Consider the following 144,179-nt stretch of genomic DNA (forward strand, 5'->3'; position numbering starts at 1 on the left):
AGTTTTGAATCACTTTGATTACAAAGATTTAAGACTCATACTTAGGAGACCTCTAGAGCCCTTAGGTCAGCTGACTAGATGTTCTTGAACGTTCCCAGATCCCTAATGACATCTAGGAGGGACCGAGCTTTTGCAGTTGTGGGTCCCACATTATGGAACTCATTACCCCAGGATGTACGGTCTGCAAATAGCCTTTTAATTTTTAAAACTCGTCTGAAGACCCACCTGTTTACCCTAGCCTTCAGCTGAGCAGAGTTCATTTTTACCTGTTTTAATCTTTTGTTTTTATTCTTTTATTGCTACTGATTATTATGCTACTGAGTTATTTAGTGTAAATATGTATGTATGTGTTTGTATGTGCTTTATTTGATGTATATATCTTGCTGTAAAGCACTTTGGCAGGCCGTTGGCTTTTAAAAATGTGCTATATAAATAAAACTGACATTAACATTGACATAGGATATCATCTATACAAAATTTCCAGGAAGGTCTTACAATAATTTGTGCAACAGCACTAAAATCAAAGGACAACTCACTGGTTTTGTACATTTATTCTTTCAAAATGTGATCACAAATCTATAGGCTTTTAGATAAAAGGCATCCTGAAGTACTGTTGACAACAAACTCACCAAAAGACTTATGTTAGTTATATTTTTATTTATAGAGCACATTCATACTATTCATTTGTTTACTTGTTCACCTGGTATAATGCATTTGCTATACCAGTGCTTCTGCTGGAGGTTTCTTTCCATCAAAAAGGGGTTTTTCCTCCATTCTCAGGGCAGAGGATTGAAGATAATATAAAATGCTTTCCACTGGTTTCCAGAACTGGGCTGCTTTTATGATTTGTCTTTAAATTAATACAACTACAATGAACTGGACAAGTTTGGATTATAATGACGTTGACTTTATTGGACCATAACTGGACTGATTGTGAATTTAACTGTACTACAAATCATTACACTGATTTTTCAGGTTGTGAAATGGCCCAATGCTAACTGAATAGCATACATTGATAACTAAGAAATAAAGGCAGACAGCAGTTGATTCATTTTATACAACTGGATATTAAAAGCAATAAAGTTCTTCAAAAGATTTTTAAAATGATCTTGACCTTGTCACCCTGCTAACCAGTATGTCATTTTAACATTTTTAAGTAGCTGAGCCTATTTAAATAATTTCTGTGTGATCAGGACACAAATCTGCTTTCAATCATGGCTGTCACCAGCACTGACGTTTGCAACAAGCAATTAATAGCACAATGTGGTAAAGGTTAGTGAGTCTGTCACCTCTGCCACCCTCACATGTCTGTCAGTTCAGATTAATGTAAAAAACACTGACTCGCAGCTTGGTTATTGCTGACTAAGAAGATCCTGAATCATTGAGCCATGAAATAACTAAACTGCTAAAAGCTCCATTTATGTCAGCAACATTCTAGCAATGTTTGATCAGATTCGTTTATTCAGCAGTTGCTGTATTAGTCATTATGTTCCACAGAAATTGTTGTGGAATCTAAGTGACTGAACAGATGATGGTTGTATATTTAAAACGAGACACTGACTTAGGAAAATATGATTACACAACACTGGTCAAAGTACCAACATGTTAAAATCTAACTATCAGCTATTTAATGTCTTTTTTTCAGGATAACAGGAAAAAGAAATGATTTATTCAGTGTCTTAATACACTACTACAGTCAGGAACACACATAAAGAAAATATCCCATCTGATTAAGTATTCAGAAACTTTCTTTTTTATCACCAGACAGATCTTAAATGATCAAATATGGTAGCTATAAATCACTAAAAAAGATCCTTTGTGGTGTTTTATCGCTTTGAATTAACCTTCATATCATCCTCAAAGCCAAAGATCACAAATAATGGAACAAAGCTGTTCCCTCAAGCTATGTTGTATAATCAGGTTAAGACCACAAGTAGATGTTACTCTATAGCATGCAGGGGCTTGTCACTTTGTTTCTTCTGTACTTTTTCAGCTTTGTCAGATACCAAAACATTTCTGCTTAGCTTAATGTGTTGCAACAACAAACATTAATCAGAAAACTCAGTGTAGGGAAACAGATTATTTGACCCCCAAGAAAGTGAAAATAAGACATTGAGCACTGAAGGCAACACTTGTTGAAGGAAATAATCAGGTTGTTTGTCTGCTGGGAGGAGACAGGAAAAACATCTCACAGATTCCCCCTTTAATGCATGCCTTTCTCTCTTCTTGCTGATGTCGCCTGTTTACTCTAAATGAGCCGATAAGAAGAGGCCTCAGGTGGTGCTAAATACAACCTCTGCTCCTCCATTTATTTATCCATGCATCCCCACAGGGGGGTGGTCTTAACACCCTTACTCAAAAACCAGTCACCTGCCTCCGCATTTAACCATCCATCCACTGAAACCACTCATGTACTCTAACTGAGCATAAAATGTCCCAGTCCTGTCAAAACAGCTTTTAAAACTGTACATTTATCTGATCTCAACTGCCTCAGGCATCACAGCAATGAAAACAGACATCGACTGGAAATCACTGCACAGGTTTAGGAGTACTGCCAGAACTCCCTGAACACAGTTCATGATACGCAATCCACATATGCAGGCTAAAGCTCTGTCATTCAAAGATGAAGGAAACTGTGAACACAACTGAGAACATCCACTATCTTCTCTGGAAAAAAGCTTATTTAAATTGGTCTGAGGCTAAATAAAAAACTGTCCTGTGGTTTTATCAATCCAAATTTGAAAGTGTTTATGGAAACTATGTAAGACAAGGACCATCCAGCTTGTTACCGGTGGACAGTTCATGAGAGCCAAATCTACCAAGGGTGGCATCTCAAGCATGTCACAGGAGGAGGAGGCATTGGGTCAGACCACCATCCCTAACCTCTGCCCCCTCCTCTACTGCAAACAAGGCTGAGCTTGGATGTGGATGTTGCATTATCACTTGACAATCTGTGAGTATGACAGTTAAAGAAAATAGTAGCAATCAGTCATGTGACTAAACTGGTCACCATCTTTTTGAACGCTTACCAGCAGGCAGACTGGACAATTAAAGAACAAACAGGCTGAAAAACAGTTTTTATCTCAGACCTTTTTCATCCCTAAACTCTTGTTTCCACATAGCAATAAATCTTAGCTGCAGTTTTCGAGCTTGTGAAACAATGTCGCTTTTTCATATTTTATTTAGTATCATCATATCTCAATAAAAGTGCTTGTTTTTTATAGCATTGTTCCTGTGTCTTATTTATTATGTTTTTGTTTATTTATTTAACTATTTTTTAACATGAGAGCTGTTGTGTCACTTTCGTTGCACTTGTGCAATGACAATAAAGTTGATTGATTGTCTGACTGATTGATTGATGGATGGATGGATGGATGGATGGATGGATTGATTGATTGATTGGTTGATTGATTGATTGATTGATTGATTGAGCCATTTATCTAAATCACACCACAGAAAAAGAATTTGAAAATACCGAACAAAAATTCTGTCCAAAAAAGTTATGAACAGAATTGGTGACAAAGCCTAGAAGCAACCTCTACAGAATTGCCAGAGAGACAAAGTCAAATGCCTTCTCCAAGTCTAGATAGATAGATAGATAGATAGATAGATAGATAGATAGATAGATAGATAGATAGATAGATAGATAGATAGATAGATAGATAGATAGATAGATAGATAGATAGATTGATTGATTGATTCCCAGGGGGAAATTCAGGGTGTTCCAACAGTTCCTTTAAAAAAACATAAATACTTAAATTAAATATTAATATTAAACAGTCTAATTGCAATTTGAATGACCCTCTGAACCTCTCAGTCCTGCATCGAAGAGAGCTCAGTCTCTCACTGCAGCTGCTCCCATGTCCTGCCAGGGTATTATGGAGGGGATGTTTTTTATCATCCAAAATACCCTGAAGTTTTCTCCTCAAGAAGTTTTCAATTTTTTAAAGTTTGTTTCCAAAAAAACCTCAGGTCTTGTTATTCTTAAACTTTTCAGAAAGATTATCTTAATTTATGTAAAAGGAATCTACAAGTATTCAGATCAGATTGGAATTTTTAAGATGGATTTGGATTTTCTTACTGACTGTAAAAAATACTGTCTAATTCGTATTGTAGTAACTGATCACTTTTCAATATGATCAATGTTTTTCAGAAGAAGCCCTCACTGGCATTCAGTTAATAAGGTTGCCAATTTAGTAAAGATTTTGTTATATTTTCAAATAAATCTTTCTTGAAAATTTTTGTCCTATCTTGTGATTAAAATGCTGTTTGTCTGAAGGACAAATCTGCTTTTTAAAAAAAAAAGGGCGAGTGCAGCTCTAATATGGTGACTAATACGTTTTTGGGTTGCTAAATGGTTGTCTGCTGTTTTCAATTTGTGCCTATGGGCAACACCTGTTATGCAAAAACACAACAACTCCTTATGCTGCGGTACGATTGTTGTAGTCTGAACTACTACCTTGACTCTGAGTGTAGTTATACAAAGGTACAACAAAGTTAAAAAAATCACAAAATATCTTTCCAAAGGAGAAACAATTTGCTCTCCTTTGTATATAAACAGTTTATAGCTTAGTTTTAGTATGAGTCATTGCATCAGGATACATGTACAGCTTGAGTTCCTCCAAAGTATCTTATCTGCTGACAAATAAACTAAAGGTAGGTTGGCTCTGAGGAGGAGTTTTATTTTATTTGGAGCCGAGTGGAGCTAAGAGGGCCAAGCCCTGAACCCTTGGGGCTGAAGCGTCAGCAAAGCTCCTCAGATTATAGCATCTGTTTATCCTATCTTACTCCCACAAGTGTAACAGAGGCGATTCACTGAGCACCACAGCGATTTGAGATTTAAGTAATATCATGTGGCTTGGCATAATTTTGTTTTTCTTTTTAAATTTGACTGAAGACTTTATTGGACTTTGTGGGTGTTATTTTAGGCCAATATGAGACATTTTCTGATTATTCCATCTCTACTTCCTGCCCCCTTTTGTATCGTACTCATCTCTTAGAGTTTAGCCAGTTGCGTAATGATCTTTGCTTAAGGTTGCAGGACATTTGCTCATAGGAACTATGTGTAAGCACACAAGCATGGATATATCCAAGCAGCAGGAAGTGTTGTATGAGCTTGTTGATAACTACCAGTCTCAAAGGAGCAAGACTTTCTGTCAAAGACTGCAACAAGCTGGCATAGACATGAGTCTACATTCCTAGATGCCTGGGGAACATTCAGCATCATGTTCCATTTCAGGCGACAGCCTGTTGACCGTAACCATAGAGACTGGGACAAAAACGAGCCAAACACAGGGGTCGCAAAGAAGTATATGAGGACTCTTTATGCTGTTTTAAAAGTGGCAAAAGAGCAACAGAGAAGAAAGTTTTATAGGAACAAATTCAGTCAACAGTCATTTCTATGAAAGGCCCTCACTTGAACACTTTTTAACCTTTTTACTCTCACATTCCACACACACCTTCAAGCTTTTATGTCCAACCCTTTGGACCTTTCATAGAGCTGATCAGCATGAAAATTTTAGTCTTTAATGTGTTTTTACCAAAGATGTGACACAATTGAGAAAAGGATTCACTATGAAATTTAAATTAGTGTGACAGACAAATTAGACAGATACCCCTAATGATATTTTTGTTTTTGACGGAGACAAAAGCACTGTATGGACAATTGGTGTCTCCCTTAGCTGATGAACATAAAAAAAGTAAAATTGCATTTTGGCAAAGGTTTCATAATCCACTATGAAAATATTAAACTATACTCATTCCAATCATCACCAAGTTCTGCTGATAATATTACCTGAATAATGTTTAATCTTCGATAATAAAATTACCTGTAAACACAGAGACTGACTTTCTGTTAGAACGAGGCCCCAGTGGCCAAAAAATGGATTATTGTTTGTTTGCGCCTGTCATTTCTTTCTATTAACGATAGTTGGATTGATGGCTATGGCTAATTGATAGCTGTATTAATAAAACATGTAGTATCAGAAATTATGGAATAAATGTATAAAATCATACAGCCACTGATTATATAGCACATGCCAGCACAAAATCTCTGCTGTGTAACAACAGAAAGTTGTTGCAAAAATAATTGTAACACTGGTCAAAGTGAAGTTTCTTTGCAAGTAGCCTTTCTGTATCAAATTCTGTGAAACCCAGATAAAACTAAGTTTCAAAGTTCCGTAAATCACCAAAAGTGACTAAATGCCACTCCAGTAAACAAAACATTTCAATCATCTTGCAAATAAGGTGCATTAGCTACTGCCTGTGATGATCCTGACCTCTGACACCCACAGATCTGCCCTCAACACTAATCCTGTAAGAAATCCAACAACACTTCTCCCTAAAGACCAGCACTATCTAATGACACTGACTTGTGATCATACAGCAAGCTTTACCTTGAGTTGGCAACAGCATCATGTTAGGCTGGTAGGGATACTCAGAGAGGAGACAAGCACAAAGACATTATCACATTATAGGACAGCATAATCATTTAAAGTCTACCTTATATTTCCCCCCTGTGTCTAGTCTACCTCCGTATCGGCTTGCTCCTCTGTTTTAAGCGTCTGCCTTGACATGTCCCTGCAAGGCTCCTTGACATATCATCTAAGATTCCCTGAATATCTTAGATACACTATCACAAGGGGAAAGGGAAATTATTAAACAATGGAAAGTAACAGGGAGTGTTCTCAGTGGTTCTCACATGACCAGACTACTATAACTCTAATACTACTATTATGACTTATATTGGCTCGGGTTGAATGTTTTTTGTGTGTTTTTCATCTTTTTTATTTTTTAAAAATAAAACGTAGAAGATTGGAAAGAAAGGATATTCATTCTTTCAGTGATTCAAAACCTGACAACAAGATACTTGTGAGGATTCAACAAGTCAGATTGGTCATGAGGTAATGATACATGGATAAGAGAACATAAATTTATCTTTATTGACAATTTCTCTATTTCTGGACTTTTTCAGATTTTCATATCCATTTCCACCTTAACCACCTTCCACCAAAACACCACTGATCAATTTTATTGCAGGGATCAATTTGGCTCCTGTTATACTAGATGATAGATACCATGAAGAATTTTATTCCTGTGCCTGGAAATTTCTACAGTTTTTTTGCCTCTGTTTTCCAACAACAAAATCAGTGTGTACGTACGCATTCTACTGAAGCAAAACCCACGTGAGTAGATAAATATTTCCTCTCACACTGAAACTAGATAAGTTTGCTTCCCTGTTTTCTTCAGGTAAGTCATGTTCAATGTCATAACCTCTCTTGAATACAAAAGCAGAGTTCATCTGTTAAAAAAAGACTGCGAGACTGAGAGAAGACAGCTACCAAAGTGACAAGCCCTGACTGGTACCATGACAGCTTATAGCACTGCACTAAAACAAGGTAGAAACATATAATAACTGCTGATAGAAACTATAGTTAAAACTATAGCTTTGTCATTCAATAGAAATCACACATGCTGATGGGGGTTTACGTCCATTGTAACCAGTAACCAAAGAAAAAAATATATATACATATATAAATATATATATATATATATACATACATATATATAAAACTTGCTCCAATTGCCGAACTGAGAGGTTATTTGCAGTCTGTTTAATGTTGACATCACCCACATTGCTCTTTATCATTACAGGATGACATATAAACATAGAAGCTTGGTGCGGAAAGACAGAGAATAACAGTGAGTTATGACTCACACAAACTGACCTTGAAAAGAAATCATTAGCTGTCACACAATTTCCTTTAATAATTACATTATCAGGAACATTTCAGATTTATTTATTATCAAAATACTCTGGAAGGATTTTTCCATTGTTCTCAAAGTTTAGACACATTTCTTTCCCTGGGTTGCTTTGCTTTTACAGCAATGACTGTCACTACTGCAACACTGAGCACAAACAGCAAAGTGTCTTTTCAAGAGATAAATCAAGATTTAGTTCAGCTCTTATTTGTGCACTGTCAATTCATGACAGCCATCTCAAGGCAATTTTAAAGATACAATGATACAATCTTGTAGTCCAATTATAATTCAGTTTAAATAAATCCATTATATGGTCTACATTTGTCATTTTAATTATACCTGTGTTCACATATCCCAATCTTTTAAAAACATTAAAAAGGAAAAAGAAAAGAAAAATTACCTGGCTAAAGACACTGCCAGATACCAGATTAAAATGATCAATTGAAAAGATGATGTGAGAAAGAAAAATTTAATCCAATGAAGTTGTTATAATGCAAAATCTTTGTTCTTATTCTTCTGAGATATTCCTCCTGCAGACCTCTGACTGGATGTTATGTGCTGGAGTCACATAAAGATTGTTAATCTTCTGAATGACAGTCCGGGAATGGGAAACACAGCCTGCACAGTTCCAGTCAGAACAGTTCTGCAGGACTTACCATCTGAGGCTGAATGGTCTGCAGCCACAGGCCATTACTTCACAGAGCTTATATTCAACTAAACTAAGGTGCCAAACCTTAACTTCTCTCTGTCATGCTGTGCTTTCCATGATCTTACGGCTGTATAAAACTGTTGTACAAGACATTCATTCTGCCGTGCACAGGTGAGCATTTATCGAATAAACATCTGTTCTTGTTCTGGTCTGAATGAAGCAATGCAAAGAGTAAAAAGGAGGTTTCACACATACAGTTGTGGGATTAAAAGCAACAAACCTTTTAAGTTTCTGCTATTCCTCTTTCTTTATTATTATTCTACAGTTCCCAGTGAAAACAATTAAGTTCTAAAAGTTTAATTTGGCCTAAATAGTCTAGTCTAGAGAACAGTGGTGCAAAAAGGTAGGAAAAACCTTACAATCGACAGACACATAATTATAGTGTATGTTCAGCCTTGTTGTAGTGTCTGTCTGTTTTTCTAAAGTAAATGCTGGAAATGTAAATATATTATGTCAACAACATAAAACAGAAAACTCACAGGAAGTGGCCTCTAATGATCTTTTTAAAAAAAAACTGACATGACTTCAGTGTCATGTCATATACACACATATACTCTAAATGAGTATACTCTAAATACTCAAAGGCTGCCAAGGCTGTGCATAGGCTTGTTCCTTAACACTTTCCATATATGATGTATGAAAAAATTACAGTAAAGGTTCTTCATTAGTTAAAGATGGCCCTATCATGTTGTCATAATCAGCAAATGCAACTGGGAATTTTGGAAGGGCCCCATATCTGCTATTAAATCTGTAAAGCCAGCGGGAAGAGATGTGATCACAGGCTGCAATCGTGTTCCAACATTTCTCAGCTGTTACATCTTCTCACCTGTGTTGTCTTTTTGCCTGCCAGGTTTCCATTTAGGTCCTGATGGCTCTGATGAACAGAGATGTAGTTTCCAGTATAGTTTTCTGGAAACAATCAGCAGAAAATAACATCTTTAAAAAAAAAAAAAAAAAAAAAAAAAAAAAAGGTTTAACTTAGTTATGTCATGTAATAATCAGCCTGTGTTAAAACATCAATTTTCTTCCTCCTTCAGTCCAGTCTTTAAAAGAGCTGCATCTTAACCCATTTCACACTATCATCACTTTTTCTACTCTGTTCAACTGTTTTTATCCAATTATCATATGTATTTTAAAGATGTACATATTATACTATTCTTTGTATAAATGATAAAATAACCTATGGTGCATGATTGCAAAATATTCCAAAATCAGTGCAACCGCAACCAGTTGCATGCATTGCTGTATTTACTATTTGTACACTTTTTTAGACCAAAGCCAATGGAAACCAAGACACTTACTTCACACTTTCTGGGTATCCCCCTACCAGGATAATATTGGTTCTTTCATGATGACTATCAGGGTCTGGGTGCCCTTAACTGGAATGTCCATCAAAAGGATTCCAGGTTCTCATCCATCCTGGAATGCTGGGAATGAGAGGAATGACATAAGTATTTTAGCAGGGGCAAATTAGTTGTTTGTTGGGGTCAGAGGGAACTTCCTGAAACAAGTCTTTACTAAAATTCTTGCATTTGTACATGAGTACATGATGAACAAAACAAGAAAAAAAAAAAAAAAGGCAATAAGAAAATTGGAAGCTTCAAAAAGCACCTTGGATGTGGCATCTTACAAAGGGATTTTTACATGATTGTAAGAATGACACTTTATGTTGTGCCTCAGGTGTTCCTGCAAGACTGAAATTTTCACAAGTAAACATTTTGTTTATTTGGCGTTTTCCATGACTTGTGAAAAGCCTTTTCTGATGCCTATAATGTTCAGACAGGTTTTTACAGAAGTTACAGGAACCGGTGTTTGGACTAAACATCAAACCAAGATGTTTCCCAAAGGCTGTCTTTAAATTGTGTATGTGTGTTGGTGTTCTTGTTTGTTTGTTTTTCTTTTGGTATTTAGTTGCTTTGTTATGTTTTTTTTTGTGCTAATTTGATATCATCCAGCAGCAGGCAGGTATGTTTTTTTTACTAGTGTTGTTTTCAAACCCAGTGATGAGCTGTCGTCTCTGGACTGTCCAGTCTGCAAAGCGGGACAAAGTCGCCATCTGCTGGCAATAAAACTGAGTTTGTCTGTCCCTGTAAACGCTCATTCACTGATTTTTGGAGCGTCTCGAAAGAAAATATTAACAAGGAAATATAATAAAGATTAATAAAATAACACATTTAACTTACCAAAAATGGAAAAATAAGTTGGTTAAATCACGTTAATTGTTTGGAAAAGAATGTTCTAGTGTGCTCCCGCGTCTGTTACCAGGGCAACGACTAAACGAAACCAGTCTGAGCTCCGCTCACTTTGTTTTGTATTTTCTCAACCAGAGCTTCTCTACCAAATTCCTCTCTTATTGGCTGTCAGTGAGCAAACCTGGTTTTGATTAGCTCAGAAGCTCACAAACTTATTTGTCATTGATGTATTTAGCTATTTGAGATAGCGTGATAAAATGTCAGGACAAGAGTGTGAGTATGACAAGAGTTTTTCTTTCAGTCCTCTTCCAAATAAAAAGTTTTCGTTTCTACAGGATAAAGACACGGTGGCGCTGTTAATGAAATGGTAAGTTAAGCGAAGATAACTTAAAACCGTGTTCATAATTGCGGTAACTCGGGAGGTTTGATCCACATTGGATATATGTTAAATGCAGGTCCATGCTGGGGAGGATCTCAGCCCGGTCTTACAGCTTTGACCACAATTTCCACCCTTACAACTGTGAAAAGTTTGTACTGGTAAGAGTCATTATGAAGTTATATTTATCATTTAATTAATTATTGCTGACAGAAAGGGGAAATAATTCCACACTCACGCAAAAAGATATCTTTGAGATTTATCTTAAAATGTGCTGCTGAAAACATGAGCTGGTTGTCAGTTTTTGTTCAAATGTCTTCATGTTTTCAATTATATATGAAGCCCTCTGATGTCTCTTTGCATTACAGAGTTTCTTCAAGGACCCTGAGGTGCTTTCCAGTCTAAGAAATCTTGAGGCTGGATTCTGGGTGCCCCTTGGTATGTCATGTCCCCCAAAAAGCTTTTCATCACTTATAGTCAGAAAATAATGTCATGTACTGAACAGTTTTTGCAGTATGACCTTTGTTAGATGTTACTTTAAACTTGTGTGTGTAATAGACATGCCAGTAGTGTCTGTCAGTGTGGAGCCTGTTCCATGCACTAAGGTCTCTATGGAGCTGTTCGATCCAATCTACTCCTGCGGCATCCTGTGGCCCTCTGGACATATAGTTAAATGCTTCCACAATGTTTACTCAGACTATGATGAACTCCGACAGGTAATTCATCTCTCATTAGTCCTTTTGTGTCTATATAGTTTGACAAGGAATCTGTTTCTGACTTCATTTCTTCCACCAGATGTTGCAAGAAGAGGACTGTGATAACTACTATGTGGTCGGGAAAGAGGAGCGAGATGAGTTTTTATTCCGCCTTTTCAAACATCTGTGTCTTGGGGGACAGGTCTGCCAGTATGAGGATAACATTGAACCATACATAAGCACTACAAAGCAAATGTACAAAGACCTGATCAAGTAAGCAAAACCTTGAAATCTTTGCTGTCACGCATGACTTTATTTAGCATAAATAATACATACCTCTAATTCTACAAGATATTCTCATCAGTCATAAAACCCATCCTCGTTCTTTAGTGTTCAGAAGGATCCAGAGACAAAGAAGATCAGTGTTGTTTCCACAGTGCTCAAAGTGTGTGCCTATGTAAGTGACTGGTTCATATTTGTAATGCAAGTATAACATCAATTAAAAGCCATGCCTTTCACAAAATGTAAAACAAATTATTTTAAATGAATAACCAGCAGTGAACTGGGAGTATTTTGGAAAATATTTAAAAAGATTTGTTAATGACCTAAGCCATTGAAAGATAGCTGATCCATTTACTCTGTTAGAAAGTTACTAAAGATGTTATGAATAAAACTGACTCTTTAGTACTTAAAACAGTATCTTAAACTGCTATTTTCAATTTAATGTAGGGTCAAAATACGTTGTAAATAATCAATATCTTAAATACTGTACTGTTATTCATCTGCAGGATGAGTCTGGGCGATGTTACCCTGGGACTCGAGAGGAGCAGCAGACTTTTGCCTATTTAATTATTGACCCGCTGAAACGGCACACAACTCTGTTCTACCACTTCTATGGTGTGGGAAAATTCACATGCTGACAATGAAGAACTGGATAGTTGCCTACCTAAGTGGAGACTGCGATGACTTGTGATGGTTTACACCCTCAGGAGTAGATTTTATCTCAGGAGAAGAGTGAGTCAGTTTCAGTAGCTGAAGACAGACGGCGTGAGGACCATGTAATCCTTGTTCAGGTTGCAAAGAAAAAATAATTGGTTTGTCCCATTACAGTGCATATATAAAATATTTCAGTCTTACATTACTGACAGCAGAAGCAAATTAGTTTAAAAGTTAAACTCCATCCTCTGAATCCTAATTAACGTAATTAAAAAAAAAACAAAAAACAACAATTTAAACAGTGGGATTAATTAATATCCCAGTATATTTGACAGGGACAAAAGCCACAAATAAGAATTCAAACTTAGTTGGTGAAAAACAATAGAGAACTCACAGTCCCATGCTTTCAGGACTATTTATGATGGAAGTAGTGGAAGAAAACTGATATATATTAAAAAAAAAAAAAAAAAAAAAGTCAGGTTCTGTTGTTATCGAAGCAAGTTGAGGGAGACGGGATTAGTAAAAATCTTGATGAATGAGGTAAACAAACTGATAATCTTACCTTTTAAAATTATGGCTAGATTTAATTGCTAGAAAAAGTTTGTCTGATGAAATAAAGTTTCTTGGATGGTGTTTCCACGACTTTGACTTAATTCCAAATAAACTATATCAACTCTTCATCAGGCCAGTGACTATTTTTGATCACTTTTTTTCTTTCTTTTTCAGCATAAAACCAATTTTAAAAAAATGTAACAACAGAATTGAGGTCTTGGTACATACCAGAAGGACAATTTTCGGTAAAAATTTCTCATTTCAAGGTATTTCACCAAGTGCCCTATAAAGGGTTAAAATGATAAGAAGTGGGCTGATGATGGTCTCTCATCTAATTGTTTTTCCCATAAGGGACATTAAAAAGACTATAACTAAACAGTGAAGTTGTTTACATATATATATATATATATATATATATATATATATATGTATATATATATATATATATATGTATATATATATATATATATATATATATATATATATATATATATATATATATATATATATATATATATATATATTCGTCATTATATTAATAAGATTACAAGTGAGAGAATAATTTGCCTTAAGTGCTGGTCAGAGCATATAATGTAGATGTTTGGCTTAAAGTGATTTCAAGTTTGTAAAGGGTAATGCAGGAAATTAAATAAAAATATATTGTACATAGTAAACAAAACTGTGAAAAAGAAACTAATTGCAAAATATCTTAAGTATTTTGGTCATAACTTAAATTTCATGAAAAATATGTTTAAATTCATGGAGGACATTTGCTTTGTAGATTCTTCATCACACCTGTCCAGAAGTCCTATCATACTGGATCATCAGGCTGTTGGAGAAACTGTGAATCTCAAGAAACTGATGATTTCAGCTTGTTCTGAGCTTGCCTAAAAATATTACCTTTCCAGCAAAAAAAAAAAAAAAAAAAAAAAAAATGTATGAACCACTGACAATATTTGACAAGGCAATTAATTTTAATTTGAGGGAATCACTTCTTTTGGTTGGTAAAATCAGAGACAGTAAAGCGGAACATGTAAAGCTTTGAAAACTTTTTTATTTCTGCTAGAAAGGGCAATAATGATAAACTAATTTAAACAAACTACACCATCTCTTTAAAACTTTTATATAACATTATTTATCTTTAGGAAGAAAAAATAACCTTTGTTAGGTTAAAAGTAAATTTGATGTAATTTGGGAGCGATGAATAAGATTGAAATCTCCCTCTTTTTTTTTTACTTTCTGTACTCTGTGCGTCTGTACACTATAAGGTTCTGTATGTACAGTATTTAAGTGTGTATACATACTTTACATGCGTACATGTGTAGATAGATAGATAGATAGGACTTTATTCATCCCTAAAAGGGAAATTCAAATTGTCTGGCGACTCAATAAAACACTAAAACACTGTGTATATGTGTGTATATGTAAATGTGTGTATGTGTATGTATATGTGTGCAAAATGGAGCACATTTTTGTTTTTCACGTTTATCAAAGAAAAAAAATTTAGAAAATTAATTTAATTTAGAAAAAACAATACTCAAAATTTGCAACAAAATTCTGTTATTTTTGCAAATCCAAATCTTCAGTTATATCTGTGATCAATTAAAAGAAGAGACCACAACAAAGCAAAAATAGGAACAAAGCATTCAGTCCAAAGAGCTTTATTGAAACAAATAAATTAATAAGTTAGTCATGTGATCTAATTTTAACCTCAGCAGAAAGACATCTTGTACCTCTGAAAGATCAAATACATGTTTGATTAACAAAACAAACAAAACAGCGGCATATTATATAGAGCCCATCAACTGGAATTGGAAGACTTTGTGTTGAGTTAGCATTTTGCTTATTGCTGCATCAGTTCGTGTTTAGTTTTTAGCAACAGTTGCAACACCAAAGAGAGCAGCTGAAAAGCAATGAGCTGGAATGTCAAATGGCAGCAAGTCAGTAAAAGATGAACAGATGGGAGGACGTTTTGAAGAGAAAAGAGAACGTGCAGATTGAGTCATGCATCACATTCAGTCAACTTTTGTCTGCTGATCAGTTTCCTAGCGCCCCCTAGTAGCCTCAGAGGTAGTTGTGTGGAAGCCATTCGGATCTGTTTCATGCTTATGAAAGTACACATGCCTGTGATGATACAATTGACCATGCCTCCATCCTCCAAATATGATGGGTTTTGAGATACAGTATTGGTGTCTATGTTAGGAGGACCTGGTGGAGGTACAATGATATGCTTAACATACAGTAATATTCTCAGAAAATATGAAATTTTACAGCAGCTGTAAAAGATTACATAACTAGAACAATTGTTGAGGTGTTTCTTTAGTTAAAGGTTTTGCGAAAAAAAAAAAAATTTAAAAAAGGTTGCTCGTGATATTTCTAAGAAACATTTGTCATCCAAGCAGGTATTATCTGGAGATATAAAGCTGCACCCTACCATGTACAGAACAAGGGCAAAGAAGGCACAGGTCTTTTCCTTTTTACGTCTAGCCTTAATACTTATTAAGAGACAACCTTGTGTTTTTCCTTTATGTCTTTTTTTTTCTTTTCCTCTAATACTGGGTCCACCACGAAACAACTACATGCAATACAGTGACCTTGTATATATTTTTATAAAGCTCAACATTCCAGGTGGCAAAGAAACAACAGCGCTGCTCAGTTCAACTATGCCTCTAATAATCCATCCTAGACAATAAATCTACTGCACATTTATCCTTAAAATTAACACAAGATTTAAATGGTGGCCATAAAAAAATTCTCTCTGTAAAAGCCAATTTGCTCCTTATGGCAGCAAGAGCCACTTAGTCATAAACAGATCTAAACAGAGCAATGAAGCGCATTCATTGTTAAATAGCCTCGCTTAAATAGAAACATGAAGCACCTGAGTTAACTGGCTTTAATGGGACTGAAGATACTCTCACTGGCCAAAAACAGCACGATGAATGTTTTCTAAAGCCCTGACCGCAGTTATGTGGAGATGCTTAAAAAAGGAAAACATATCTGAGCTCTGCAAGTGCATAACACTGATCAGCTGTGTGGTTACAGTCATAATGATTCAACTTGTTAAAAATGCCACTTTATTTAAAAATGATTCTTACTAAACTGAATATCTTAAATGAAATTTCTAAATTAGTTTTAACAACCAAAATCATAAAATAAAATAAAAAACCATCCTCTTCGGTTTTAGGTTACATGAAATTCAATTAAATCAAGTTCACAGACACAATGACAGTAAATAAATCAACACGCACATACAAGAAAAAATGCTAAATTTCTGAAATGTCAACATATTTAACTAAAGAAATTGCTTTTATTGTTAATATGTGTCTATATGTGTACATTTGTGCACCCTCCAGTTTTGTCCATCATTAGTACATTAGTAGAAAGAAAAACGGTACTTCTGCAACACTTATGTGGATGCTTCAGTCCTTGAGGAAGGTTTGAAGACGCTCCACACATTTACATCTACGAGGATTGTGATCTGGAATTCATGCATTAGACCTGGATGCCTTCATGTATTATTTATTGTTTAAATTTCCTCCAAACTGACCATAAAGTTTCTGTACGTGCACTGGACATCTGATCATAAGAAGTGAGAAGTATCCTCACATCAGATAGGTTGTGACACATTAACGGGGATCTGAAGCAACCGAAATGGTAAACTTGACTCTAGGCCAGATGTGAGTGATAAGAAGTAGTGCAGAATCACAATCATGTCTCAAGTCTGATGGAGGATCTGAGGCTTCATCTAAAGCGCTGGCAAGCATGCATGGCAGGAGGTAGGGCTTCAAGACAAGCAGATTAAAACAGGATGTCAAAAACATCCATTTAGGCCACTGAAATCGTCTGAGTTGCACAGTAGCCTTTAAAACGCTGCAAAAGAGGGATTTCGGACCTAGGACAGAATGTTTTGGCTTTACTAAATCCTAATTAATCAGAACGCCAGCCACACAGGGAACAACGTGTTTTTTGCAAGTGGGCTTGTTGGGACCAGACTTCTAAGAAAAGGGATGGAAATCAAAACAAACAACAATATACAGTATGCACCATTCACGCCAACACATTCCTCTAGCTCTGTTTTCATGTGATAAGTTTGAGCAATTAAAGCAGGATTTACACAGTCAAAATTCCCTTGTTTGGGTGGAACTGTGTACCGTGGTGGCTGCAAGCTGAGTCTGCCGATCCAGGTCAAAGGGAGCACCTTCTTTCTGTGTCGATGGTTCAGTCTGTGCTTTTCAGTCTGGTGTCAATGCAGAGTTGCAGAATAGACCCACTGCTGTCATCACAGCGAGAAGTACTACGATGGCATCCCAAAGTATGAATGGCAAAGTACTGACTGGCACATCAGCTGAGTTAGAAAACTCAGTGAGTTGATTAAAGAAGCCAAGAGTTTTGAGAAACCTCTTTCTATAGTCTGATTATCGACAGTTGAGGTTTATAAGTTGGTATAGATATATAGCATGAGGTGAGTAGGGGAGAGTGGTTCAGTAATCGAGTACTATTTGATCATGTGTCCTTCTCCATCCTCCTCCAGTGAGTCGAGAGGCGTGTGCGGTAATCAGCTTTGGCCGAGAATCCTCGTCGGGGGAAGCCATCTAGTGGATTCTGTCTCAGCTCTGAAAATATTCACTCCAGGAAAAGGGCTGAGGATGCAAATTTTAGATGGGGAGGTGCAATCATAGCAGACAAATCTGAATAGAGGTGAAGACAGGTTGGGCTGCTCAGAGTAACGACTCAGCCTAAGGAAGACATACTGTAAAGGGTTTGTGTCTGTGTTTGAACATTTGGCTTATTGTCATTCCAAGTTGCCACTATCAGACTGGGAGATGTTGAGTGTGTTAGCCGAGGGGAAGAGGTCTCTTTGGTCCGTGGGGCTATGATAGTCAGATGTCAAGTCGGGGTCCAGGAGGGAGGACAGGGTGAGCTGAGATGAACCCTTCTTTAGGCACTGGGAATAGAAGTTGAGCAGAAGGTCCAGCTTGTTCTCTATAGATTGTACCTAAATAAAACACACAAACACTGGATTTTGAAATCTTACCAACCAAATTATGTCACATTGAGCTCTCTGTTACCTGTTTCTCCACCTTGACTACACGTCCCATCATGCTTAGCTCATCCAGTGGGTCCAGTTCTGGTGGGGTCTTCTCTCCCTTTTCAGAGCGGGCTTTCTTATCAGGCTGAACAGTTCCTCTACCAATGATCTGGTCCACCCTTTTACACGAATAGAACAGTGAGAAAACATCTTGCTGGCAGTTCTGACAGATGAGATGGTGGTGGTGTGTTAGACACGCCAAATACATTAAATCAGAGAGTATCTACTTTATCATAAGTAGATTTATTGCTAAAATGATGGAAATAATTCTCTAAAGTTGTACACAACTAAACAATGAATCAATAATGAACCAGTGCCACGTTTTATATTTAGTTCACATCAATAATGACTTCTCATTTTCATGTCTGTCCTTGCCTACTCTGCTTCTATCAGTGGTGGTCTAGGGGAATAAAAGGCTAATGGAAGGAGTTTATCGGAGAAATTGAAAGTACGCAAATTGAAAAATGAGAAAAAGCATGTAAGCTATTTCATGTTACTACCATTCTGACTAATCAGAACTATTGGACTATAGTGTTTTGGTTTAGTAACAGAAGGTGACAAGATATGCAGTGTGGAAAAGGAAAAGGATAACAGTGTAATGACCGAACTGAATGTATGTTACATTTAGGGTGATCTGTTGGCATTTCATTAGAATAAAATGGTGTGAACCTTATGATTATTTTGATTTCATTACATTGAAATGATCAAGTGTCATCCAAAACAACAGCAAGTCACCCTATCTGCCACATTTCTCTATCATAGTACCACAGTAGCCCAGTAGTAATATGCTGTAATATGACACTGACTCTAGGGAAGGTTTTATGTGTTTTTAATGCCACATTAGTTTGTGGGTAAGTTCGGGGTTGTTTCATTGGTTGCAATTCCCAATAAAAGCCACTGGGTGTCACTGCAACTCACATACAGCAAACGCACATAAACTTTTAAAAGAAGCAACACATTTTCATGAAATGAGAAAGAATTCAAGCTTTTCTTCCTCTTTAAATCATTGAATACAGCAAACAGAGAGTTATATTATATCATACTTAGCAAATTATAATAACAGACAAGTAATCCACTTTGAACATGACTGATAGGCTGTAATGTCTCATAAAGTACTTTTTTCCTTGTTTTGATTTAGTGAACAAGATCTAAAGAACATATAGGTCATTAAGCCTCCTTTGTTACTGTAGAAATATCTTTAAAGGAAAATTCATATCTGGCTTTTCTTTAAATCTTTTTTCTCTTTCAATATGCAGAGCATTGGTTGCCATTACCTCATTTGCAGACTCTTGATGCGGCCAAGCATATCCAGGTGTCCTGCAGAATACTGCTCTATGACATCTTTCACATCATATGGACGTAGCGTTTCTTTGAACTTTCTCTTCGCCACAAGGAATTTCAGGATCCTACAAACAACAGCCAGAACAGTCAAGCTAGAAAAGTCGACAGCACTCTTTACAACTTCAAGACCTTGTCTCTTGATTATTTTAAAACTATGTTGACAGCAGTTACTCACCTGTCACTATTATTTATTTTCCTTTTATACTGGTAACTGTTACTGTAGTTTGATCTGTCTTTATTGTTACTATGTTTTCATTATAAATTGTCTCCTGTTTGTGGCTTGTGCGGGTGTTTTTTCTTGGCCAGGATTCCTTTGAAAAGGAGGTTTGTGATTTCACTGGGAAATCTTTTCTGATTAAAGGCTGTCTAAATTAAAAAGAAAAAAACATACACACACATTGAACTTTCTGTTATCATTCCTCTGAGCAACTTTAAAGGATTTCAATCGACTCCTCAACAAATATGGAAGTACAGTAAACCTTTGAAAAGATGCAGGGGCAGGAAGCTATCAAAAGACGTTGCCCACCCTGAGAATAAAAAGATTAATGAGAGTCAGCGTGACCTTATCATTCACAAACAGGCCCATAAAGAAACATTCACAATCCTACTGTACTGTGAGGATACACTGAGATGAAGAAAGCATTTCCCAGAGACATTTTCTTATCAGTACTTGCTGTTTCAGCAATTAGAGCATTTCTGCAGATAGGATAACACACCTCTATTCTATCGCCAGTTTCTGCTCCTTTGTTAGTGTGACAGCGGCGTTGAAGCCACTGGTGGACCACAGCTGCTTCTGCTCCCCAGTGCACACGACGCAAAATCACCACCCACACCCCAGCGGAGGAGTCACACTGAGGATTGTTGACCTAGCACTACTGTACAAGGCGAACACATCCCTGACAATTTCTTCTGCCAGAGTTGTTCTGGCTGGATGTCATGCTATATATATATATATATATATATATATATATATATATATATATATATATATATATATATATATATATATATATATATATATATATATATATATATATATATATATATATACATATATATATATATATATATATATATATATATATATATATATATATATATATATATATATATATATATATATATATATATACATATATATATATATATATATATGTAATTGGTTACTCTAAATTGCCCCGAGCCCTGCGATGGACTGGCAAGCTGTCCAGGGTGTACCCTGCCTTTTGCCTAAAGACTGCTGGGATAGGCTCCAGTTTCCCCGCAACCTTGAATTGGATTAAGCGGTTAAGAAAATGAATGAAAGAATGTATCAGTAATTTAGTATTAGTAATCAGACTATTAATGTAAATCAAATAATAGATAAACATTTGTTACTTCTGAACAAAATTCAGCAAGGTATAATCGTTTTGCTTGTAATAACACCATATCTCTCCAAGGAAAGCATGGGATATGCAACTTCCTCATATCTTCCATGAGCTAAAACAGGATTGCCCAAAGTCCATCCTCGAGGGCCACTACTGTCATGCAGGTTGTTCCGTGTAACCCTGTTTCAACACACCTGGCTTCCATTAAATGGATCCATCAGCCAATGAAGTTCTGCACAATGAGTGATTAGTTTGGGTTAGATGTGTTGGAACAGGGATACATGGAAAACCTGCAAGATTGGGGCCCTGGAGGAATGGAGCTGGGCAGCCCTGAGCTAAAACTAACAGTGGAAAATGAAAGTCTGTTTAGAAATCCAAACTTTTTTTGTTCTACTATCAACACGTTTTATTTACTGTACATTAACCCTTGTAAGTTAAGGTGCTACTTGTGGTTTGGTGGGCAAAATCGTTTAAGGAGTACTTAAAGTACTTAAAGCACAGCTGCTGCTCAATAATTTTAAGTTTAAGTTTTAAGTTTAATAAGTTTACGTGCAATATCAAGCACAAAAACAAGCAAAACTGCAATGAAATCTTGACTTGAAATAGGGCTGCTTTTCTGTGACTCATACTAATCACAGCCCTCTGATAGACTGGCGACCTGTCCAGGGTGTCCCCTGTCTCCCGCCTGATGATTGCTCAGATGGCTTCAGGCTCCAACGAACTTCCAATCGGACTAAGCGATATAGAAAATGAATGAATGAATGATAAATTAATCACAACATTTAAATGTGATGTTTTTTAGTCCGGCCATAATGGTGTATTAATTAACGATGGAAAATATGTATTTTCCCAACAAGAACAATTCAGATGGAAATGGCACAAGAAGGTTGATTTCAGAGCAGCTTGTTAAAAGCCATTTTTAGCCGTTTCCTCAAATGACAACTTACCAAACTGCATGTAAAATTTTAAACACATTCAGTAGTTAGACAATGTTGAAGCATTTTTTGTCCATAACAAAATGAAAAATCTGGAGTCAGCCACTATTTTTCACCCATTTTCGTTCTTGAAAAAGATATATTTTCAGACAATATTTATTGTTTAATTGCCAAGGTCCCACTTGTGACATTTCTAAATGAGGAAAAATAATCTGTCAGGTTTACAAGCTTTTTTTTTAAGATTTAAAAAACTCTGTAAATCCAGTCAGCAAAGTGTTTACCATGTATATTATATTTCTTTATTGCAGACACAGATAGTCCAAGCCCCCGATCCTTGTGCGAGTTACGTCTTTGCAATCTGTCCTTGCCTTTGAATCGTTCATCAAGCAGTGACAGCAGAGATGCAATAATTAAAGCAGGAAAGGCAAAAGTACTTCTACCTCTTACCGGAAGAATAAAGCTTTACATGCCCACAGAAATGAAATAGCAACAATGCCAAGATGATTGTATGAAAACACTCTCATTCAGAACTGGCACACATTAACACACAAGGGTGATATGACACCTGAACTTAACCTCCTGACTACCAGGAAAAAAAATGTGTAACTACAAATGTCCACTACGGAGGACATTACTTAAACTTTTAAATATTGTGGTAAAATATAGTTATATTTATCTAAGAAACGATTTAATGTGTTTATAAGATATTCAATGAAAATATAACTACAAAATTTCAAGTAAAAATCAGCACAAAGAAAAGTATTATGCACTTTTGCTCTTCCGATAAAACATGCTTGTTGCAATGGAGGCCATTTTTCTTGAAGAGAGAAAGAAAGTTCACAAAGCCCCAATCCCACAAATGAGGTACCATTTAAAAGCACTAAATGTCCTCTTTAAAGACCAAAATGTATTAGTTCAGTGGCATTCAGGGAGATGAAAATATTTAGGTTTACAAAGGTCCTCCACAGAGGATAAATTTGAACTACTGGTAGTCAGGAGGATATGCGGGGTCTTTTTCTAAAATAACCACCTCAACCTTTATTGAGGCCTGCAGTTCTTGCTTTTACATTATGCAGTTTTTTATGCAGTCATACACAGCAAACTGTGTTGTGGAGTGACCAATAAAGTACAGGGGAAGGTGCAAGCAAAGGAGAAGAGGAGCGAGAGGAGGAGGAGCTGGTCCACAGCTGGTACCGTAGCAGCCATCAGCGCACTCCTCCCCCTCACACAGCACTCTGTTTCTTGATGACTTCTGCGTTCGGGGTATTTTTGTAGGCAGTCTTTTCTTATTTTGCAGGTGGATGCAGTTTTTTTTTTCTGCCTGAAGGCAGGGCTGGTCTCAGGTGTGGGTTAAAGAAAAGGTTGAAAGGGAAAAGGGGGGGTTGCTTTAGATTTAGATCCTCCAAAGGTTCCTTCAAATTGCTGACTTCTCTTTCTGGTCACTGAAATGGTTTTAATAACACACAGTCAGGTTTGAGCAGGCCCCACTCTCCCACCACACAACTTGCTCATTTTGCAGTGCAGTTGGCACAATTCACTGAAAAATATTACATCTCCCCCAACGGTAGGAAGTTGAGATGTTAAAACACAGTGATGACTGGAAGGATGAGAAATGTCAGCTGTGTCTCAAAATGCTTGCAAAGCCGGTGCAAACATTTTTGCAATTCAGCAAAGGTGTATCCCTGATAGTCTCCAATGGCAAGGCTTTATCTGGGTATTAAAAATGACTGTTATGCTGACACGAAGCCAAGAAAGGCCAAGTAGAATGAGTCACTGCATGGGCAGATCTGATTCTTTGCTAGCTATAACTACACCAAATGTAACCCACAAGCTGGGGTGTATGAATAGCAGATTATTGCAATGCATGAGAATATTAAGCTATTAAAAATATTATGGTTTAAAGCTCTAGAAATCAGTGACAAATATGCATTATCAAATTACTATAAACGGTAAGCAGGACCAAGCAATTTATTTACCAAGGTAGCACCTCATCAGAGAATGCAAACTTGCAAAAATTTTGTGTTTTGTGCAGTATTGGATTCACGCATGATTAGAGGTACAGTAGCAAGAGCGCAGGCTTTGTTTTCTTTTCTTCTTCTCCTCCTCTTGCTCACTCTATCATTTCTCCATACATTAGCACGCCATACGCATTTATTAAAGCTGTGATAAACCACATGCATCTGAAGTAAAGGCTCAGCACTAAAGCCTTTCTCTGTTTCACTGACATCAATCTTGAGCCTTTCTTAGATGCTGCATGCATATGTGTGTATTAAAACGGTGAAAACACCTGCTGTTTACACACCTGCACTATCTATAGGAACTCCCTCGCTTTTTCTGTCTGCAGCACATAGCAGCTGAGGTCACAGCTATCTGCTGAGTCAAGTGCAAAGCCGAGAAAAGACCGTATAATGCTCTGTCAGTGGCATTACACTGTCACATAATAATGTATTGCGTCAGATCCTGGAAACAGTGAACATGTACCTGCTGTGTTCCGTATGTACAGTAACATAATACGATGTTCAGGCAAAATGAAAAAAAAAAAAGATCTAACAGAATAAAATAAAATAATGACGCTCGACACTCCTTAACTGCAGAACAAAATGAGATGTCCTGTTGGTTTAGTCATTAAACAAGACAACTACAGCTGACTGTGATGTGTGCAGCTTCATAGACTCTCCCTCATCCTGTTTTCAAATCTTGTTTTAGCATTATCTTTCTAAACCCCAATCTTTATACAAAGGAACACTTCTTTTAGGAGTTCCTATGGATCCACACAAGCAGTGTCACACTACCATGAGAAATGCTACCAGGCTGCAATGGTGACATCAGGGGGCAGGAAATGGAGTCATTATAAAGTGCTTTCATCAATCCCTCCCCATCCCACCCTCAGGAGACCAGCCTGGCCCCAGCGCCAGATGTTTGCTAGCAATTGTAGTTTTTCTGCCACCATCAGTGAAAAAACTCCATGCTGTTATTGTATGAGTGTATATGTTTCCGTCGGAGACAGTGCATGAGGCTGTCGTATGCAAACGCTTAAAGTTGTAAACAACAAATGTGTCTCAGTTAGGGAACCGAAATGGGTACAAGTCTGCCTCTCTCAACACATTTGTATTTGTGGAAGTGTTCACATGGAAAAAAAAAAAAAAAGGATTCCTGAAAAAGAGCAGCTCTAATTTAGTGAAAGCTACTGGTTAGAAGCAACATGCAATCATAATATTTTTGGATCTTTGACACTGTTAATCAAGGAATATTAATCACTGAACTGAAATGGTATGGGATCACGGATGTGCGATTGCACTGGATGAGAAGTTATTAATATTAAAGACAGCCTATCAGATGCACATCACATACATATCGGATGTGATAATAACATTGGGCATCATTCACAATTTGCTCTTACTAACATTTTACAAAACTTGTGAGATTTATCAAACTCTACAAACACTCAGGAGTACTCTTTATGACATCTTAGTTTCCGATCTGTAATAAAGTTAGTGTTTGCATGTCCTCTACAGCCAGGAATATTCTGCTGTACTCTCCCAAGAAACACTTCAGAGGCATTTTCAAGGACTGCACAGGAAATAAAGCAAAGTGTATAATGCAGAAATTGCTGTGTTTTCCTTGCAGCACATAGCGAATAGCTGATGAAGCTTCACAATGACTGATTTTGTGCTGATATCATTATCAGTTTCATTAGGGATTATAAAAAAAAACATTGTCAAGCAAATGCAAAGCAACATACAGATCAGCAGGAGACGGTATGAAGCAGCAACTTTGATCAGCATGTCCACGAGCTGCAAAGGCTCCAGCAGATTTGCTGCCGTGTTTGCACATTGCTGTGGATATATCCCCGAGGAAAACATCTAAAAGAATTTCGGTGTTAATACAGCACGAGTGAAATATTGTAAGGAGAACAGCTAAAGGATCGAAACTGTTTAATTCAAGCGTCACCACAAACCTTTACTACTGTTACTGATGCACGTGAGAGTTGCAGCAGGTACTATGTGGTTTACATGCTTTTGAAACAAGCAAACAATATTGTATTTATTTTCTATTTGCTTCATTGAGCACTTTCTAATTTTTTCAGCTTTTTGTTGTGTTTTAGGTCATATTCATGCAAAAATGGAGTAAAATTCATCCAAGCTGCATTCAGTGTCAGTTTTTCTTCACAGAAAACACTTAATAGATGTGGAATAACGTTCTAACAGTGGTAACTATTAAAATGGCGTTCTGTGTGCACATCTGTTAATAAGGCAGTAATATCTCCGTTCTACGGCAAACGCAGTTATTCTCCAGTTACAAGAAGAGATGACAGAAACTGACATCAATATCAACAACGATCTTATTTAAATTTGTTACAGATGTCCTTGTCTCAAATGTACAGACTCATTTATTCAGTTGCACTGTATTATGATACTTCATCTGAATGGAGCTTGCATTTATATGTGTGCGGCGTGTGTGTGTGTGTGTGCAAGGTTTCTAATCAGCCACCTATTCATGCCACCTTACAGACGACCAGCTGAATGAAGCAGGCTTACTGAGCGACAAGGTCGCATGAGGGAACAAGCCCTGCCTGCAGGAAGGCTCAGTTACTGCTCCCAAGTGGACATTTCTACCCTGTCAGCTGAATTTGCACAAGGCGGCGCCTAAATGGAGGCGCACCATATTTATCTATGAATGTAGACTGTATTCGTTCTGAAGATGAATGCATAGGTTGTTTGTCTAAACAGAGCAGCCTTATTATGTCCATGACAAGAGGAGCAGCATTTAGAGGAAAAATTATTTAAACTGAATACATTTTGTCACTGTAACTTGACTGATATGTCCAAAGTAATCTGTGGATGTTGAAGTCAGACCATTTCTACAGCATAACTTCAGCAGAGGAAGTTCCTTGCATCAAGGAACTGTATGGTTCAGGGTCTGAGCAACCTAAAGGCCTGTTTTGGTGTAGTTTGCTGGCTCTAAATGTGCCAATATGAATTTGTTTCCTGGTGCCTCAGATTTCTTCCATGGTTTAAAAAAAAATGTATTTTAGGTTATTTTGTGATTCTAAAAGAAAGTGTCTGAAAAGTAAACTTTGAAAAGGCTACAAGTTCCTGTTCAAACAAGGACTCACCTGACAGCTCTTATAAGTGTCTTCACTGCTGGAATCACCTCCTCCATGGCCACGTCACAGTATGGTCTGTCTTCCACGCTGTCCTCTCCAACGCCCTCCACTGAGCCCGGGCACAGGGAAATAGTCAGCAACCGTCTGAATTTTCTGAGTGCTAATTAAAAATGAGTGCGGCGGCGTACCGTCAGCAGGTGGGCGAGGTTTTAGGCGAAGAGAGGTGCGAAAGCGTGTTCGGTCATTAAAACTCCAGCTCTTCTGGACCTTTCCAGGGCTGGTTGCTTCAGGAGGATTCTCCTGGCTGGGAGAGCAGCGGACGCTGGAGCCAGGGGGTAGTGGTGACGCCTTATTCCGAATGGTTTGGGAAGAACGGGAATTGTTCATCCTGATCCGATCGCGAAAGCCCATTTTACTGCTAACAGTGAAGTTAAAACAGTTAAAGACATGCAGACGCCCCATGTTTAGTGCTTATGGATGATAACAGGCAGAGAGTTTTCTTGTTCATTGCATTGTCCACACAATGCTTATGGCCTGTAAATATAACTATGCTGTGTTATCCTGGGAGTGCAGGAAAGAAGCAGATTGGCAGCCTGGGTTGGTTAGAAGGAAGTTAGCAACAGAGAGAGAGAGCAGAAAAAGATGGCTTTAGACTTTATTATTAGCTATAACAAAAAAAAACAGACAAAACAGAGACACAAACAGGCATTTCGTCTCAGTGAAGGACAGAGTAGCTGACTCAGTAGAGACAGTTTGACCACTGACACCGCTCAACATTGCTAAGAACTGATTCTGTCCCAAAGACTTGCTTATTTAATGTGTCTGTCTTCGCAGCTGAATCAGCAAAATCGGACTGAAACCTGATTCAAGACTTGCAGCAATGCTGTGAGGGCGAAAAATGCTACACCTACCATCAGAGAAGCCACCTTAATCCCTTCAGCAAAGTGTATAAGCATCAAAATATTGTGCAGCCGTACAAAACATGTCTCATTAAGTACTCAGTACCACTCACCGCAGGCCAAGTCAGCCAGATACGAGAAGTCGTCTATTTACAGGAAAAAAAACCTATTTGGCAGCCACTTTACAAAAGATTGACCCATAATGCTGCTGTTGTAGCATGCTCTTGTGGACAGCTCCCACTCTACAGCCACTTACAAGTTGCATACTGTCACGGATCCATAGGGCAACGCAAACATCCTGCACGGCAGAGCAATCCCAGCCACGTTGCTCACTCACTTTTTTTTTTTTTTTAAACTTTTTCAGATGATATACTCTTTGTCTTGCGTGTGATGCACATCAGCCAGCCATTTAAATTAAAATTTAAATAGCCAAAGAATGTTAGTGGAACCAGCATTTCATTCAAGCAATGTGAAATGCTTCTGGTAGACTGGAAGAGAGTGGGGAAATAGAGTGAAAGACCGTTGCATGCCACTGGGAAAGGAAGTAAATGCATTCAGGATCTTAAACTTCGCCGAATGCTTCTAAAACGGTGAAAGAATATTGCATGCAAACAGAAGCACTTAAAAACTCTGCAAAAACACGGCACAAGCATGATCACATGGCACACAAGGTCATGTTGGCTAGTCTGGAGTAAGAATGCATCGTTTACAGAAATATGTGCACAATAAACAGTCAAAGCAACCAAGCAGAAAGAAAGTAACCTGATGTATGAAAAGTTTTCGCTTGGAACATTATTGTTTTCCATTTCATCACATACTTTGATGAGAGGGAAAACATGGATTTAATTAATCAGTCATAAACCATCTAGGACTTAGCCCCAACTTGTCCAGCATTTATGACTAAAACAAACCTAAATGTCCAAAATGTCTTTAAAGTAAAGAATAAACGCAAACATTCATGGACCAGGATGTAGAGCCTGTTTGACACCTTTAATGGTAGCTCACTGTCACAAAACTTAAACGTTATCTTGGCATCCACTCTCAATGTGACAATAACTGAGCTCCTCTCTGAAACTCACAAAAGGTGAGCGCTTTGGTGCTTCAACAAGCACTACATCGCCCCACAAATATTTCAAGGATTCAGGCACAGGGAAGCAGCACGAGCAATTAAAGGAGTAAGAGCTGTGTTTTTATTTGGCGGCGTTGTATCGTGCCCCGTGCACAAGCTTGTTGCCGTGGATACCTCTGCTTGCGGCCAGCATGAATCCGGAAGAGACCCCGCTTTTTAGAAAGGAGTTGACTGGGGAGACACACAAGGCAGAGGGAGAGAGGGTGAGGGGAGGAGTGGAGGAAGCGGGGGCGGGATGTGATTGGAAGAAGTTCAGGGATACAACCTGGGTACACGGAGAACCCATGGCGACACATTGTGTCGCCAAGGGGAGACAAAAAAGGGAGAGGAGTGAGTTGATAGATAGAAGCTTCACATCTCAATAGTCCAAATAGCCCTTCAATGCCTTAATTATGCATCTCAGAGACAACTTTGGATTATAGAGACACATTCTGTTAGATAGGAAGTGGTGGGTTTCGGTGAAGAATCATGCCAGGGTAGCAGGTAAGGTTTCACCTGAGTATAGTCATCATGGTATGACAGCAGCTACTCAAAAACAAGACAGTTCTAACCTGTAAAAACCCCTGAATATCCGACGCATGCAGGAATCCGATAACCTGATCAGCCCATTTAACTTTGGTTAAAATTTCAGGCATATGCTAACGGATCTAGTGGAGCAAATCCATCAACAAGCACAGCTCATGACGTGTAGAACAAACCTGCATGGACTTTTTGCCTTCCTGAGAACAGATGGAGGAGGGATGATGGATGCCATGAAAAAGATACAACGGACATAAAGGGAAAGAAAGAGGAGGACAGGAAGAGGAAGCCCATGAGTAAACGGCATAAGATGGGAGAGATGGTGAGAGTTTGAGCTAGCCAGACAAAGACACAGAGAAGCCGAAGACCCTGCAACATAGTGGTCTCAGATGATGTTAGTGAAGTGGTGCTAGGTACACCTCCATGCAGAAGGCTCTGGGAGCAGCCATTGTTGATTTCTTTGTGTGTACACGAGTTGAATGTACTGCTTGTTAACGTGTGTCAGGGGATCAGACTTTTGGCCACCTGTCTGGATGAACTGTGTTGTAGTAGGTGGTGAAGTGCGTACCTGTCCCCCGACAGGTAGGGAGAGCTGTAGGGCCGCAGCCCAGACAGCAGCGTGTTGTAGGAGTTCTGGAGAACCTTCTTGGTGTTACGTTGTCGCTGGAGGTGACTGAACAGTAGCGTCAGTTCTCTGACACCCACGTGCACAAACAAAAAAACACATGACATATGAACAAAAAAAAAACAAAAAAATACAAACAATGGAAAAGCCACAAAAAGGCCAAATCAATGGTCCAACATGAGAGAAATGAGACGTACACAGGGTCCGAAATTAATCCCTTTGGCTCAAAGCAAACCCGTTGCAACATAAGTTTTTTAACACAAATATTTGTAAAGTGTAGATTTTAAAATCATGTCTGTATAGCGGAATAGCCTCTACATGTCTTAAAAACTTTTAGACAATAGTGTTTGTTAGGCAGTAGTTTTGGTGTTGGAAGGTGCCAGTGAGCATTAAAACTGAACAATGGGTTATTTAGCCTATCTAAGGATTTTAATTCTTAATCATAGTTATCAACAGAGAGAGCAAAGTAGAAAAGTAAGCAATCAAAGTAAAGCAGAACGCGCACCATTTTTTTAAATAGTAAAGCGATGTCTGACATGAAGGCCAAGGGGTTTAACAACACACACACTCTACTTTTACCATTTGTCACGAGATTGTGTTGGTAAATAGCAAATAAGCATTAAGAAATGTATCACTAAAAGGTGTTTTGCTACCAGAAATTTGCATGATGCATTAATTGTCTAACTGCAGTGGACCCCAGTTGTTACCGTGAAAATTCATCCTGAGCGTTGTCATAAAGAAGAATGTTAGTGATTAAAAGAAAAAAAGTTAATATTCATTGCTTCTATCCACAAGCATCTGACACTGAAATCAAGTCCAAATTAGAAAAAAAAACAAACTTAAAAACAAGTATTCATGCATACTGTAGCTGTATTAGGAATTCGTACATTAAAAACATAATGCTTCAATATTCTATAATTGACTTGCAACCTGGATGATGACACCACATTTTAATCCACTTGGCCCTCAGGGGAATTAATTTTGGACCCTGGATATAAACTTACATGCAAACTTGAATTATCGTAAATGAAAATTTCAATTAATGTTTACATTTAACAGATGATGGTTTCTCACATTCCCCTCTCTTTAAGCCAGTAAATAATATATGGATATGACATTCCTTCTCAAGTCAAAGGAGTTCCCACCTAAAAATTTCAGATTTTTATTCTTTAAAATGGTAAAAGGTTAATTAATAATGGGACAATTCAAACAATGTCAGCTAAAAAGGAATTACTTATGAAATCACTTTTTTTTTTTTTGTTTTTTGTTTGTTTGTTTTTTATTTGTTTTGCAATAATTGATTAAACGACTAATTGCTTGAAATCTTGAAATCTTGTCTGCATTTGGTCAGTTTAGCACATTTATGGATATGTAGTCAAATATGTGCATATAATTACAAATTAAATCTGTCATTAAAGTATCTATGCAAATTTGTACATGTCTAATTAGACAATAATTCATCCATCCATCCATCTTCAGCCGCTTATCTGGGGTCGGGTCGCGGGGGCAGCAGCCTAAGCAGGGAACCCCAGACTTCCCAATCCCCAGCCACATTTGCAAACTCTGCGGGGGGATCCCGAAGCGTTCCCAGGCCAGCCGAGAGATATAATCCCTCCAGTGTGTCCTGGGTCTTCCCTGGGGTCTTCTCCCAGAGGGACGTGCCTGGAACACCTCACCAGGGAGGCGTCCAGGAGGCATCCTGAACAGATGCCTGAGCCACCTCAACTGGTTCCTCTCGATGCGGAGGAGCAGCGGCTCTACTCCAAGCCCCTTCCCAGATGACCGAGCTCCTCACCCTATCTCTAAGGGTGAGCCCGGCCACCCTGCGGAGGAAACCCATTTCAGCCGCCTGTAAACGAGATCTCGTTCTTTCGGTCACGACCCACAGCTCATAACCATAGGTGAGGGTAGGAACGTAGATCGACTGGTAAATCGAGAGCTTCGCCTTCTGGCTCAGCTCCTTCTTCACCACGACAGACCGGCACAGAGTCGCAGATTACTGCAGACGCCGCACCGATCCATCTGTCGATCTCGCGCTCCATCCTTCCCTCACTCGTGAACAAGACCCCGAGATATTTAAACTCCTCCACTTGAGGCAGGACCTCACTCCTGACCCGGAGAGGGCAATCCACCCTATTCCGGCTGAGGACCATGGTCTCAGATTTGGAGGTGCTGATTCCCATTCCAGCCGCTTCACACTCGGCCGCGAATCGCTCAAGCGAGAGCTGGAGATCACGACCAGATGAAGTCAACAGGACCACGTCATCCGCAAAAAGCAGGCACCCAATCCTGAGGCCACCAAGTCGGATCCCCTCAACCCCTCGGCTGCGCCTAGAAATTCTGTCCATATAAGTTATGAACAGAATCGGTGATAAAGGGCAGCCTTGGCGGAGTCCAACCCTCACTGGAAACGAATCCGACTTACTACCGGCAATGCGGACCAAGCTCTGACACCTGTCGTACAGGGACCGGACAGCCCGTACAAGGGGGTCCGGTACCCCATACTCCCGGAGTACCCCCCACAGGAGCCCCCGGGGGACACGGTCGAATGCCTTCTCCAGGTCCACAAAGCACATGTAGACTGGTTGGGCAAACTCCCATGCCCCCTCCAGGACCCCAAAGAGGGTATAGAGCTGGTCCACTGTTCCGCAACCAGGACGAAAATCACACTGCTCCTCCTCAATCCGGGATTCGACTATCCGGCGGACCCTCCTCTCCAGGACCCCTGAATAGACCTTACCAGGGAGGCTGAGGAGTGTGATTCCCCTGTAATTGGAACACACCCTCCGATCCCCCTTCTTAAAAAGGGGGACCACCGTGGACATCGGGGGCAGTCCAGCGGTACTGCCCCCGATGTCCACGCGATGCTGCATGGGCGTGTCACCCAGGACAGCCCCACAGCATCCAGAGCCTTGAGGAACTCCTGGCGGATTTCATTATGCTCTCTGGTCAAGTTTCATGATAACTTGAATGTATCTCTATTAACCTGGAATGTCGCTTTAGCTGAATGAATCCTTACAAATTATACACCTTTCGTAAAATGAGTCTCTTCAGTTAAGTATAGAATTTATGGGGAATGTTTATATGTAAATAACTTATGTAGGAATTAACACATTTTAGGGGAGAATCTAATTAATATAATTTCTATCACTGAAAGCTGGTGTCTTCTAAAGCATATCAAATAGTGTTCTTTATGAAAAGAGATTTGATATCAGGACAGTTTTTATTTTTCTCACAAAGAGATTTATAGATGGTATTTCATGCGAATATTTGCCTTTGTAGCAAGAAAATGTCATTATGATCTCAGCAGCTCATCAAAACTGCCAAACAAACAAAAACAAAAGACTTTTTATGATGTGTGCTTGTATCTAACCAACATCCAACCAGCATGTGCCTTCTGAAAAGATCCTTAAACATCGAGCAGTCTATGAGCAAAACCCAAAGAAGGCTAACGATAATTTAGATTAGCCTCTGTGAACTTCCAAACTTCATCTATAATTAATAAATAGCTTTTATAATTGTAATAATCATCCCACATTAATCCATGTGGGATTTCTCCATCAGAAATGTGCTGAATAAAATAATGCTCAACCTGAAACAAAATGTGCAAAACCGCTGCATAGAACAAAATAAGTTCATGTAAAAATGTTCATAATAAAATGAAGAGCAAATCAAACCTATTTCACTGACAGCAACTTTAAATGAAAGGCTTGCTCCCAAACAAAACGTAGCAGGTGTGATGCTCGTTGTTTTCTCACAATGAAGGAAGACAAACTAACAGAAATATGCTCTTCTATCTGCCTTACAAGAGATTCTTATTTTAAAAGACAAAATCCACCACAGATTTCTGATACTGGAGAGCTGACCTCAACAGCTGAACACCTACCTGAACGACGGCAACATGCTGTCATAGAAGTACCATGTAGCTGTTAGATAAGAGTGTTTGGCATCAGTGGAGTAGAGACGCCATGCAGCCTAAGGGGAAAAAAACACAAATCAGGCATTGAGGAAAACTTAATTTTCCCCAGTTAAGTGTGAATGGATAAGTCCCAATGACTCTCGTTACCTGTATGAGGTTGGCAGCCGGCATTCTCCTCTTCTCAAAGTGTTTCTGTCTGTGCTGTTCTTGAACCTTCAAGGCAAATCCTGAACCCAAAATTCCCTGAGGGTGAAAGTTCAAGTCAAAGTCAGGGCTGCAACTTGTGACTTTGGGCTGAGCTGGAGGACTCAAACTGGAATGTTAGAAAATGTTGGTTCCTTACAGCTGGCAAGGCAAAGAAGGATACTCCCAGAAGAGCGAAGCCAGCAGCAAGGAGTCGCCCTTGCCACGTTCGAGGGGTCTTGTCACCGTAGCCAATAGTGGTCAAAGTTATCTAAGTGGATGAAGAAACACTCATTTTACACGCAAAATACAACTAGTGTAGAAAAATGAAACCTGTATAATAGTTTGTGACCCTGAAAGAATCGAAGCAGATGTTAAAATGTTACAAGGGAGCCTGTTGCAGTACTTACAGTTCCCCACCAGAGGGAGTCTGCATAGGTGCTAAAATCCGAGTTGACGTCTTTCTCAGCCAGGTAGACAAGGAAGGAGGCAAAAATGAGGACCAAGAAACCTATATACCACGCTGTAATCAGCTCCTGCAAGACAGAGCGTGGGTATCAATCTATCAGCTGCAGCATCTTTACTATACTCCCTGCTGTCATTACCACATCACTATCATCATTATTGGGGTAGTTCTCATAATCACACTTGGCTTGCACTCTGACTTGGCTGCATTGTGATGCATAGACAGCTAATGCATCAGCTCATCATCACATCTGACTGCATGTTTTGCAGCTGAAAAATGAGTGTCAGGCATTAAAATCTGCACCAACAGCAACAACAAATTAAGTGTAAAAGTGAGCGTGATGTTTCAGGGCATCGAACATGAAGTACAGCACAATTAAACGTCAATAATCATCATAGTTATTCCTATAAGGTCTTTAACGACAGATGTCAGAATTTATTGACTGAATTGTAAAAAAAAAAAAAAAAAAAAAAAAAAAAGGTGTAATAGTGTGTTTTCCCCACCTTACTGTGAGCATAAACCACTGAGCCCAGTAGTTTCCAGGTGCCTCCCCGTCGGTCCATACGGACCATGCGCAGGATCTGCAGGAAACGCATGCTGCGGAGGGCTGATGTGGCAAAGATGTTGCCCTGAGTCCCTGCAGCAATCACTGCCAGCGACGCCACAAACACGATGAAGTCTACAACACACACAGTCAAGCCAAAGAGAGAGAAAAAGTAGGTGGGGAAAAGTTTTATCAGCTACGTTCTGATGCTGCCTCACAAGAGGACACGAGACAACTACATTTTATTTACTGATGCACACAAACCTATAACACAGAAGGGCTTCCTGGCAAATCTAAGACGGCCTTGCCATCCACGGTATCTGCAGCAACAGCCAGCAGCCCAGATCCTGATGAAGTACTCCATGCCAAATACCACAATCATGACAAACTCCTGCAAACCAATCACAAATCATGTAAAAACAAAAGCATGAAATTTTTCAGCCATACATGTTTTACTCTAAAGTCCCACCAATAACATTTTGTTTCTTCATGGTGTTTCATATGTTTTAAATATAACATATGTGACTCATCCTAATAATACACGTCTTAATGTTTTTATGTCCCTTTGTCATGAAAATTCTGATAACTTCAAAAGTAAAATTCAACATGAAACAAACACTGTAGAAAAACCAACTTGGCCTCCAAGTTTCAAAGTGAAAAAGCAATTTTCATAACAGCCAACAAGAGTTTTGACCCTCTGGCTGCAAAACTAAATTCATTTGGTCCCGGAGTTAGGATTTTCCAAACGATTTAATGGTATCAGTCGCTAATGCTACTATTTCTCTTACAGAAGATGAAGATTTAATCTTTAACCTTTAAAATAAGTTGGACAGTAGTTCACAGATCAATGGGGCATGTCATTGTAGCTACGACCAACATTCATACACAGTGCATTTTGTGGAAGCAAACAGCATTCTGCAAACTGTTTCTCAGCTAATTTAAACATAGCCCTGGTGTAGCAAATATTTACCATGTGTTGTCTTAACAAAACATTCATGTTATCTATCTAATCTAAACCATCAAATTAGTGTTTATGAATGGCTTAATATATTTGTTAGTAATAACTTCAAGAATTCTGTAGACACAATATAAATGGAAAAGTATCATAGGTTTTTCACATGTTAAGATGTTTGTGGCATCACTGACTTGAATTTGATTCAGAAAGCCAGTGCAGTTAGATGAGTAAAGACTGATGAAACCTAGTTTGTGTTCTGGACCACCTGTGAGGGTTTCGCTGGGCAAACTGGGAGATCGGCTAGTAGAGCATTGCAGGGGTTAGGATGACATATTAAAAGTGATTTATACCAAGAGCTGGGTTGCACATTGACTCAGATATATAGAGATTTTTCATATTTTGTGAAGTGAAAAGTTACATGACTGAAGTCAAAGCACAATGTGGTCAAACAGAGAAAAACTGCTCATCAGTCCTTTTTATCTATCTTTAGCAAGAAGACTTTTAAGAGGGTGATTTTAATGTTAAAATGGTGTTGGGCTAAATGATTGGCTGGGCTGCTCAAAGCTCAGCTTTATACAGTTTATAATAAAGGTTATAGCATGGTCAGTAAGGACTCCAACTGGCTGCATTATTTTTATATATATGCACACGTATTTCGGCAAGTTAAATCACTGTTAAGTCACTCTGTGAGACGTGTCACCATAGCAACGCATTCATCACCTGCCAAAGGCCAGATCCCCTAACCTTTGACAGGTGACTGAGAGAAACTCGCTGTAGCCTAACGATTCTTTACCATAAAAAGTTCATCAAGGCCGACATAAAATTGTTGTTATACTCAGCATATTTTTTGTAAATTTTGTAAAATAGAAATAAATATTTTTTGTAAAATGTTTACTGAGACCATGGTATAAGCAGATTAAAACACTCAGACCCCTGCATTAAACAGTTTAGTGGTGGTATAGACTCCGCACTGTGCAATAAAACCGTGTAATGCACACCTCCTCGTTGTTTAATCCTTACTTCCTCATGTAGTTTCACTATTGATTTAACTTCTCCAAGAATGTCACTTTAACTCAGTGGTTCCCAAAGTTTCTCAGCGGGGCCTCCTTTTTTATCAACGACAATGCAAAGCCCACCTCCACCTCCCAAAAGTTAAAACCGTATCAGTGTCAGTATTATTATTTATTCTTCTGCTTTATTGTGAAACGTTTTAAACCAGGGATCTCTGCAAACTATTTCAGGTGAGCAGAGTTTTAAATGAGACGGATGCTGCTTTAGTAAAATAACTGCTGTATATGATAGTTGGGTGGTTTATTTCTGAAGTAACCTACAGGCTTTACTTTCAAATGGTGTTGTAACTTCTATGGCTTCATGCTTCATAATATTAGATGATAATATTGATACATGCAAAAGACTGTACTCTCTTCATTACCCACCATTGATTATTACTATGACTTGACCATTACCTGGTCAAGCAGAGGCAGGTATGCTCCATCATATTCTCTTCTCCTATTATAGTACTTGAATTTTCTCTTGCTGATTTATCATCATTTCCCATTGTTACTTTACAGATTTGCCCAAAACTGCAAAGTTTTGGGCAAAAAGAAAAAAAAAAAAAAAACTGCAAAGTTTTATTTCGTCCCCCGCTGTAATAACTCGATTTTGGGAAACCACAAGTTTAACTCATTCTTAAATTAAAAAGTGAAATATGTTTTCAGATGAGTTTTATTTTCACTTATAAACTGATTAATTATTTTCCATTTATGTAAATAAAAAAGGCCTTGGCCTGTATTAGACTCTGATATTATAATCTTAAACATAAATATTATAGTTTTGTGTTACTGCATCTGTTTTGATACAAAAATAGAACAATTATTTTCTATTGAATGCAGTCTTAAAGTTTTAAATAGTATTTAAAACATTTTCAACGTGTAAACCTAAACTACAAACACCAGCGCATAGATCCGGGAGCTTCACAGCCAATCTTTATGGGCTCGTCTGGACTGTTCAATGACTTTGTTCTTTCAAGCCACGGCTTTTTATGTGTTTTAGTTCCTGAAAAATTACAAGTGAACATTATTGTTTTCCCACAGGGAAAGGTTTAATGTGTTCACATCTTTCAGCCATCAGCCCAAACCGACTGACTGCTTCTACCAATGAGACGAGGACAGATTCCTGCGCTTTCTCGCCGCTGAAATGACATGCTGGAAATTTTTCATATTTCTCAAAAGCATTCATTTTTAAAACTGTGGTATATGTTGAAACTTGTAGTCAGCTCATGTCTGTTTTCAGGTTTCTGGAACTCAGGCCATTCAATGTATACAAAGCTATTTGTCATTCGAGCAAATGTTTGTGTGTGTAATGTTCACTAACAGCCGCTGGCCTGCAAATGGAAAGATGATTGATCCGAAGAGTGAACTGAGGGAATGAGAAAGTCATTAAATAACATAAAGATGAGCGAGTTGGGGAGACGGAGGGGGAGAGGTGGTTGAGTCAGGTTAAAATGGAGAAAGCAAGTGTCCATTACTTTTCACGAAAGCAGTTGAAGTCTCGAGGAAGAGGGGAGATCAAGGGATAGCTTTTAGGATTAGTGCATCATGTCTGTGATTTCCTGCACAGTCAACAACACCTGAATCCTCCCTCCTGCTTACATGGCTGTCTGTGCCTGCCAAAGCTGCAGTAAATCAGATGCACATATGCTGCATGAAAATGTGTGCTTAAGAATGTGTGTTTGTGTGTTTCGCGTTTATGAGATAGCAAAGGCAAAACGAGGACAAGGTCTTACCAGGATAAAGAGGCCTTGGTTGGCCATCTTCTGGTGGTCGGGGATGGTGGAAAACACAGACAATACCAAGCAACTGAACACCAGCAGAAAACTGAAACACAAAGACACACGTCATCACAAAAATTATACACATTTCAAAATATATAGACATAATAAAAACTCAGTTTTATATTAATCTCCTCAAAGCAAATGGACTAAATAAAACTCATTAAAAACTGCAAGCTTCACTCTCTGCATGATTAACCAACAGAGAAATACCAAATTGCAAATGCACAGGAAAGGATTTGCTGATCCATGACACAAGCACAGCCCAGTTATGATCAGTAAGTGGCACAAAAAGCAGAACAATGGAACTTAGTCACTCTGATCCACAATCAGCAAAAATCAGTGAACAACTTACCAAATACAACCATATTTTAGCTCTCTTAAAGTCATGAAACTGTAGTTTTAATTGAATATAAAGACCAATTATCTTCAATTTCAGGTGTATATTTTAACGATATGCTGTGAAACGCCTTGTGAAACATTTCAAAGCTATTTAAGTTCATGAAGAGGTGCAACCTATTAAGGATAACAGAGGAGTATTTAAGAAGCAAAGACAGGGTTCACACCTCTGCAAAAGTCAAACCATTTCTGGATGTTTCTCAATGTAAAATTGTAAATAATTTAGGGACGTTATCATCAGTATGTATAGTATCATATAGAGATGCAGAGAACCTGGAGAAATCTCTGTACATGAAGGACAAAAGCAAAACTCAAAACTAAACTAGTCACCATCTGTTACTTTAACTCAAAGCACTGTAACGTTTCAGAAAACATAGTTTGTCTTTAAATCCAAGTAAGCGCACAGGTGTCAATCAAACTAACAAATAAATGTTCAAGCGTTTACTTGTAATGTACTTCTGTATGTATCTCTAGAACATTCCCTGATCCTGATGCATAATTCATACACATCATTCAACTTCCACATGAGTGAAAATGTTTGTTTGTCTGAACTGTTTACATTTTATTAAGCTGTAAAAGTAATAAAACCACCAGATGTGATGACTGTACAAAGTTAAACTGCCAATGATACTGGAGAAACACTCATAAAACTGGATTTTTGCGACAACTTGCTATTGTCATGTAACCAGTTTCATATTTAATCGACGGATTAATGTGTGATAAAATAAGACTTTCTTAAGACTATTCTGAAACTGATAGAAACTTGTGATTTGACCCAAAAATTGTTTTTTCTTCATTATCACTCTTTCTCTGTCTTTGTAGCTGCCTGATCCACCTTTAAAAATTCCCAGAAACCCCCTCAGATGCTAAGAAAAAAAAACAAACAGCATCTAGTGAACAGTATCCATATATGTTGCTGCAAAGTCTCAAGCTCATTTACTACAGACTGAGGCAAAGTGGACAACTGTCCAGCGATCTAACAAACTATTTGTTTATTTGTTTAAAAGCATGGATGTCGGATTCCCTGGGGAAAAGAGAGGGGGATCATCTGGCTTGTTTTCAACGAACAGCTCAAAAGCTACAAGCTAAAACGTTCCATCATTACCACTAACACAGACGCCATAAGTTTCCTTTGGGTCACTCCCATTTACAGCATCCCATTAAACATGAGCAGGAACAACTAAGTCTAACACTAATATCTCCACAAACCAAGTTTGCTTAATCAAGTTTTTTTTTTTTTATTTGAGAGTAAAAACACACTGTATAAAGGAGTGTTAATCTCGATGCATGTTTAAAAGAAGCAGAAAGAAACCAAATAAACTTTCCCTCAGAAGTAATAAGCACATCAGCTCAAGAGCTTCTACGAAATAAACTATAAACCATGGTCATGTGTGTCTTTTAAGGTCTTCTGTTGTTAATATAAACACCTCATTTTTCTTGTCAGAGATGTTGGAAGTCAAAGCTCAGGCATGTTTGTTTTGTTCAAAACAAGAAACATTGTTGGCAAAGTGCACTGGTAAATATCTTTACATTATTTTTAAGTATGTTTAAGTTACTATTCCCATATTTCCTATTAGATCTATAATTTTCTTTGAAGGTGGAAAATTTATGTCAATATTGCCTTTTTTTATGGTTTTAAGTAATTTGTGAGACAATTAAAAATCCTCTGTATTTCAAAAATAATTTCCACACATGATGCATTAATATGAATCTAATATTCACACTTTTTTAATTTTGTGTTTGTACTGGTGTGGTGGTCTGGTCCACTTTAGAAGAAGAAAAGATTTAACATGTCAACAATGGGATTAAAAGGGACGACAGTGTTACCAGGAAGTGCAATGTGGTTTATTTTTTTATGTTCTGTTGTATTTATGACAACTGTGGATGACTGGGGTCCTTCTTCCTTCAGTATGGTCAGTATTACCTCACAATATTTTTAATAAAATATCTGTGATATTATTAGTGGTTTACAAACATGAAGGTTTGTGTCAGGAGTAAAAGAATATAAATGATGAAGAGAAAAAATGAGTCACACAATACAGAAGTGTGTAAATGTCCTTAGCCTCCTCTCACTTCTTTGGTTTGCTTTTAGTGAGTCAGATGTTGGCCCTTGGCAATTGTCCTCAAGTCTTTATGAAGGTCTTGCTTAGTTTTTTTCTCTGACAATCGGCGTTTTTCACTCCGGTCCTTTTTTTTTTATTTCAATAATTTTTTTTTTTAAAGAATGTTTTTGTTTGTTTATTTCTCATCAAGTCACTGAAATTAACACAATGTAACTTTCTGACCTTAAAACCATCTTCCTGACTCATACTGACACACTTTACAACTTTTTTTCCAAGAGGTTGCATCAATTCACAGCAGAGTTTTGCTTTGTGCGTGACCAACTGGATATCAACACATTGGCCATTTTCAAAGCACCCTGATGCTGATTAATCACATGCATGCAAAAGGAGATTATCAAAGGAAAAGAGGAAAAGAAAGAGAGAAAGGGATAGAGCAAGAGGTAAAATTTTCTCACCAGAGATTTCAGAAAAGAGACAGGATGTATGCTGGAATTAGTCACCTTTAGAAGTCATCTCACTGCTTCAGTAGTGCTGTTTTTTAAAACTAATATATAAATCATTCACTCATAGCAAAGGCACCTGATACAGAGGATAAACAGTGTTCAGTCTTCAGAAAAAAAATGTATTTAGATAAACATGACATAATATTTTTGCAGCAACAAGGTTGTTAAGAGCTGAAAACGTGGCGTCTGTCGGTCTGAAGTTTGTCTGTAAAGAAAAACAGAGAAAGGGGGAAACTGGACAAGAAGTGGACAGATGAACTGTCAGACCTAAAAACTGTCTACAGATTAACAGCAACTAAAACTGATGTCTTAAGAAAAAGGAAATAAAAATCTAGCAATCGCCTGACAACACAAGAGAGATCGATCAGGCCATTGACTTGATGGATTTACTGAAGCCTCATAGGTTAAGTTATCGTGACGGGAGGGTTTTGAGAACAGTTCTTGAAGAAGGTAAGCAGAAAAGTTTAACATTATAAAAGAAATGGACTGAAAATCTGAGGCAGCAGGTCTTGTGGTGAGACCTGAACATTACTGAAGCAGTGTGGGATGGTTTTGAGAGGAGTGAATAAAAACATCCTTCAAGAAGCCTGGAGAAATGTTCCTGAAGACAACTTGAAGAAACTAGAAGGATGCTCGACTGAGACGGTTCAGACTGTGATGAAGAATAAAGGTGGTAACACCAATTACAGGTTTTAGAGCTTCTTTGAATTGTACAAATTTTTGCTTTTGTTTCCTTCTATAACATGTTACTATATAGACTTTTCCACAGTTGTTTTCTATAAATATGCACAATATGCAACATACAATTAACAAGTTGTTGAGAAACACAGCCACTGTGTGGACCCTCTGCCATGTGAATCCAGGACAGCACACGACATCAGCCTGATGGCATCCGACATGTCAGAGCCCCAAGTTAGAAAACACTTGTCGGACAAAAGAGCAGTTCATAAGGCCTCACACAATGGCGCCCTTTCTCTCTAAGTGGTAATATGATCAATAGGTCTCTTAGCAGGCTAATGAATGTGAACTGAACTACATTTTGAAAGCTCACATTAAAAAGCTGCTTTGTGACTGCATGCAAGTTAGATGGCACAGTGGTTAGCCCCGTGGCCTCACAGCAAGAAGGTTGCTGGTTCAATCCTTGACTGGGGAGGGGTTTGGTGAGTGGTCTTTCTGCATGGATTTTGCATGTTCTCCCTGTGTATGCGTGGGTTCTCTCTGGGTACTCCAGCTTCCTCCCACCATCCAAAGACATGCATGTTAGGTTAATTGGTTACTCTAAATTGCCCACAGGAGTGAGTGTGAGTGGTTGATTGTGGCCCTGCAATGGACTGGCGAGCTGTCCAGGACGTACCCTGCCTGTCGCCCAAAGCCAGCTGGGATAGGCTCCCGTTACCTGTGACCCTGAATTGGATTAAGCGGTTCAGAAAATGAATGAAATAATAATAACCAAGGTTTTGTCCTGGTTTTGCAACCATACAAGGATTTCCTTGGCACATTGGTGTGATATTTAGTTGTTTATAATAAAATTTGTGAATCACAGACATTTTTTTTATACTGCATATAAGGTGATGACGTATAAAAAGAGCATATTTTTGACATTTTTGTGGAAAAACAACAAAGAGTGGATACCAGAGAAAGTGTAACTTTGGTTACCTGCAGTGATTTATGTGGTGAATTTGAAGAGTTAAACTTTCAGTTATTGTTTGTGGGTTTTTTTTTGTTTTTTTGTTTTTTTTTAAGTTTTTCCACAAAACCAGACTCAGTCATCACAAGTGCAAGGACTCAGTGAGCAACCTCTCAGACTGTTGTTGTTTTGTCTGCCTGCTCGGCCAGAGTTTCCAGCTAGTAAAACACCAAAAATAGAAAGTCAAAGTAGATCTTAGACAGCGCAGAAGAAACTGGACACCATGCGTGAATAAACAGACACCTCTGTGCCCCCGCCTCCCCCTCCCCCCCAATTACCACCGTATTTCTCAGCCCAGTGATGCATGCACAGCTGAGAGTTTGTGCCTTTGTCACGGAAGAGTTAGTTTGAAAAATACACTCTGATGACTCTGTGCAAACAATGCATTTTGGTCGTTCATCAGCTGAGCAATGTGCTGACTAAACCGCCTGTCTTTTTCCTCTCAATTAACTTGAAGGCATTGCGTGTACGTCCGTACAAGCTGGAGGACTGGTCGGGCAGCATCTCAGGTGGTTTCTTTGGACTTACGGTTCATGACAGGAAACAAATAATAGTTCTTATTGCTAAACTGATTGCTTGACTTTTGCAAAATGCAGACATCACATTCCTGTCATAGTTTATGAAAGAAACTCTGTATTTACCTTAACCTTTAAAAATCTGAGGCTGCTAAGTTGGCAATTTGAGAAGAAATTATGCCAACATGTCTCAAAATGGCAATATTACAAACCTGAACGGTAGTATTATAATCTCACTAATTCTGTTCTGCTTCACTGTACCAGATTTGTTCTTGGAAATAGTGTTTATATATTTTTCTATGATTTAGAGCTATAGATGCATCACTGTATATCAATTATCCTCTGGAAAGTATTTTCAAGCAAGTCTTAAACTTTATTAATGTTCCATCTTTGTTTAATCTTCACCAGTAACACAGACACTCATATTCTTATAGAAGGTTACAAACAAGGTTAGTTTTCCACTTCTTTGACACATAATCCTACTGACTAATGAACACAGTTAAACAGTAAATGAAAAATTCATTGCAAGCAACACGGCAGTGTTCAGGTATTTTTGTGGAATTTCTTGAGGGGTTAGCAAAAAATAAAAATACAACCAAATGCAGAGAGGGTTTTCTGTCAGCAGCTATTTCTAGTTGTTGTCTTTAGATTAGACTTGATGATTATTGAAAAGATTATTGTTGTTTACATTGTTTTTTTCTGCTGTATTATACCTTTGTTTTGTTCTGTAAAGAATACTGTTTTATTGTCTACATAAAACATTTTTTAAAAAAGTGCATCTGGATGTAATATGTCATTTTTTATAGTTTTGACATTGTTAATGTGGGGTAACTGCTGCTCCGATAAAGGAAATCCCATCCATCCATCCATCCATCCATCTTCTGCCGCTTATCCGGGGTCGGGTCGCGGGGGCAGCAGCCTAAGCAGGGAAGCCCAGACTTCCCTCTCCCCAGCCACATTTGCAAACTCTGCGGGGGGATCCCGAAGCGTTCCCAGGCCAGCCGAGAGATGTAATCCCTCCAGCGTGTCCTGAGTCTTCCCTGGGGTCTCCTCCCAGAGGGACGTGTCTGGAACACCTCACCAGGGAGGCGTCCAGGAGGCATCCTGACCAGATGCCCGAGCCACCTCAACTGGTTCCTCTCGATGCGAAGGAGCAGCGGCTCTACTCTGAGCCCCTCCCGGATGACCGAGCTCCTCACCCTATCTCTAAGGGAGAGCCCGGCCACCCTGCGGAGGAAACCCATTTCAGCCGCCTGTAAACGAGATCTCGTTCTTTCGGTCACGACCCACAGCTCATGACCATAGGTGAGGGTAGGAACGTAGATCGACTGGTAAATCGAGAGCTTCGCCTTCTGGCTCAGCTCCTTCTTCACCATGACAGACCGGCACAGAGTCGCAGATTACTGCAGACGCCGCACCGATCCATCTGTCGATCTCGCGCTCCATCCTTCCCTCACTCGTGAACAAGACCCCGAGATATTTAAACTCCTCCACTTGAGGCAGGACCTGACTCCCGACCCGGAGAGGGCAATCCACCCTATTCCGGCTGAGGACCATGGTCTCAGATTTGGAGGTGCTGATTCCCATTCCAGCCGCTTCACACTCGGCCACGAATCGCTCAAGCGAGAGCTGGAGATCACGACCAGATGAAGTCAACAGGACCACGTCATCCGCAAAAAGCAGGGACCCAATCCTGAGGCCACCAAGTCGGATCCCCTCAACACCTCGGCTGCGCCTAGAAATTCTGTCCATATAAGTTATGAACAGAATCGGTGATAAAGGGCAGCCTTGGCGGAGTGCAACCCTCACCGGAAACTAATCCGACTTACTACCGGCAATGCGGACCAAGCTCTGACACCTGTCGTACAGGGACCGGACAGCCCGTACAAGGGGGTCCGGTACCCCATACTCCCGGAGTACCCCCCACAGGAGCCCCTGGGGGACACGGTCGAATGCCTTCTCCAGGTCCACAAAGCACATGTAGACTGGTTGGGCAAACTCCCATGCCCCCTCCAGGACCCCAGAGAGGGTATAGAGCTGGTCCACTGTTCCGCGACCAGGACGAAAACCACACTGCTCCTCTTCAATCCGGGATTCGACTATCTGGCGGACCCTCCTCTCCAGGACCCCTGAATAGACCTTACCAGGGAGGCTGAGGAGTGTGATTCCCCTGTAATTGGAACACACCCTCCGGTCCCCCTTCTTAAAAAGGGGGACCACCACCCCAGTCTGCCAATCCAGCGGTACCGCCCCCGATGTCCACGCGATGCTGCAGAGGCGTGTCACCCAGGACAGCCCCACAGCATCCAGAGCCTTGAGGAACTCCGGGCGGATCTCATCCACCCCCGAGGCCTTGCCGCCAAGGAGCTTTTTGACCACCTCAGCGACTTCAGCCCCAGAGATAGGAGAGTCCACCCCTGAGTCCGCCAGCTCTGCTTCCTCATCGGGAGACGTGTTGGTAGGATTGAGGAGGTCTTCGAAGTATTCCTTCCACCGACCCACTATGTCCCGAGTTGAGGTCAGCAGCTCCCCACCTCCACTGTACACAGTATTGATGGAGCACTGCTTCCCCCTCCTGAGCCGCCAGATGGTGGACCAGAATCTCCTCGAAGCCGCTCGGAAGTCTTTCTCCAAGGCCTCGCCAAACTCCTCCCATGCCCGAGTTTTTGCCTCGGCAACAGCCGAAGCCGCATGCCGCTTAGCCCGCCGGTACCCATCAGCTGCCTCCAGAGTCCCACAGGCCAAGAAGGCCCGATAGGACTCCTTCTTCAGCTTGACAGCATCCCTCACTGCTGGTGTCCACCAACGAGTCCTGGGATTACCGCCACGACAGGCACCAACGACCTTGCAGCCACAGCTCCGGCTGGCTGCCTCAGCAATAGAGGCACGGAACACAGCCCATTCGGATTCAATGTCCCCCGCCTCACTCGGGACATGTTCGAAGCTCTGCTGAAGGTGGGAGTTGACGCTCACTCTGACAGGGGACTCAGCCAGACGTTCCCAGCAGACCCTCAAAACACGTTTGGGCTTGCCAGATCTGACCGGAAAAAGAAATCCCTTTTGTCCTAAATAACCATTGTCAATCCAGTGCTGAATGTGCAGCTCATTTTAAAAGACATTGCCAGTCATCTTCTTTAACTGAGATTGAGGGGCGTAAATAATTGCTTGCCGTTTTTCCACTACATTTGTTATTTCTGTTCAAATCAGCTCTATTTGCCTAAACAAATGACTAAATGACTACACACAGAATGATAATCATGCTCTCACCACCATATAGTAAGGTAAGGGGTCCTCTAAGTTTGCTTCATAAGCAAGTACATAAATAAATGAATACATGATAAACTGCATTAGATGGGAAGACATTTAGGCCACGTGTGATGCATGTGGAGAAGGAGTCACATTTCTGCTGAGAGAACATTTTCTACACCACCACCCTCCGTCCACACCAGGACCACCACCCAACATCAATTTCTCCCTTTCAGGGAAATGTCAATTAGGAGCGAAGCATCCGTTCCACCAAATCAGCAGGAGAGGTCTCGTGGTACATCAGAGGAAACTCTACTTGGCCTTGACTCTATCCTGTTGCAACAAAATATCATGTCAGAAGAAATCAATACAGATTTTTTTTCTTTCATTCATAATGCAAGATTTAGAAAAGCGAGGAGGGAAATGTTGGAGTAGACGTTGTTCTCCATGTACATATCACTGGCTTAGGTCTAAAAATGAATCATTAATTAAAGTTATTCATCAATTAGCTGGTTGTGAGCTGTTGCAATAGCTAATGATTTAAATAATCTCATTCACCTTTTTTCTCTTGGCATTTTCCTCTTTTTAAAAACCGCCCTCCGTCCCGAGGCGACAGAGTGTCACATCCGTTTTTCCCTCAGAAACAAACTCCCAGAAAGCATCAGATCAGCTGAAATACTCTGTTTATTTAAATCCAGGTTAAGGACCCACTCGTTTTCAGCTGCATTTCAGCAGTTTCTCTTTTAAGTTCAAACCTGCATGTTTCTATTAAGCTGGCATTGATCATGATTTTAGTTTTTATCAAATATTATTTCCTTTTTCTTACTTTCTTGGTTTAATTTCAAATTATGCTTCTTATTTTCTAATGTTTTGTTGTCTTTGTAAAGCACTCCCTTTTTAAGCATTTTGCTTAAAAACATTCAAACAAACCAGTTCGCATCAGCTGACATGACTGATTAATACTTCTATACAAGGTTTTGTATTTTCAAGTTATGTTTGCTATAAAAAAAAAAAAGAAAAAAAAGCCTGAACTCTAAAAAGTGAAAATCACTGTTTTGTTTTTATTTATTTCAGTGTTGAGCATCAATCTGTGTTACCGCTTCATGGTTTTACTCCAAGATTATCACCCACCACAGTAGCAGTAGACAAGGAAAAAAGCCATGAAACATGTTAACAATTCCACATACTTGAAATACTTGCATTGAAATCTGTTACAAAACACAGAGCTGTGTTTTAGTTGCTCCATCTAAAATGCAACCATGAATCTAAGGAGAATAAATAATGAAAAGACAACTACAACACACTGAAAATAAGCATCTATAGATGCACAACGTGTCTATAACTGAATAAAAATTATTCCTGCAGCATAATTGATGTATTTTAGTACAGTAATCTGTTTTGTAATGTAATAAATTAAATAATTTATGAAACTGAGCCACCCAGGAAGTTTACTGTAAGACTGCCTGTGTAAGTAATTGCCCTCAGAACTTTTTTTTTTTTTTTGCAGGTTGGGATAGTGCACGCGCTGCTTTATGAAGAGACTATCTGACTTCCTCCAAACTCCAGTCTAGTGTAATTTGTCTCAGGAACACTGGAGAATCCAGAAAAATGTGCACACAGAAACAAAGACACAAGCTTCTGCATATTTATCTGAACAGCTCTTTGTTGAAACTCTGAACCTTGTTACAAACTGCGAGCCTCTGAACCTTTGTTTAATGTACACACAGCTTGGCTGCAGGCCCGCAAAACTCTAACAGGCCATTTGACTGCTTGAGGAGCAGACAACAAATAAATGTTTAGCAGCCTTCATGGCGACCAGATTGCTTTTTAATGGACGTTAGGCTAGGTGCTTTTACTGCTGTTTTCCTGTAACCATATACAAGTGAAAACTGAGATCGCCCATTACTCTGACTGGCCTATGAGAATACTGAAGTGAGATAAAAATTTCTAACAAACATATATGACATTACGTGTTGCTGCACCACATTGTGTGTGTGTGTGTGTGTGTGTGTGTGTGTGTGTGTGTGTGTGTGTGTGTGTGTGTGTGTGTGTGTGTGTGTGTGTGTGTTTGCATCTGTGTGTTCTTTCACTCTGCTGCATGTCAGCAAGTGTACCTACAGCAGAGAGAAGTGGACTTGCTGGATTGTGGGAAAATGCAGCTTTGATTCAATCACTGCTGGAGGGTAAAGCAGCTATCAGTTACGCACAACAAAAGGAGGTGGAAGGAGAAGACAGGGAGGAAGACCAATGAGGAAGATGCAGAGAAAGCGAGGAGGAAAGATGGATGACGTACAATTCAAAGTAAAAACAAAGAGTTTTCTGGAGCAAGCAATGACTTGTAATCCCTGTACATGCTGCTGGTGCGTCAACACAAATAACCACACAGTCCATTTATTGAGCACACACACTTCCTGTGACACCTTTCAGCAAGGGCAACGCCGGTAAACATATGGACCGTCTAAAACAAATGAAAAGCCTATATTAGCACGTAGGATTTGTTTATTGTGGCTGAGCCTGGATCTTTTTTAAAAAGGTAGCAAAGGGGTTGGGAATTAGGCAATAATGACAGACACCACAGAGCTTTGTCCAAAGATGAGGAGAGTAGAGGAGGAAAAAGGTGAAGTCTCTGCGAGGGAGAAGTAGGAGGGCGAGTGTCGTCAGCAGAGGAAGAGAAAGGAGAGAGTAGAGAAAGGTGGAAACAGTAGAAAGATATTAATAGCATTTCACTCTCCTTAAATAGCGACTACAAGCAAAATGTGCACAGGTAGGCTGCAGAGCTCAGAACAGGCCCGGCAGTGGGCCTCTTAGTAACACCCCCCTCTCCTCCTGTCTTTCTGGGACAGCAAACTTTTCATGTTAGAAAAAAACACACACACACAAAACAAAAAAAACAAATAGGAGATGAAATGTGCTTTTTCATGAGGAAAGAAGCTGACTGAGCAAATCAGAGCCTCTAGTGCTGGCACAAGTACGAATAAGGAGGGTGGCTGAACTGAAAGTGTTGTGCCAAAAGAAAAAGAACAAGTTTGTTTTCCTTTTGAAGGCCACAACCTTCAGAATACTAAATAATCAAATCAATTATTCACATCTTGCAAGGTCAGGACAGAAACACAGCGGTTTGTATCATGAATTTCACTCATGGACACTTCTGCACAATTCTGCTTTATCCACAAACGCTCTACTCATCAGAAGAGTCCTGATATTCTCTCTATTGCAGATCAACAAAAGCAACTAAACAGATGTTCTCAATCCTGAACACACACTCACTAAACAGTGCCTGACTGGCGTTTTGTTCCACTGTTGCTCCACAATGATGGTTTTCAAACAGAGTGCCAATTACACTGATAGAGTGTCCCTGTTGGAAAATGTCATGGCAAGTCGCAGAAGCCTCACACACACACACACACACACACACACACACACACACACACACACACACACTTACACTCTTTGTGTTCTTACTTAACCAATGTTACATCACATTACCATGAAAGTCTGAGTTCCTTATTTTGATTCACTTAAATGTTTCCTTTCTGTGCTTTGGTCACACACAGGGCATCTTTTGGTTAGTGGATATTCATTTCTGACTCTTATGAATACAGAAGTCATGACACTGCAAATAAAGGGATGAAATTTAAGCAAAAAGATTCATCAGAATAAAGTTACAATGCGGAAAAAAGTCAAGCTTGTCCTGTTAGTTCTGTTGTCCAGAGCATGGTGGGCAGGGCTCATTTTACAAAAACAAACAAAACAAAAAACAGAAAAGACCACCAAATCTCCCATTTATTTCCAATATTGTAATGGTTTCTTTTTAGCTGTTTTTAGGACGTTCCAAACGCTGTCATTTTGGAAAACAGGAAACACTCACAATCATGAAATTGATTTTTTTCTTATTCTAAGCTTCATTTTGAAAAAATTAGGTTTTTAACAGTTTTCCCCATATTGTTTTGTTTTGTTTTGTTTTTTAAATGTAGAAGTGAAAAAGTTTTTCCACATAAATGACGGCACATGACGGCAAAGCTCTTTAAGCCCCAGTTTAGTCACCCATCAGCATACAATAGAAATTGTATAACTCCTTAAAATGTATTTGGGAAAGTGTCTTTTCAGGACAGCTCTTCTCCTAAATAAGATCATTTGCCTGAACATTAGTCACAATAACCCATGCATTTACATAACTGAGTTCATTGTTGAAAATCAAATTGGATTTGTTCAAAACTTTCCCAGCATGTGTGTGATAACAGGAAGGTCACTCCAGGACAGACCTTGGCAAGAAGTCACACAGTATGTTTTTTTTTGTTTGGTTGGTTGGGTTTTTTTTCTAATTGCTTTAAAAATGGGAAGCTGGAAAACTTTTCTCATCTGTGTTTTTATTCTATTCATCCAACATTACTCTCTTTTGTAAAGTATCTATGAAATGTTGCAAGCGGAGTTGATGAGTGAAACAGAAAATAAATCTTCAAAATAACTTTAGAGACTCACCTTGAAATGTGAGGGACCTGGAAAATGTTTTCTGCCTATTTCATTGCAGAGGAACATTTATTTGCTACAGTAACACATATAGCACAGATGAATTATCCCAGGAAAAACTGCTTCAGGGTTGCTTCTGTAGGTGCTATTATGTATATTTTGAGTAGAACCCCAAATTAAAAATACACCATCGGTGCCTCCTCTCCTGCTCGTCTGATTACCTGCCCCACCCTCATGTGTTTCACATGTGTCTTGTCAGCTTCCTTCAGGTGTGTGGGTATAAAGTTCACCTCTTTCTTCTTCTAGATCATTTGGTTGTTTTGTCATCAGCAAACCAGTGTTCGTCTAAATATTTGGGGCAGTGATGGTGTGGTAGGGATATCCTTGGAAGACCGCACAGACCTTCATGTTCTAGCCAGAGGTACCCTGACTGTCATTCAGACCCATTCAGACCATATGCTGCTGCAATGGGACCTGTTCAGTCTGATGGTTGGAGTGTGCCAGTAGTTCCTGCATCACAAAGCCAGTGATGAGATGGACTGGCCCGCCCATCCACCAGATCTGAACTCAATCCAACACCTCTGGAACTTCATGTCTCATTCCATCCACCGCTGCTGGCATCTGTCCAACAACTAACCCTGGTGTCTCAATGCAGAGATGTACCATTAGGAATGGAAATCACCAGTTTGATCACTACATGATGTCGCATGGATATTGCTACCTAATTTTCACTGTTTGAATCTCAAAATCAAACATGATCCAATTGGGATTCGATTCGCTTTCGGATCTACCAACCGATATGAAATTATATCAAAGATAAGTGAACACAGTAATTTCTGTTCATATCAAAATCCCAAAAAACAACTAGAGTGCCATTTAACATTTTCATTTCTGAGCTCAGGTATTAAATTTAATCTATTTAAATAAGAAAAAAAAAGCTATTATAAAAAAGAAAGACTAATTAATGAAAAACAACATAGCAGGGGAACTTAAAATACAACCCTTTTCAAAATAAAAGTTTCTCTGCTTTGCTTTGTTGTTACTGTTGTTTATACATCCATTCATTCATTTTCCTAAGCGCTTAATCCAATTCAGGGTCAACGGGAAGCTGGAGCCTATCCCAGCAGTCTTAGGGCCAAAGGCAGGGTGTTAATGTTGTGTAACTGTTTTTAAAGAAATGGCCACAGTGTGCGCCAGACTTCAGACAAAAGGACCATCCAAGGGCCAAGTCCAAACCACGGAGAGATTCTGTGACAATATGAAGTTTCTATCATTTAAACTTTTGCATTTGCAGCTTTATTACTAAAAACAACCTCTAACATCACATTTTAATCAGGAGTATCTGTGCATGCTTAAACATGGCAGTGCAACATTCTGCACACATCATGAAAGACATGGCAGAAAAAGAGCCACTACTCAGCTGCAGGCCTAAACTGCTTGTTTTTTTATCATGAGAAACTACAGTAATAATAACACCATCACACTGTTTCACGACTTGAGAGGTGCTTATAGAAAATATACCACTAAATAACACCTGAAAAACTTCATCTCTTGATATACCCAATACCAGAACACCTTCTAAGTGTTGTGAGAGAAAAGGGCAACAGTACAGAGGTGGTAAAAACTTTGCTGTCTCAACTGGTTGTTTTTGTTGTTTTATTATATTGCAGGAAAAACACAAAACATGTGATGGACCAGCAACCTGTCCAGGGTGTACCCTGCCTCTCACCCAATGACTGCGGGGCTCCATCTTCCCTTTTACCCTTAATTGGACTAAGTTGTAAAGAAAAATGGATGGATGGTTTCTATACTGTCAACACAATGAAAAAAAATCACATTTTTCTTGACATTATCTATAATGCAAACAGATTTCTGAATTTTAATGAGGAAGAATAATATGTAACCTTGTATTTAAACTATTTTACATAACTGCAGAAAAATTCAAATCTCATTCAGTCAGTTCGATAGTTTGACTTTTTTATTTATTTATTTTCTTTGTTCTGTTCTCCACATCTTCAGCCTCAGCTGCACGAGTCTGGACAAATATGCAGTGTGGCTGGTTAGACTGAAGAAATATGCGGTGTGGTCACATATTTAACCAGTAAATGGAGTGAAATTAAAGTATAACCACTGAGGGAGGATAAATTTGTGATGTGAGAACGGTTTCATGAGTGCTGCTCAAGTGGGTTTGCGTGTGTTTGTGTGTATCTTATCTAACAGGACCTGGATTAATAGTAATTTCTTGGTAACTGGTGATGCTGTGACCTGCGGGGAAATCAGATGGGTGTGTATTTTACTACATCAGGACAATTTGGTGTGAAACTGCTTGCGTAAATTACAATAATTTATGTGCATGTGGAAAAAGAGGCTGGGAAAATTAAACTGTGCGATTTATATCCACAATATTGACATCAGTTGCCCACTAAGCTGGAAAAAATGGTGACTGTCATAAAGACCTGAATGAGCTTATAATCAGGCGTGCACACTGATCCATGCACACATACACACACACACACACACACACACACACACACACACACACACACACACACACACACACACACACACACACACACACACACACACATATACACATTCAGACTCTTGAACCAGTCAGCTCCAGGTCTCTGTTGTTGTCAATAAAGAATATAATGAAAAACTGGGGATTAGGCCCGGGTGAACACAAAAAGCTGGAAGAGTTCTGACATTTAGCTGTGGTACAGTTGTGTAGCTTCCCCAATTAGCATAAAGCTAACAAACCTTTTAGCAAGCGTCCCAACAGCCACTCCACACACCGCCACCGTGTGTAATGCTGACTTTGAACCAATCAGAGCTGGACCAGTGAGCTGCAGGTTGGTGAGGAAGGGGTGTTTGTTGATACCAAAATGGAAAGCAGGTGGAAAAATCCAAGATACTTCAAGCATTTTGCTTTTGAGAAATTCTAAATTTCAACGATATATCACCAGAAACCAGGAGATAGTTCTTTGGAAATAAAACACCCATTGACTCAAAGCTCATGTACACCCCACACTCTGATTAACCCCCTCCCCTTCCTTAACTGAGGGTATGACCAAATTTGAAGGCAATCATCATTACTCTGTGACAGGTCTAATCTTGTTACCATGGCAGCAGGGATCTCAGATGATGGATTATGAAGGGTCAGGGGCAGCTCTTGCGAATGGAGAAGCAAAACAAGAAAGTGGTGACTGCAACAGTTAAACTCAGGGTAATGGGACTGGACCACAAGTTTGAGGCAAATGGTGTGAGAAAGTGAACAGAGGTCACCCACAACCTCAGTGGTCAGCAAATCTCAAGAAGGAGTGACGGGTTTTACACAGGACACAATGTTTGCAGTGATGTATGGATACAACTGCTGATACTGAGATGTGAGAACATTGAAAGCGTGGTTGGATTTTTATCCCATTTGTGTTTAAAAGCACTGAATGTACAACCTGTCAACTTATCAAGACGATACCTGACCTTCAACAGCAGCCGTTTGTGCAAATACTCTCACATAACTACCTCGGTCAAAGTGTTTGTTAGGGCTATAACTGGTTTAGTTACTGTTTGGACCAATTAAAGGAGGCAATTTTCAGAGCTTTAGAGGACATTAAGATCTCCAAACCAGACTGAAAATCTTCAGCAATGCACTAATCTACTAAGCTGCACAACTCACCTACTTATACCAGCAAAACAGAAAAAAGCAAGTTGAGCTGAGCATCAGCCCAAATGTTTTATTCTTTTATGCTTTGCTGAAACTGAACTGGGTGGTAAAGGGATTTATAGCTGTTTAAACTGTAGCTGTGTTAACTTTATCTGGAAGAAACTTCCTCTACTTACTATTGTGCAAAATGGCTTTGAAAACTGTGACTTTTTCACATCCAACAAAGAGTCTGTGGAGATCTTAGAAGAACCTAAACTAACACAAATAAACGAACATGCAGATGTTTCAGGTGGATAGACAGGCTGTTACTGGGTTTGCACATCTTTGCGTATGTGTCATTGTATTTCTATGAAATTTATAGACAAAGTCAAGAGCCGTGCGACGAGCCCCATTTGTAGACACCTTCTACACAAACATACCACACATTTGCTATGACTTTGTCATTCTCTGCAACCATTTCCTTTAGTCACAGACATCCTGGCCAAATTTAAGAGCTTAAGATCATTCTGTTGTTGTTTTTCACTCCAAGTATATTGAGCAACACACAGTCCAGGAGAATGGGTGAAAGAGCACAGCTAGGGTAGGATGTACTTTTGTCGGATAAAGAGCTTACTTTATCTGCTTACATTAAAACTGTGTTTCCCACAAGAAAAGTTAGTGAAACATTCAGAAAAACTACAGTAAAATGAAAGCTTTTACATTTTCTGAGCTCTAGCCTGAAACCTGCCCACTGGAAGTACAGTACAGTAAGTCATCTGACCTTTACTTAGCTTACGTTTTGGGTCATAAACATCTCATAAACATCTCTTCCATTTACAGTATGTTGTTGTTTTTCCGCTCTAACCCACCTCCCCATGTGGCAACAGAAACATAAAGCAGGATGTTTCCAAGCTTCATAAGCTGGAAAAGTCAACATTTCCTTTAATGAAATGAATATTAAAATGATCATTTTCTGCTCCACATCATGAATATCTGACTATTATTTTCTTCCTCTGTTTAGTAAAACTAAACCAGAGCCTGGATCAGCGTGGACCACTGAGTCACACTTGAACTCATTGTAGCCAATTGGGTGATAGAGCAGGAAGAGGAAAGGCAGCTGATCGACTGTCTTCTGGATCATAAATCTGTCTCACCTCACTTTACCCTACTTCTGTTGTTTTGCTGTCCAAATGTCTACGATCTTCCTCTTGTTGCTGTTCAGTTCTGCTGCTCTTCATTCAGACTCCCCTAACCTCCTCCACATAGTTCTCTGTGCCAGGAATCTGTCTGCAACCTGAAGAAAATGTTGCCAGGTTGCAGTTCTAAAGCTGATGTTTAATTGTGAGAGTCTGAAATAACTCAAACCATCAACCTCCCCAAACCCACCAGTTTTAGTACTTTCATATAAATACTTGCAGTAAAACTGAAAATAAGTTTCAAGAAATAAAAATAAAATTTAGTTCCATGTTTGAAAATTGCATACTCTTAATGTTGTTGCTATTTATCGGTTTCTTTGCAACAACATAAGTGAGATAAACGAGTAGTTAGGTTACAGAAGGCAGAGCCCAGGCCAGTTTATTTGGCAGAGTTAAGCTCATAAACAAAGATTATGAGTTGGTTTGCAAAAAACGAGAAGAAAAAATCTGGGTAGAAATTGTTTAATAATTCAAGGGAATCAACTTATCATAAGCAGGAAAAAATTTGCAAAACTAAACCTGTAAATAAGTAAATAAAATAAGTGGACTGAGGTCCCATAAGTTGCAGAGGTAGTCTCCTTTTCATGACTAAAACAGCTGTAACTCCTGCAGCAACACAAAGTACACAACTTCATGTATCCAAGGATTCTTACAGTTGCAGATTTTCCCTTGTATAAACATTTAGCTTCTCAATAACGCGATGAAACTTGTCAAAGTAACTAAAAACTATTCCTTCTTGGAAATGCTGTTTGAATCTTGTAATTTGTCTGCAGATGTAAAAACCAAATAATGATAAAATCATTGTAGCCAAAGCTAACTAAGCTGTGACAGACTTAGCCGCCTGTTATCCTATAAAAGTCAAGTAACCCCCACTGCTGATATAAACAAACAAGCAATAAAAAAAACACACAACAAACACCCAAAACTAGATTAAATCTTTAATCTTTCATTTATTGTTTGTTATTGTTGTTTTCTCCCTGTTTTGTTGTACAGTGACCTTGAGTGACCTGAAAGGCACTATTTAAATAAAATGTATTATTAAATAATTCATAAACATTGTCCGCTTCCATGTTTTCAAAAAGTTTTTATGAAAATTTCAAACTATGAAATATTGTTTATTAATTGACTCATTTAGTTGGCCAAAGATGCTGATTGGACCATGGTTTGTAATCTGATTACAGAGATGAGAGTTTGATCACAAGCATTTACAATCATATAGCAATCCACGGAAGCATGACACAGTATGAAGTTTAGCAAATCATTTTTTAGAAAACTTTTTAAATTGATTTTTTAAAGTTTGTTGTTTACAGAAGAAGTTTGCTGGTTTCAACAGAAAGAAACGTTCATATTTAAAATCTGATAAATGTGATGATTATCTAAACCCTTTAATGTCATGAAGAGACTGATCTTTTCTCCTATTCATCCACTTTTGCTAGTTTTTGTTTTGTTTTGTTTTGTTTTGTTTTGTTTTGTTTTGTTTTGTTTTGTTTTGTTTTGTTTTTCCAGAAAACTTGGTCAGGTTTGAATAAAATACAGCTTGTTTCAAAAAGCCGCTCTCCAATCATTAACCAAAAAACTAGAAAAACCGTTAATCAAGATTGCCAGCTGTGCAAATAGCAAGCAAGGGAAAACAATCTTCCAATTTAAAGAAATCTTAGTGTTATTTTTAAAAAAATCCCTATGTACTCCCCTAAAACGATCTTAGTCTTACAGCAGCTGCAGGCTTTCACCATGAGACTGAGATAACACAGATATTTGTACGGACTGAATGCTCTCCAGTGTCAGCGGTGGAGCTTAGCAGCTCTTTCAGGATTACTTTTGGTCACTGATTTTTTTTTTTTTCTGTTTTTTTTTTGTTTTTTTTGTCTGGTCTGGTGGTCAACCAAGTTCGTTTTGATGTCTAAGGGTGCACTCACATCAGGATAGTGTGCTAGACTTGGTCCGGTTGTGGACTTGGCTTAGTCATAGGGGGGGTGTATCCACTGACCGAGATCGTGTTCATGCTCCATTTTGGATAAATTGAACCAAACCTTTCCAATCATATATCCCTATTCCCACCAAAGGTGGCGCTGCACTAGTATTTAGCAAATGAGAGAACAAGACCCGCATGAAGAAGAAAACTGTTTCCTTCACTTGCGAGCTAAACATGGATGCGAAATTATTGCTGTTTTGCGTTTTTAATTTTGTCTCATGCAAGTATACTGCAGAAGTACACTGCAACAATGACCGCAGTATGAACAACAGACGAGACAGAGGACTCTAAAGGCCATTGCTATAAATTTACCCACAATGCATTACTTCACCAAATGTATAAAGTAACATTTTTTGAAGTCCTTCCGCTTCCTGTATGTGGTCCGCTTGAAACAGACTGAGACCTGTGTTTGTAGGCGGACCAAGTCCGCTTCTTTTGTCTGAATGAGAATTCATTTGGCACATTCACAGCTCCCCAAACGAAGCAGACTTTCCGAGCAAACGGTCTCGGATCCAAAGCAAAAAGGCTGATGTGAATGTACCCTTAGTCTATCTAAGATACATTTTTAAAAAGAATTTACTGGTCGTCTTTAATATTTATTTTATCAGTGAATCACATTTTACACTTCGTCCCAGACGTGTCTTTGCTCGTCTTTGGGCTGCTTGTTTTGAGATGCTGCAGATTCCTTCATCCTTCACAACAGGTGTTTATACAGAAATTATCTCACAGACTGGACACAGGTAGACCTAGCTAAAATAAATATATTTTATGGCAGCACCTGATATTAATCAACGGCCTCAAAACAAATCAGGTACATGTATAAAAAAGACAACATATTGCATGCTTTTCCCAGGCACTTTTCCCAGGCACTATATGACTGCCTGTCATGCTCATTCAGGAACACTGCTTGGACATCACATAGGTCTGGCAGCTTAGGGCCGAATGATTGATTGAGCAAGACTTCTAGGAAGAGGAACAGAGGAAGGGACAAAGAATAGATATGGTACAGAAATATAGGTATTTATATAGAACGAGGATGGCTGAGGGGTGAAGGGAAGGGTAGTGAGGACCACAAGGAGTAAGTATCAGTCTGACAAAGATAGATAATGAGAAAAAATACTGGACAAGAGACAGAAACAGGTGGCTGAATAATGGATTGGAGAGACGAGAGACAGCGAGACAAGGAGAGCCAGAATGGAAAAGAGCGAGGTATCGTCTGTGAGGTCTCATCACACACTTGCTGACATCGCTTTAATCTCAGGGCCAAGACAAGACCAGAGGGTCCACACACATACTTAGACACACACAGTTACTGGGTGAACATGTTTGTCGGCATGTAAAGAGATAAATTTACTTTGTGTGTGTGTGCTTCATTAAAAAAAACACAAAGTTAATCAGAACTTCTGCATGAAATCATAACATACAAAAATGAGGACAGTTTGATTTGGTAGGTTTATGTTTATATTTGTATTTCACGCTTATCCATAACACATTCCTGATATGAGAACACAAACTTTGACACCAAATGAAACATTTTCATCACTGATAATCATTCATTTTATTGAGCCAGTATTGTAAAACGAAGAGGTCATCAATGAACCTGAGACCAAAGCAGCATCTGAAAGAGTAGGAAATGTAGAAGCGGGAAAAGAGGGGCAACCACCTGACAAACTCAGTTTGTGCTCTCGGCAACAAGAGGGAAGTAAGATTAAAAAAAAGAGACCTTGAGAGTTGTTTGGAAAAGAAATCACCACTGATAAAAAATAAAAGTGCAGAGATGTAGATTAAAACAGGAATTGAAAAAAGAAACTGTCACACAGAAACAAACAAATGAAGCAGCTGCAAACAAAACTGCTTTGAGCAAACGGTGAACTTTCTCAAGAGAGTGACAAGGAGCCTACGTAATTATGGCTTCCTCTGAAACATTTGATTATTGTTTATACTGTACCCACAATACCACAAGCCAGGCACACATATGCACAATTTCCATAAATGAGCACATGCACGAATGCACACATCTTGCAAATGTGCATACGCCAATCAAGATCTTTTCTGACAGCATGCACTTTCAGCCACATGAACAACAACACGTACACACACTCGGGCATGCTGAACAGTATGCATGCACATTGCAAAGTGCTTTTTGCAGGCAAGGCAGACCTAAATATACAGTTCCACACTGTGATTCTGTTTGAGCTCCGTCTCCATGGTGCAGCTTCCTCACATGTTTATAGTAACTGCCATTATAAATTAAAATGATCTTAACAACACTTAATGGCCACGCATGCGGGTGCAGGCAGGCAGCGACAACGGTGCAAAGACACAAGGCCCGGCGCTAACCCGGGATATAGACAGACATGAGACAGAGCAGAGAGTGAGGGATGAAGGGAAGGATACCAAAAGAAAGAACTGGGTTAGCCCCAAACAAACATACTACAGCAGGTCTTGATAAAGCTGTACAGTGAAGGTCACTTGTTTGTGTGTTTCTACTGCCATAAGCATCAGGCAAGCATGTAGAGTCAAGCGGCTTCCTCATTTGGCTGATGAGTTCAATCTTTTATATTGTTATTGTTAACTTTTGTCGATCAAAATATGGCCAAAGTAAAAGCTGGGTTCTATCTAACGTAGCGCCGATGTCATGAAATGCAGACGGGGGTCAAGAAGTAAACAAAGCTGCACCAAACCCCATTTTCCTCTGTTAACTCTCTGTCAACATGCCTATATTCTGTGCTGTATATGGTTGTTGCAAACTATCTAAATGGGAGAAAGACAAACATTTTTTATGTCCCAAAAGTGATGTGTCACAAGGGAGGTACCGGTAATTTACAAAAAACTTGCAGAAAGAAGACGAAAGAAGTGGATAAACAATCAGCGGCTTAAAACAAGTGAAGCAGAAACAGACAATGCCAGCGATCACCTTCTAACAGGTAAGGATTCAATCATATTTTCAGACATTTAATTGGACAATTAATAATTTACACAAACATAAAAATTGGGAGGTAAAAAGTTTATCATAACTTAGTTGCTTTCAGAGCGCTAATGTTGTTAGCAGCAGACCTAGACTGGAGAAATGCAGTATGACTAAACATCAACATAAACAAACAAATTGAGGAGGAATTTGAATTTAAAGAAGCTAAATAATTTATTTGCAAGTAGATCCAAGCACAAATAGCAGTAGTTGACTTGTTTTTAGTGTTAGCTGTTTGCTACTTATTTATATAGTAACACAACTCACTATTCACCCGGACAAAAACACCCACTTAAAGCCTCTTATGATCCTAAACAGTTGACTAGACCTGAAACTAAATAATTATAGGCTTCTGGGCTTTTGAAAGCATTCATTTTGCTCACAGTATAGTACAGGGTCTGGAGCATCAGATAATTTGTTATGTCAATCACCTAAATGATGGATAAGTCCTCAAGATTATATGGAAAGTCTAACTCATTTACATTATATTGATCATATCTGCAATGTTTTTTTGCTTTTTTCGCAATATTGCGTCTGCGCAATTCGTTCAGTCCTTTTGCATACTCGCTTACATCCATTGTGCTGTATTTTGCAGCAATGCAAAACACTTCCATTTGTATATTGGCGCATCTTCTGAGTCACATGACTGAAACCCAGCAATACCAAAGACGAGGGAGACTGATTCTGCTTTGAAGGATTTGTTTGTTTGTTTCTTTTCATTTTGGAAAAGGTGTCGTAACAACTCATGAATACTCTATTAATTTACTCTAGTAATACTTAAATAATTACATAGGCAGCAGTCAGAGCACTCTCAGTTTGGAAAATCCATGTTTGTTGACATGGAGGAGCCGTAACAAGTAAATACATCCTGATTTAAATCAACTCAAACCTAAAATTATTAGACAGAAACTTAAACAAGATGTATATTGTGAATTTTTACGCTGTGTCACGTCTGCATCAGACAGTTAGACTGATTGGATCAGCGTAACACGATCCATGTTGCCACACCGTTATGCAATCCAATCTGCATTCTGACGGATCCTGAACCATGTTGCTGCCCTGACGCTCTGCAATGGTGATAAATTCACTCTTCTCATGGCCCCTATTCGTGATTAGCTTTTAGCTTTGTTCTCCCTCCAGGATTTGTTTGTGAGCCTCCAAACCAAGAGTGCTACCATTACGCTTCAGGTAAGACGCTGTCCATTTATAAGTAGCTTAAGCAAGGAAAAAAACTCACTTTGTTTGCATTTGAGGTTCCATAAGTGTGAGCATGCATGGTTGTTTAACATTTTGTGTTAGCTTCTGATGGACTAGCCATGCTTATAAGACATCTCTGGTCCCTTTCAACACCTTTTAATTTGTCACTGCTTAACCTTGAAAGATGTATTTACATTTAAATCCATTTATTAAAAAATCTTACGATGCTCTATTTGTATAAACTGACAAGTGAAATAAATTTAAGCAGTTAGCTACTATACATAGTTAGTCTCCACATTATTCAGCATTTGCTGACAATCTGGAGCTGGTGTAGCCACCCATTAGGGTCAGACCTTAAGAGTGCTGCTGAGAGATAATGGCTGAAGCTATTGATTTATTTCCTAGTTGCTTTATGGTCTTCGCAGCCACTGGCGACACACAGACCTTGCTTCCTGCGCACTGTGAATGCTCTGACTAACACCAAATTCCTCAGTACCCACATAAACCTGGCATTTCTGTAGTAATCATGCGCACCTTTGGTCACAGGAGCAATATGTCGTCCGACTGAACAGCGTCGAACTGAAAGGTGACAGTGTTCCTAAGAACAGAACAGTGCTTTATCTCTGTGTACAATCAGGATTTAATAGCTGTATATTCAGTGGCACAGCAACTGTGCAACATTTACAAAAGATGATGCCACAGAGCAAGTTTCACATGCCACTTAATATGTCAGTTTGAAACTCCAAACTGGAGCCAGATTTTACTGGCAGGGTGGTGTAGCAAACTCCCCTGTTTTACTTACATAACTGCTGGGTTGCAGAGTTTTGACAGCTCATCGCAGCGTTTACTGAAATCAAGGCAATGTGAGAACCCAAAACAGTGACAGGACAGAGAAGTACTCGAAGATTGAGTCCAGAGAAGAGTCAGCGGAGGTGTGTTTAATAGAAGAAAGGTGTTTAATAGATTAAAGTGGATGTTAACTTCATAAAAAATAAATAAATAAAAACTAAATGTTACAGTGATGATGTCTTTTGGTTGTGCTCCAGTATTTGTTAAAGCATCAAATCAGATTTCTACCACAGCTGATGTGTTACTGCAGAGACTGAAAGATGAAACGCTGTGGTATACGGTAGAGTCGACATGAACTGGGAGAGCGTCTCGGGATTTTCCTGGCTGTGAAAACAGATCTAGAGTGTTTAGAAGTCTTGACTAATCAAAAGAAACTCTTGGCATTTCCCTTGGACCCTCCCGGCCAAATGCCACTGTAGTTCTGGCCTGCTTTAGCAACAATAACATCACATAAACACAGATTACAGCAGATCAGGGAGTGTCAGCACGCCAACGGATCACCTATGTGCAGGAGAATAGAATTAGACCTATCTTATTTGTGTTCACCTTTAGCATTTTTTTACATGTTCTGGGCTGTAAATAAATAAAAACAATCTGCCCTCCACCTGGTGATAAGGATAAGCATGCATGGATGTGTGTGTATGCTTGTCCTGTCCCTGGGTGGCAGCAAGTACAAAAGTGAGGCTGGATACTGGGGGAAACCTGACTCCCACAGTGCCATCCCAGGACAGACAGTCCCCTCCCCAGGGAGACACATTTTGCTCTGAAAGGAGAAATTAATACAGCAGCTAACCTCGGCTTTCCACTTTCACTTCAACACACTCTCATCTCTCCCTTCACGTACTCGTCCTGTAACAAGCTCCGTCATATTTTGAAGGACGATGAAACGGCGAGCATCATTTCATTGTCGCTGTCATGGAGATGATCTTAATCATTAATTTCAACTTGCTGTTTTTGGACATACTGGGTGATGATCCTGTTATTTACCCTCTTGGTTTTTTTTTTTTTTTGTTCCAACACAGGTAACTTTACCAAGCATTTCATTCGTCCTTGAGCAAGACATCTTATCTCTGTTAACTGACCCTGGTGGAGTGGAAACACGTGGGAAGAAATATCTCCTTTAGAGATCAATACAGTGTTGCATAGCCATTATGATTATTAATGTTTGGAAGATGAAGCAAGCCCTTTCATACTCGCCTTCTTGTATCTATCCTCTGTCCAGTGTCCACTAACCAGTGTTAGTGGGCATCAAGCCGCTCTGGAAAAATTAAACCATGTGGCAGCCAAGAAGGTTAAAGTCGTTACTGCAGAATGTGACAAGCCATCGGATGAGACACCAGGACACATCGCACGAGAACCAAGACAGACTCCAACGCCTCCAGTTTGATTGTAGTAGAAGTAAAAGCTTTAAAACAGTTTTTTTTTGTTTGGGTTTTTTTTTTGGTTTTTTTTTTTATATATCAGAAAAATATAGAGGTTTGCAGTTAACATAATTTTGTCACAACTAAATATTCGCACATCTATGAATTATTATTTAGGTGTTAATCAATAGCAAACTTACTTTTTCTGTGAGGCTGTTAAAGAGCAACACTTTACAATAATGGTACAAATTATATACTTAACCAAAGTAACTCATTCATTCATTCATTCATTTTCCGAACCGCTTATTCCAATTCAGGGTCGCGGGGAAGCTGGAGCCTATCCCAGCCGGCTTTGGGCGACAGGCAGGGTACACCCTGGACAGCTTGCCAGTCCATCGCAGGGACCAAAGTAACTGTGATGAACAAATGCATGAATAAGTGCAGGATCTTTTATTAAATATAATGTGATTACTTCACACTTAATAGAGCATCAATTGATGAGCATGAATTCATTGTTAATTCATGCATTACTGTTGGTATAACTGTGTCAACTAAAAGGCATCGGTGGTTTGATTCCTCGCTTCTTCTGTCCACATGTCAGTGTCTTTGGGCAAGACACAGAACTTCTCATGTCCCCCAGTGGCTTCATCAGTGTGTCGAATAAAAAGCACAAAAATGAATAAATAAATAAACAAATCTACCATCGCTTGTGAATATTTCTTGTCTTTTGTGATCCTAGAAAAACATCACAAGTTTAACCAAAAAAAACCTGATAAACGCAGCATCAGCAGGAGAAGCGCTTTTACCACAGAACCATTACGTTGACTTTACTGATACATGCTGCTAAAAATAGTCGCACAGTGATGTCAATGTCTTAATGATTAACTAATACCATAATAACTACAGGTAAATACTTACTTATTAAGATTGTATCATTACCAAATCGTCACTTCAAGATAAATGTGTACCATCAGGGAAATTCACATTTAATTCAAAATGAAGTATTAACTAGTAGTTAACGTCTTCTTCTTTGAGTGTGTCTTACAAAATAATTAATAAATAAAAAACATGGCATGAAATTATTTTTTTTATCTAAACTAGCAAATAGGTCATCATAAGACAAACTGTATGAATTAGCAGTGAATTAATTGATGATCCAGTAAGTGTGAAGAAATTAAATGAATCCACATTGAAATCAACATTAGCACATGATGAGCTAATGAAAGTCATGATAGGCATTAGTTCATAATGAGTTACACATTAGTGTATATGATTTGCACAATAAATATAAAGTGCTACATTATAATCTACTTTGTGTTTTAAAGGAAAATAACAGGGACCTTTGTAGTAACACTTACAGTGTTGCTATAAATATTTAGTTTATAATTAACTGTCTACATGGGACAGCGATGGACTGGTGACCAGTGTTCCAGAGTGTATCTTGCCTCTGGAGCCCATCCCAGCCTGATTGTTGCTGGGATGGGCTCAAGCTTCCCCACAACCCTTACTTGGACTTACTGGTATAGAAAATGAATGAATGGATGAATGTTTACATAGGAAGCACAGGCATAAAACCACTACATACTGCTTAAATATTACCAATCTGTGTTTGAAAAGATAATAAAATGTTTGTTCTGTTCTGTTTTGTTCTAAAAATCTTACCAAAATCTTACTAAAGACAAAACAAGTTTCAAAGATACGGTACCTTTGGGAACATCTTCATGTCAAAGAGGAAAAAAAAAAAAAAAAAGGTGAAGCTTAATGCAATAAATATAATGTGTTTATTTAACATCCCTGTATTGAGGATTAAGTAGCAGAGCTTCAAAGCCACCCTCATATATTTCTCTTCTTTTTACTTTTTCTGTCACTTGTATCTACAGCATCAGGGGAACATTATAGTTAAAAGTTATAATGAATTGACCAGCTGATTAGGAAAGTTCCATAATACCTTTCCCTGAGTTTCTTATCTGTTCCTCCAACACTGTAACGCCTTTCAAAGGCTAATAGTGAAAGTAAAAGTGTGCTCAGATGTCAGGTTACAGATTGGATTAAAATATTGCATTTAATTGTTTTTATAGGAAAAAAAATTTAACTTTTCAGCAAAACAGAGTATTCTTATGTCCATGCTTCAGTAAAAAAAAAAAAACCTCAGTACAAATGGCTGCATTCATGTATCCCAGTCCCGTCACTCCGTGTCCCAGCTCTATGAAAGATGAGGTATGAAGTAAATCAGTTTTGGAAAAGTTTGTTATAGTCTCATCTCAGTTCAGCTCTTTGGACATCAAAGACTACATAACTTTCAGTGTTCTTTTGAGTAAATGCAGGTAAAGAGTAAAAATGGCATCAATGATGGCGGCAATCAGGTTATAAAAACTGTATTTCATTCCCAAACAGTGATCATTTTCTCACCCTGACCAGCTGATATGATTTCCAAAACTTAATGAAGGACTGTAAGAGACCAAAGCAAACCAGGACCTGACTGAGTTTGGTCATATTTTGTTGTATTTATGTGTCCATGTAACCATGGCAACCAGTAACATGGTTACATCCATTCAAGACAACCATTAACTTTTATATACAAGGAATGCATGTTTGCCTAAACGGAGATCATTTACAAAATGTTTGGAAGGGATGCCTTTGTCCAAAAGCCAAGCAGGATACAAAAAGAAGTATTTTAGTAAAATATCACACATAAAAGCAATGACTAAAAACAGCACTGAGCCTGGTTATTATAAAGACTGTTTTTTATTAAAAACATTAGAGTTGACGATTTCTTTGAGGCACATGTGCTGCCTGTAGGGATGGAGCTATAAGTCATGAAGGTGAGGGAGAAGATACTTCATGTATTTGGTTCTGAGATTGTACACTGGGAATAATATAAAAAAAATAATAAAAACACATTTTTAACAACTTGTGGTTATGGTCTTAATTTATATGGCTAAAATGATGGCCATAACTATAGCACTAACTACAGTGGTTTAGTTTTGGCCTAGATTTTAAGCTAATCCGCTAATGTAGGCTCTGCTGAGCAGCTTGCTTTTCCAATTACTGCCAACCTATAAATTTAGCTTAATCTACTGACCAAAGAATACAAAATTTGGTAAACTTTTAATGGTTGTGGTTGAAATAAACTATAATTCTGTTGTTGGTTTTTATTTTTTGTCCCGAGGCTGAGAAACCGCACTGTAGAACTTTTAATTCAGGGACATGACGTAACTTTTTGCTTCGCAATATAATAAAGAACTGCCTGTTTTGAACACCCAACATGGCTGATTCAGCAAATAAACGCAAGAAGATTAAAACAGAGAAAGAGACAAGACAAGAGTCATTGTAAGATCGTCTTTTGCTGGACAGATTGGATCAAAGATTGGATGATGAATTAGCCGTCGCCTGACGGGGAAAATGTCAAAAGTTCTGCAGTGTGTCTTTAAGTTTCCTGTTAGGTCAAAACCCAAAGACATTCATTTCACTATGACAACACAAAGTTTGTAAGTCATTACATCATAAACAAAAACAGGAAAAATATGTTCTATTTTACAAAAGATCAAATAAACAACTAATTTAACAACTTGCTTATTGCATATTTTCTGCATATTTGTGCAGCAATATTTGCATACGAGTTCAGAAAAGCGTTGACCAGTCAACGCAGACTGAGATTAAGAAAGAACACAGCGAGGGAGAAGGAGTCATTTAGAAAGGCCATTCCCACTCAGGAGTAATGGGAATGGGAGAAGAAGAAAAAAAAGGCATCCAGGCCATAAAAATTACTAATGAAGCAGAATTTACACAGCCCACTGAGGTGAACAGATAAACTAAAACAGCAGCAAGCAGCCGATGTGCCATCCTGAGCAGGTTAAAAAACACACAGAGTACGCAGAGCTTTCCCCTCGCACAATTTTATGGTGCCACTTGCCATTTTACCCCACCTTTCCTTCTCTCTCACTTAGTCATCAATAAAAGCACATTTATGTGCTGACTAAAAAAGCAAACAAAAAAGCTTTTTTTTGGCACTACTCAATCTATTAATAATAAAGAAAGTCCGACTTGATGCAAGTCAGGGGTTCTTGAAGAAGCCAGAGGGTGGTGGCGGCCTTAGTGGATTTGGAGTCGCATGATAGAACAAGTTAAAAAGCAAAAAAGGTTTCTATGATGCTTCCATGATGTGTTTAAGAAGCAGATGAACGGTCTCAAACTGGGTTGAGATGGAGGGAAAACTGCACCAGTAAACAGATAAAAGCCAACACATTCAATTAACCAACTGCCTGAGCTAAATGACTTTAATAATGTCAGAGAAGCTATTCCACATTTAACAAATAGCTTGCAAGAGGCATCAGTCTTAGAAGAGAAGAAGTGCGAAGAATTGATGACAGCCGTGTCACCCCCATCACCTCTCTTGACAAACCTTCAATGGAGAGGTTATGGGAGGGTTTAGGCTGTGTGTTCTGTTGTCAGTATACCTCAACATCCATAAATAATATGGCTTCAGGCTCAAGCTTTCATACTGGAGCTCGTGCCATAAAAGGTTGAAGGAAGGCAATTCCCAAGCATTAAGGAGACGGAACAGTTTATCTAGCTGACATGAAAAACTTACCTTGGAAATTTAGAAAGCCTCACTTTTCAAATCTGTCACAGACTAGAAATCATTTCTTTAAATATAAACATTAACAATGCTTTATTATAAAAGGTATCTAGAGTGCAAAACTGTTCTTTTTTATATCTTGATGTGCAGATTGAAAGAAAAATCTCTTTCAAAGGGAAGTTTTATGATTTTTGACTATTATGTTAGCATGTTTTTTTGCTGAAAGTCCAAAAATAAACCCAAAAGTTTTTACCTGCTTTACAAAATTAGAGAGCCATGGTGGTACACATTCCAGGACTCTCACCAAGAAAGTAAATAATTAGTTGCATCATAAAAAGAATTAGTAGATTGTATTTGTTCACTGTAGAAAGTCAGCCATGTTGTAGTTTATAGTGGACTACCAATTAGTCAAGTGGCACACCATCATAGACTGAGACTGGAGCAAGTGGGTATACAGCATTTACTAAAGCTAACAACAAATAATGATAATAATAATAATAATAATAATAATAATAATAATAATAATAATAATTGTTAGAGCCATGTAAAAGTTATGCTTAATATGTATGTTTTTGTACATAACATTATAATGGAACCATATTTTGTTGTAATAAGTAATGTATTATTTATCCTGCTATGGAAAAATGTAGCTAGCTAGTTTTAATAATATTTTTGTCTTAATATGTTATAGTTAAATTGACTATTTTAGGCTCCTTTTAACTTCCTGCATTAGGACCATGAAGAGAGAGTGCGCTGCAGAGTGCGCATGTTTGGTGGTTTTAGTAAATGGAGCAGGATGAGGAGCTACAGTTTTTCTCACCGTATAGAAGAAAATAATTTTTATATTTTTGTTTGTTAAAGTAGTTGCAGTAGTTTTGTGGATGCAACACGTAAGTTTTTCTTTTTTATTGCTTGTTTAATAAATGGAGATAATTTTGTATCCTTTTGCTTCATTTTTGTCACGAGTCAGAAACCTCACGTCCTGCAAGAGTGGCCAGAACAGGTTCTATTATGTTTAAGTTACGTTGCCGCTACAATAATAATAATAATAATAATAATAATAATAATAATATTATTATTATTATTATTATTATTATTATTAATAATAATAATAACAATAATAATAATAATAATAATAATGATAATAATGATAATAATAATATTATTATTGTTGTTGTTGTTGTTATCATTATTATTATTAGTTATTGTTATTATTATTATTGTTATAAAAGAAAGGAATATTTAACTTTTACCCTATACAATAAAGCAAACCAGAAACTTGGAAATATATTATTTCTGTCTGCTTTGTAAAGCAATAATAATTCACATATTTTTTTCCAACTCTGAGCATCACATGATAACTGCACTTTGCTGTTTGGCTCTTCCATCATGCAGCAGCGATTGGATATCAACACACTAGCTGATTCAGCAAAGAAACGCAAGAGCACATTATCGCAGGAAGAGAGGAAAGGAAGAGGAGAAAAGAAAGAGAGAAATGACATCACAGCAGGCAATAGGAGTCAACCATTGACCAACTTGCTTGCTGCAAAGAGTTCAGAAAAGACAGGAAGGTGAATTCTGTTTAGACTTCAGTAGGGTCAACAGATCTGCCAAAGTTCAGTGCTGCTGCTTTAAGCAAGACACGGGTGTGGAAAATCTTGTTTCTTATGACAGAGTTTTAGAAATCTGGACCAAAATTGCTGAAAGTACAATTTTTGTGTGTGATGTAAATGAATAAATAACTGTATTTATAATCACATACAGTATTAAAATTTATACTTTGCATGATAAAGAGACCTTTAACATGATGATCTCATGGAGGCAACTAGTACAGTGCAAATCACCATAGTTCCAGGTAGCTGCAGTCACGGCTTGTTTAAGTGGAACCAGTAGGAAAAAAAAGTGACGCAGCTTTGTGTCAGTGGTATCCACTGCAAAACACACTGCTATAGTCAAGTGTTCCAAGTGTAGAAACAGCTTGGCACCACTTTGTCCTGGTCAGCACATTAAAACACTAAACACTACATTAAATATGACGCAGAATAAACAGGTGGGAAATCTGAACCGAGCCATAGTTTGTTTTGTTTTTTTTAATAACTGTTTGTTGTTTTTCTTTTTATGTTCAGACTCGGTTTCATATTATTTTTTGCCTTACTGTTTGGTTCGGAGGCTTTTTAAAAATGTTTTCCTTTACGTTTTATTTGTGTTTGTTTATGGTTCAGCTGGATAAGTTGAGAAGCTCTTTAACCGTCTTTGTTTATTCTGATTATTTAATTCTTTAATTAATCCATTTATTCTAATGTTGCTGGGGAGATAAGTCTTAACAAATACCTCAAAAACAGAACTTGACCAAGCACATCCAGGATCACGCGCATCATGTGACAGGTGTACAGACACTCAGGAGTTGCAAAGCGGTGTGTTACATTCATGGCATTTCACTTTGAATTGATCAAAGTCACATTCTCAAGGAAAAAAAAATCTCCTATACTTTGAATTAGACCGTCCAGTAGCATCTTATAGAAGACCTATTTGTAAAGATATTTCCCTCTGTTCCACTCATACTGATGAAACTGTCCAAGCTCAAGTCGAAATCCTGCACATAATAATTTTATACCATATCTCTGGTCCTCCTCTAAGAGACATCAATAATACATGACCAGTATATTTTCACCCTCCTCCAAACCAATCAATCACTCTGGCTGGCCAGTGCCTCGTCTTGACTGATTTTCCTGTCGACCCTCGTGCACTTTTATTGTATATCAAAGAAGAAGTCAAGCTGAATGCCGCACCAAACTAGACACTACAATGGTGTACACAGCCAAAGAAGTTCAGGAGGACATAACATGTTTTCATGGATTACAGCAGGGCGCGAATTAGTTGGCTCTGTGGTACTGTGGCCTGATTTCAGACCGGTAGCCTAATTTTACTTTAGAGTTCCATAACCCTACGAGACCCCATGCCAGCATGAATTAAAATGGGCAAAACAGATGGCCTCATGTGATGGTCTATATGTAGCGCTGCCAATGGTGGAAAAGGGTGGAAGGTTAAAGGTGAGGGGAAACACTGTAACTGATCCACCTGAATGTCGTTGGTCATCTGCCAAGCTCATATGTCAAGTTTACACATATTCACACCCGACATGAATAAACACACACAGCAAGAGATGACAGAGCCAACATAAGAGACGAGCAAGTGGCTTAATCTGTTAGATGATGAACAGCAATCTTTTAATAATTGATTATTCAGTCACATCCTTTATGAGACGAGTCCAGCGACTCTCACAGTCTTTTCTCTCTTTTAACTTAAAAGTGTGAATATCTGACTGATCCTCCAACAGGTCAAGTAGTGAATTAAACAAGGACTTGCAGCATTAACAAATGGCTGAAATTTAGCACATAAAATTCATCGCACATCTCTGTACGCCTCTTATCTCCTCGCTAGAGTTGGAGCAAACTTGCATGGATTGAACCAGCTTGGATACATCAACTCTCCCGCTGATGCTGAAGGTTTACTGCAGGTGAAACAGGTCCGAATGAGTGAAGAGACTACTACAACACAAGCAGTACTTAACATTTCAAATGGCCCACGCACTATTTGTATCAGTCACTGCAAATTCAAGAACCTGCTGGGTCATCTCAGCAACCGATCGGGTTACGAGTAAAGAAATTCCTGAAACTCGGAACTTTGTGGGAACTCATTTGTGCTTCTTTTAGTTTGTTTTCTCTTTGTACACCATGTTTCTGCCGTCTTACCCCTCCTTATTTTCTTGCTAGGCGATAAGGGAGGGGAGTGGAGGAGAGGAGAAACTTTGTGCCAGCTCGGAATTTGCATACAGCTGTTACATTTGCAGATTGAGAATGTGCAGGGAATGTTTTATCCACAGAAGATACAGTCAAGTCAAAGAGTAGATATCTTCAATAATGCAATGTGAATCGTTCAGAAGGCAGGATGTTAAAGTTATCCAAGATTTTTATCCCCCCCAGAAATCTGAGTTGCGTTACAAAGTACGTGCAGGTCTGACAGAAGCAATAAGATATGAAGGGATGGATGTCAGAGGAGAGACATTAGGCCTTACAATATAAAGCTTCTTCACCCCTTTTCCAGACATACTCAACAAAAAGAGGCTCTCCAGAAGCAACGCATCTGTTCCAAAGTCCCCTGTTTGAACACAGGACTAATTAAAGCATCATGGGAAGTTGCTGCAGCACCCTACACAGCAGTATATGGTTCATCTTAATTACAGCAGATCGACTCAGCCAGAAGTGAACGTCTTTCTTAAAATGTATTTTCTCACACATGGCACATGTCTCACCCTGGTAAGCATGTCATTAATCAAAAGACATGCTTTTCTCTGAGTAATTCAGTATCATGGGAGTGATGCTCTCAGGTAGACATATGTGCATCGGACATATTTCATGTCGAAGCAGTTTTTAAAGAGCCCTGTGAGTTTCATCTGTGAAGATGAGCATGAAGCATGCCGTTAAAGAAGCAGTTCACTTCCAAGATCAAATACAGCACCGTCCGAGGCGTCTGAAACATGATCTGGACACCTCCAAGTGCCTCCCCGGCAGAGAAATATCAACAATGGCAGAGCTGCTACACTCAAATACCCGGTAATGTCAGGGAGAATGTCATGGACGGACACCCTGAAAAGGCCACAGCTCTTAATGAGAAACACACTGGGTGGAAGAGGAACATGACATGTACTCCTGCTTGTGTGGCAAAGACATTTACTCTCCCATGGGAGTGACAAAAGGAAGAAACAACAAAACAGAAATGAAAGAGGTTGAGGACAAAGTGTGACTATCACTCGCTGTGTAATGCGCCTGCAGATGAGAACACATGTGAGTCCTGCAGTGGGATTTCCCTCCGCTACAAACACATGATGGCATTGGCAAGCAGGCAGACAGCTGTGTTTGACTAAACAATGACATGGAAAGCACGGCCCGGTCCAAGGATCTCCCATACATAACGCTCTGTCCACTGTGAGCCAGACGCAGCTGCTTCTGCACAACTTTCCTTGGGCGTAACTTAAAGAGACTGAAATATATTGACACACTTATGCAAGGGTAAATATGCACTAAGAGAACTTTAACTTTTACACTGATGCTCATATATGTCATAAGATGACATCTGTTTAGTCATTCAGAAGGTTACATGTGAATTTAAAAGTGTCTCCGGATCCCACACTAATCTCGCGCTGCTGCTGCTGCTGCTGCGTCAGAGGACAAGCACCACCAGTGAGCGCATACTTTTCCAGTGTTTACATGTTGTATAAATTCTAGAGTATATGGCACATGAGCACTTTAAAGCCCTGACTGCATACTTCCAGCAGTGGAGGCGCTGCTTTAGTTTGAGATCTCTGTTTGGTTAAACTGTGTAATTGTTCAGACTTTTTTTGTTCAGACAGTTCAGCAAACCAGTCTGCTTCAAGTTCTTCTCACTTATTAAACTGTCGCATTTGTTTCTGGTGCTGATCCTCAGTCATTTAGGTCATGGTCATTGTTAGAGCTTCAATAAAGCAAAGTGGACTTTGTTTTCTTGGTTCTTCAAGACGTCTCACCTCTCACTCAAAAGGCCACTTAAGCACCAACTTTAGGTGATGGGGAGTTCTGGTTTATCTGTGTAAAACGAACATTTACACATAGAGGCTTGATGAGGTTGCATGTGTCGCTTGACTTGAAATGAAAATATGTGAAGTCATATAACATGTACTGTGGCAACTCATATGAAGTGTAAAATCTTCCAAATCCAATAAAAATAATCTACTTCATATATATATATATATATATATATATATATATATATATATATATATATATATATATTTATATATATATATATATTTATATATATATATATATATATATATATATATATATATATATATATATATATATATATATAAATAACTCACAATATTTTGAGCAGACTGCATTATTCAAACATCAGCAACATGTTAACTTAGAAAACAGACTAAAAGCCCACAGGGACTGTAGTCCCCCAAAACGAGCTTCCTGTTGATTTGGACACATTTGAATTTAACATCCAAAACCTTCCTGGTAATTCAATGAGACAAAAATAAGGGGAAATTGAACAGTAGACCCCATGCTGAGATGATAAATAGCTTATATTCAGCTAATTGCTGCATAAGCAACTCTGCTTGGTTAATTGGAAAATTTATCAAACAGTTGCTGGCACATAGTTATCAAAACTTGGGATTGGAAACTTCCATTTCTATAGCAAGTGGCTTCCTTTTGACACTCTTTAATAAAGTTTGTAGAAAACAGGTGGAAAAGTGCAGTTTTAAATGTGCAACATTTGACCACAACCGTAGTAAGTCAATGATTCACTTACATGAATGCATGATAGATGAAAGCCCATCCTCTTGGTCTCTCTAGCACGTTGTAGAGACAATTCTGCAACTTTCTGTAGCGCTTGCTTGCAGCGGACGCGTTGGCTCGGGGTCCGGGTGGTCCGGGCAGCGGGGTGCCCAGCAGACCGGTGCGGTGGGACGGGTGTCCACGCTCCGGAGTGGACGGCTCGCTTCTCTCCGTGTGGACGGCGGTCAGAGCCACAAACTCCACCCGCCTGTCGTCGTTCGGAGCTGGTGGCACGAGCATTCTGATGCCGCCGTTGTTGGAAGGACTTCCTAACATGTTCACAATGAATCTACATAAGATTTGACACCTTTCACTGGATCACCGGCGGGAGCGCAGAGCTAAGTTCTGACCAAGTCATGCTGGGGGGTTTTTTTTCCCTTTAAAGTGTGCTAATAAAACCTGTCAGTCCCTACTGTCTCTGCTTTTTAGACTCGCAGTTGGTAAAGCTTCAAGTTATCTGTAAATCAAGACACGGTCGCAAAAGACGAAGTGCACAATAGTTGGATGAGTGCGTCGCGCTGAAACGTGACCCCCAGTGACCATTGCCAAGAGTCAGGTGTAAGAAGGAGTCAGAGGGGTGCGGAGAAGTAACTTCACATGCATTAACTCTGAGCAAACTGCGAAAAGTAACCTGCTAACGTCCTAAAATCACGGTGGCGTAGTGAAAGTATGAAGTGGCTTCAGTTTGGTCCAACATTTTTTTTCTTTAGCTCAACACAATTTAGACAAATAAACTTCTGAAGAGAAAAATAAAGCGTAGACAAAAAGCAAGTGTGGCTATAGACAAATAAAACTTCTCCGTAAATACAGTTCATTTGCAGAGTTAGTCTTAGCTTTTGGTGTTTGAACTGGCAGACTGAGCCTCGCCACACAGCCGCGAGCATCCGCTTGCTCTCCTCTCCTCGTGCGCGTCTCTGATCCAGCGCTCCTCCGCTCCGGCAGGCGGGGTGGAGCGCGCACAAGTCACAAACATCAGTGTGATGACAAATATCACAAACGAGTTCTTTCAAAATTCCAAAAACCCGCCAAAATATGTCTGCATCTGGTCTGCAGGCGCGTAAAACCAAAAAAACAAAACAAAAGAAAAAACTCAGCGGTGAGTTGAATAACGGAAAGACAGACTGGAGGCGAGGACGCAGCGCACGGGATGGGTACGTGTGTTGGATGCACACAGCGGCGGGGGGCGAGGGGAGAAAGCACAGTGGATCTCTTTTTCAGGAAGTTTTCCAGGAGGAAAAGCCGATAGAAGCAACAACTTTTAATATAAACAGGTGATTATGAACCTTAATGTTGCACAGCTGTTCTGAAATTATCTGGAGGGTTTCTGGATTTAACGACATTTTTTTTTTTTTTAAAAATGGTAAAGTTCAAGTGACAAAAGTTAGCTTTGCCTTTCTTTGAAATTAAAATACCACTTGTGTTTATTATGGGAGGAGGTCTGAATCCATGGCTACAGAAGTTTGGAACAGCAGAGACAGGTGCTGTGGGACATGGCGACACTGCATAGCCTCTTCCTCCGCCTCCTCCTCCTCCTCCTCTTCAGTGGACTCGACTTTCTAAATGTATGACTGTGACACACTGAGAGGTTTGTGGTTATGACACAAACAGGGGCTTATTGAGCTGTCTGGAGGCCTCTGAGTTATGCATTGTGTGGTGGCACACACACTTAAAAAATAGCATCAAAAGTGGCATAAAAATCTGCTTTCTATCTTTTTTTTCTCAGAGCTTCATTTTTATAAGAGCTTCATTTTTATATTTCCCATAAATATAATTGGATTGTACTTAAATAGATGCAAAGAAATGCAAACAAGTAAGTTTTATTGCCAGTTTCTAACAGAAAAACTGACCGTCTACCATTTAAAAAAAAACTGCATTTAGCATCATTCTAACTTTACACTTTTCTCTAACAACAGCAGAGGCGAGGCGGGTTATAGTCATGCTAACTATGTATGCTCCTGTCAATTGTTGTGCAGCAGTTTATGGAACATGGAGTCTCTGGAATGACACGTGGGAATGCAGCTGGAGTCTTTCACAAGTCAAATCTAGACATTATTCCCAGGGCCCTCTCCCCTTACATAACGTAACAACACTAATCCTAAACTCTTGACTTAACTTCACATTTATAGACTGATGGAATCATTGTCAACTATAACATACAATCAACTGTTGACAGCTCTGCAACAATGTGCTAATTCAGACAGGTGGCTGGTGATGTACTGTAGACATATCAGTCAGGTCTCAAACTGGCTGCTGTGTTGTAAAAAGTACATTAAAAGATAGATAGATAGATAGATAGATAGATAGATAGATAGATAGATAGATAGATAGATAGATAGATAGATAGATAGATAGATAGATAGATAGATAGATAGATAGATAGATAGATAGATAGGAAAAGATGCGTTTATATGTGTTTTATTTGATGCCAGCCAGATTAGTTAAAAAAAAAGACGGCATTGGTCTTGAGGAGAAATTCCCATGTCTTTATTTATTAGGCTTGAAATATGCCGTATGACAGAATAAAGCTTATGATTTGACTTGTGATAAGTAAAAAAAAAAAAAGGAGCCCAGAAATGGCTGAAATGACTACCTTATTGAAAGAATATATTCTTTCAAGTTACATACTTGAGTAAGATGGGAAATTTAGTGTAATAAGACTGAAAAAGTTTGAGGACTAGCACTTTAGCAAAAAAAAAAAAAAAAAAAAAAGATTAAAATTAAATTCTTTCATGACAATAAGTAAGTTCATTTTCTGCCTTTTAAGAGTTTTACTACCGATGTAGGCGAGACGTGAAAGACAGCAGGTTTTAACTTTGGATATTTTATCTGACAGCAGGAGGTTTTCCATCCAACTCACCTCTTGATAAACAAGAGATAAGTTTATTTCAACTTTTGGACTCTCCCAGCACAACTCTCCCTTTTTGGCAGATTTCCTCTCCCCTTTGTCTCTCAGCAGGTCAAACCAGGCCAGGTGGCAACTAAACAAAAAGGTGTTGATAGGCTGGCTAGCTCTGCTTGTACTCCCGGGATTAAAAATCAAAGTTACAGCGTGACAAACCCACACACTTTCTATTACAGTACTCTGCTTCAGAGGTACTTTTATCAAGTAATCAACACTTCTGATCTGGGAGGAGCATCCAGTGTGGCCTCTGGGCTCTAAACAGCCATGTGACAACATATAACAGCTGAGTATGGTCCGACTATAAAGTGTGGAATGGGTGGTTGATGACACAAATGCATAAAACCACATAGAAGAGTTTCCACAATCTTATGCTAAGCTTAAGTGGCACTCATCAGCAGCTTATGTATGAAGGTGGAATTACAGTCACCTGGAGTGGACAACAGTGTAAGGAGTCTGTTGTGACCCCCTCAACGCCCACTTCTCCCCTCTCTCTGTTGTTTTTCCAGCACACTCCTGACTCCAAGCATTCACTCACGCCCCACAGAGCCCGTTGAGCTCCGGGAGTAGACAGCCACTCAGGGAATCTATGGGAACTTAAAAATACTCACATCAGCAATTGTGTATTACACATGGAGTGCAAATTCACTCTGTCTGACCCCCACCAACCTTTTATTTCCTTTGCGCACTTGGACCTTTACATATGTTGCTTAATGGCTTTCCCAGACCGCAGCCTTGTTTGTCTTTATTTAATCTCCTCTCTTCTTCGTTTCATCTGTTTCCTTCTCTTTAACACACATCTTTCTTAATGGAAAACCTCAGTGGAACATGGAAATGGGAGGAGTTGAGGAGGGGTCAGATGAGTTGTTGACATAGTCTCTGTTGTGTTGGGTTGATGTTAAGTCTGGTTAAAGTCTTTAGAGAGATGAAATGACATTGTCAAACAGTAGTGCGTTTGGAGCACCAACCCCCGATGAGCGGCTCACTCTGACCATTACGTAGACGCTGTGAAAATGTCAGCTGACGTGAAGCAGTTTTCCTCAGCCAACCAATCTGACAATCTGCCATTCATCAACATGAATATGAATGTGTCAAACACAACAAGCAGGCACTGAGGAAGGAAATTACTCCATGTTCGCAAGAGACTTTAGTCAGTTGTTTCATTCATCACTGGTCAAACGATCCTTTGTAACTTACTGCCACTTATAGAGCCTCTGCAGATGTTACGGAACATGGCTCAAAGGCTCCTAACATGAACATTTTATGGGAAACATTTAAAAATATGAAGAGGATTACAGGAATTTTCCCTTCTGTCAGACAAAAACAATCACGACTTGTATTATGTGAATTGTTTTTTTTTTTTACATAATCTGCAGAGTATGGGGTGGGACTATTTTACTGACATGCAGGCCAGATGAAAAAGTTCGTCTTTGTCACATGCAGCCTGTATCTAAAGCCAGAAGTTTGTGGAGGCAGGAAATGCAGTTCATTTTCCTGAAGGTCACTGCTTGAACTGTATCCTGCTAAAGTTGACATCAGTTTGTAGATGACTGAGGGCAAATATCTGGGTATCTCAGAAGGGTAGAAATGAAGCACAAAGTCTGTCTCAGTGAAAGTCGCCTCCTGTTATGGGTTTGTTGCAAAGCTTGGTGAGACCAGCTGGTGTTGAGGCCCAATCACAAGGTTTTAAACCACAGTGAGAGCAGTCAGCTCCAGTTCATAAGACCAAAGCTGCCTTGATCTGACCAGATGAGCCGGCCAAGAAAAATACCAGCAGACAATCCTTTTCATGCTTGACTTAAGTGCAAACATTCTCACAATCTCTGTTCCTCTTATTAGAGAGAGCTGAACATGAGTCTGCACTCATTAACGCTGTTATTGTTCTGTGATTAAGTCGATTAGGGAAGGAACCTTCCAGTTTGAGTAATGTGTGCTTCTGGCTTGAGCTACTGTTGTTTACCTGACAACAGAATAGTAAATGACTCATACAAACTTTTTTTTTTAATCATAATTTGACAGAATATATTTTAAAATGCTTGCAATTTTTGTGCTTTGACACAAGTTAAAAATGAGACATATTTCAGCAAACTCGGGACATTCTGCTTACTTTTCAGTTTCACTGTAATTACCTCTTTCCTTTAAAAGATTTAGGTCAGATGAGGAATGCCGTCTGATCTCACAGGAGCTGAGCAGTCTCCAGCTAAATAACTCGTGACTCTATTGTTAACCGCTCTCCTTTTGTGGAACATGAAGCTTTTCCACCACTCCAAGCAGGCAGCAGGAATAAGATTAGTGCTGCTCATATATAGGCTGCTTTTATGTGGAGCAGACACTGGTTTTAAATGGGCATGCAGAGTGCTGTGCACTGCTCGTACAGCAGTGCTGCTTAAACAATACTACTACTACAACAGATAAACCTGTGTTTGGGAATGAATAAGGTGTCCTGAAGGTGGATTCATGAAGTACTTGTAGCATGATCGATCAATGCTGCCCTCTTGTGGCTATTTGAGAGTACAACAACATCCTCAGTTATTAACATATCACAGTGAATAACAGCAAAACTTTAAAAAGAAATCATGCTCTTGGCTCGGTGACAGCATGGCCATAACGATACAAACTTGAAACAACCAGAAAACAGCACTCTTTAAGACAAGTTACGGTTTTTAATTTTTTTTTCCCACAAACATAATTGGCTTACAAAAAGGAACATCAAAAATAAAATTGTACCTAGTATTGCATGTCATGCTTGAAGTTCAAACTACATGCAAAAAACAACAAGAAAATGGACAATAATTACTGTACAAAAACTTATGGGAAAGTTTTGAGGTCAAACATTATTGAAAGAAAGAAAAAAAACTTGTACTGAAAAAAAAAGAGCTCTAAAAAAAGGGGTGCTTTCTTCCTACTCCAGATGGAGTCATGTGTTTGTACATAAGACTTAAACCAGGGAACAAGACCCAACACTCCAAAACCACCCAGGCAGAGAGGGCTGTGTTCAAATGTTTAAAGGCAGAGGAGCTTCTCTGCTCTGCAATGTGAATAAAAAAAATCTAAATGGAAGGAGAGACGAGTGTTGGAAAACACAAGCATACACTCTGTCCTATACAGTCTGAACCCCTAACAGAAACCCATGCTTTATCATTAATGTGGAAAACAACACAACAGATAATGTACATAAAATCATCAAACCTTATAACCTCTGGTCAACATCTCTTAGACTGACTTGCTGTAAAAGTTATATCTGAGGTATATGGCTTCATTTTACACATTATTTCTCAAATATCGAAGAAAATGTGACCCATATGTACGAGGAAGAGAAGGATGTGATGAATCCACCGACTACTTTCAGCTGAAGATATGTTGAAGACAAAAACTGACATTTTTTGCAGCTTATTTCCAAATGAAGAGCATAAAGTCAGGTGCCAGCTATATGTCCCTATACTTCCATGAAGTATGGTCGTGAGATGAAGGAAAAATCAAGTTATTCTACTGAAACACTGTTGCCAAGGACTGTGGAGGTGGGTGCATATTTTTATTTTCAAAGATGGGGACAAAAAGCGCGAAAAGTAAATTATGTGTACGCATGGATGTAATGGGATATTTAATAGTGATAGAGTAAAACACTGTCCCTTTGGTTTCTGCTCCAGTGTACTAAATTTATTACAAAACATGAATGTTGCAAGACTTCAGGTCCCTCATTTCCACGAGTTCAATGAACGGTACGTATAAAACGTAAAAATGTCGAAGCTGATGGCATCTGTTGACGTCACATGGGCTGGTGCGTGGAGAATTTTCCCAGTTGGACTCAGTCGGTGCTGACCTGCGTGACCTGTGCGTCAGCTGTCTGGTTGGTGGACTGGATAAACATTGGTTGGGTCAGCTCCTGTCCTGCTGGCATTGTCACTTGTTGTATCTGATACAGTTGCTGGAAAACAGAGAAAAACAGGTTGATGGCTTATGCGTGACGTTTAGTGACAAGCTGTACGTCTTTCTCTAATGCTGGCTTTATGGACAGTGTAGTGTAGGACAAAACTAACGCAACACAACGAAACGAGGTGTACTAATAAAGTTTTCCATTACCTGTCCGTCAGTAAACTGGTTGAACTGCTGCTGCCCTTGCTGCACCTCCGTCTGTGTGATCTGGAAAAACACAACAGCTTATTCACACAATACGTTTTGGCTTCATCACGACTTGTGCGTATAAAAACACCCTGTGACCTTTACACCACATTTGAAAGTACATCTGCTGTAGCAATTACCTGCTGAGTGTTTGCAAGAGTCTGAATTTGTCCCTGGACCACTTGTGCTCCAGATACAGGCTGAGCTAGACGGATGTATTGTAGTTGCCCTGTATTTAGTTGCACCTACAATCAACCAACACAAGGGGGAGACAGAGTTCAGTTTAGAGCAAAGGTCATTTGAACACAGAGGACACAGCCATTTTCCGCCCCTGGACAATACAGAACACTTCCCCCTGTTGGATTGGTGATTATTGAAAAGTCATGTTTCAAAATGAAAAATTTAAACCAAAGACAAAAGCCTTTTGGTCACTTTTACTCTTAACTCTAGCTTGCTGCTTCTCGGCTCGGTCTCTCTGGAGTAATGCCGATTACTTCTCCTTTCCAGCCTAGTATAACCTCTTACCGGGATTTGCTGGATCTCTCCGGTGTTGGTGATGATCTGCTGCATGACCTGCATGGTCTGACCCTGGGCTTGAGCGGTTTGAGCTTGACCCTGAGCTGCAGCAGCCTGGACGATCTGCACCTGCTGGCCCTCGCCCACCTGCATCGCAACAGGTGCACTCTAAAGGAAAAACGGAGAAGAAGAAAGAAAGGACAAAACAAAGACAGAGAGCATATAAACTTATTAGTGCCAGCAAGAAACCAGTGAAGTCCCTGGGGTACAGTTTTTACCACGAGGTGCAAAGCTTAGGCTTCCTTAAATTTTAAAAGCCTGTTAAAAGATCATCAAGACTGAATAAAAGACATGGCGACGTGAGGTGACAACACGAGCTTCAAGTCCTCTCTTTCTTTTTCTGCTAGTCACATTATCCAACAGAGGCCATCTGATCTCATGCAGTCATCGCTACCGACCTCGGTCACCTGAGCAGGCCTCCCAGTGTGTGGTTAGTGAACATACAAAAGTTCTGTGTTTACCGTGATGGGTGTGCCTTGTGATTGCACCTGCACTTGCTGTAACTGCTGCATGGAGGCACCTTGCAACATCTGATGGCCGACAGAACAGAATGGGAAAATGAGAGAAAGAAACACAGTGAGAAAGCAGCGACTGCAAAAACTGAGAGCACAAATGTAAGCATGAGGGGCATGTGTGCAGAGAAAGCTTCAGCATTAGCCGGAATGACAAAGATGGGATTAAAGCAGCAAATATCATTCAAGGGCATGTTCATGAAGAAAAAACTGAGCCAGGGGGTGGAGTAAAAGTGGCTAAATGATCAAAGAAGCCCAAATGTAATGATAACTAATTTAAAAAAAAACTGGTTTAAAATCAAAGCTACTGCCCAGTTTGCTGGACAGAGGTGTTTCTCACAATAAAATGGAACTGAAAGAGAACAGCACCACGCTTTACACAACCTCTGACAGGTTTTTCCTGCTCGGGATTGTGTATTTTGGGATCAAGTGATGTATCAAGTTCCTAAACTCTATGATTGACACCAGAAACTAGCTGCATACTCTGTCAGAAATTTCAGCGATTTTCCCCATTCTGACTGTACTTTTTCATTGCAGACACCAGTTAAAGATCCCAGAGACTGCTGATTGGTTTGACATGGTAAACACGGCTTCTTTTAACCTTACAGACCATCTTAATTGTGATCTGTGGTTCTTCCTGACTCTCAGTTAAAACATTTCCACACCAAAGATATGCCTGTGTGTGAATGTTTGCAGCCACTGTGTTGCTGTCTGCATGATGATCAGGAGGAAAAGAAAAACACATCGCTTTAAGCCTGGTCTGCCAGTCACCAGTGATAATCGGTCTAGCTGAAAATCATCTGATTCCAGCCCCCAGCTGAGCAAGGGTTCCATTCTTAAAATAGACTTACACTGCAGTTACATTCAGTGCATCTAAAGAAGAGTTACCAAAGATTTTATAAATACTTATGTCTGATTTTATACCAATTGAAGATAAAGAGCAACAGATAGTGAGGGAAAGGCCTAAGTCAAACAGAAATAATGGCTGTGAAATGTCTTCCTATTTACTTCCTCATTCTACAGGACTCGCTGCTATTTCTGCACAACAGAAACCACGCATGTAGTATGCTTAGTTCATGCACAACTTAACCAGCTTTTTATACCACCAAAGAAGAAGAGATGATGTAATCACAATGCAGTGAGGAAAGATGGTGGAGATGTAAAAACATATCGTGAGGATGATGTCTCTCATTTGGAGAACACTTTTGCATTAAAAATATGTTGTATTTCACTGTGCTGCAGCTACGTCTACAATGGAGAGTGTATAGGGTGAGTGTCAAAGTGCGACTAGGGACTGCAGCAGTAGCAGGATAGTGAATCACACCAGTTCTAAACAAGTATGACAGCTCAGCTAAAGGCAGTCTGCTGAAACAGCATGAAGCCCCACAGCAGCACAGCAACACAACATGCAGAGACCAAACTACAGAGGAGGAGTGATAAGCAGGGAAAGTCGCAGGAATGAATCATTAGAAAGAAAGATAACTGGATGATGTCGCAAACATGAATGTTTGGCAAAAAAAACTACAAGCCAGGTGAGGAATGCATGCTAGTTGGCAACCTGTGTGAGAAACTATGTGTGTTCTAGGGCCTCTAAAAAAATACAAATATTTTTTTCAGCTTGTTTTTATATTTTGACGAACTCTTCTGAGAATCACAAACAGGGAAAGGAGCATGACCGTTTCAAGAACATTTCCTTACTAACAATTTCCTGCATTGTCATCTTTATGGCAACACATCCTGCTAACCAGGACTTCAGAAACTCAACCACGACTCAGTCTTTCCACAGCTGAACAGATCATTTACAGCACACAGTCACATCAAATGTAAATTACTGTCTAACATAAAAAATACACAAGTAAGAAACCAGACAGTGTTGTGTTTAAGTTGAGATTCCTGCTGTAGGACGTCCGTGAGGAGGTCGCATGTAAATGCTTAACATGCTGGTGGGACGACTTTATAACAGAAAAACAATTTTTAAAAAAACATATTCAAAGCATCGCTTCTGGGGTATGTTGGGTGGTATTTTGGGATTGGATTGCCGTGGTGGGGGTGGGGCTATCCACGCTACTTAAGCCTGGCTTCAATGGTCTTGGCTGACTGTGATTATTATTATTATTATCATCATAATCATTATTATTACTATCATTATTATCATTATCATCATCATCATCACCACCATCATCACTAATGATGGCTGATTGGCTTAACCATATCTTAATTATTAACTGTATCTAAACTGTTATAAATACCCTTTTTTGTATTTTTCTTCTTTCCTTTTATCTGTTACACTGTACATATTAATGTTGTTTATAATATGCATAATTTTCCTGCACTTTCGCTCAATAATTTACTGACTTGCACCCCTTTCTTTCTTCTACATGTTAGTAAAACATCATATCTCTTTATTCTCTGTTTACTTTTGTTGGTTTGTAAATGCACAACGTAGCACAATTTTTTTTTACTTTAATGTGCATGTCCTTCCTGAGAAAAGCTTCTAAAGTAAAGGCATTACCCATCCTTCCTGGGGAAGAATAATAACTGAACACACTGCATTTCACTTCCTAACATGTATAACACTTGCCAACATTTCTGCAGAATTTGGAGGCCACTTGTCGACCATCTCAGTGTGACATGTCTTGCTTACCTGATCAGAGCTTTTGCATGAGGTGCTTTTTTGGAGACCGAGTTTCTCTCCATAGTGTTTGTTTTTGTAACTTTATTGTTTTCCACATGTAACGTTCATGGTGGTGCCAAAGAAGTTTTCCAACAAATTACTTAAAGAAAAAACTGAAAAGGCAAAGAGCACCTGTCCTTGCTGTGGCTGAGTGATGATGATCTGTCCGGGTTGGATGGTTGTGGCCGTCTGTGCGCCAGGCTGCTGACCCTGCTGTGCACCCTGCACCTGTACGGCTCCAGGTTGTTGAGCCAAGGTGAAATAGTACTGCACCGGTTCTGCTGGAGCTACTGACTGACGCATCTCCTCCTGAAGGTGTGATACACACACAAAACAAACACACACACACATAACGGAGGCCTATCAGTCCTTTACATCTCCATGAATTATTGTTGCAGGTGTAATGGTAGAGGAGAGCAGGTCTGATAAATAACTGATAGGATGTGGCTGGAGTAGAGTAACGTAATCTGCATGTCAGAGCCAGGACAACCAGCATACCGGCCAGTAACGAGCTCTTAACTAAAAGCTGCACCCAAAACCATTTGTGACTCTGATGCGAGTATAATTAAACTTAACTTTATAATAAACACCATAATCATTCATTTATTCATGGATATGCTGTTCTAAGATCAGCTACAAAAGAAATGCAACATCAGAGTTTGTTGGTATTCAGTTTACTCAGCACTGCTCAGCAGGTCAGATGCTCACTGGGATGGTTGCGCTTACCATTATCAATTACTGGTAAACACTGGCTTGGATCATTGTGTTTTCTAAGTGACTGATGAGGAGGGCTTCATCTTGATGATGTTTCTCCATCACCAGAAGAGTAAACACCCCTCTCCCAGCTCCATGACAACACAGCTGAGAGTGTAGGATGTTTACATGCCTGGAGACAGTCTACTTGACAACAAACATAAATGTTTCGCCTCCCCATCTGGTACACTAAGTTGTTATACAGTCCATCAACTGCCTGCTTCAATATTACATGGTTTCTTTCACAATCTTTCCTGATTTATTTGTCATTTAGTAGCACTAGGAACAGTTGCGGTTGGCACTGAATGGTCCTGACTAGGTAAAATGTTGGAGTTACTGTTGGCTGTCTGTGGCAATAAGATGCTGCAAACATCCGACTGAAAGCCCTCGCTGTCAAAACTCCAGCTTCCAGTCAAGGATGTTTACAGCACCTCCACATTGCCAACAAAGGTAGAAGAGGAGCTGAGATGAGCACCTGCTTGAAAATGTAAAAAGTCATACTAACAGTGTAAGTGTTGTGGTTGTTCTGCTTCCCTACCTGTCGTTTAGGAGGCTTCAAGTCATCCCGGGGAACAATGTCAATCAGAAAGTCAAACTGGTCAAACTTTGTTATCGCCATGGCAATGTCATTCCTCTGTGAAACAAGACACAAAAGGTCAGACCTTAATTATGCTAATTATATAAATGTAGCTACCTATATATAAACATGCCTCAAGGTTTGAGGTCAACACTCCCAAAATAGTCACACAAGAGGCTACAGTGAGATTCAAGTGCAGTTCCCAGTAGTTGTGAAACAGCTGTTTGCTTTCATCTTCGAGCTCGAAGAAGAGCGCTTAAGTATAATGGAGAATTAAACTGCTCATTTATCAAACAAGTCATCGTCAAGAAAAATGGCAAATATTTTCTCATTAGCTGCAAAGACACGGCGTTGGTTGGTTTTATGGGCTCATTAATAGTAAAATTACGTTTAGATTTTTCTTCTTCTTTGTTTTGCTTTGGGAAGAGCGGAGGATAAAACAAGCTAACTCAACATATATTGTTTTCTGGGAAATTGTGCTGGACATTTTCTTTAAACTGTATTGTGGTTTCTAATTGATTAAAAAAATTCTGTGAGATGAAAAGAGAAAATCTGAAAAACATAAAATGAACCCCATTAGCCTCAGTGCACATGGTTACATGAAAATGACTCAACTTTCTACTTAAACAGTGAATAAAGGCAAACAGATCATAAACACACACATTTTCCTATCATCACTGTCAGAAATTTGTGTCTGAGATAAAATGAAAAACAACAGGAATGACATTTTCCTCCTGGCATGGGTGCATGCTCTGCTTCTATATGCCTTGCTATATCCACAGTAGTTTGCTGTCTCTGTGGAATTTTCCACAGGATATTGGCTGTCAGGACCCCCCCATTGTGGCCCTCCCTGTACTACAGGCTATTTATAGTAGCTTGATTAATATCTGGTAACATCAGGTCACATCTACACTTGCTCTATTGATGAGAGTTGCTATGGTGAACCAATTGGTGTGCTCTATTCACAATGGGATGCTGCTTTTCCTCACTTGGGCAAAAGAAAAATCCCACGTTCATCAGGTGGAGTGTTACAAATAGCTACTGCCTCATCTTTGGTGTAAAAAGTAATTAACATGTAAAAATTCAAAGACAATGGGGTTCCTACCGAATGCCTGCAATGCAGAGTTTTTATAATGAAAGATTTATAGAAAAATAAGAGCGTAATTCTAAAAGCTTTCTTAATTATTTTACTATTTTCTTCTAATAGTGGTATCATATACTGTATATAACAAACATCCATAACTGCAAATTTCTCAAAAGGTACACAAAGGGCTTTTATATTTTCCTTTACAGCCTTTCCCACTCGACATTCATGAGACAAGCTCCTGATTTCTCACAAATCAGTTTCTCTTTTGATATCTGTCCAGAGACCGTGCTATCCAACTTTGAGAAAGCTGAGCTAGCAAAAAATGGCAATGGAGGCGCGGGGGTCACTGGTGTCTGCTCAGCTTTAATTTTAAAGTCAATGGAAAGACTAAATCTTATGAGAGTCCTTAATGGGCTATTGGTATAGGGTCTTTCCTTATATCTACATACAGACACTGTATAGATGACAACAAAACAAAGAGACCATTGGTGGTGGCAAAGACACGAGGGATTTTAAAAATTCTACGTAAGAGGGCAGTTTGTTTCTACACTTAAAGTGTGATATGTCTAGGAACTCGTATTTAACCTGTAGTGTTCGTCTCTTGTTGTCCTCAGTGTGGATCCATGCTCTGAGGGTGAGCTCTGTGATGAAGATCTGTGCGGCTTTGGCAAACAGGACTGGAGCCTCAGCGCTGATCATCTGTAAGGAGGAGATTATGTCAAACACTGTGAAAAGACTCCATGAATCCTTCCAGTTTTTTATTTATTAGTTTTTATTTTTGTCTGCAAATCCAAGGCACACTGAATGCGTCATTCATTACTCTTCAAACTTCTCATTTAGGCTCTTTATTACAGTTGTGAGCTACCATCAACCAACCACTGAGAGTGACTCTTCCCAGCAACAAATAAATAATAACATAGTCAAAATTAAATATGTTTCTATATTTATCAGATCATGTAATGATAAACCTTATCTTGTTCTACTCAGTGAAACTGAGCTCTATTGGACATAAATGTAAAGCCTAAATGTACATCATCTGCTGCAATAACTCACCGCTGGTATGTCCTGCACTCATGCTAAAAGCTGCTGTGTCAGGACGGACAGAAGGGTCTTTCCCTCAGATATGTTAGTGATCTCCTGATCCCTTTACTGCTTTAAGCTGCTGCTTAACTAAGAGGATAGCATAGCACTGCAGGCACGATATGTTCAAAGCACATATACAAGCACTTCCCCAGGTTTTTTTGTTGGAGTCTGACTAGTCAATTATGTTTAACTGGTCCAAAGGGAGGAAAATAATCACACCTACATGAGCCATGACTGCACACAGATGACAAATGTTAGAAGATGGGTTTATTTCTCTGCATAGAGCTTATGTACAACAGAAAACAACCTAACAAAGATATAAAAGCTTTTTAATGATATTAAAAGGACTGCTGGAAAATTATCCTAGTTCATATAATGAGAGAGGGAAGTTCCTCATCCTTTTTATGTTTGCACTATAAGAAAAATGGTCAATCATGGCATGCAAAACTCTATTCATAGGGTTTATATTGGCTCCTATTCCAGGAACCTTTTGAACACAAGTCCATCTATCTGTGATGTAACTGTATCACGATTTATAATAAAAAAAAAAAAAAAACATGACACTAGTAAACTAGAGTTAAACCCTGCACAGACATACAATAGTTGTTACAAACCCTGTTCCAATGAATTTGACACATTGTGTGAAATGTAAATAAAAACACAATAAAATCATTTGCAAATCCTTTTAACCTTTAATCAATTAAATAAACTCCAAAGACAAGATATTTAATGTTCAAACTGATAAACTTTTTTTTTTTTCCCCAAATATCCACTCGTTTTGAATGTGATGCCAGCGACATGTTCCAAAAAAGCCTGTAAAGCTTACTACTGTCTTAGATCATCTTACATTCCTTTTAACAATGGGAACTGAGGACACTAATTGTTAAAACTTTGTAGGTGGAATTCTTTCCCATTCTTTATTGATGTACATCTTCAGTTGTTCAACAGTTCGGGGTCTATAGTGTCATATTTTCAATTTGTAATGTGCTTCAATATTCTCAATTGGAAACATGTCTGGAATGCAGGCAGGTCTTTCTTTTCCTCCTCTGAAGCCACGCTGTTGTAACACTCACTGAATGTGGCTTGGCATTGTCTTGCTGAAATAAGCTGGTACGTCACTGAAACAGACGCTGCTTGGATCCAGCATATGTTGCTCCAAAACTGGTACATTTTAGCATTAATGGTGCCTTCAGAGATGTGCAAGTTATCCATGCTACGGGCATTAACACCTCAAAGCACCATCATATGCTGGCTTTTGAACTATGCCAATTCCAGATAGTCCTTTTCATCTTTGGACCAAAAAATACAACATCTGCGATTTCCAATAATAATATCTGCTTGCTGCAGAGATTTCTCCAGATTTTCTGATGATATCATGGCATGTAGATGATGAAATCCCTAAATTCTTTGCAATTATAAGTTGAAAAATGTTGTTCTTAAACTGTTATACCATTTGCTTATGCAGTTGTTCACAAAATGGTGAACCTCACCCCATACTTGCCAACAACTAAGCCTCTCAGCAATGATCATTTTACAAGAACAATCATGACACTCACCTGTTTCCAATTAACCTGTTTACCTGTGAAATGTTCCAATCAGGTGATTTTTAAGAATTTTTAAGGCTTCCCAGTCTTTTGATGTTTGTTGTCTTTTTTTGGAATGTGTTGAAGGCATTAAGTTGAAAATGAGTGGATATTTGCAAAAAACAATGAAGTTTTTATCAGTTTAAATATTAGATTAAAATTGTGGTGTCTTAAAATGAATGTAGGATTTGCATGTCCTTCTATTCTGTCTTTTTATGTTTTGCACAACATCTTAACTTCAATGAAATTGGTGTTGTGAAATCGTCCTTTAAAAACATTATATATCCATATAATTTAGAAATTAACATCAAGTTTTTAAGGACTTATAATAATGAATTTCTTCTTCAATCACCGCATACACCCCATATGACAATATTTTCCTTAAACCCCATTATTTAGGTTCTCTTGTTACCTTGACATCCTCATCCAACTTCATAATTTTCTTGATTCGAGCCAGAGGCAGCTCCTGCACACGGAAATCCTTCTGAAAATAACAGACAGATGTTGGTTATTCTTCAAGAAAGTATGTATATGTGAGTTTTAGGAGACCATATAAAATGTTTGAATCTTGTATATGTCTTGTCTGTATCAGTGTGGAGTGTAATGTACCATTGTCAGGTTCCTGATCTCCTCCATGACGCGAGGCCAGAAGGACTGCAAAGCTTGCTGGGCTTCGCTGCTTCCAGTCCCAAATGCATCTGCAGACATCTTCTACCCTGTAGTGTGAAAGAGCGGATGAAACAGGTGTAAGAAAACAATGCTTTTTAAGAAAAAAATGCAAACAAATGTGAGGTGGAAATTCAGAGAGAGGCCAAAAACATAAGACACAACATCAGTCCAAACCAGGCCTGAGCGGCAAAGAACTCTTCCTGTGTGTCAGAACCACATATTCTATCACAGCCTATAATTATAATTCACTGAAATCTCCAGAGAGGCTCAACAGGCTTCTATTCTTGTCCTTGTGGGATGTTGACAGACCCAAGAACCCACCACCAGACCAGCTGCATGCTCCCTGGTTATGAATGGCTCTCTCACCTTCAGCACTCAACTGCAGCTCTTTTACAAAATACCAGCATTTCATGTGCAATTAAATGCATCTGGTTACTTTGGCAACATGACGCTAACACAGAGCTAAGTGTTTGTGGCGTAGAGAAACAACTTCATGATAAACTGACAACTTTGGAACAGAAACAAACTCACAAAGTCGAAAGTCATAAAGAGATATTTAAATACTGCAAGCACTTATTTGTAGATATAAAGCCTGCGCCTCAACAAAGGGTCTGACGAATGAAAGAGGATCCAGCAGGTTACTATGGCATGCCAGGAATCTGGAGGGGGAATATTGGTCTGCCTGTCTGAGCCTGTAGAGCTTGGAGTGTCTAGATTGCACACACTCTTTTTTTCTCCCTACTTTTGTGAAAAGATTTGGCAGAGGAGGGGGGGGGGGGGGGGGGGGGGGGGGGGGGGGGATGAGTCTGTGGAGCTACTCAAGAGAGACGAGATGCATTTGTGTCTGTTGCTAAAGGGAGGGGTAGTGCCTTGTCCATTTCAGTATTAATCCAACACTAAGACAAAGCGCCAAAGGCTTTAACTGGGGGAGGTAAGAGACAGACAGGGCCGCAGACAGACTGCTGCGCAAAACAGCTATGTGGGTCAAACAGGAAAGAAAAAAGGGAAACACAGAAGAGAGAAAGCGAGACATGACACTACAAGGAAAAAGTGTTACGAGAAGCCCCCCCCCCCCATTTACCTTCTCTTTCTTTTCTCACTTTAGACCAACAAGCGTGAATGGCTCCATTCCTGATCCAGCTGACAGACCATTACTACACAAAAGCCCGCTTTTCAAACACTCCGCTCAGTGTCTCCACTGCTAGGTTCTGTTGCCGCTTCATGGTTTGGGACTCTTTTGACCATAGGCCTGCATCAGCTCCTTTCTTCATGCCACTTAAGTGCAGCTGTAAATATTTTACACTGATAAATCACTGATTCAGAATGCAAGTCTTTCACCTGATTGATTTTGGACGGGAAAGTTTGCTTCTCTGGCAGTGATAGAAGTTACTGAATAATACAGAAGGATTGCTGTGTCCTGCTCTGTCATTCAGCTTTCGACAGACAGTAGCCTAAATCAATAAGACAGAACGGCAGACGGGGTGGGGGGTGGGGGGGGGGGGGGGTTTAATATAAATCAATCAGGCCGCTTGTAACTATGGCATGCCAGGGTAGTGATTGACCTTGACAGTGTCTCCCCTTCCCTGTCTGACGCTCCAGTGTCCAGTTGCATTTCAAGGTTGATTGAAAACCTGCAGTCTCCAGAATAATCCCAGTATTCAATGGGACAGGGACGACTGATGGGAACTGTAGTTTTTCCTCTTCAGTGCGATGAATGAGGTGACCTCTGAAAGTTCTCAATACTTTGCAGTACAAGAAGAGTTTGTAGCTCTTTCAGCGTTTCACCAGCAGTATCACCACACAATCTTGTGATAATTGTGAACAAGGCAATATGGTATATTTGTTTACGTATTGTCTGTCTGCTTCTGTGGCTATCTCCAGCTGGTAGCCTGATAAGAAACAATAAAAGGGGCAATTTGTTTAACATTACAGTCGGCCATCAAGCTGCTAACCGTGATAACATTTTGGCACAGAAAACCCTCCCGTGTCTTGCTCCTTCTTCTGCACCTCACACGGCTTAAACCTCTGACTATACTTTCAAAACACTCTGAGGTTAAAGCTGTAATTAAATCTCACTTACACCCACCCACCTTTTTCTGTAACCTCATGACCTTGAATGTAAATACACAGCCACACACTAACCACAGTGGTAGCAAAAGGAGGGCAGGCAGAGGGGAAGTCAAGTCAATATGTGAGAAGAGATGAGAAAGCAAGTGTGACGGGAGGCAGGCTGAAGCGTGAGAATGGGGAAAAAAACATTTGAAAGAAGGGGGTGAAGTATCAACATGTCTTTGAACATTGGTACTATGCCTATTTAGTGTGTTTCACCTACACTGTGATCCACAGTGACAAAGAAGTAAAGCCCACATGCCAGAAAATGCTCCTTAGAGTTTTATAATGTGACGTGTGTGAAGAAGGCCTGGTGCCCAAAACATCACAAAGGTAAAACTCTAAGGAGCATTTTCTGGTGTGTGGACTTTACTTGTTCATCTTCAATCACCTATTTGGTCCAGCTCCCAGCATTACTCAAATGCTATGTGCAAGTTTCTTTCACCTACAGTCCACCATTATTAACATATTTCCAAGTACTTTGCATCAATGGAAAGTTTGCGTGGAAACCTATTTATGTCTCATATACAAGTACACCACACACTGTGTTCTGCTGAATTCATGCACGCGCTCTGAGTCTGGATCTAGTCTTGCAATCTGGACGTGCTGAGCAGGGCTTTCAGAAACTGCAGAAAGACTTTTTTTTTTTTTACTCATCCAAGTTATACTCCTGAATACAAAATGTTTTAAAGCTTATTTGACTTCAGTTATGTAACTCAACTTCATTTATGTAATGTAAACCTATTGTAAATCTATGTGTGTTGTAAATCTCTCCAGATGCGAGTGTCCACAAACGTTTTTGTTGTATTTCATTAGACGAGAGCTTGCTGCTCCTGAAAAGTCATTATTCAGTTTTTCTTTACTGTACAATAAACCTCACAAGCTTATTTCCTCTGTGCTGTTGTGAGCTGCTACTGTATGCTATATTAGGGTACGAAGTGCTGTGCTTCTCTCCTCTTCCCTGCAGCATTGTTGTCCTTCATCGGGTCAGAAAAATGGTGGTGTTGAGTTTCCTACAAACTCTGCTCCGTGTTACTATCTTTTAAAGAAAAATACTTGTGCTTTGAAAACTTAATCCAGCACAGAAATGTTGCTACCCCCCCACACACCTCTGCTGGGGCAAGAGTTCTCTTCTTGTCTGTTCTTCACTACTTCCCATCTCGTGGTTATGTGCTTCTCTCTTCCTCTTACTTTCACCTGATCGCCCTCTTCCAACCTTTCAGAGAAAGTCGATGCTGCTCCGCTTGCAGCAGCTGAATCAGCACTAATGTTCTGCCGGCCCAGTCCTGTATCTCTCCTCTTTCCACCTCGTCCTAATCTCCCTCCCCCTCTTATTTTCTGGCACGTCACATCAACTGGCCACTCGTGGCATCACTTGCAACTGGTTGAAACTCTGACATCACGCAATTTTACATGAACCTTCTATTCCTGTCCAATTAACTGGATAGGACCTTGTTTTAGTGCAGGAAGCAACACAGAAGGCTAGAAACTAAACAAGGTGGTATCATTTAGCTGTATGGAAATTCATTTTTTATTTAAGTGAAAAAGAATCAAAAGACACGTACAGTCAACTTTATCACCAATGTCCTACACCGCGGCATCACTCAATGCTTTGCAGTGTATTACCATGTCGTCAACAGTCAAACGTCCTGTAGATTATGTAGTTTATAAAAACCACAAGGCCCATTAGACGTTAAAGAGTGAACATTTTTTCTGTGTTCAAACTTCAAGTATCACTATCCCTGTCACAATGGTATCAGTGTCTTCTCAACTGGATCTGGCCCATAAAAATACATATAAAGAAGCATTTAATATACTTGTTTCATGTGTGAATTTACTGCAAGTACTAGAACTGTTCAGATTATTGAAACCAAGACCACAATTTTACGTTTTAGTTTAGGTTTTTTTTTTTTTTTTTTTTTTTTTACTTCTGCATATTTATTCCAAGTAAGCTTGAAGTGAATAGACATGCCATTTTTTTAAGCAGTAAATATGATATATATATCTTTTTTTTTTTTTTTTTTCATATCATGATAATGTTGCTTTTGCCTTCTTCACCATTTTGCTTTGTGATGACTAAGAGTTGCAGACTGAGCACTGCTATTTCATTGAAAATGATTAAATCTACTGAAAGATTACTTTTTTATTCACAATGTATTGCAAACATCTTGAAGATCATCTCTCCAATGTCACGTCTTCAACAAGAGGTCATATCTCAATGAGCTGATGTGCCAATCTGTCACTGATGCAGACGGTGCGGTTCTGAAGGTCAGTTCAACAATGGTGGACGTCTGTTAGGTTTTAACTAACGTCCTTAGCAGAAAGACAAATGCAACTGTTACCAGTAATCTGAGAAACTACTGAATGTTTAATTTTCACTTTTTACGTTAGACAGTTTTATGTTGATGAAATAAACATGGTCCAAGTACTAAATGTCAAGTTAAGTTTTGAAGCATTGCCCCAAATCAAAAGGGATGTACGCACAAGTCATGAACTACTCAAGCAAACTGATGACCCCAATCACAAATCACACATGGAAACAGACTGGCATGGGTACAAAATGCTGGTAAATGATCTACTCTGGTAAGAGAAACAAGGAAAAAAGGGGTTGGGGGGGGTAGTTAAAATTCTTAGCTAGGAATTATAGATTAACTGCTCAGACACACACAATATTTTTACATATGCTGATGCAAATCTGTGATTATTTAAAAATATCTATTTGCGCATATATTTAGAGCGGTAAGGGCTTTAATACTGGACATTCTCAATATACATTTCAGCGCAACATCATCTCTTTGGCCTGGCTGCACCGTAGTAGCAGACCAAACGGCCCTGCAAACTTTGCCCTTGGTTCCGCTTCAAGCGAACTCCAGGAAGTGCTAGTCACTGATCTCCCAAGGTCATTCAACAGAGGAGAGAAACCAGAGAGGGAGGAGGGAGAAAAAGAGATGAAAGAGAGAAGGGGAGGGAGAGGGGGAGGATAGAAAAGGACAGGTTTTCCAACTTTCACTGCAGCACTTAAGTGACCCCAGTGGTTCAGGCTTTGTACTTTCTAAGTAGCTTAATAAAAACATTGCAGACTGTACATATCACCTGTGTTCTGCATTCCTCTTTGAATTTCACTTCCTCTCATCTTCCTCCCTATGCCGATCTCTCATTGCTGACAAAGATACTGCAGGAGTCAATCTCACATTCCTGTGACCTTCATCCAATGCTAGGCCCAGTCTCTGGCGTCAAAGTAGGCAGGGCTAAAAGTACCTGCATATTACAAAGCTGGAACACAGCTGACTCCCTCTGGAAGCCCACACACCATCTTTAGTGACAGTGTACACATGTAAAAGCACATTGAACGCATGAAATACAGAGAAAGCGGACAGTGGTAGTGGTCACCTTAGTAATGAGTTGAAAGACCACTTGGTTGGCTTGTTTTGTTTTCGATTTCTTCCCCTAGTGTGCCTATAGTTCGGTCTAGGGCACAAATAATATTCAAATCTCATGCAGACAGCAGCCAACCCTGGGATTTGGCAGCAAGGGCTTCAACTTAAGAGTTATTTTTAGTCTCTCTCAATCTCTCCCTCTTTCCCCGGCGGGACTTTGTTTTGTCAAACGTACCAATAGAAACTTTCAATTAGAGAGCAAAAGAGGAGAGAGTCCGAGGCAAGTGAGAGAAGAGGCATCCTCCAAAGACTCCATCAGAAGAGATCAGATCAAACTATTAGCCTCCCCTGCCCCTGAAGCTGACAGGCTGACAGTCCGTCCCATCTGGGCGTCTGGCACTGTCGGGGAAGGGGCCTGAGGGGGCCTGAGGGGTCCTGAGGTCACTTCAACCAGCTGCACCTCCACCCCTGGGGACCCCTGACACCAACAATGTGAGAACAATGTGAGATATCCTCTCATAGTTCTCCATATACATCAAATCTTTTATCATCACTGATGCCTTCCTTGCCACTCAGCTCTGCGTCACTGTCTGACGCAAACACGTTACCAAGAAGGTCAGGCGAATAAGCAGGGTGTCATGAGTGATGCACTGGAGCTATAAACCCCCAGGATATCAACCCCACCGACGGCAGGGAAGTACATCTGAGTACTTAGTATCGAGCAACTATGCACAGTAAGTAGGAAGGCAGTTTGTGTACATGGCAAAGTTAAAACAAGTGGCATACAAAGACAACTTTTTATACTTTATATAATTAGTTTTAAGATTTGGAAAAATAAACAACTATAACCTTTTTTTTAACCCACATATGACAATCTAAAACCATAAATGCTGCTATGAAGTGACAGGCGAAGGACATGGATGAGAGATACACCAGTCTACCAAGGAGAGAACTACAGGACAGGATGGGGGAGGAGGGTGGGAGGACAGACACTTTCTCTTCATTGCAGAGTGATGGAGAATCATTCACAACTAAAGAGAGATGGACCATTTATTCCAAAACTCAGAGCAACTAAGCTGACAGATCTGTGTGTGTGTGTTTTCAGCCGGCAGACTTACCCACATGCCCTTCATGGTAAACGGTCTGCCCAGTTGGAGGACAGCAGAATAGATGGAAACAGATAGCCCTGCTCAAGTCTCCTTGAGAGCAGCAGCACAGAGGTTGACAGGGAAAAAAAAACTCTCATGCTTCTTTACTTCCTCTAGTCCCCTGATCGTATCAACACACAAAAGACACTCTGGCTCCACTGGACGGCTTTTAAAAAAGTCTAAACCCAGACACACAGTGAAGAGACTGAAGAGCAAGCACCCCCTTCTCTTCTACCCCTCCCCCTTTCTTTTTCCCACTCTCCCTTTCCACATTGCCCTGTCTCCTTCAATAGTCCCCCAATGTCCTAGACTTCTCTCCTGTTTCTCTTCATGCAAAGTCCCTCTCAACTTGCTCACCATCTCTTTATCTGTTTTTTTACTCTCTAACCCTTCACCCTTTCCTTAGCCGTGACCCATGTGTTTGTCTTTGAGCTGACCCATGGCCCGGTGCAGGAAAGATGGTTAAAAAGAATCAGAAAAGCAGCACGGCAGCAGGCAAACAGCACGGCGGCACTCCCGACTCACAGACAAAAATCTGCTGTAGCCTCCTTCCCCTTTAACATTCAAGAGTAATCAATCTAGCATGCTACATGATACTCAAACTCCGCCTCACACCCGGCTCCCACCTCGCTCTGACACATGCAACGAATGCGAGGACAGAACACTCTGGTGCCATTGGATGCAATGCACACCAATCAGCTCTGACACATCCCCTGCTCCTCCTCTTTCCTCTGCCCAACCCCCTTTTACCGACAGCCAACTTCCTGCTCTAAGTTACCTTGAGCTGCAGGATAGGGGTCAGGGAAAAGAAAAGAGGAAGAGAGAGTAAAGAAGAGAATAGGCTGAAAAGAGCAAATAAAGTTGTGGAAAGCTCCTCACAGTGTGTGTGAGGACGTGCTAATGTTGGCTTGCCTCTGCATCGTTTGTTCTCAAGCGATCTCTTCTGTTCCCGCTGTTGGTCGAATGAGAATGGTTCCACGGGCTGCTTTCTGAGAACTGGTCTCTGCTTATTTACAATGTCAAACTAAATGTCTCCCTCTGCCCCGCCTCCACTCTGCTGCTATAGGCAGGCAGCACAGTGATGCAGGCAGCCAGGCTTGTCCTCACTGGTTAAGAGAAGTGCCAGAATGGATGCCGCATGTTGCATCCACATGATTTAAAGTACAAAAGCATACTAGGCAACCTCCCCGTCTCATGCGTGTACACAGTCTCACATGCACATCCACACAAATGCACATTTTGTCCTTGCTTTCCCATTTATCCTTGCTCACACTCACAGGTACATACTGCAAGCATTTAGCCTCTAACCAGCCTACTTGTAATAATAACATTTATTGTTCAGACAATACTGTATTTAGAGAGGGACAAAATTGTATGCATGCATGGACACTTATTTGTTTGGAATATAAATAAGCCGAATAAACTATAAAACAAATGTATGATGCATTTGAATAATATGGTGTTGCATAAAAACAAACCCAATTAAGGGGGTCAAATTTAGAAATAAAATAAAAATTTGCCATTGCCATGAAACAGATCATTTAAGGCCTTTATATAAAAAATGAATCAGCTGACTAGACAGCAGTTGTGGAAAATGAGGGGGGGGGGGGGGAAGATCGCATTTGATTCTTCTTCTATTTGTGGTTAAACAAGACTTAACCGATATGGGTGAAAGGCTGTAAACAAAGACATTGTTGTCTTGACCCCAAAAAACTAAGCTCAAAGCAACTTCCACTTTTAAAACGTCATTTAAAAAAAAAAAAAAAAGCATCAGCAATGTCATACAATGCCCTTTTGTTAACTCACAACTAGTTTAATGTGAATACTTTGTACGCAGGAGCCTTTACTTTAGAACACCAAAGCGGGACACCACTGCTGCGTGCAACTCATGATGTTTTATGCACCACCAACTAAATCGGTTATTCCACATCTAATACGTTAACCTATTAGGAAAAGCACAGGTCAGACAATGAAGTGTTGGGAAGTAATTGAACGGCAGCGTTGCCTGAAGTTAATGTTGCATATGACTGCAAATCCTTACAGTAGTGACGAAGAGAACAAGCTTAAGAGACAGTGAAAGAGAGCAAACCTGTCCCATCAATGAAAAACTCAGGGGGGAGGGTAACCGGAAGGATGGAGAAGGACAGAGAGGAGAGTTGTTACAGGAAGGGAGGGGGTAGAACAAGTGGAGGGAGGGTGAGGGAACAAGATAGAGACTCAAGAGAAACAAAGCTAAATGTTCTCTTTTCTATTTTTGTGAGGAGCATGGGGACTAGAACAGGTACTACAGGAATCCAGTTAATGATTAAAATGGGGCTGCAGAAAGATTAATCTGTCCATCATGGCTGCTATGCCAGCAGGTTTTTTTTGGGTTTTTTTTGTATAAGTGCATGCTGGCTACCCAAAATGCCTCAGTAATGACACCTGGCAAGGTCACCACACAAATGAGACCTTCCCATGACCTGTGCTGCCCGTAGCAGGGACATGTTTGCTCTCATTGACACTGTTTACAGATAAACATGTGCCAACCAGAAGTTGGGTTTCATAAACACACACAACCCTCAGGGTGACCAAGCAAAGCCATGCATTCACCCACAAACATGCAAACACATGACCATCTGCAAAACTAAATGCTTAACTGACTTGCATAAAGGTTGCTCACATTAGGCTCCACAGAATAAGTAAACATTTTATCATTTTAAATATCAGAAAAATACTTGGTTTGCCCCAAAGAATTCAGTTGTGGGAAAGGCTGAAAGGCTTTATATTAACAGGTGACATATGGTAACTTATGCAAAGTATAAAAATATTGCATTCAAGATAAAAACAGGGGACACAAAATTTGAATAAATATTAAGATATAAAACTAAAACCTAACAGCTAAAAATTAAGTTATTTTTGGAACTTGTTAGTGTATTTTATTGGATTTCATTTCAATTTTAGGACTAAATTCTAGGTAATGTCATATGTAATTTTATTCAGTGGCACCGCTAATTTTCACAGGTAACATAACGGTATTTTACTTTAATGAGGCTGTTGCAAGGGAAAAGTGAAACCAATGCTCCATCTTATGCTAGCAGTCTTAATTCAGTATGTTTTTTTTTATTATTATTATTACACTTGGACCGCATGATTACCAAAACCCTCACAAACAGTTGTGTTTCACTCCAACATTTCCGCTGCTAAACACAGAAAAGCTGCCTGGTCCATACAAGCTCTGTTCTACATAAGCATAGGTGGTCTTTAGTCACTGTGACTTCATGCTATCAATAGTGAAGTTAATGTTAGCTTTCTGGAGATGTACACTGCTAACTGCGAGACAGTACAGATGACTATTCCCAGAACGTCCGATATTAATCACTAATTGCTTGCGAGTCCTGCCATCATATGAAAGTTTGCAAAGCTGGGAAGAAACAGCCTAACCAATAAAGACAACGTTTGGATCTGTCCTTCAGACCAATCAAACCTCGGACTAGATTCCACCAATCAAGGTTTTTAAGGCTAAGTTCGTTCTGCAACTGACACCATTCGGGGTCCGGTGGAAATAGCCAATGAATTCGAGAGGCACTGTAATGAGAGCCAAAATGGCGGACGACAAACGCCAGTTTCCTGACTGCCCGTGATCCTTTCAGCGGGCCACCAATAAGCGCCTCAGAGAGCGAGGAGGGAAATGGCGCCTATGTTCATCTTCCAAAACAATCATCTATTGGTCAAGAACAGCAAATGAAAAGAAGCGAAGTGATTGCCCCCAATTTAAACCGCTACGGACAAGTTGCAAGTAAACACTATACACATTAAATAATTTTAGTTTTTTACTCACTTTCTTTAACGGATTGGAAGTGAAGTCCGGCTCAGCGTATTATTTATTTTATTTAGCTAGCAAAGGGAAACAAGATGGCTGCTTACTCGAACCGGAAAGAGCTCTACGCATTGACGTAATGACGCAGCGGTTACGTTGCTCGGGAGACCAGGAACATTTTCCCCCATTCAATTTCAGACATCATACAGGTAAATACAACAGACGCATGAAAAGCGAAAGTTGTACAAAGGATCTTAACAGATTAACAGAAAGTAAGAACAGACAAAGAATAAGAAAAAACAGATGAAAAATAACTAAATATTTAAATAAAATAAATTTAAAAAATAACAGGCTAGGGTTTTTAATCATATGAAAGTCTTCTATCACAGTATAGAGGTTCACAGAATTCTTCCCTTTCATGTAACCTTGAGAAGTAAAATATTGGTATAACTCTTTCCGAAATGCAAACATTTTGGTAATGGACTTCATAAATCTGTTCTTGTGTCTGAAAAACTTTCGACGTATTACAATGGAGTTGATCAATATATTGTAAGCATTATTTCTTATGAACATCTGTTTGACTGTGGCATTTAAAAAGACAACACTGACAGTTCATTTACTCCTAAAATTATAGCTGGAGAACAAATAAAAGTATTAATATTTATCTCTTGCACTGTTAGTATTAAACTGGTGAAATAAAGGCAGATAAACGATCATATTCACAAAGGCCTACAGGCTCAAGACATATGTTGGGTTCAATTGAATATACTGGGCAGACTACCATTAAGAATCTAACATTTTTTCAAATGAATCAAGCATAAAGAGTAATTTTAAAAAAAAGAATTTCAGTAGACAAATATTTTATTGTTGACCAACAAACAGACTTGAATATTCAAAAATTATTTCAATTTTTTAAATCAAAATAAAAAATATTAAAGCTAGAAATGTAATTATTAGTCTGTTTAAGATTGACCAGAGATTTTTTTTCTTTTTAAAACAAAAACTAATCATTTTCTTGCCACAAATTCCAGCAGGGCAGAGGTGATTTTGTCTAGATTTCTAGAGTAGCGGGGATTTCTCTGCATCCGGCCCAATTGCTCCATGTGAAGGGGAGGTGCAGTGGAGCGAGGTTCATAAAACTCAGAAGCAGGCTGGTAGTCACCAGGGCGCAGAGGTTCTTCAAACCTTTCAGGATAGCATGGTGGCTCATCTAAAGAAGGCAAAATGATTAACCATTAGGTAACAGAATTATTACGTTGACAAGGTCCAACAATACCATTGCATATTAAGTCATGGTAATGGTCTTTGTCAAGTCAGTGGGTATTTGCAGTATTGAAACGTATCAGACAGGAATGTTGCTTGGAAGTATTTAAAGAAAAGCTGAAGACCTGTAGTTCAGGAGAGTAATTTTACTGATCACCAACACTACTGATAGTGATTTATTTTTCTTGTCTTAACAGAAAAGCAAGAAAATGGCTCCAAAACACCTGACTCAGGGTAAAGAGGCATAACTTAGTAGGCTGTTGGATCCATTTAATTTGAGTCAGGTGTTCTGGAGCAAGATCAAGATTTGGTGATCTCTGGTCTAAAAAATGTTGAGCTCAGTGCTTCAAGGCTTAGTCCAAATGGGATTCTAAGTATTGGTACCAGTTAGATGGGACACAAAAGCCATTTCCGCAACGCACGTCTAAAACTTGACATGCAACTTGACTGCAAGTCCAAATAAAGAAGAAAATTAGGGATATAACACTACTTTCAGAGGAGGCATCATGTTTAAAATAATTTGTCAGATTTACAACAGTTTACAAGCATCATTTCTGTTTTGTCTTGTATACTGATCCAAATCCATAAATCTGAAAACAGATGCCCTGTCACTGACAGTAAAAGTAAATAACTTTAATTTTTTTTAAGGGATGTAACTGGTTAGTAAAAGTGGAGTAGAACCAGTCTGACTCCATGCTTGACGTATAGTCACAAACTAGTCTCTACATCCATCTACACAGCACCTTCATTACCTCCGTCAGGGCACATGTGATATAGAAGTCAACTAGTGGGACAACATATACTGCAGTTTCTCATTTGGAGCAGTTATATCAAACTTAATGGAGGAGAACTACGGCTAATGTGAAAAAATAAACCTGGAGTTAATATTCAAGAGGCAAGTGGGGGACACCTCACCACAATTCATATAACTTGTATAAATGGCTTTAATTTACCTCACATCAACAGCAAAAACTAAAATTACAAAGGCAAGTGCGGTGACAGCTCAATGAAAAGTGCTGAAAGTTGACAGTGGCACTCTACGATTAAAAAAAAGAACCTTGTCCTTTTTAAAGAGATTTATGTGGAAAATGGGGAAGAATAAATCCGACCAGGGTCGTAAAGCATAAAGAGAACGCCACAGTAGGTGCAGTACATCTGATGGGGTCATGAACTGTTGGCGTACTTAGAAACGTTAGATGCTTAATTAAATACAACTACTGGGATCTTCCTGCAGAGTAAAGATCCATTTACACAAGCTGCCAGCTGGATGAAGATTTTACCAAAGAGAAATTAACAAAAGTGTTGGCTTGTCAACATGCTGGTGTAGAAGAACTGAAAGCTCTTCTGGCTGGAAGATGGAGACTTTAGCTACAACTATTACAAAAAAAAGCACACACATACATGTTTAAATACTTTGTATGGCCTTAGATCTGTAGGTAATATCACTTTTGAGGCAAACAAATACACACTTGTTCTCAAAGTGTCCCAATTCTTTGCGAGTCAACTAAGTGGATTTACCCAGAAGTGTCAGGTGTGCAAAAAAAAAAATCATGCAAACATACTCTACCTTTGTAACGGTGTCTGTTTGAATGGCTGGGTGTAAGTTGGGGATATTCTTTGTATTTTTCCTGGGACATTTGCTCATTCTGTTTCCGCCCTCGTGTGTTGCCAGTACCAAAATCAAGGGCCTCTGGTCGTCTATGGTCACAATCTTCTTTTAGGTTTCTCTCGTACCGGTGCTTTTGAGGCAGTTGTGGATCCAGCTTTAAGTTGCCATAGCTTTTGGACATTCCCATTCGACTTTGATTATCAAGCTAAAACCACATAAACACATGTTTGGTTTATCTGGCCAGTATTTGTAAAGATCTGGTGGAAAGAATGGCATTACTGAAAGAAGGACACATACTGCAGCTTTCTCCAATTTTTTGGTCTTGAATTCTTTCAAAAGGCTGGAAAGTTTGCTCTTCAAGAACTCTGCTTCTTCTGCATTCTCAATTTCAACATTTTTCTGGAAGAATATGATGGGAGGGGGGGAAAAAATGAAAGACCTACTTCAGGAAATGGTTTTAGAACACAACACACACAAACATCTCAGACAGACTGAGATAAATGTTTCTTTGTGACTTTACCAGCATGTCAAAGACACCGTGAGATTCTGGACCACCTCTACGGAAATCTTCAGCCTGATGTTGACTCTGGTAGGGGGAAGAGAAAAACTGGTCTGACATCACTATAACACAACACTTGCATAAATGTAAGCACTATTTTAGGAGTATGTTTTACTCCTAAATTAGTTCTGGAGTGTGACGTACTGCCTGCCAGATTTTACAATTAACTACCTGCAATTCACCGTAGAGGTCGGAGTACTGTGTTACATTGACCTCGGGTCTCAGTGGTGCACCAACTCGTCTAGGAGCCCCACCAGTCTCAGGATATGACTGTTTATATCCTTCTCTGAGGCTGTGAAAAGAACACAAGGTTAACATTCAGCCACAAAAACATAATGGATAAATACAACCAAATAAAAAGCCAAATAATATATAGCAGTAGCCACTTTTAGTCGTTACACTCACATCTCCTTAGTCATTTCCAGTTCTTCTGGAGTAGCATCAGAGAAGCGGCTTTTTCTTCTACTGTGCCCATCATTATTTGAATTCCCTTGCAGGAAACGCTGGAATGGCTCTGGCATATTAGAAAAAGTACTAGAATCTTCAGTGCATCTCTGAGAGGTAGAGGATCCAGCTCTGCTAGGCCCTGGGCTATCAAATGTCGCTTTTTCATATGGCTTGCTTCTTAGATGATGGTAATCTTTGACTAAACCAAATACATCATGGAATGATTGGTCACTCTCCAGAGGAGTGGATATGTTCCTCCTCTTTGGCTCTGGTTCACTTGATCCCGGCCTGTGTGCTCTGTTCGCACCATCGTGTCTATCAGATTCTCTCTCCAGGGACCACCGCTGTTTATCACCATCAGGATACGACATCTGAGAAGGCTGATATTCTTGAGAACAATGTTGCCCACGCCGAACTTCCTCAGCGTAGAATTCTGCCAAAGCATCCCTTTCCGGGAAGGGTCTTTTATAAAAAGGACCCTCTTCTGGGTAATACTCCTGATCCTGAGGCTGGGGTTCAGGCATCTGCTCTCTGTAATTGCATCTGGGTACATTATGTGGGTCAAGTCCCAGATTTCTTTGTGAATCTTTAACATAGTCACCTTTAAATGAACTATGATAATCAGGGTTCATATAGTCCTTTTTGTACTTCAGGCCTTCCCTGTAATCCATTCTTTGCAGTTCCTCTTCAACTGCATCACGGCTGAACGGATCTTGGTTCTTACTCATGTTTGAGAAGCCTGTAGCTGCCTTCCTTTGGTGGTAGTTCTTGAGCTCTGGCAAGAGCGGTGGTACATCTTGAAGGGGTCTCTGAGGGAAATTCTGCTCTCTCTCTAGACTGTGCTTTAGGGGAACTAAAGAATAAGAGAAAAACATTTGGATGTCATTTTATTTCTAGTGTTAAAATGAGACTAATATCACAAATACTGATGTGCAACTGGCAAACTTGTGTAGATAGTGGTCTAAAAGATAAACTGTTTCTCTTTTGAATATCTGGATGCATTTAGTCACTATTTAACATTGTTCTTCTCTTTCTGTGTCTTAATACTAAACTAGATTTTATTCTCTTTTGTTAACTTGTGTGGGTTTGTTTAGCAGTACTGTTGCCTTAGAAAACAGCCATTTTGATTTTTTGGCATATGGGGAATTGACAAACAAAACTCCCAAAGTCAAAAGGGAAGGGATAAATTATGAATCAGTATATCAGTGATGATATCAAGCCTTATTTGCAGTACTTGCGATTCTAAAAAGTGCTACAGTAACTGACTAGCCGATTACAATGTTTACTGAAGTACAATTTATTTAAGGGTGTGCTGTAACATAATGCAAAACTTTACCTACATGCTTCATGTACAGTATATTGTGAAATTTATCTGTATGGCGATTAGGGCACCAGTCCACCTGACATAATTATACGTACCTCTTGAGATATTCAACATGCCCTCGGGTCCCCTTCTCACCATTGCCTGAACACAAAAAAAAATAAATAAATAAAAATCTAAAACTGCTATCCAAAGGATGATGATGGTTATTTTAAAAAGCATTATCTGATAATATTGTTCATTTAAAATTATCCTACTTTTGGAGTTCCTCGTCCATCCTGTCGCTCTATTATCTCTGCTTTGGCTCTAATAATCTTCCCTCCTTGGTTTCTAACAGTCACACCATCCCAGGTCACCAAGTCTCTCCTGTTTTCTTCCTAAACAGACAAAACGGTTAACTACTTAATATTTAATGAAAAACCCTGTTTTATTTAATTTTTAAAAAAAAAAAAAAAAAAAAAAAAAATGTTTTGCTTACTATGTATTTCAGCCTATGTTTGCGTCCAATCACGTGGCAGACCATATTTGCCAAGCCTGAAGTCTGATTGCATAACTTGCATATGTACTTGGGGCCCGCTTGTGGGTCAGGATTGGGTATTTCTTCCAAATAGCTTAATCCTAATAAAACAGCAAGAAAAGATATGTTTGGGGGAAAAAAAAGAGTAATAATAAAAAATTATGATTGACAATGAGCACAAAAATAAAATCAATATATTCACCAATGATGGGCTCATCAAGCTTCAGGTAGTCCACATATTGGTAAATGTCCATAAATATGGGGACAGTGTGTCGTCTGACAGCCAGCCCTGAAAAGTCAAATAATGGTTGTTAGGTAAGGGAAATACAGCAAAGAGCATTTTAGTCCTCATCAAATGCATAGTTCAGGAATATGAATACAAGTGAAATGCTTCTTTTTATTAGTTAATCTGTGAGATATTTAAATTATTTTTCATCAATCATCTTCAATAAGGGACGTGAGCGTACAACTTTTTCCCCCCATGTGGCCTCCAGCAATTGAAATTGGACAATGAATGCATTCAGAAGTAACTTTATTTTAAAATAAACAAGGGTTTTGATAAATCCTTTAACTTGGAGTGTAAAATGTTTTCAGGTTGTAAAGAAAAAACAAGCAAGATTGTGAGGCATTGTGGTCTTCATTCAACATAATTTAATCACAACATGTAGACTGATAACCAAAAAATATGCTTAAGCATACAAACTAAGCATGTTTGCATGAACAGTACACATGCAAATATCATTTGTTCATATTAAAAAATCCCATATTATGCAAAACTCAGTTAAAAAAAAAAAAAAGGTTCTTTGTGAACCCACAGCTTGTGTATGAGACCCAAAATTGAGAAAAATCAAATCTTTCTCACTTTCTCGCACTACTTTTCAGCAAATGTGTGCCCAAACATACCAAGAGACGTTTGTGATCCAAAGAAGGGAACCAGTTATAACCAGTATAACTCCCACGTTAGTGGACATTGCCACCAAGCTGCCCCCTGGCTAGCAAAGCAGCCACCAGCGAAAACAGCATCCTCTCCCTGTGAGAGGCGTGGAGTGGATGTGGACAAGCACTGCTCATTTAAAGGTTCAGAAAGCCCCCTGGCTTTCTAGCTGTAACTATATCTGGCGGAACCAGCTACATATGGTTGAGGCTCTGGCCGTAAGGTCGTTGGGGCATGTTGTAGCGGTAATCCCAGACCTCTTTGGTGGGCACCTGCAGAAAGAGATGCCATCAAGCTGAAGGAGGAGTCCTATCGAGCATTTTTGGCCTGGGGGACTCTGGAGGCAGCTAATAGGTATTAACAGGATAAGCGGGATGCGGCTTCGGCTGTTGCCAAGCCAAAACCTCGGCCTGCTAAAGGATGCCCTTTCTCACCAATTCTGTTCATAACTTTTATGGACAGAATTTCTAGACGCAGACAAGGTGTTGATAGGATCCGGTTTGGAGACCTCAGGATTGGGTCTCTGCTTTTTTGCGGATGACGTCGTCCTGCTGGCTTCCTCTGGTTGTGATCTCCTGTTCTCACTTGAGCCATGGAAAACGACTTCCACAGGGCTTCGAGGTAATTCTGGTCCAACGCCCAGCGACTCAGGAGGGCGAAGAAGTGCTCAGTCAACACTGTGTATAGTGGAGATGCGGAGCTGCTGACCTCAACTGGGAACGTTATGGGTTGGTGCAAGGAATACTTGGAAGACCTCCTCAATCCTACCAACACATCTTCTGAAGAGGAAGCAGAGCTTTGGGACTCTGGGGTGGACTCTCCTATCTTTGGGGTTGAGGTCGCTGAGGTGGTCAAAAAGCTCCTTGGTAACAAGGCCCCAGGGATGGATGAGATCAGCCCAGAGTTTCTTTAGGCTCTGGATGCTGTAGGGCTGTCCTGGCTCCTCTGCAGCATCACATGGACATCGGGGACAGTGCCTTTGAACAGGGAGACCATAGTGGTGGTCCCGCTTTTCAAGGAGGACGACTGGAGGGTGTAACCAACTACACAGGGATCAGACTCCTCAGCCTGCTTGGTAAGGTCTATTCAGGGGTCCTGGAGAGGAGGGTTCGTCAGATAGTTGAATCTCTGATTCACTTGAGCAATTCGCAGCCGAGTGTGAAGCAGATGGGATGAGAATCAGCACCTCCAAATCTGAGCCCATGGTCCTCAGCCGGAATAGGGTTTATTGTCTTCTACGGGTTGGAAGTGAGGTCCTGCCTCAAATGGAGGAGTTTAAATATCTCGGGGTCTTGTTCATGAGTGAGGGATGGATGGAACGTGAGATCGACAGGTGGATTAGTGCAGCATCTGTAATAATGTGGACTCTGCACTGGTCTCTTGTGGTGAAGAAAGAGCTGAGCTAGAAGGCAAAGCTCTCGATTTACCAGTCGATGTATGTTCCTGTCCTCACCTAAGGTCATGAGCTGTGGGTCGTAGCGAAAAGAACGAGATCTCACATACAGGCGGCTGAAATGAGTTTCCTCCGCAAGGTGGCTGGGCTCTCCCTTAAGAGATAGGAAGAGAAGCTCGATCATCCAGGACACAGAATAGAGCCACTGCTTCTCCACATCAAGAGGAGCCAGTTGAGTTGGCTCAGGCATCTGGTCAGGTCTCCTAGACACCTTTCTGGTGAGCTGTTCCAGGCACGTCCCCGCTGTAGGAGACCTCAGGGAAGACCCAGGACACGCTAAAGGGATTATATGTCTCCGCTGGCCTGGGAACGCCTAGAGAAAGCTGGGAGATGTGGCTGGGGAGAGGGAAGTCTGGGCTTCCCAGCTTAGGCTCCTGCCCCGTGGCCCAACCCAGTGGCAGAAAATAAATAAATGGTGGATGGATGGATGGATGAATGGATTGATGGACGGACAGAAGGATTAGACACAGAAAGTGCCTGTTCCCAGTAAGGCCCACGAGAAGAAACTTTTGGAATGACTGAAATTAAGGAGAAAAGATGAACACTTTGAAAACAAAGTTGTTGGACCTCTGACACATGAAATGGTTTAAAATGTATAATATAGGACCTTTAGACAAACAAAGCTCCATGAGGAAACTGGAATATGTTCATCATTGCACAGGCCAGAAAACATGCACAGGCTGGCCTTTGCTGTAGCAGTTTCTTCGAAACTTCACAAAGTTTCTTTTTCTGTTCCGAGATCAATTTAGAGTTATATAAATGTCAATCTTATTTGATGCAGAGGTATGCAGAATATTTTACTCTGCAACATATAGTTACCTATAACATCCGCGGAATCCACTTGAGTCGAAGAGGCCAAAACACACCACTGAAGAAGCTTCGATCACTTCCACCGCCCATTATTCCCCATTTTCCACCGAAACAATGATAAAGCATTCAAACATGAAAGTCTATCCCAAAATCCTGTTTACAGTCACGTTTCTGAAACATATCTTCCAATTTACATTCAATCCAAGTTGCTCATCTCATCTTCCATGGGAGGTTTTCTTCCCCCCTCCCATTGACAGTTTCTTTCTGTCTGCTGTATGTCGAACAGCAGATGACGAGAAACTAGATGTTGATTGCAAAAAAAGATGCTGCCTGGTGACCAAAAACAGCTTACTAGTTGTTGTGACTAAAATGCGCAAGAGGCTTCATCGACGTGCAAAGGTCATCAACCGCTGAAGTAGTTTGTTTTCAGCTGTGGAGAAGTCTTCCCAGTTCGCAATAAAAACAAGTCTGTCTTGAATTATGACTGTTTTTCCACAATGATGGCTGCGATATCCTGATGGCCTGTGTTTTCTTGACTGTCTTCCACCATATCCACAGATCCCAAAACGAACTTAAAAATCACAGCAAATGTTGAAAGCTAGATAGACAGTCCACTGAGTTCAGCAGGTAACAATCACATATAGCTTCCTTTGTAAAAACCCTTTTTTTTCCATTCCAGGAGTACTTGCCAAATGGGACCAACTTCCTGTCCAGGAACGTTGGTGGTTGAGGACAATATTCTATATGTCGAGGAGTGGAAACAATGTAAGTTTGGTACATATTCAATGGTGTTTCTATCAGATAGAAATCTTTCCTGTTTAAAGGCAACTTTATGGAACATTTTCTACTTCTGTGTTCCTAAGACACTTACCTTCAACTTCCACAACCACTAGCCCCTTTCACAGGTAAGTTCCAATATACGGCAGCAGCAATGAGCCCTTTTTTAAGCTACTTGTGCTCATTTCACAAATGTATAAAAAAAAAATTTAAAAATGGCAGGTTCATCCTGTGCCAATGTGTCCTTTCACAAATCATTATGGCTTTGCAGAATCAGACAAGATAACTCGGCAGCGTTGGTGAGCAGAATGATGTTCCATTGTTCTTTATGTGGAACGATATTTGCATGAGGGCCAAAAAATATTTAAAAATCCTTGCAGCACTGCAGTAGGTATGATTCAGTCGGGTTGTTTATTCTCAATTCCAGCGGCATGCTAGTCATATAGATCGCACATTATCACAGTGTGACCCTTTCACGCCATGAGAACGCAATGTTCCAGCTCTTTTACTACCTACCGTGCCAGCTCAGAGATGGGTCAACTCCAACCTGCTCTTTCTGCTTTTGCCCTTTAACAAATCGCAACAAATAAAGGCTAATCAGTCCCAATTTGAAGAAGCACGAGAAAGGGGCTCAATATAAAGCAACCTGTGATGTGAAGCAATCCTCTCACATTGCCAGTGGTGATGGTATGTTGTCTTCATGAAAACTGGTCCATCCTGAAAGTTTACAGGCTTTTCTTTAGTAGCAAAGTTTTGCACTGCCCTCCATGTGAGTTCATACCACAAAAGGAACACTTCACAAATGGAGCATTTTCTATGGCTGACCTTACCAATCATAGCCATAATCAGTTCTGGCACAAGAAAAAAATGAGACAGTCTACCAGAAATGAAGCCTGACTCAGTCACGCTCCCAGTTGCCTGAGATTTGTTCAAAGATGTTTTGCGCACAGGTAGCCCTAAATTATCCTGGGGAAAAAGGGAAACTCCAGATAATCTGGACATCTTTTTTTCTGTACAGCTGACTCCGAAGTAGCTGAACACATTTTCTGTTTCCTTGATGCTGAGTTCTTAACAAGTTCATTAATTTTCTCGCAAATATATAAAGTAAATCTATACTTAGCCAGAAAGGGGCAAAAAGAACCTAAAGAAAAGATGAAAAAGTCTACTTACCCTGAGCAACAAGGACATCCTCTTTCTGCCGGGAACGAAAGGAGAGCAATAGAATATTAAGTCATTTACTTCTGAATAAGCATGAAATTTGTTCACCTTTGCTACAAATGGAGAAAATATTAGATTAAGGAAACAATCATGTTTCTTTTCAGACACAATCGTTAACCAAAACCGCAGTTCACAAGAGATGCAGTAAAAGATCTTGAGCTCATCTGCTTTCCTACCACTCAGTTACACTCACTGGACTCAAACTGGCGACTGCAAGCTTCACAGAGGCATCTTTGTTCTTATTAATGCACACTCTTGCATTCATGCACTGTAGAACAGCATCTACAGGAAGGAGGCATCCAACAGATCAGGTGGATGAGGCCACTGTCGCAGTCATCTAACGGATACCAAAGGTGTCCACACAGAGCTTCACACATGCCATGTAATATTTACGACATGCAACCCTGGTAGGCTCTCACATTTTAGACATGTGAAAAGGATAACTTTTGTGTTTCCATTCATTTTCATACAAAGAGCATGAAATAAAATTATAAAAGAAAGCATCTTCATTATCTTGCCGTTGTTTAGCTTTGCTTGTTCATACGGGTCAACAAGACGCAGCACAGCACCAACTCAGCTTTCAGACAACATGCTGAGATCATGTAATCAAAAGATGAGCAACAGTGCCTGTGTTTAGAGCAGTGTTTTGTTACATTACCATGATTGCCTTAAGAACACGTCATTTTGGCTCTGCGAATATCACTGCTGCTTTCTCATGAGCCACATGAATTTGCTCCCTCGATTGTGCTTCCATATGTTACAAACAGAAGGACATGGTACAACAAAGATGCAGCAGCATCAAGTTGAAAAGGCTGCTTGAAAAGGACAGGTGGACTAACGTAAAGGGAGTTTGTCTTTCAGTCCGTTTCCAAAAGAAATATGGAAAGTAGTTGACAGTATCCAGTGTAGCCAAAGGCAGAAAAAAAGAAGACGCCACTTCTGGCACCACATAGATTTTCCATGTTTTGTAATTCCTTAACTGTTTGAGCCAAAGCCACTTATACATTTTAAGATGGCGTGGTTGAGGAGATAAAGGACATTTTGTGTTCTCTTGTACTTCAAGCGTCACATTGGTGACAAGTATTTATCCTTGACAAACAAGACTTGCATGAGTAACCAACTTCTGAAAAATCCACTTTACCAGGCTTGAAAGTGAGTGCTTGTAAGACAAGCACAATGTTATATAAGGAATAGCTGGTTGCTACCGACGTGGTGACGACAGTGAAGCACATCCACTGATGGATGCCGCTCAAGTAATATTTCTCTGATGAAGGAAGAGCAAAGTTCATCACTGAAGGATGTTCCTGTTGGAAAATACGCTTGTTCTTATCTTCTCCTTCAGACTGGCTCTGCAGACCGTCTGATCCACAAAGCAGCTCCAATCTTCCGATTGATGGAAGTTTGGCTAATTTATGGAATTACCTGCCAAATATTTTGAGAAAGTGCCTCAAAATGTCCAAACTGTAATGTGCCACATGGTTCAGAGCAGCAAACTGTCTGTTCACATGGCAAGAGTATGAAGGGTTACAGACAGAGAAGCGGGAAGTACATCAGAAATTAAATGTCTTTTATAATACAAAAAGATCTCCTTGATGATGAAAACAACTGGGCATGAGGAATGTTTGGTTTCCATTTACATACATTTACATTTTGAGCCTGTGAGGGGAAAAAACCCCCCCACTAAAAATGAGAGATGTGGGTTGAAGAAAAGCTGTTATCCCGTTTTAACTACTTATTCAATGCAACTTTCAGAGTGCATAGCTTTCAACAAACTAATCATGCTGAGTACCTTTATATGTCCTGGTGAGGTCAGGTGTATCTTGTACAAGGTCTCGCCCCTGATGGATTTTTCACAGACCTTGTTTGAAAAAGGAAAACATGAATCAACTGGCAAATTATTTATCCTGTTAAAACACAACAAGGAACCTTTTTTTCTGATTTGTTTCGAAGAAATTGTTCACAACTTTATTTTATCATGAGCTAAACGTTTTATTTATCTCTTAGATTTTCGCCCAGAAATGAATAAGTCAAGCTTGAAAAGAAGAAAAATAATACATAGAATGTCATTATAAGATATTCGCTGTGTTTTTGACCACCTAGCGTCTGGCCTAGAATATGCAAAGCTAAATTAAACATATCTAGTCCATTTTCATAGATTATCAAAAGCCATATTAATGCAATTCTACCAAATAAGTATCAAAAACTACATTTTAGGTTGAAGAAGGGTTTGTTTACGGCCTGCTCCATCAAGCATGGCCTGGGCGTATGTGGCGTGACTTGCTAACTCCTAAAACCACGCTGCATTCATTTATTTGCACTTAAGCCACAGATCACATTCTGTAGACACAATTAAACACCAGATTACCGTGCAGTCAATGAACTGAGCTTCCTCGTCGTACGGTGTTTCGATATTGTCCATTTTGGGCACCTTTTACTGGTTGCACCAGCCTTTCAATCGCACCACAACGCTATTAGCTTAGCAATCGTTTAAGTAGCGAGAACAAAACTTCTCACTGGAAGGCAAAGCCTTAGTGAATAGCAAGGAGCTAGCAACTGCTTAATGTTTTCTAAATGACCCTAAATACTGAGCATTCACAGCTATTAGTAACAAAATAAACTGCATCCGTTTACACAACCAATTAAAAAAAAACTTACTTCCGGTATGCTGGTGCGTTACATTTGTACACAAGGGTGTACCGGCGCCGTCACAGCTAACAAACACGACACTAAAAATGCAGTAATGGCAATAAAAACGAGCGCACCCACAGTGATTACGGATAACGGTCGCTCTTCAACGCCCCCTGGTGATACCGCCGTATATGCAATGTCCTTACTGACTCAAAACAACTGAAGACAGCAATCATTTAGAGTTTTGATGTTTATTTGGTTCTAAGATGCGCAGCACTGCTTCATATTTACAAAAACAAAACTATTTTTCTACAGTCCGGCTTTGGAAGCTGGGCACTTTTCAAGCCACGTGAGGCATCTCCACAGCATTAAAGACTTAAAAATGGTGAAGCAATGGTAAACAAGACAACACACTCTCACTCAATGTTTCAGTATTTTGCGCTGTCACATTCCTAAGTAAACTGCTTCGCATCCTTATTGACAGACACAAATTATAAATACCTATGAACAAAAGTGGGTATAAGCAAAATTTTGACAACCACATGTATGTGTACACTGACGAAGGGATTTTCTGTAAAAGATTATCGTGTTTGTTTTGTTTTGTTGAAGTTCTTACTTAGATTTTCCATCATCTCAAAGTATACCTTTCATTACACTATATAAAATCAGAGCCGGCATCATCCCTCGCTGCAGCAATCCTTAATCAAGAATTAAACAAAGAAATATTACAAAAACATTGCAAAATACTGCAAATCATTGTGAATGATTACTCTAAAGGGATGAATACTCTGGTGCATTATCTGAAGTCACTATAAATACAAAAATATCACACCAGCTATACCACTTCAAAGCAGTAAAAGTTAGATGGCAGGAGCTCCAAGCAAGAAAGTTCTGGCTGTGATGAATATAAATCCTGGACTTACAGTGTTTTACTCTTACATCAAAAGATGAGCTTACACACAGATATAGCTGAAGACACTTCTCTATATGAAAGACACAAATAAATTAATTTGCTGGAGACAAAATGAGAACCAGGAATCACTGGAAGCAGACACTAGTCTAGCATCACAGCTGATGCATGTTTCAGTAGCAGGAGAATGTGTGGTGAGGAAAGACTTCAGTCAGTTGGAGGAGTTGTAGAATCCGTCTTGGAGACCGTTCAGGCGTGATCGCAGTTCCTTTCGGACCTGCGTGACCCTTGCTAGTTTACGTTTGTATTCCTGAAAAAAAATACACAACAGAAAAGATTAGTCAAACATCCTGCAGCTTGAACTGAGATTGAAGTATTTAAAGTGAGTTTGTGAGATCTCGCCAGGAGTGAGTGCATTTGCATCAAATATATAAATTAAAAATACAAAAATAAGTATCTTAAGATTTTCTGACAGCAGATGTGACTTTTTTCCAAATGTGTTATCTTGGAATATAAAAGTCAAAATATTATTTGTTTAAAAAAAAATACTTTTTAAGTATCAAACTTGTAATCTTCTTGTTAAAATCAACTTTTTCTCTCGTTTTTACGGACCATGGGTTACTTTAACTTATGCGATAGGGCAAAAGCAATTCAGGAAAAAAAAAAATGGGGGAAATTTTTTTTTTCCAAACACTTAAAAAGGTAATTAAAAAAACAGGATTGAAGGTCAGTAGTAGAGCTTTTAAACTCCATTAAATTACTTTCAAATATGTAACTCTTGTTTAGCTCTATGTGCCGCTTTAAAGATGCGCTGATTATAATGTGGATAACTCTTGACTGCAGGTCAGCAGGCTAAGATCAGGTCATGGGTGTCTTTTTTTGTTGCCGTTTTTTAAAAAAAAATCACACTTTTGAATGATTAAATACCCATATTAGCTTGCTTAAATTCAGTCCTGCTTCTACCTATATTGTTTTGATGTAATGGCAATATATTACACACACGTTGTTCCAATCAATAAAAAAAAAATAATAAAAAAATTAAAAAAAAACAGGTCTTTGCTGGTGTTTTAGTGTAACAATGTTATAAATGCTGTTAGACCATTTTAAACTGTTCATTTGTACAATTTTCAAACAGTAAAACAAAAAGCACTCACAAAATGTTAATTTTTTTATTTTTTTATTACAGATGCAACACATACTAAACAAATACTTTGTCCTTTTGAATTCCTGTGGATAAAGGCAACAAAGCTTTTGTAACCACATGTTAGAAGAACCTGTTAATATAAAAAAGGTAAAACAATTACCATCATGGCCAATACTTACCTTATAACCAGCGCACACATTATGAAATGAATCACAGAAATAAATAAATAAAGCATTCAACAGTGTGAGAGAAAATGTAACATGGAATCTAAGTTTATATATGAATAAGTCTCAGCAGCTCATAATACTTGGACTGAAAACTGTTTGCATGCATCATGCAGAGAGGCATGAACTATTTCTTCTGAACACAGACAGGAAGCTTGAGCTTTCAGTCACACAACATGAAGCCCAGGACTGAATGACGGTAACACAAAGACAAGGTAGACAAAACATAAACACATAATATGGTTAGAATTGAGAAAAAAACAAAGTTATTCACGCACTTCAAGTTTCTGCTCATTCTGGGCCAAGCCATCCTTCTGGCTTTGCAAGAAGACAGTTAGTGTCCGTGTGAGCTGCCTCCTGTCGTCAATCTCTGCCGCCAAGCGGCCACTGTAGTCTGCCAGCAGCATGCAGGCCTCCTCCACGAGCCGGGAGAGCCGCTCCCCCGATTCTTTATCTGAAGCAAAGAAAGCAGAAAGAGCAAGCACAGAGCTCAGCAGTCAGTCAGTTCTCCTGTAATCTACGACTGATTTAAGTTTTAGACTATTTTGTTGTAATTTACAGTTAATCGCCCTGTTAGAGAACAGTATGTTACAAAATGACATTCCACAATCCGGCACAAAGTGGCACCAAACGGTAGTAGATCCGACCAAACTGTTTTCATTTTTAAGACACTTTTTGTTTTTGATACAATCACCATCAAGTTAGCTTTTACAGAAGTTTTCTTAAAGGTGGTTTAGAGGCTGTGCTGCTCGGGGGATTTGTCTGGGTGCTTTGGACTCTTCCAACATTTGCTATAATGAATTTCCATGGCAACAGAAAAGTTGTTTACCAGTGGGATCAACTGGTAAAGCTCTCCTAAACCAAGATAATCATCAAAGTAGCACAGCTCTGTCACCGCTGGGCTACAAACACAGCACCCAAACGCATTTGTTGCACTTTACTATCCAAAATAAAAAAAATTCTGTGGCTGTGCTGCAGAACAGATTTTCAGGAGATCTTTTATTCCAACGGCCATTAAACTATATAATAAAATCTCCTGAATCTTACTCATACATGTACATGCATTATCTGGGGAGAGTGGCATCTCTGTTTATGTTGGGTTTTTTTTTTTTTTTAATTTTGATTTTATCCTATATCTGTCCAATTATCTGTCCTATATCTGGTTCTTCTCACCGCCAACTTCAAACCCACTTGGTCATCAGCTGGTCATCACACAGACCATTAAAACCTGGTCTAATGAAGCTGAAGATGCTCTGGGAGGGTGCTTTGAGGCCACAGACTGGAATGTCCTCTGTGAACCACATGGAGATGACATCAATACATTGACAGAGTGTGACAGATAACATTAAATTCTGTGTGGACAGCATTTTCACAACAAGAACACTGAGATCCTTCTCCAGTAACAAGCCCTGGATCACCAGTAACCTTAAAAAGCTGCTAAACATAAAAATGAAAGTCTTAAAGGAAAGAGACAAAGAGTTATTTAAGACATTATAAAAACAACCTAAAACTTGAAGCACTCTGAGATCACAGACGTCTGCCAAGCTGTTGTGTGTTTTTTTTTTCTTCTTTTTGCAACTGATTAATATTTATTATCATTCCTATCTCCTCATCGTAAAGAATAATTTTTTTTTTTTTTTACAAATTCCTGGATCCAGGTGGTGATCCATCATCTTATCTCCCTCCATGAAAGAATATACTGAGACCTCCTGTGTCTAGCCTCTAGCCTGTCTGTCTCCAGCAGCCAGGAGAACAAAACAACTGGAGAAACTGAATTAGAACAAGGCTGCAGGTTCGGATGTTGTCAGCCCCAGGGTTGTGAAGACCTACTCAAAGCAACTACACAGGATTTTTCAGAACATTTTCAACACCAGCCTACGCCAAAAATAGAGTGTCTTTTCTGTGTAAAACATCCTGCCTTGTTCCAATACCTAAAAAATCCCAACCGTTTTACCCAAAACATCTCACATCATGAAAGTCCTGGAGAGACTGTTATTGGTTCACCTTAATAAGCAAATGAACTCATTTCAACGTGAACATAATGGACTTGGGGTTGAAGTCCATTATCAAACTTTTTTTGTATAGCACTTTTCGTGCTTAAAAACAATACAAAGTGATTCACATAATAAAACAATTTACATCAAAATAGATAAAACACACACGCATACATACATACATAGTCCCCTTACACCCACCCACAACCACCCTCACCCATGCCCTATTAGCTCCTATAACAGATAAAAGAAGACGAATGGTTATGATCATCTACCCGCTTTAGAGAGCCCAGTCTCCTCTGAAGCAATCAGGCAGCACTTTGAAGATTATATTCTTTGATTTCTCAAGTACTTTTAACACAATTTAGTCTGCTCTATGGTATGAGAAGCTATATAGACTGTAGGTAGATACCTCCAAAATCCCCTGGATTTATGGTTACCTAACAAAGAGATCAGTTTATGAGACTGAATGGTTGTGTGTCTGAGATAGTCAGCACTGGAGCTCCACAAGGGACTGTACTCTCAACATTGCTCTTCCCACTGCACATCTCAGACTTGCAGTAAAATCCTAATTCCTTTCATCTGCAGAAATACTCTGATGACTCTGAATTTATAGGATGTATGAGTGATGGACAATAAGATGAGTGCAGAGAACTGCTCAGTCAGTTTGTGAGACGGTGGGGAAATGATCAGTTCATCTTTAACACAAACACAAGAGATTCAGGAGGAACAGGATTAAAAAAAACACTGTTGAGATCCTGGGAGAAGAAGTTGAGGACTCAAAGTACCTTAAGAGTTCAGCTGGACAGCAGACTGGACTGAAAATGCAACATGGAGAACATCTACAAGAAGGCACAGAGCAGACTCTACTTCTTGAAGGTGGAGTATGTAAGATTTTCAATATTTTCTAAATAAATTAACAAATAAAATAACTACAATCATAATTAAATAGTTTTTTGAACATGTAGGTTCCAGTCTGCCCATTTTTGATGCATTATTAAATTACAAGTTTAATTAATGACAAATAAAAAAAAGCACTTTTTTTTACTGGTAGGCAAACATTTAAGAAGGGTCTTTGTCATTAATTAAATGTGTAATTTAATAACACATCAAATATGAACTGGAACCTACATGTTTAAAAAAAACTATCTAATTATGATTGTAGTTATTTTTTAGTTAATTTATTTTGAAAATATTGAAAATCTTACATACTCCACCTTTAAGGAAGCTGAGATCCTTCACTGTCTGACCAGAGATGTTGCATGTCTGTCTGTTGTGTGTAAAAGTTTAGAGAAGGCCAAATTAAGTTCACCTGTGAAGCTTCTGTGTGTTTAGATACATTCTGACATCAAAAGCTAATAATAAGTCATTTTTATTCAATAGTGTGTGTTCTCATGTCTGTATATAGAGCAAAACTGTTTTATACCATGTGATTTGTCAGAATTATTGTAGTGTAGAAAGTGTCCACTAGGGAGCAGAAGACAGTTTGTACACAACAGTTTCAAGTCAAGTTTTTTTTAAACAAAGTGATGCAACTGTACCCAGAAACTGTATTTATCAAATATGATCCAATAGGTATTTAAATTTAGATAACTAAATTTAAATACACCCCCCCCCCCCCCTTTCTGATAAAAAAAAAAGTTTGTGACATTCATCTGCAAGTGCTCCTTCGTAAAAATAAGTTTGAAGGTTATGAATAGAGATCTAAGAGTTGCTAAATACTGGCGACAGTGGAGACCATTCTTCCCAAGTCTTGAGCCAGTGTGTGCATTAAGCAGGGGGTTGAAGTAAGTTTGATTTCCACTGAATAAGACCTAAAGTTCACCAGACTAAATCATTTAACAAACTTTTAACTCTTTATTTCTTATCCTCTGCAGAAGAGAGAAACACAAAATAAAAACTTTATGAGAACTTAAAAATAATATCACAAAATATGTGGAAGTTAAACTGGTCATAAGGGGGTTAACAAGCATAATGCACAAGATGTATCGGCTTGAAAGCTGAGATAACGGATGTTTTCTTAGTTGAGACAATTGAGATTTATATCTTAAGATAAGTACAAGCTGTTCAGCCTCGACTACTGGGATGGGATTATGGGGTATGTTTAGATGCCAGTCTTGACCAATGTTTTTTTTTATTCATGTAACATTTTAATTATACTAAAGGCTGTGCTGTTTTGCTTGGCAGCATTAAAGCACATTAGAATTTTTTTAAACCCAGATCCAACTTTCTCATCAGCCTGGACCACAATGATCAGCCCAATTGTATCAGCCCAACATTGTTTTCCTTTTAAACCAGTCCATTATCAATAAACAGTTTCAGTTTCATCAAAAGGCAGCAGTCATTGGATCATGTAGTGCTGGCTTTTGCCACTGACAGATTGATTGTGTTTCTAACACCAATTCACATGTCCTTAGTAGGCCCTGTATGAGAAATTAGGGCTTTGTGTCTCCCTGCTTACCTGTGATCTTGTGAAGGAGTGACGTGTCTTGCACTTCTGCAGGAAGGGCGGAGATGCGCTGACGCAGCACAGAGTCACCAGAAGCTGCATTCTCCAGCTCCTGCAGAGCTCGAATTAAGTCTGCTGTCTGTTGTTGATGGAGGAGGAAGAGTCAGGACACAAGGTGAAGAAAGAACAAGGAGGTATGCACAAAAGAAAAAACAGATAGTGTTTTTTTGTTGTTGTTTTTTGTTTATTAAGAAGCGAATCAACTGCCTTGTCAATAGTATGAGCATAAGATGGCCTGTGAGTGTTTCACAGTACAGATCCAACAACATTCTTTATATATGACTTTGCTGTTTCCCCAGATACATCACCTGAGGGGGCTCAGCTGGTGAGCTCTGGGAGGCAAAGCCCTCATCATCAGGGTGGATCTCTTCATATGCCCTCTTCTTGGCTTTCTTCTCTCCATCTAAATAAAAATAAAAAAATAAAAAGCCAGAAAAACATCACAGGTAGAAGTCTAGTTTTCTAAACTGAGAGAAAACTGACCATGATTACTCTGCGGCTTTTTAGATTTACAATATCCTGCAAAACAGTGCCATGAATTTTATAGATATTTACAACTTACCATGAATCCTTTTAACATAAAAAAGTATAAACATGTCATCAATTAGCCATTTAAAAAAGAGACATGCCTGGATGTTAAGTGTTACAAGTCTGTATGGGTTAATTCTGGATGAACGTACACAGAACTTGTGAGAGCTGGTCCAGCAGGTTGTTCTCATAGACGGCTCTTTCTTGCCAGATGGATAAAACCCGACCGAGCTGTTTCTTACAGCCTTCCTCGCCCTCTCTGCTCAGGGTTACACAAACAACACATACTCACATATAAACCCCTTTAGCAGTCAGAATAAAAAAAATTCAGAGTAAATATGTTTTTTCCTAACTTAACAACAAATAGGTCGATCTGATCGAGCATTCTCTGTTTCTCAAGTCTGGACAAGTTTGCAAATCAAAATAAACAATGCTTGATGAGACTGCTAATTAGAAATAAAGTCAAGAATGAATTAATCAAACAAAATGCTTTTGTGAAGTAAAACCTGACCTGTAAACATGTTTGAAGGCATCAACAATGACAGGTGCAAAGTCCTGGGTGAACTCTGGTCCTTTTCTCTTGCTGTTCTGAATTACGTCATTGGCCAAGTAAAGGAAGGTCAGCTTGCGTGATACCTGAGCTGCATAAATCAAATTTACAAAAATACACATAAAACAGGGCATATAATTATAATTAAGACTACACGTTTGGCAATGAACTATCACGTTTAAACTCAAGATATCAGAAGTTAATTATGATCTATTAATAACAACCATTTATGATCCAATTCTTTATAGAAAAACAATTACAGGTAAGAAAAGATTGATATATGCGCTTCCCCTCAAACAAATCCACTACCTATGAATATTATTCTTTTCTATGTAGTAATAAACACATCACCTTACAGAAGTTATTGTTTACAATGGTTACATTTGAGTTATTTGTTAATCAATTTAATACCAGTGTTATATTGTAAAATATTCTCTAATTTCTCTCAGTAAAAAAAAAAAAGAGAAAAATAACTTTAAAAAGAGATAATGAGGGTGCAAGTGAATTTCCAGTCATGTACTAATGAAAGCTGAAGTTAACATAAATCTCTAGAGTATGGGTGCCGCAGGCTGCCAAATACAGTCCCACTGGTATCCATACCAGCTTCTCCTTTCAGTCCTCTTGACAAGTGTCCCAAAATACAGCATCCACTTGAGATATCATTAGGTTGTTGACTAGCACACCGAGGAAAAGTCTGCCATTATTAGCTACAAATGCATAAACACCTACACTAACACCTAGCTACGTGAATTTCTGATTTTTATTTTTTTATTAAACCATTTATTTTCTTTTTAATTTGTTTTTCCCAGTTTTCAGTCAATTCACCATAAATCTTATGCAAACAGTGGCACGTCCATTCCCATGACTGTATTGCCACTTGAATCACAGCAATGCGTCATATTTTTTTTTCTAAGGTCTCCATTATTGGCAAATAAATATACATTTAAAGGATGTCTAAAAACGTAGCATTAACTTTAAAAAGTATCTTCAAGTTTATGCAGCCAGCAGAAAAACTAACCATATGGCTAGCATAGCTGCTCGAAAGTTAGGTCGTGTTAGCAGCCATCGCGCTAGCAATGATCATTTAAACAAAGGTAAACTATAGCAAACTTAAGAGTTTTACCACCCAGTTTTAGCTTTAGCAAACAAGCTTCTGTGGCGCCGCAGGCTGCATGCTATCAGTGTGTGTCTGGCTCATGCACATTAGTGGTGTTTACTTGAAGAATCACGCTAGCTCAGATCTATCTTACCTTTTTTCAGTTCGTTGAACCACACAGTGACAATAGTCTTCGAGTGTTTTCTATGGTGGATGAGCCACAACGACAATGTCTGCACACTTTGCTGAGAGTTGCTAAGCTCGGATAGTTTCTTCTCTAAAGCCACCTCAGAGAAAGCTGACATCTCGATCGGATCAGGGGGAGTCGAGATACTGCAAGAGGCAGTTTCAGGGGTTTTCCGAGATGTGTTATCTAAAGAAAATTAGCATTTGAATTTCTGCCATCCAAATCAAATATTATATGCTACTTTTGCAGTGTAAAAGTCTAGCTAACTAGCCCAGCAGCCGCCCTACTGATGGTGCTTTGAGGTGACTACCTCCTCGCTGCCGTTTCCAAACACAACAGAGGTGCTTCCGCCTGAGTGGTACGTTCAAGTTTCATGGAAATTTGAGATCTGTTATTTGAAACGTGTAGCCACCGCAGTAGTCGCCAAAATGTGGTTGAGGTTTCTGAAATAATCACATTTCAAGCTGTCTTTATAATCCGATTTATTAGTAACCATAGTAAGAATACAAATTCATTACAAAAATATTAATGCAACTGAGGAAGCCCAGAAGTTTGTTATACTGAAGAAGAAATTACTTTAGCAGTATCTGCGTGTTTACTTTAGGATTGTCACACTGCATCAGCAAAGCTTAGACATACACAATCTATTACATCTCAGGTCAGACGAAAATAAATCTTCATATTCACCAATGTTTGGTCAACTTATGAATTTGAATATTATTCAAACCAAAACCCACATCTGAAAATCCCAAAAATATTCTAAACATGCTCCCAAAAATAAAACATTTTAACTCATTTAAAAAAAAAAAAAAAGTAAACTTTACTGGTGAACAAAATCAGAAAACGGGGGGAAATCCTCAATTGTCCTTCATTTCAAAATAGTTCATGACAACAAAAAATAGACTCAAACTGTTGAGACATTAATATGGATAGAAATGGAAATGGAAATACTTCTGAATATCACAGCAAATTCATCTTTAAGTTATTAAGGCACCGTTGGTATGATACATGCATTCACACTGTAATAACAAAAACTATTAAACTCAGCCCTGCAGTGATTGGAAATCTTTTTCCAGCTCAATTTAAACAATACACACAGAGGAAAAACTAATAAGAAATACTTGTACTTATTGTTACATTTTCGCCGCCCCCAAAATATGTCAATATTTTCAAAAATGAAAATATTGACATATTTTGTCTCTGAAGACACAAATAGAACTCGGAACAACCCTGGCACCTTGTTTGGAACTCCAAAGTCTGAAACTAATACCCACAGGGAGCACTCATGTTCAACTTTTCATTTGTTTTTCACATTACACTTCCAGCTCTGAGTAAAAAAATATGAAACTTCAAGTACATCCTCACCTAACCTCAACTTTATGCAGCATTCACTGAACTGCAAAGTCGACACCTTTTTGCTTTTACTTGTATTTTTGATCCAACAAACATTAACAAGAAAATTCTAATTATCCCTTCTGAGTTTCACTTATTAAACTACATAACCAAAAGAAAAGTGACGATGCCCAACTGGCTGTAACAGCATTCAGCCACAACAAAAATGATTACACTTGACCAATACAAAGAAACAGTTCTTAATTTTAGCTCCTTAAAACTTTGTTGGATGGACAGTTGTGAAACATACGGTTTAAGGCACTGATATGTGACAGCACATCATACAACATGTCTCACATGGCACCAGAAGCAAAGTATTTAGGTTGGTTGAACCAAAAATTTAATTTAAGACTATGTAAATATAGTCTAACCAAAATGTAGTAATTCGGAGATAATGTTTTGAGTTCAAACAACTCCTGCTTACATTCACTTGCTGAACTTAAACAGATACACAGAACAAGCCCCAATGTTTAAGAGTAAAACAGTGTATAATACAGCTGAATTATGTGATTACTCTTAATCAAGAGCATACTTCTATCTAAATGGGGTTCCAGCTCTTAAACATCAGGGCAGGCTTTGTGATGTAAAGGTTGCCCAGGTTGGATCACAGCATTTGCTTGCATCATATTCCAGTCACTACCAGTACCGCTGGATGGATGAGCAAGGTGCTGCACAGGATTTGGCCAAGGTCCAACATTATAGTCGATAGAAGACATCAACCTGGGGTCTGCCTGGCTTGCTTGATATGTTGTAGATTGTGTCATATAATTCTGTGGAAGTGCCTGGAGATGGTTAACAGTGAACAGCGTGCATGTCTGCATCTGGCTCACATCAGCATTATGAAACTGTGCTGTAGGTGCTGATGACATCCCAACATCTTGTATAAAGGCACTGCCAGACTGAGCTTGCATGTTCTTCATAGCAGTATTTAAATAAGGAGATACTTCACCATACATGCCATAACCTCCCCACATAAAGCCTGGGTGAACATTTGCATTAGCCCATGCCATTTGTTCACTTTGATATTGTTGTTGGTAACAATTTTGAACAGCATTGGAGCTCATGTCTGTGTAGCGTATCTGTCTCAAAGCTTCTTCTCTTGTTTCAACTTTACTGTTTAAAGCTGAGCTGTAGTCTTGTTCAGCGACATCGCCCTGCTGTGTGGGGTAAAAGTTGTATGACTGATCCTTAGTTTGGGGCATAGCAGGAAACAGTTCCTCACTCTGCTTTGATGCATCATGACTTGACTTTTCATGATAATCATGCTGTCTCTTATACTTCCACTCCTCATAGTCTGTGTTGTTTTCTGTCCCAGTTATGTCTTCAAACTGGCTGAAGCATTTGTTGAGCCTGCCATCATCATCTTCATCTTGAAATGCATAGTCTGAGTTATGTCCTGGTATGTACTGATCAGAATCTTCATGACTTTCATAGGGATCTTGCTGGAGTGGAGAAGTCTGGAAATCTGGGCTCTCTTCCTCGTGTGCAACTGCAAAAGACGGACTTTCGCACTCTAAGCTGTAGACTGCAGTTTCAGCATCAAGTGAGGAAACTGGATCATAGTCTGATGAACACGAGTAAGACTCCAGGAGGTTGTCTGCACTGAAAGATGTCCTCCCCTGCAGCAGCATCTCTCCTTCAGAGAGAGGCAGGCTAACATTGAACACAGTATTAGTCATTTTCTTCATCTTTTTCTTTGGTTTTACCCTTGTAGGCCGTTTTGGCATCAACGGAGCAGATTTCTCTGAGGTGGGTTGAACTGAAGTTCTGTTCGTACAAGCCCCTTAGCCAGAAACAGGACAGGTTAAACAGCAGCACGAAATTACAAAAATATTAATGAGAAACCGGAAACCATTCAAAAACACTCACCTTTTACAGCTTCTCTCTTATTTTCTGTATTGGAGTGTGTCCAACCACTTGACAGCATCTTTAAACCTGTAAAATAAAAGTAATACAGGGGATACAGAAGAAAACTACACACAAAAAGTAATTTAGATAAATATAGCTGAGGTCTTAAAAAAGTTATCACTGAAACACTGATGAGGCCTTACAAATATGTCACACTGAGTGGCCTTAAATACTCTGTGAGCACAAAGAGAATACTATTATAAAGTATTTTATAGTTAGAGATGTTCCACTGGTATTCTAGTGTCTGATATAGTAACCAACTTCAGCTGTACTAGTCTGTTCCATCAGGATTGCACGATTTCCAGGCTCATTACTCGGATGGTGTTTTATGTCTCTTGTATGAAAGTCTCATGATTGGTCTACATGTGAACTGAGGAACGTCTTTATCTGTGTTCTGTATAAGGAGAGCTGATATAGATGGTCAGAGGGATTCCACAACCGGCCTCAGAGTCCTCATAGAATCTGCAGATCCATTTTAGGTGATAAAATTTTTGGAATAAACCTTATTACTCGTCAAGCTGATGTCCACAACTCTGTTTTACCTCCAAAGCACTTTGTCACATCACCTGCCTCAAGTAATGAATATTCATTATCCAGAGTCATATGTCGTGAACCCGAAGTCCAGCAGTTTTACGTTTATATGCATCACTATTGTGGTTGGAACTTCCTACTCTTTCCTTACAACAATGTGGCAACTGAACTGGATTTTTAAACCCAAGACATTTTATCTTTTTTTTGCTGCAGTTGATTTATCAACTTCATTCCCCATTATAAAAAAAAAAAAAAAAATCACAAAATTTGTCATTTGCCTTTGTGTTTACACCAGTGGGCTTAGCTATCACAAAACACTGCTAAAATTAAACAATCTTCAACTTAATCGCCCTGTAATTAAAAACCACTTGTTGCATTTTGACTCTTTCAATGTTTCAAACTTGAAACTTACCAAAGTACCATTTTTATCCACAAACATGGACTCGCGCAGTGGTAAGAGAAGACAAACTTATACTTACAGATGCACACCTCAAGAGCAGAGTTGGAGCAAAAGAGGTGGAAGAGTTATGGCCAATCAAAGACTTGATCAGTACTTACACCAGTGGTAACTTTTGCCAGTGAGTTGCCTACATTGGGATTCTGGTACATGTACCACCTGCAGTAAGACATAAAATGCTGAAAATGAGCATAATTACAAAAAACTACTTTATCATTTGTTTGAGGAAAATTATCCAAAAGTATGTATTGGTTGGTGGCAAAGTTAATGCGAGACTTTAATATGTGATTCAGTTTGAGGATGAAGTTCCATATGAAGAATTTTGGTCAATTTCTTAATATTCTGATGTTGATGGGTTTCTTCACATTAACTGGTTCCTTCAGGATGTATTTCTGATAGAATAAGGTCAGAACAATTAGCTTTGTCACTTCAATATCTTTATATCTTCATTAGCTTCAGTGCTGAAATGCAACATTATTTTGTTGGTGCAGCATATTTTTCATGTATCTGTACTTAAGTAGATTTAGTTATGGATACCTTTGGCTCTTACTTTACTACATTTTACAACACACACACTTTCTGCTGCACTACATTTCTGCAGTGTTGTGTTGTACAATACTGTCACAATGCAAGTTTTATGGTTGTTTGTTTTATCTCAAAATTATTTTACAATTACTCAGAACACCACCCAGAAATTCCACTGAATTAAATAAGCCATTCAATATTTCTTTTATAATAACCACAGAAGCAAAAGTTTTTGTGCTTCTGATTCACACCCTTCATATTATTCCCCAATAGGTCTGTTTATTTATTGTAACACAAATTCATGGTAATTTGTATCTAACACGTTGCTATGCAACACCTGCAGCTTTAAAGTTTTGTTTGCATTGGGACTACTTTTCTCAACAGAAGCTGTGACAAGACAATAAAATCTTTTAAATGATATTTTGTGTGAAGTTTAATATTTTTTGGGAAGTTATCATATAATAAGAGGGGGATGTAGAGTCTGGCAGTCATTATAAAAAATAATTGTTTTGTCCTGAAGAGATTTACATGATCAATAACTAGAAGGGCATTGGTCCATTAAACCAATTAAAGATGGCGGGTGATGTTAGACCCTCCTTTTTATGCAGCGGCAGTATGAGTATTTGCAGTTAACACAAACCGGTGGTTAAAAAAAACAAAAAAAAACATCTGAAATTAATTCAGGAGTCACTGTTCTTTGTCACTTTAATGGCTTGTAATTCTCCAGGTCACCTCTAAAATAACTTAATCCAAGTGTGAAACGTGTCAGAGGGTAAACAACTGGAACAATAACCTTTTCTAATTATTCATGTTAGATCTTTCCAATCTTAAATTAAATAACACAGACAATACCATTGGTGTTAACACATACGTTTAGAACAATAAATGATTTTGTCGACTAGTTCATTAGCCAGTACCTTCAGCAAATTGTTTTACTTTAATACCTAAAGTATATGTAAAAGGATGTATTTTTACTCAAGTAAAGATTTTTATGTGGTAAAAGTATTTTTGCCTGTTTACTTGTACTTTTTACTCATTGTTTGCTGTAACAACTTGCACGTCGGCTGCAGTCTAGCACTGTGGCCTCACAGCAAGAAGGTTGCTGATTTGTTCCTTGGCTAGGGCAAGGTTTGAACAGTGGCCTTTCTGTGTGGAGTTTCCATATTCTCCCCATATCCCCGTGGCTTCTCTGGCTTCCTCCCACCGTCCAAAGACATGCATGTTAGGTTGATTGGTTACTCTAAATTGCCCATAGGAGTGAATGTGAGCATGAGTGGTTGTTTGTCTGTGTGTGGCCCTGTGATGGCCTAGCAAGTTGTCCAGGGTGTACCCTGCCTTTCGCCCAAGGACTGCTGGGAAAGGCTCCAGCTTCCCTGCGACCACTCGTTGGATTAAGCGGTTGGGATGATGAATGAATAAACTTGCACAATAATAGTTTTGAAGGGTTACTTTGTATGATATTCAGCTGATAGGACGATATAATTTAGAGGACCATGGTATAATCAAAAATGGACATCCATCAAAAGGTTTAACTTCAAATTGCCAAAGTTACAAGTGTAATAAAAAGTTTTTATGCTGGGATGTATGGTGTTTCATGTCTCCGCATCGTTCATTAATTTCTGTTTATGGACACCTCAGAGGGCATATTCCCTTACATGATGGTGAACTCATGAGGCAATTTCTGTCATCCCATTGGTCAAAAACCTCTGACTGATTTGTATCCATTTTTTTGCTCATCCTGCAGGTCCACAAGCATTTGCAACTGACAAATAGAGTTTCATGGCAACTTCGTTCCATCAATTGAAATATCACTTTACTTAATTTTTTTAAAAAAAATTTCTTTCTATATTTCAATTTTTTACACTTTTAGAGCTTTTTTTGAAACTCATGGAAATGTTTGAGGAGAGATGTATGCTGAAACTTGGCTAAATACTGTACCTTCAACACTCCTCTGCCTTCATATTTCTCCACTCTCTTAGCCAGGGACAGGAGAAGCTGACAATTATCTGCTATATCTTCACCGATAAACTCCACCTCATCAGAATGACTCTCCATCTGGGTACAGGCCAATAAACTCAAATTAAACGCATGTGGTCTGAAGACACTGTACATATAAAGTATTTATAAATGATGTGCATTTTAATGCGTGAAAAACTTACCAAGTAGTTGATGAGATGGGAAGAGCTGAATAAGTGATCAATAATGTCCTTTTTGTTGGTTCTGATGCGGCAGCAGTGGCACAAGAAACAGTAGGAGCTGCCATGCTCGCTTCTAAACTCAACCACACGGACAAGACCTGTTGCAAACATGCACATTAAATTTCAAAACTGAAAACTCTTGGTTGATTATTGCCAAGCAGGATTGACCCCATTCAAGGCTGTCCAGTAAAAATGCAAATGGAATTACAAATAAAATCTGGTCACTTGTTGTTTTCTCTTCCTTCAGTAGCTATTGGTTCCATTCTTTATCTGTGCTCACCAATAAGAGGCTTGTCTCCTGAGTAGTCGTCAAGGAAGCTTTTGCTGTGCTGTGACAGCACAGAGGGCTCTGGTGATGAGCGTATGATCTCCAGCTGTGGTGTTGATTTGTTTTTTAACCAAACCTTCGACTTAACTGAAGGGGCTACATCTTCAGGAACCTGAGGCAGACATTTGTGGGTGTGTGTAGACATTGCAAATGATTCTGTGCCAGGCTCGTGGTACTTGTTGGAATCTCTTGTTTGCTTTTGTGAAAACAAAACAATCCTCTTAGATGTGGCGGGATCGAAAGATCTTGTTTCTGAGAAGCTCCCCGATTCGGCCTGTTCGTCTCTCAAGCCATGTATCAGAGTTATTGCTGTAATGTTAAAGAGAGAAAAACATACATCTGGAGTGGAATACAAGACATCACAAGTAGCGGCATTAAATTAGAAGACCAGTAGATGGCAAGGAATGGTGGACCTAGAAGAAATTAAGACAACCATTCTCCTAAACATGGAAATATTCACCAACCGTGACTTGCACTCTTAGTTGCCATCTTCTGGTATACACCATCTTCAACTTCAAACAACTATATAAAAAGGTGCATAAAGATATTGAGTTGGAAATCATCAGACATATATACATTGATTTTGTTATGATTCTATTACATTTTGTAATCCATGCACATAAGGTATAAATATTGTATTATGTTCATTTGAGAACTGACGCTTCTTCTCCATGCAAGCTGCAGTTGCACTTGGTTCTTGTATTTTTAACTCCTACTCCCTGACCTTGTCAAGCACAGGCTGACTTGAATGTGCAGATAACGACTGCAGAAAGATCTGCTCCTGAGCCTTGATCTTAGCCTTAGTCTTGATAACAGCAGCTGTGGGAGTGTTTAATCAGCTATAAATATTGTGTCTCTTCTCTGCTGCAGAGATCTATCTGCAAGCTCCTCTGTGCTTGTATTCATTTATAAAAAATACAAATTGTAAGAAGACGGTTGCCTCTTAGATTTATTACAACTTCTTAAGACCGAGTATTTCCACCACAATATGAACACAGATATTAAAACACTGTTTTTGGTAACAACTAAATGTTCACAGTCAAAAGAAAAAAAACTTGCCTGGACATCTCCTGGTCCATCCTTTTCCTCCAGCCTCTTGGCTAACTCCATTAAAGGCCGGGCCAGCTCCGACAGGTTAGAGTTCGCCTGCCATTTAGACACTAAGTGGGGGTGACAGGCTTTCTAACAAGTAAAACATGACCTGTTAAACAACTGAAGGCAGCACATTCACTTGTTACCGACTACTCCTCTGCACTACTTACGATGTAGTTGAATCTGTGGAAACTTCCCAGTATATGGTTCCGCATATCAGCTTTATTAAGCCGGCACACACACACCTCACACAAGAAAAGTGCTTCTCTGTTCAGTGTACTCACATTCACACATTCAACTATGCTCTCCAGACCTAAATGTGTATAAAATGACAAACGGTTTCAACAAACACTGAGCAACGACCACAAAAAGTCAAAAGAGGGAAATGCTGCTACAGACCAATAATGGGTTGTAATCTGTTCTTCTTGATCAGATACAACTGCAGTGAATCCAACAGCTGGCTTTTGCTTGAAGCCTCTAAAAGCAGAGAATGTATAAACCAAACATATTAACAGACAACACAAGGTTATGCGGGGCAGCCCATATGTAGCTTTGGAAGATTGTGCCTCCTGTCTCCCACCTGGCTCCATCCTGCAGTTGAAGAAACACCACCTGTATGCAGAAATTCTAATTAAAGTATAACATTTTACAGGCTCAAAACATCTTTTTTAATATAAACTCTTGGATAAAATTAAAATGTAAGCGTGACCGTCAGATTTAAGAAATATTTAATTTATGTGAAGTTAATAAATCTAAACTACGTTTACTTCATAGCAGACTGAGTCTTTGTAGTAATTTAAGAGCATTAATGTTGAGCATCATGGTCCATTTCAAGCTGCAAGTTGCTGAACTCAGCAGCAGATTCCCGAAAATTGTTTTACTAAGGTAGTATCCTTAAAGTTCCTAAGCGGGATAATAGTCCAGGTCTTGCACCATCATGTCTCTTGGTGATGACAGTGCAAGATCAGTACATTCAGAGGATACTGTCATTTAATGTGTGGCTGAAAGGGGAAATTCTTTTTCTCTACACACCCAGGAACAAAATGAAAACTTTCATTTTGTGCTGGCATGCAACTATTTTTAAAAAAAAAGAGGAAACTATAGAAAATACAGGTTTAGTGTTTTTGGAAAATCTGGATAGAACAAGATTGCATGAAAATTATCAGTGTAAACGTTTGTGAGGGAATGTTAAGATACTTGAACCAAGTTAAAACTGGCTTGTGTACAAAAGAGAGAGGTTAAAAGCAGGATGTAAATGCGCTTCTTTTGTCAAGAGTATTCAATAAAAACTGGATTAACCTTTAGTCCTCCAAAACTTTATCATTTGATTGAATGCAGCTCGCACCTTCAGCTACCACAACAAAACATCTGCTATGTACATAGACGTCTTTCCAGTACTTTAAAAGAAATTGGAAGCTACGTTAAAGATTAAACTTTGTGAAACTGTCAGGACCTCATTAATATTGATATTTACTTTAAGCCCACACTACTGGTTTTGCGGTGTTGAAGTTACAAGCTGCAAACAAAGAAATACTGGAAGGAAGGTGTTAATGCTATTTCTCAAGAAAATGTAAAAACGTAAAAAAATAAATAAATAAATAAATAAATAAAAAGGGTACCTAAGCTTTGTGTTTATAATGTGTGATCCTGCTAATATCCTCTTTAAAAAAAAAAAGAACAGGCCAGTTTCCATTTCTGAGAATGAGCAACACAGCAAAATGAGCCAGGTGTGTCTCAATCACAGTAACTGGCACCTGGCTGGTATGTCACTGACAGACTAACACATCAGAGTGACATTCTGGAGCAGGGGGTGACCACAGATCTTCAGAATCTCTGATCGAACTCCATCGATCTTCCTCAATCACAACAAACTTCTCCCACACAGTCATCACAGAGTACATCCAGAATTGTGGGATCAGCTTGATCATGCTGTTTCAGCCAGTAACCAACTGCTGGTAGGGAAATGGGATGCCATTCCACAGCAAAATGTGGCCAGTCTGGCAGCCAAGGTGGATCCTCTACATGCTACTTAAGTCCCTGAGATTGTAAAAGAAAAAAGTGTAAAATTTGTCCATTTTTGTTGTCCTTATAAATGTGGGAGAGTGCAATCATCCAATCAATTTAGAAAGTCAAAACAAGAGTAAACCCAACAGGAGAACATCAAGTTGTGTTGCTCATTCCACAGAAGCATAATCCTTAAATTTTTAACCTAATTGTAAAGGTGACTAATAAATCTTCCTAGTGGTAAACAATAACTGAGAATGAGAAATATTCACCAACCACAAAGATCCTCTGCTTGTGTGAAGTGTAAATGACTAAACTCACTCAAACCACTAGATGGCGCTACAATGTCAAAGTTTAAAAATCAAATCAACTATACAAGCTGTCTATAGTGAGACTATTGCAGGGTTTTTGACTTAAACACCCGAAAGCAATATTTTAAAGACATAACATTTCATATCTACTCTTTCTGTGTCACAAAATTACACAATACAGTTCCCTGTAAATAGGTTTTCTGTAAATGTGGACACACAACTTTACTCTTCATCACAGTAACGTTATTTCCTGATTGAGTATATAGCTAAACACAGATCAAGGCCTTTTCCAAAGGTTTATCTACGTAAACCTTTTTTAGCTATCACTTAAAAATGTTCTAGCACATTAGTCATTTGTTTTTCGCTACAGATAAGGTAGGCTACTCTTCTTTAGCATACAGCTTTACAGCTTGCTATTAGCATTACATTCAAGTCTTATCGGTTGCTAATATATAAAAACACACTACACAGCAGTATATAAACATTAAACAAAAAGATAGTTAAGTTAAGTAGTTGTCGGATACAGATTCACTATATCAGTGCAGCTGAAACCAAACTAGTCAGATAAAAGTCTAACGTCTGTTAACAGCTGATAACCGTCGGTTCTAGTTACTCAGACACATCTGTCTATGCTGACAATGATACTGAAGTTTAATTAAATTCATTTTCTTATATTATTCGGTCAGTTTGAAATGTTTTCTTACCACACCCAGCGTTTCCTCTCAGCTCACCATGAACGCACCTAAAATAAAGACATTACAAACTATTCGTGCAAGTCAATAAACACTTACTTCCGCTTTTTTTTTTTAACGACTCGATGATATCTTTTAAAACTTGCTTCCTAGTGTCTCCCTCGAAGTATCCAGAAGTCTGTCTAGTAACTTCAGGAATGACGCACTAGAAACACGCGCGTGAGCAACATACTTCCATCGGCGTGCGACAGCCAGCGTCTGCGAGGTTTTCCCTAGACCAATCAAATCAGCGGAGGTGTGCGCGTGGTTGTGATCAACAGACTGGAGCGGTCATCACAGCATGACGCCACCTCCTTTATTTAAATAAAACATCTGGCATAATCAGCTAAAATGACAGAAGAAAGAAACCGAAAAATTTAAGGGAACTTTATTGACATAAAAAATAAAATAAATAAATAGTAAACAGTCGAATTCCTGCTTTTTAAAGTTTCTGTCACATCCCCTTTGTTTTAAATCTCCATATTATTGACTGTCTGTTGTCCTGCTGTTGCTTTCGAAAACACTTCAGCTCATCCTCGGTGGGGCACAACTTTACTTTTGTTTGCATTCCCCGGGGCGGCTTTTACTACCCCCAGTTGATAGGAGAAGTGATATTATAACACTATAGTATGAGTGATGACAGATTACTGTGCATAATTATTTTTAGAATTACTTGTTAGCATACTTACAGTAGTAAGATCTTACCCTTTCATGGTATCATTGAGTGTGAATACATAGCCTATATGACACTGCTAATATGATAAGGAATTCATCTGTATCATAGCTGAATCACATCGCAGACCATGTTAAAGCAGAAGATAATTAATCAAGCTACACCATGAGCTATCTGCTTGATTACGTACTTGTGTCAGATTTTGATCTGAGGAAGCGGTCGCTCTGGGTTTGGACCCCCCCGGCCTAAAGTTATCATCCCAGTGTTACTTTTCTCTCCTCATCACCTTGTAAAATTTATTAAACTGGATTCCCCATGAAAACCACAAAGGTGTTCTTTTCTAGTCTCATTCCAGGATTATTTCCTTTGTTTTCGTGTCTGCAGTCTGTCTTGCAAGCATCCTGCAAAGACTAAGTTAAACCTAATTTGACACTTTTAAAGGTCTCATCAAAATCACAGAATAAGTATTTTAAAAAATTCAAAACTGAGTAACAAGGATTGTAGTTGTAAGTAATATGAGTAATTATAACATCATAAGTTAAGATCAGCAATATAATGGCTGTAATTTTCAACATTTAGCTCATTCAGCACTTTATTTTGGGTATTTAAATAGTTTTAGTTTTGGCATATGGTAATCTGTGTAAAAACCTCTGAAATGCAACACTAACGCCCTAAAGGGCCGTTTCTAGTCCCATATCTATGGCTGCTGCAGCACCTGGTAGGTTAGTGTCAAAGGATTTCCCCTTGAACTGCAAACATCAATGCTTTGATCCTATCTTAATGAGGACTGGTGTGTATCACGTCAGGCAGGTGACGTGAAAACGATGGCATGGAGGTAAAAAAAAAACAAAACACTCAAGCCTAGAGGTCATGGACCCTTAACAGAAAGAAGACTAACACAGCCAGAGTTAGTTAAAAGAGTTACCCAAATACACAGAACCTTCATCAGAGAACATGTTACAGAAATGGTCATGTAGACCACAAAGAGTCAGAAAATGTCTTGACAGCTGTAAAGGAAGCTTTATATATCCATGTGTATTCTTATATCTTTCCATATTCTAGTATAATCCCTGAGCAACCTCAGTTATACACTAAATATCTGTTCATCATTAGTGTCTGTTATAGAATGACAACAAAAAAGTGTGTTTGGATTAAATGTTTACAGTCCTTGTGTAAGCACAGCTGTGATGAACACCGAGCTGTTGTTGGAATTTGTTTTAACCTTGAGTCTCAGGCAAGTGTATGACAGCTGAACAAAATATTATTCTATTTACCAGACAAAGCCTCTCCGAAGGATCCCTGTGTACCTGCACAGAGGTAAGGCTGAAGGTATTTTGATCCCACCCCCACTCTCATCTGGGGGAACTGTTAAAAGCTAGATAAGGTTAGGGTTAGCCTGTTAGTCAGACGCTGGTCTCAATCTTGTTAATGAGCACACCTTCTCACAGCTGCAGCTGGAAAATAAAACTTTCATCAAAAAAAATCTTTTTCTCCTGTGTTTATTTAAAGTCAGAATTCCACGACACAGTATAGGCAACTCTGAGATGCATTTTACAACATTGCATTTTAAAGACAAAACAACACATATGAGACAAAACTGGGGCACAAACATACACAAAATGCCATTAGAGACTAAATTAACTGCTTGAAACAAAATGAATAAACATTAAAACAGGCCTTTGAGATTTGCCAGATACTTTATGGCAGGTTTGACTATGCATAAACAATCTTTAAGAAAGAAAGAAAGATGAAACAACTACTAAATCTGCCCCAAAAAAAACACAGTGAGATCTAAAATGAACCAATTAGCCGATATTTGTGCAAAAACTGGACCAATGAGGAGTGAGCTGATATCTGTCACAGAGTTGTTTAAACATGCATTTTAAATACATATTTAAAGTAATATTGGATTATTATGACTAATATTAAGATTCTGCAGGAGCTATATTGGTCTAAATTAAGAGCTGATAGTGTCAATGATAAACAATTTTGTTTCCCATGACCGATAACATCAGATGGTAGTTCAATGCAGAATCATCTTGACATTTTACATGAAAAGACACATTATCAAGTTATTTTAATCATTATCTTTTTAGCAGATATGATTCAGACTGTTTCACAATGCTGTTGAAGTTTGAGAAGGAAATCTCTGAGTCAGGAAAAGGGGAAATTTTTGGAATGGTTTAATTACCAAAATTAAAGATAAAGTTCATAACTAGTGCTTAGAAAAACAATACACTGCAAAGAGGCCCAAATTGGCAGAGATATCCAATCTTTTCTTAGCATTCATAAAAATTATCCTCTCTGTTATGTGGAGAAAGATTTTAATGCTTTTCCTATCAGCAATATGCTTGTGAAAGGACAATTTTGCTATTAGAGGTGTTAAACATTTTACAGGTATATCTCATTTACTCATCCAGTTTAGATGTAATAAGATCGAGTTTGCAAAAGAAGTCGCAACCCTGTTGGCAGATGGTGAGTCGTGCTCGACACCCAAGGACGGGCTTGTCTGGTATGGTCTGGCAAATGAAATATTTACATCCAAGGACAAACTACTCTGGGAAAGTAGGGAAGGAGCTTGAACTGTTTTATCTGCCCAAGAAGATAAGGATTGTGGAGGTTGATAATGAGAATAACATCCTGACATCAACAGAAATCTTTCACACACACCAGCTGAACTTTTGAACTCTCTTCACACACCATCCACCCTAACAAACAGACAGGACTTCACTGTTAGGGCAAATTTTGATCTGATGTGTTGCTGTCCTTTAATCTGTTGTCTTGATAAAAGTATGATTTATGCATAAGTGAGCAGAAAATTAACTTTTTGTCGTGAGATGTAAATCAACAAACCAGAAGCTAAGAATGTATGTATTTTACTTAATAAGGATGTTCCTCTCAGTGTATTCTGGGAGCTTTGTATAAAGACACAGTTCTTCCTTGCTCCTGGGGGCTCTATTCTCTCGCTGTCTATCCCCTCTGCCATGCTGGAAGTGTAAATCCTCTGAATGGTCAGGTAAAAGAGTCTGATTAAGACTCCGTTTTATTTTCTTGTCTTTATTAAAATGTAATATTTTGTATTTCTTTGATAAGTGCTTGAAATAATGTATGTCTTTGAAAAGATGAATAACTGACAGGCATTCCCTTTTTTCACTCTTTTCCCATTTTTAGATGTCATTATTTGTGAAGCACAGATTTAAGTTCCTTGGTTTTTATATGCTTTTTGACATTACATTTTGCATGAAGTAATTCAAGTTATTTTAATAATTATTTTCCTTTTATCATTGCATTGTTTTGAAAGGCCAGTCTCAATGTAAGGAGGCAATTTTTTTATTCTTAATTTTCCTTTTAACCTTTTTTTCCTCTCCATTTTGACATATATAATCTTTTTTTGGAAACACAGAAATTGTATCACTTTTAATTGGAAAAAATCAAATAAATCCTATAGACTCTGAGATACGAGTCTAGAAAAAACAACCCCTGTGGTCTGCATGAAACCCCGTTTAATAGTCTTCACTAGGTGATAAGGTTAGAAAGATAACAGCGGGATGAGGCTTTCAGTCGGGGGTCCAACCCAGAGTGACCCCCCCGCCCCCCTCGGGTCCAGATCTTCACACGTGTCAGTAATTAAGCATATTGCTTGGTATAGCTTAATCCACTGCCTTCAGTCGAAACGGTCTGTGGGTGTTGTACTACTTTGAGATATAATACAGATGAATTTCTAAAGATATTTGTCAAAATGAAATAGATACACACATTCTATAAACATCAAAATGGGGGTCAGAAAAATCTTTAAGCGTTTGCTCATCCCTAATCAGAGATCATAAATAGTAATCTGTCATTATTCAAAAGCTTTCGGGGCCACATATCACTTTCCTATCTAACTGGGAGATAGTAAAGGTCGCCCCACCCCTTATTCAGTCCGGGGAATTATAGACACCACAAAAGGTTTTATCAATTCACTCAGAGTGAAGCAGAGGTGATATCACAGGAATACATTCATTATTTTATAACTGAACACAGCCTTAATTTAGCTATTCTATTATCAAGTCAACCCCTCCCAGTTTCAGTTTTATCAGGGAGGTCAGTGAACAGAGGAGTTGGGGGAGGTTGCAGGTTAATTGTTTTTTATGTAAGCAGTTACCTCTTGGCAATTTTCCTTCTTTTGAATATGTGGCTCTGAAAGTCCTATTTCTCTGACATTACAAAAAACATCATGCTTGAGCCTTAAAACCCTGCTGTGCCAGTACAATACCTGAACCTTATTCAATCAAGGCCTGCAATGAGTTTGCCAAATTCTTCACAGACAAAATCAGGTAAACATTTGGTTCAACAACCGCAGATTGAGGAAATATACTGGGTGAACTGAAAACCATTTTAGAACACCATGATCCATATAGAAGTCATGTCTTTTAGGGAGCACTATGTCAGTGTGTGCGTCTGGTCAGAAATCCAGGTGAAGTAATGAACTCAGACCTAAGTTTTGAAAAACAAATGAGGGAATCACAAAGTCAGCCTACTATCATCGTTGTCATGGGTAAAAGATCTGATGTCCCAGCAGGATCTGGGAAAAACTAGTCCAATCTTTCATCTTTAGACTGCAACGGTGTCTCCCAGTCTACTTAAAAATAATCAGCCAACTGCAGCTTATTCAGAACTTTGTTTGAGTCCTAATAAGACAAGAAAGTGGACCTCATCAGTCCAGCTCTGAGGGTTTTTTACACTGTCTTCCTGCCTGTCACAAGATGTACCCAAACTTTCTGCTGCTGGTCTGAATGGTTCAGGATAAAAATACATCAGTTTCCTGTTGACCCAGTATGAACCTAGCAGACCCCTCAGGTCATCTGGATTCAGTCTGATGACCAGAGTCAGGACCAGACAGAGATGCTGCATTCAGCATTTATGCTCCACATATCTGGAATGAACTTCCAGAAAGCCTAAAATCAGATGAAACACAATTTAAATCCTGATTAAAAATCCACCCGGTCGCTGCTTCAACTCAATAGTTTTAAAATGACTAGTCCAAATCTGCACAGTTTTGAGCTTAAAATTTGGATCATGTTTTAAGTTTTTTTTCCCTCATCTAAATTAAGTTTTTATCTTCTGTTTTAATGTTTCTGGAAAGTCTTTTCCCAGAGTCATTGAATTGTCCTACATAAACTTGCCATTACTGGTTTTTACCATCCTTTAAAAGCATTTTGGCTAACTTTACTGGTATCTTCTTTAGTTTGACAAAAGTGTTAGGAATAACAGATTAATTTTTGTTTGATAAATTTGCAACAAGTCTTGTTTTGTGAACTCTTAACCAACACAAGAGTTTGTGTGAGTGTGGAGCCTGGATGAGCAGAGTTTTATTACAGAACTTGTACAAGTAAAGAAGCTATCACACAGCTGTGACCTGATAGTATTTAATACCAACACAATCCCTCTACAAACCAAGGTCATCGCAGTCCCACGCTTCATAGATGCAGACGCAATACGTTCTTATTGATGTAAGGAGAGCTGGAGATGAACAGTCAGTTCACCATTAAAATGTGTATTTAACTATAAGACTTGTTACTGGAGACTTGTGAAGAGAGAACTATAGGCTGAAGACAAAGAATTTTATTTGCTTAAGTAAATAGCAAAAGATTTCCACCCAGAAATGCATATTCAAGAAAACTAGGACCACAGTATGTAATAGAAAATATTCATACCACTAACAACAAGCATGTATCGCAGAGCCGAACAGTTTTCACCAAGTGAGACGTCATCTGCACTGCAACTCTCACTGCAAAGCAAAACAGCCACATGACCATTGTTGTTGTGGCCTAAACACTGCATGCACAAGGTAAAAAAGAGCACGTATGCAGTTCATACCACTGTCGGTGAATCTCAGTTATTTCAGCCTACAATTATATAAATGGCATCACTAAATGCATGTATGGAAAAATTAGCAATTAGTTGTTGTAATGTACAAACCCTGGACAGTTCATAATAAAGCAGATTTAATCTAAATCAATATGGTGCCCAAAATGGAGCGTTGATGAATTGGTTCAGACAAAGCAGCAGTCTGGGACTTATTCTGCAAGAGGGAAATATAGTCAAAATTGATTAAATCAACTGACAAAATACTTTAAAGGGACTAACCCTCAAAAATACCACACCAGTTTAGGTTACTTTATGCCTTCTGAGGGCATAAAGTAGACACGTGGAACAGCAGCCAAATGACAACTGGTCCCACCTGGGA

At 39.1% G+C, this 144,179-nt stretch overlaps 6 protein-coding genes across 11 annotated transcripts; 1 reads left to right on the forward strand and 5 right to left on the reverse strand.

Annotated features, from left to right (window-relative positions):
• Positions 1-10,919: 10,919 nt before the first annotated feature.
• Positions 10,920-12,653, forward strand: cfap300 (cilia and flagella associated protein 300; the record flags this gene model as incomplete). The annotated part of the gene is made up of 7 exons (XM_079258730.1): positions 10,920-11,029; positions 11,118-11,199; positions 11,407-11,476; positions 11,597-11,754; positions 11,834-12,006; positions 12,124-12,190; positions 12,522-12,653. 7 exons carry the CDS (start codon positions 10,920-10,922, stop codon positions 12,651-12,653), a joined length of 792 nt encoding a protein of 263 aa, XP_079114856.1.
• Positions 12,654-14,883: 2,230 nt separating this feature from the next.
• On the reverse strand, positions 14,884-77,227 carry kcnq4 (potassium voltage-gated channel subfamily Q member 4). Of its 2 annotated transcripts, none has more exons than XM_079258505.1 (14): positions 76,132-77,227; positions 39,085-39,175; positions 35,609-35,735; positions 35,304-35,479; positions 34,745-34,870; positions 34,495-34,605; positions 34,299-34,394; positions 34,119-34,207; positions 30,176-30,301; positions 27,249-27,475; positions 27,070-27,169; positions 19,585-19,716; positions 18,291-18,429; positions 14,884-18,217 (listed from the first exon to the last, which is right to left on the reverse strand). In XM_079258505.1, the coding sequence occupies exons 1-14, from the start codon at positions 76,431-76,433 to the stop codon at positions 18,014-18,016; spliced, it is 2,046 nt and encodes a 681-aa protein (XP_079114631.1). In that variant the 5' UTR covers positions 76,434-77,227; the 3' UTR covers positions 14,884-18,013. The 2 variants fall into 2 exon arrangements, with proteins under 2 accessions (XP_079114631.1, XP_079114630.1); XM_079258504.1 differs by having other exon boundaries at positions 27,249-27,478.
• A 4,525-nt stretch (positions 77,228-81,752) lies between these two features.
• nfyc (nuclear transcription factor Y, gamma) lies at positions 81,753-103,229 on the reverse strand. Of its 4 annotated transcripts, none has more exons than XM_079258392.1 (11): positions 103,144-103,229; positions 92,630-92,736; positions 92,433-92,504; positions 89,940-90,053; positions 88,229-88,324; positions 87,070-87,246; positions 84,213-84,281; positions 83,701-83,859; positions 83,316-83,420; positions 83,137-83,196; positions 81,753-82,981 (listed from the first exon to the last, which is right to left on the reverse strand). In XM_079258392.1, exons 2-11 carry the CDS (start codon positions 92,726-92,728, stop codon positions 82,862-82,864), a joined length of 1,071 nt encoding a protein of 356 aa, XP_079114518.1. In that variant the 5' UTR covers positions 92,729-92,736; positions 103,144-103,229; the 3' UTR covers positions 81,753-82,861. The 4 variants fall into 4 exon arrangements, with proteins under 4 accessions (XP_079114518.1, XP_079114516.1, XP_079114517.1 ...); XM_079258390.1 differs by lacking the exon at positions 103,144-103,229 and adding an exon at positions 100,236-100,341; XM_079258391.1 differs by lacking the exon at positions 103,144-103,229 and adding an exon at positions 99,294-99,504.
• A 632-nt stretch (positions 103,230-103,861) lies between these two features.
• On the reverse strand, positions 103,862-116,619 carry LOC306769724 (uncharacterized protein). Its single transcript, XM_079258419.1, has 13 exons — positions 116,396-116,619; positions 115,820-115,888; positions 113,983-114,007; positions 109,041-109,127; positions 108,800-108,939; positions 108,579-108,698; positions 108,420-108,465; positions 106,959-107,853; positions 106,725-106,845; positions 106,515-106,580; positions 106,292-106,393; positions 105,953-106,199; positions 103,862-104,332 (listed from the first exon to the last, which is right to left on the reverse strand). The coding sequence occupies exons 1-13, from the start codon at positions 116,447-116,449 to the stop codon at positions 104,130-104,132; spliced, it is 2,175 nt and encodes a 724-aa protein (XP_079114545.1). The 5' UTR covers positions 116,450-116,619; the 3' UTR covers positions 103,862-104,129.
• A 282-nt stretch (positions 116,620-116,901) lies between these two features.
• Positions 116,902-126,116, reverse strand: LOC306769794 (regulation of nuclear pre-mRNA domain-containing protein 1A-like). The gene is made up of 7 exons (XM_079258512.1): positions 125,768-126,116; positions 124,479-124,608; positions 124,120-124,226; positions 123,748-123,842; positions 123,392-123,518; positions 119,215-119,390; positions 116,902-117,878 (listed from the first exon to the last, which is right to left on the reverse strand). Exons 1-7 carry the CDS (start codon positions 125,916-125,918, stop codon positions 117,780-117,782), a joined length of 885 nt encoding a protein of 294 aa, XP_079114638.1. The 5' UTR covers positions 125,919-126,116; the 3' UTR covers positions 116,902-117,779.
• Positions 126,117-126,305: 189 nt separating this feature from the next.
• On the reverse strand, positions 126,306-137,464 carry LOC306770389 (uncharacterized protein). Of its 2 annotated transcripts, XM_079259248.1 has the most exons (12): positions 137,338-137,464; positions 134,812-134,843; positions 134,631-134,708; positions 134,402-134,544; positions 134,199-134,321; positions 133,604-133,661; positions 133,092-133,448; positions 132,773-132,909; positions 132,552-132,668; positions 130,190-130,247; positions 129,062-129,127; positions 126,306-128,975 (listed from the first exon to the last, which is right to left on the reverse strand). In XM_079259248.1, exons 2-12 carry the CDS (start codon positions 134,819-134,821, stop codon positions 127,750-127,752), a joined length of 2,373 nt encoding a protein of 790 aa, XP_079115374.1. In that variant the 5' UTR covers positions 134,822-134,843; positions 137,338-137,464; the 3' UTR covers positions 126,306-127,749. The 2 variants fall into 2 exon arrangements, with proteins under 2 accessions (XP_079115374.1, XP_079115375.1); XM_079259249.1 differs by having other exon boundaries at positions 134,402-134,708; positions 137,251-137,458.
• Between the last annotated feature and the right edge of the window lie 6,715 nt (positions 137,465-144,179).

This window comes from Telmatherina bonti, assembly GCF_933228915.1.
Source record: "Telmatherina bonti genome assembly, chromosome: 19".
In the NCBI taxonomy this organism is placed as follows: domain Eukaryota; kingdom Metazoa; phylum Chordata; class Actinopteri; order Atheriniformes; family Telmatherinidae; genus Telmatherina; species Telmatherina bonti.

Coding starts and splice junctions, on each gene's coding strand:
- kcnq4 (XM_079258504.1), bottom strand. CDS start 76,433: ATGTTAGGAAGTCCTTCCAACAACGGCGGCATCAGAATGCTCGTGCCA. Junction 34,208..34,298: donor CGGCTGCCAACCTCATACAG/GTAACGAGAGTC, acceptor TTTTCCCCTTAG/GCTGCATGGCGTCTCTACTC. Junction 30,302..34,118: donor AGCATGTTGCCGTCGTTCAG/GTAGGTGTTCAG, acceptor CGTGGGTGTCAG/AGAACTGACGCTACTGTTCA.
- nfyc (XM_079258392.1), bottom strand. CDS start 92,728: ATGTCTGCAGATGCATTTGGGACTGGAAGCAGCGAAGCCCAGCAAGCT. Junction 88,325..89,939: donor ACAAGAGACGAACACTACAG/GTTAAATACGAG, acceptor CTTGTTTCACAG/AGGAATGACATTGCCATGGC. Junction 82,982..83,136: donor ACCAGTTTACTGACGGACAG/GTAATGGAAAAC, acceptor TCTGTTTTCCAG/CAACTGTATCAGATACAACA.
- LOC306769724 (XM_079258419.1), bottom strand. CDS start 116,449: ATGGACAATATCGAAACACCGTACGACGAGGAAGCTCAGTTCATTGAC. Junction 115,889..116,395: donor CTCAGTTCATTGACTGCACG/GTAATCTGGTGT, acceptor TTTTCAAACAAG/GTCTGTGAAAAATCCATCAG. Junction 104,333..105,952: donor AAACAGACACCGTTACAAAG/GTAGAGTATGTT, acceptor TGCCTTCTTTAG/ATGAGCCACCATGCTATCCT.
- LOC306769794 (XM_079258512.1), bottom strand. CDS start 125,918: ATGTCAGCTTTCTCTGAGGTGGCTTTAGAGAAGAAACTATCCGAGCTT. Junction 124,227..124,478: donor GCCTTCAAACATGTTTACAG/GTCAGGTTTTAC, acceptor AACCCTGAGCAG/AGAGGGCGAGGAAGGCTGTA. Junction 119,391..123,391: donor ACTCCTTCACAAGATCACAG/GTAAGCAGGGAG, acceptor TCTTTGCTTCAG/ATAAAGAATCGGGGGAGCGG.
- LOC306770389 (XM_079259248.1), bottom strand. Junction 133,449..133,603: donor AACTAAGAGTGCAAGTCACG/GTTGGTGAATAT, acceptor TTAACATTACAG/CAATAACTCTGATACATGGC. Junction 132,910..133,091: donor AGGAGACAAGCCTCTTATTG/GTGAGCACAGAT, acceptor TGTTTGCAACAG/GTCTTGTCCGTGTGGTTGAG.